The 121896-nt window shown below is 39.6% G+C and overlaps 1 protein-coding gene across 4 annotated transcripts; it reads right to left on the bottom strand.

Annotated features, from left to right (window-relative positions):
• Positions 1 to 12226: 12226 nt before the first annotated feature.
• On the bottom strand, positions 12227 to 87884 carry RHOBTB1 (Rho related BTB domain containing 1). Of its 4 annotated transcripts, none has more exons than XM_049855088.1 (10): positions 87781 to 87884; positions 52904 to 53105; positions 52449 to 52552; positions 35291 to 35476; positions 30600 to 31573; positions 28789 to 28907; positions 22245 to 22395; positions 17520 to 17608; positions 14887 to 14992; positions 12227 to 14426 (listed from the first exon to the last, which is right to left on the bottom strand). In XM_049855088.1, exons 2-10 carry the CDS (start codon positions 53093 to 53095, stop codon positions 14257 to 14259), a joined length of 2091 nt encoding a protein of 696 aa, XP_049711045.1. In that variant the 5' UTR covers positions 53096 to 53105; positions 87781 to 87884; the 3' UTR covers positions 12227 to 14256. The 4 variants fall into 4 exon arrangements, with proteins under 4 accessions (XP_049711045.1, XP_049711046.1, XP_049711044.1 ...); XM_049855089.1 differs by lacking the exon at positions 87781 to 87884 and adding an exon at positions 87102 to 87616 and having other exon boundaries at positions 12227 to 13873; XM_049855087.1 differs by lacking the exon at positions 87781 to 87884 and adding an exon at positions 87102 to 87614.
• Positions 87885 to 121896: the final 34012 nt, after the last annotated feature.

Genomic DNA, 121896 nt, shown 5'->3' with positions numbered 1-121896 from the left:
TTTTTTTTTTTTTTCGGTCTGATGGTAAAATAGACAAACAAGCAGTGATGTGTGTAATTACAGAACTCCAAGGTTGAATTCTTTTCCAACTCTAAGCTGAGACGGCTGCTTTTAGGGTTATTGCATGCACCCATGTGGATGGAAATTCAAAGAAGCCTACCTACGTGGTGGGACATCCAAGGAGAAAGAGGGCCACTCCTTGAGGTTTTATGGTCATGTTGTGGGTCTGTGGACTAAACCATAGAAGCCTTTCCTCCCTCTGAGGTGGGGAGGGCATTGGAGGTGTGAGGCTCAGTTGAGCATGTTCTTTGTGGCAGGCCTGCTTTACATACTCGTTTACATACTCACTCCTCATTTCAGTCTTCAATAACATTTTACAGATGAAGAAATGGAGGCTTGAGAGATTATCACCTGCCACAGCCACACAGCTAGTAGGTAGCCTGAACCAGGATTCAAACCCAACACTGACTCCAAAGCTTTTACGTAAATCACACTGCCTCCCATCATTGTTCAGAGTGATAGGGAAAATATTTTAAACCTCATTAGTCACTGATACCTGTTCCAGTTATCACTGCTGTATAACAAACTCCTCCAAAACTTATAAAGCAACCATTTTATTATGCTTATAGAGCCTGTGAGTCATAAATTCGAAAAAAACACAGCAAGGACAGCTTGTCTCCATTACACAATGTTTGGGGCTTCATCCGGGAAGACTTGAAGGCCAGGGGAGACTCAATGGCTAGGACCTAGAATCAGCTGGGGGTGTTTTCACTCACATATGTGGTAATTAATGCCGGCTCTTGGCTGAGACCTCAGTCTTTCCATGTGGTCTCTCTGTCTGGGCTGGTCTGGGCTTCCTTACAACATGGCAGCTGGGTTCCAAAAGTGCATGTACCCAGAGAAGAAGGCGGAAGTGCATGGTACATTTTTGATCTAACCTCATAGTGACACATAGTGTCACTTCTACCATATTTTGTTGTTTGAGGGAGTCAAAAAGTTTCATTCGGTTTCAAAGAGAGGGAACACAGATCACACCATTGAATGGGAGAAGTGTCAAGGTCACATTGCAAGAAGAACGTGCAAAATGAGAGGGATTGAAGGATCCATCTGCCACAATACTTGAGAGTGAAAGAGTTTGATCATATTCCAGAGCTGGCTTTTGATTAGGAGAGGAGGCAATGAAGGATACTCCTTGCCCAAAGGGACAAAAGGACCCCCTGAGGTGGAGTCATAGCTCAAACAAAGCTCTGCCACTATCTACTTTATTATTTCACACCTTCCTTCACATGAAAAGCTACTGCCAGAGCTGCACTCTGACCTTTCTTCCCTGATTTTTGCATTAACCCATGCTCACTTACTCGACAGAAATTCCAAACACCTCATCCAAGCTTTTGGTCATTTAGACAGTTACATCTTCAATTCGGTCAGCCATCTTGTTTCAACAGCTTCAACAGTCTGAAGTTTAAAAGCCGGATTAGGCTCAGCTGTTTTCCTATTGGATCTCCCAGGTGGGAAAAGAAGCTCCTTAGAGGCCAGGCCCTCTCATTATCCTCACACAAATTCTCCAGAGAGGGTTAACAACCTTTGGTTCAGTATATGTTCAAAAAACAAATATTTCTTCATAAACAACAACAATAACTTTACTACTGTATTATTATATATTATTTTCTAAAGGAACCAGAGGCCTCAAACGCCAATAAAATGTACTGAGGGTGTGAGGCCAAATTTTTGTTTTTTTAAATCAGATAATATCACCCATGGGTGCTATCATCAAGGTTGAAAACTACTGTGCTGTGTGATTCGGTTTTGATACCTTCCTGACTGCTCCTCCTGCTACCACTCTTCCCTTTGCTCTGGTTTCTTGCTGAGCCTCTAATATGCTAAGTGTGTTCTTGTCCTGTGGTCTTTGTACATGATATTCCTTCTGCCTTTAGATGCTCTTCCCCCAGATATTTCCATGACTCACATCCTCAATTCAGGTCCCTATTCAAACAATACCTCTTTGGAGAGGACCTTCCTGACCATCTTGTTTAAAATGGCATTCTTAATTATTTTCTATCCTCTTATTCTTTTTTAAATCTTTATAGTACCTCATAAAAATACATGTACCCATTCCTCACTTATTGACATAGTTGGGTTCCAAAGACCAGGTTGTTATGTGAAAATCTGAAAATGGAGGATGTCCACATCAGGTCACATAATTGAAAATGACTACATCATTACACATTGCCAAATGACATCATTACATAACTGCCAAACCACTGAAAATCATAGCACAGCCAAGCTGACACATAACTTGAACCATCATAGCCAGTATTACTCTTGCCTCGCACCTCAGCATTTGTTACTGCCACATGTACGTTGTTAATGTACAAAATAGTTGGATAGCAATTTTTTTTACTATTGTCATAAATGCAAAATATTAGGTAATGAGATAGGTGGTTAAGTGAGGAGTAGGTGTATTTGTTTGATGGTTTTCACTGTATGTCTGTCAGAATGAAATGTAAGTTCCATAAGTGATAGGGATTTTGGTACTTAGAAAAGTGCCTGGCACTTACTAGGCATGTATCTGTAGAACAAGGATTTACGGAATGAATATAATCTTGACAATCTTGCTACTAGCCTCTTCTCCCAGAGCTCTTGGAAACACTGTTAAGCACTGCCAATACTCCTTGCCTCTGAGCCTGGATTGTGCCTCAGAATCCTTTACAACACAAGCAGCAGTACTGATCAGAGTTAGCAGATGAGATGAAACCTATATTCCAACCTGGTCTAAAGCATTAATTTTGGTATGCTTGTTTATTACCTTATTATTTGAGTATGCCCAACCAGATAGTAGACACTCTGTAAATCCAAAGGCTGGATTATATACTATTTTTGGCATACAGTAAAGGTTCCAAAAATTCTACATAAATTGAAATAATCTGCGATAATTTTGAGATCAACCCCTTGGCAAGAAAGGAGGAGGACCAAATCAACATATGATCACCAGGCTTCCCAAGGTATGAGGTGGATAATTGGCACCACACCAGTAGAAGAAATTTCTGGAACTCTATGAAATGAAGCTACCTCCTGGCAAAATATAGTGGATGAGAAAGTCAGCTCTGTTACTGGAAACTTTGGGTATAGGGCGTTCGGTATGAACCTCCGTGGGATTTGAAAACTGGGCTTTTCTTCCCTGTCCCACCACAAAACACCTAGCCCCCTTATTTGCATAATCTGCTTCCATACGATATGATGTTGGTCAAATGGAATTTCTACAGGCATGGGCCTAGAAATGGGTTGGTCAGGCTTGGGGTGAGGGAGAGGGTGGGATAGGAATAGTGACAGTTTTATAATGTATTCTCCAGACTTGAAGACCAAAGGGACTCTGTTATCAGATTTCTTTGGGAATGGTTGGTCCATTTTAGGAGAAATAAAATCTAGAAGGCCCTGATATGCTGGGTGATTTATAGGTCAAGACACTCCTAATGGAAGCATGTTTTCATGGCTGTTGTCTGAGGGCCTTGCTCATATCAGGTGTTTTTTAGGCAGGAGAGATATATTCTAATTGCTTCTGAATGCAATCATTTCTGCTTTAAGAATGTATAGTTGAGAAGAACATCCCCACTGAAACTGAGAGAGGAATGCCATTTTTAGAAAGAGCTAGTTTCAACAAAATTTACCACCACACACAGAGAAATCATTCATTCCTATTACCAATGTATCCATTAATCAGAAGTAACCCAATCTCTGAAAAGAAAAGGATAACCCCCTGGAATGAGTTCAGGTATTTGCTTCTCTTATCCTTCTGTAGGAGCCCTGGTGGCACAGTGATTAAGAGCTTAGCTGCTAACCAAAAAGTCGACAGTTCAAGTTCACCAGCAGCTCCTTGGAAACCCTATGGGGGCAGTTCTACTCTGTCTTATAGGCTCACTATGAGTCCGAATTGACTCGATGGCAACAGGTTTGGTTTTTGGCTTATCCTCCTACAGGAGCCCTGGTGGCACAGTGATCAAGAGCGCTACTGCTAACCAAAAGATTAGCAGTTTGAATCTGCCAGCTGCTCCTTGGAAACCCTATGAGGCAGTACTACTCTGTCCTACAGGGTCACTGCCAGTTGGAATCCCCTCAAAGGCAACACTTTTTTGTTGTTGTTGTTGTTGTTATCCTCCTATAGGAGACCTGGTGGCATAGTGTTTAAAGTGCTCAACTGCTAACTGAAAGGTCAGAGGTTCAAACTCACCAGCCGCTCTGCGGGAGAAAGATGTGGCAGTCTAGTTCTGTGAAACCTTATGGAGCAGTCCTAACTCAGTCCTATAGCGTCACTATGAGTCGGAATTGAGTCGAGGGCAGCGGGTTTTGGTATCCTCCTCCAGCAAGTTGAAAGAAGATCTATAGATCAGTAAAACCATTCTATTCCCCCATAGAACTGTTCAAATGAAACCAGAAAGATGATCCAAGGAGAGATGCTGCCCCACAACTACAATTGACAGGGTTGCTTAGTATTTGCACAGTGGGAGGAATGCTCCCTTGATTAAAACTAGGAGTCAGGTCTAGATACCAGTGGTTAGGGTCTGACCAACAGACTTTGCTCATATGGTAAGGTGAGTAAAAATCAGGCAATGAAATCATGGAAATCACACAGTAGGTATTGACATACATTGTAAAAAAGTCTATCTCAAACCTTTAAATCTTTAGTCTTTGAATAATTTCTCCTGGACTGATTTTTTGTGTGCGGGAGGGGAAGATGGTGATGGTGAGGGAGAAGAGGATTGCCTTCCTAGGCCTTTTTCAGAAATTGCTGTACGTCTACAAAATACCGTGCAGCAGAAATTTGTTTAGATCCAAGTAAATCATTGTTAAGTTTGTTTCACACAGTCTACAGAAAACACAATGGTGCGCTTTCAAATAAGGACTTGTGTTTTTTTTTTTAATTAACTTTTATTGAGCTTCAAGTGAACGTTTACAAATCAAGTCAGTCTGTCACATATAAGTTTATATACATCTTACTCCATACTCCCACTTGCTCTCCCCCTAATGAGTCAGCCCTTCCAGTCTCTCCTTTCGTGACAATTTTGCCAGCTTCCAACTCTCTCTATCCTCCCATCCCCCCTCCAGAGAGGAGATGCCAACACAGTCTCAAGTGTCCACCTGATATAATTAGCTCACTCTTCATTAGCATCTCTCTCCCACCCACTGTCCAGTCCCTTTCATGTCTGATGAGTTGTCTTCGGGGATGGTTCCTGTTCTGTGCCAACAGAAAGTTTGGGGACCATGACCGCCGGGATTCCTCTAGTCACAGTCAGACCATTAAGTATGGTCTTTTTATGAGAATTTGGGGTCTGCATCCTACTGATCTCCTGCTCCCTCAGGGGTTCTTTATTGTGCTCCCTGTCAGGGCAGCCTTCGATTGTGGCCGGGCACCAACTAGTTCTTCTGGTTTCAGGATGATGTAGGTCTCTGGTTCATGTGGCCCTTTCTGTCTCTTGGGTTCTTAGTTGTCGTGTGACTTTGGTGTTCTTCATTCTCCTTTGATCCAGGTGGGTTGAGACCAATTGATGCATCTTAGATGGCCGCTTGTTAGCATTTAAGACCCCAGACGCCACATTTAAAAGTGGGATGCAGAATGTTTTCATAATAGAATTATTTTGCCAATTGACTTAGAAGTCCCCTTAAACCATGGTTCCCAAACCTCCGCCCTTGCTCCGCTGACCTTTGAAGCATTTGTTTTATCCCGGAAACTTCTTTGCTTTTGGTCCAGTCCAATTGAGCTGACCTTCCATGTATTGAGTGTTGTCCTTCCCTTTACCTAAAGGAGTTCTTATCTACTAATTAATCAGTAAAAAAACCCTCTCCCTCCCTCCCTCCCTCCCTTCCCCCCTCGTAACCACAAAAGTATGTGTTCTTCTCGGTTTATACTATTTCTCAAGATTTTTTTATAATAGTGGTCTTATACAATATTTGTCCTTTTGCCTCTGACTGATTTCGCTCAGCATAATGCCTTCCAGGTTCCTCCATGTTATGAAATGTTTCACAGATTCGTCACTGTTCTTTATCGATGTGTAGTATTCCATTGTGTGAATATACCACAATTTATTTACCCATTCATCCGTTGATGGACACCTTGGTTGCTTCCAGCTTTTTGCTATTGTAAACAGAGCTGCAATAAACATGGGTGTGCATATATCTGTTTGTGTGAAGGCTCTTATTTCTCTAGGGTATATTCCGAGGAGTGGGATTTCTGGGTTGTATGGTAGTTCTATTTCTAACTGTTTAAGATAACGCCAGAGAGATTTCCAAAGTGGTTGTACCATTTTACATTCCCACCAGCAGTGTATGAGAGTTCCAATCTCTCCGCAGCCTCTCCAACATTTATTATTTTGTGTTTTTTGGAATAATGCCAGCCTTGTTGGAGTGAGAAGGAATCTCATTGTAGTTTTAATCTGCATTTCTCTAATGGCTAATGACTGAGAGCATTTTCTCATGTATCTGTTAGCTGCCTGAATATCTTCTTTAGTGAAGTGTGTGTTCATATCCTTTGCCCACTTTTTGATTGGGTTGTTTGTCTTTTTGTGGTTGAGTTTTGACAGAATCATGTAGATTTTAGAGATCAGGTGCTGGTCGGAGATGTCATAGCTGAAAATTCTTTCCCAGTCTGTAGGTGGTCTTTTTACTCTTTTGGTGAAGTCTTCAGATGAGCATAGGTGTTTGATTTTTAGGAGCTCCCAGTTACTGGGTTTTTCTTTGTCATTTTTTATAATGTTTTGTATTCTGTTTATGCCTTGTATTAGGGCTCCTAGGGTTGTCCCTATTTTTTTTTCCATGACCTTTATCATTTTAGTCTTTATGTTTAGGTCTTTGATCCACTTGGAGTTAGTTTTTGTGCTTGGTGTGAGGTATGGGTCCTGTTTCATTTTTTTTGCAAATGGATATCCAGTTATGCCAGCACCATTTGTTAAAAAGACTATCTTTTCCCCGATTAACTGACACTGAGGACTTGTGTTTTGAGGGGGAAGGGATAACTATGTTTGAGGCTCTGCAAAATTAATCAAGATGAGTTTATCTTTTGATGTTCTTTAGATGGATTTCAGAATTTTTATTATTGACCTAGAAGTAAAAAATGATGCAATGTTTTTCACCCATGTTTACTCATCAGCACACAAGTCTTTCTTTCATCACTATGCCTCACCAAATAAGTCCAGGTTGTTTTTCAGAATTTCATAACAGCTGTTAAAAAAAAATAAGTCCATGCTCCTCCTAGATGCTGTTGGATCATTTTTTTCTTTTCTAGGTGCCCTTCCCCAGTTTCTGTGTTCTTTTGCTTTTAACTGCCTATACTTGTGACTTTTGTTGGAGGACTTCTTATATTCTACTGGAGCCACTTCCTCCAACTGCAGAGAGTCTAAAATGCCTGAGATTTTACATGTATGTCCTACCCCTCCCCTCCCCTGAGCCCTTACCTTTTAACCACTGGTGCAGAGACACGAAAGCCAAACCTGAAGTGTAGTTTATACACTCCAGCGCACCCCTTTAGATCAGGCTGAGAGTGGGACTGCCTAAAATTGTGTCCCTGCTTGGCTTCTTACTCTTCCTTGTCCTGCTTTGCCCCTTCCTCATTGGACTCACCTAACAGCATGTCCTAAATAAGCCACTTGCACATCAATCCTCATCTCAGCGTTTGCTTCTGAAGAATCTAGTATCCTCCCCATAAGGTAATGTTGGGAGAATTAAATGACATAAATAGATGTAAAGCACTGATCATTGTACTTGGCCATAATATATACTCAAAAATGTTATTATTATCATAGTTCTCGTATTATGTTTTTGGAGTTTGGTGGATTGGTGCCAAGACTTGGAGCACCCATCTGTCTATTTAGGCATGGTGAAGTCATACTTGAAGATGATCAAAAGAACATGAAAGATGATTGAAAATGCATCTAATATATGTGAGTCCTCACCACCCTGGTTATCTATGCAAATATAAGCAAAATAAAACCAAGGGTAACCAGCAGTATAGCATTTGCCAGGAGATGGGTCACATTAAAAAAATTTTTTTTCTTTTTTTTTTTTTTGTGGCGGTCACTCACTATGACTGCTTACTTTAAAAGAAATCTCTTAGGTATATCAAGTGAATACATACCATGGGGTCGGTGAGGTCCAAGAATCCCAATGGAGATGGAATTGAGACAAATCACAGTGCTCTGAACACCCTCCATCTAAAGCATTGGGTGGTGGTTCCTTCTAATTTAACAACCAGGAAAGGAAACAAGGAGAAATGGAAGTTTTAAGTTCTAGACAGAATTTATCTAGGACTTCTGCGACAGATTGAAAAGCCTACAAAATCTGTACTGGCAGGTTAATTTTTCTTTAGACTCCTTATGTGAAATAACAAAATTGGAAGGCAACCTTCAATGCATGTGTGCAAGCTCATCAGGGAATTTTTTTTTTTTTAAGGCAATAGACCAAGAATCTTAGCATCCAGAGATCTTGAGAAGTCATCTTGTAGTCTTGCTTTTCTTGAGGGTCCAGTGACACAAAATGCCAAGGTTAGATGGAATTGACTAATTCTAATACAGTGTCTAACAGCTTTCACCTCAGGAAAGTCTCTTTAAGTCTCTTAGGTGGCAGGGAGCTAAGCTCAGTGCTTTTTTTTTTTATTGTTGTTGATCAGAGGACAGCCTGTCTCTGGACTGGGTCAGAGCCATTCAGATCCTCTCTGACTCTGGAAATCTGTAGAATCATATCGTTAGTGCGGGGGTGAGGAAGAATTTTCATTGAGCCCAGTGTTCCCACACATGACCCCAGGGCACGTACAAGGAGGCTCACTGTGGTGACAGAGAGTGGGAGTTGATTAGTGGCTCTATCACAAACGGAATGGAAGAGTAAAAGGTGGTGGGAGCAATCTCTGGGACACTGTGCAGTCATAGGAAGCAAAGGACTAGATGGACATATTGTAACACTGCTAGATTTCCAAAATAATGTTGAGTCAGAAAAGCAGGTAACAGAATGAGATTTACTGTGTAACACCATTTGCGCAGTGCACAGATATGAAGTAACATTGTACGTGTTATAAGGATACCCACATGCCTGAAGACATATATCCAACACATTACAGTGTTCGACTCTGCAAGGGGGAGGAATGGGTGTGGGTATTTCGGAGGGTGAAAATAAAAAGCAGAAGGCCTTGCTGAGGATGACAATGTGCTAAGCACTGAAAAGTATGGTTACCTAGACTCTTTGCATCCAATCTTCAAAGAAAAATAAATAAAAGATTAGGAGCAGTAATAAAGAAAATGCTCCAAGTGAATCAGGTCCAGCCAAGTTTGATACTGGTGTGGTCCAACTCTCTTAGTCAACAGATAGTCGAGGCCCTGGGAGGGTGAACGATCTCTTGGAAAGACCATACTCCCCCTCCATTAGTCTTTCTCCTCCAACCTAATTTTTTTTTTCTTTCACTTTCCCACACAACTGTAATCTTCTAATTCTTTAATCACTCTCAGGAAGCGTTAAGCAGCAAGCTTGGCACATGGTTTAACAGACTGGAAAGAAAAGACCACATTGTTCTGTTGTGTAACACATGGTGCTGTGTTCTCTTGGATTTCTTGCCTTGATTTTCAACATGCTATGTACATAATTTGCCTTTATTCTGCTTACCTTCCATTTACTGAGCACTTACAACGTGCTAGGCACCATGCCAAATGCTTTGTCTAAATCATTTCATTTAGATACCAGCAACTCAGTGTGAAACCTCTTTTTTTTTTTTTTTGTATCTTTTCACACAAGAGTTAAACTTAACATTCCATAGGTATATCACCCCAACTGGGACTACCATGAATTGTTAAATCAAAAGGATGTTTCTTTTATCAGATTGGGAGGAAATAAAATACTGCCCAAACTTTGGCTGGCATCCAAGCAGAAGGAAATGAATCAAGTTCCTTCCTCACTGATTGCCTGCAACATCTAACCATTCTTGTCCTTGAGATTGAGAACATATTCAAACTCAAATAACTTAAATACTCCTTCTATGGGGCGATATTTATCATTTTTGTCATGGGGAAATACACCACCCATTTCATCTACATTACACTGGAAATTCATGTCACCAAGACGCTGTGTTCCTAGGGAAATGGTGAGTAAGAGGAGTAGTTGGCAAACTGCTTCATGTCTTTTACTGTGTTTAGAGCAATTTCATGTTTGTGCATGATTGATTGGTTTCTACCCTAGAGCTGTCTCTTTCTAAATTATTCCCATATTTGTAGACAATAGTCTGTAAATATTTAACTGATGAGGCACCTACACATGAACGCTGTGAAAAACCATGCATTTAATGACTTAAGTAAAAATATTCAGTATAGAGGCACTGTCAGAACACTGCGGAATTTTAAGCTGCAGTCAAAGGGAAGAACATTGCTTCTCCAGAAACATTGCTGTTATAGGAGGTCACCAGCTGTCACACCAGGGCCTTCATTACCAAATCTAAACTTTTCATGTTGCATAATTACCTGCCTCCTAACTGGAAATTTAAGAGAGCAAAGTCTTCATCTGAAAATAAATCGTGAGATACGGAGTAATCTCATAAATTAGTACTTCGGAAAAGAGCACATCTATGGCTCAGAGGGCTTAATTCAACTTCTATGGCTTTGGTTAATTGCCCTTCCCTCTCTTTATTTATGTTTTTAAACTTTGTTCTTAGTCCTTTTTTTTTCTTCATTTTGCTGCTCCTTGATTACTTAGACACACACATACACACACATTACAGAGACACTTTTTTTTTTTGCAATAGTCACATTCTTATAGAAAAGAGGAATTATTGCTACTTATCCACTAGTATTCAATTAGGGCTTTGGCTTTACGGCTGGGGTTGATATATATACAAAGCTTTAGCCCGCACATAAGCATTCACGCAGAAATGCAGCAGTCAAAACACTTAGTATAATTCATTATTCTAACTGTGAATAATGATTAGTATAATTCATTCCACTTAGCCTGTGTCACAGTGATGATACAACTGTACTTTGACAACTGCTATATCATACAATGGAAGCCAGTGTGAAAAAACATCTTAGAAACATTGGACTCCTGCTTTTGAAGGTCCATAATGAAAATATTTGTGACCTTTATACCAGTAGGATTTGTGGTTCCCAAAACACTAATAAAAAAAAATAAATCATTGCCATCCAGTCAATTCCGACCCACAGTGGCCCCCTAGGACAGAGTAGAACTGCCCCAAAGGGTTTCCACCAGCAGCTGGTGGATTTGAACTGCTGACCTTTTGGTTAGCAGCTGAGCTCTTAACCACTGTGCCACCAGGGCTCCATGAGGACTATCAAAAAAAAACAAAAAACAAAAACCCAAACCCATTGCCACTGAGTTGATTCTGTCTCATAATGACCCCGTAGGACAGAGTAGAACTGCTCCATAGGGTTTCCAAGGAGCAGCTGGTGGATTTGAACTGCTAACCTTTTGGTTAGCAGCCATAGCTCTTAACTGCTACACCACAACAATTTCCAAAATCCTAATATAGAGGTCCTGAAATCTCTGATGATTACCAGGCATTGCACCAGAAGAAACTTAAACTAAAGCGCCACTGGTATGCCTTACGTAAAGGCTGTCATGATCAGGACCGTTCAACTTTAAAAGGTGTGGGAATGTGGAGAAAATCCCATTGTCTTCTTTCTGTAGTTATTTCTTATATAATTGTTAACTCCTTTCCATGGAGTTCAGAGAACTTGCTGCACAGGAAAGTGACCCCATGAGATCTCACTGGAGACCCCTTTTCCATCTGAGCTTGGGTACATACACTATACACAAGTATAGAAGTTATTTAGAGGTTTCCCAGAGGTTTTTCCAGACCTGCTTCAGAAGGAAGACTGATCGTGGAGCCCACCAACTCAGACCTTTCATGTAACTGCTGGCAGAACTGTCCAAACCCAGATTATATAAATCCATTAGGGTAGACACATCATTTCCGTTTTTTCCAAGCCGCACCGCATCTAGAGATATAACTGCATTAGCCAAGAGCAAAGAGCCAGATACCTCATTTACATCATGGCACTGGAATCTCTGCTAACAGTACTGAAAACAAGGGCCACAGTCATTACAGCAGCTTTGTTAGTGAAACACGCACAAGACCCATGACCCCGTACCTTTAACATTTCAGTAGTATAAAAAAGCTATTTAATTTACATATATGATATGATGGTAGTACTTAAAAACAAAATAAAACAACAACAGAACTGGAGGCATTTTATAACTAAACAATTTTATTGGCTTTTTGTGAAATAGAAAACACAAAACAAACCACCATGGTTAAAGGCCATAATCAGCATCAACCAAATGAACCAGCCACTTGGTCACAGCAGCTGATAACAAACACTAATGGATATTATTGCTTATACCCCAGGTTCATTTATATGTCCATTATGTTTTGGCAAGATTACAATCAAATGGGAGCTTTGGTTGTATAAACTCAGCTATTACTACTTATTGAAAACTTAACCTCTACCATTTTATGATGGAATATATGACAATTCTTCCTGAGTTTTGACATTTATCCTCTCATTCTGTCTTCCTTCTCCTTTCTTTAATGATTTGCAACCCTACTTACCAAAAATTAAGGTGGATGCACTTACAGCCATCTCTAGTCTACTGCTCCCTCTTTCGTCATGGGATGCATTTCTGGATCTCTTCAAGTTCTTATACCTGGTGTGTTTCTATGGCCAGTAACAAATGCCTACCTGTAATCTAGAGAGATTTTCAAACGCATATATGGCTGTCAAATTGGCGTTTGGACTCAACTGTCTCTTATCCAACTTCTAAAAGCTAGAAAATATAAAAACAAAATCAATAGCCTTTAGCGTAAGTTGAGTTACCAACAGAATGAGCCCCAGCCCAGCCACACAACCTCCCACCACAGGTATGGACTACGCCTTAGAATGCTGTGTGTGCCTGCAGTAATATGCTCATTTACAGAGAAGCAATGATTGACTTGCCTCTCAAAATCTCCTCTGCTCAACACTTTCTATTTTAACGCTTAAAACTTAGAAAGACAAAGGGTCAGAACTAACTCACAATAGCACCATTTCCTAGGCTCTTGCGATAAGAAATTCCTTTCTTCCTTGGAGAATGCAGCGACCCTGAACAACCCAGCCTCCAGCTTTGTGCTTTCACAGGCCCCATGGATTTTCAGTGGGAGTAAGGGGGTCTGTCTTAGCCTACATCTGCAGTGACATGAATTTTCCCTGGGAAGAGTTAAAAATACGTGTCTTACAAAGTGAAGTTGGCCGCAGGTGAGAAACCTGAGGAAGCCTGTTTCCCGTGGTGAGATGTGGCAAGCCTGAAAACGATGGGACGGTGTCCGTGGACCTGTCCCTTGTCCATCTGGATTTAAGTCCGTGAAGAATCCGCATGCAGAGCATGGCAAGATCAAGGAATACTGAAAGACATATACCCTAATACCGCCGTCCAAACACCAACGCTCTAATTGTATCTTTTGTATTCAGGTCCACCAGTGAGTTTGCCCTGGATAATGCTGGGATTTAATAAGCCCTTTCTAATGATTATAAAGATTATCTTCTTTAATCTAGACATGTTGAACAATAGAATATTTGATATCACTATATTTTACATGGCACATATAACCATATAATTACTAGCACTTACACAGCAAATATTGTAAATACACATTTCTTGGAGTTGACTTGGTAATTATACTGATGTTATTCAGCAGAACAAAGATTAAACACTCTGTATCTTGCAGTTTGGGGAATTTCATTCCAACCCTCTCCTTCCCAACAAAAGGATAACCCTCTAATTATGTAATAACGCCTCAGTGGCCATGTGGCCAGAGTTTCAACTTAATCACAGGACGACTTCATGGTTAATGTGTGGCCTGTAAAATAAAGCAATACATAGTATTTTCATTTCAACAAAAATACAAGAGACCATATAAAAATATTTTCCAATTTGGAATTTGAAACATGAAAGCTGGATTTTTTTTTTTCCTCTGTATAAAAAGAAAGGAAATAACGGACTAAAGCTTATTAAGCCTCCTAACAAAAAAATAGAAGTATTAGTTTAAGGAATGCAGCTTCCCTTTTTGTCCAGGCTCATTGGTGGTAAGCTTGTGCTTTGATCCTAACAAAGATAAATGCACAAAAGTGGAGGAAGATCAGTGCCTGAAACCTGAACTACATCTTATCTCTAATAAGACTAATTTTACAGTAGTGCTTGTAAAAGTGGTACATCAGATTACTGATTTTTTTTTCTTCCTCCTCAGGCTACTGCTGGTGATGAATTCCAGAAACACCACTTCCGTCGGGAGTGATGTTTATTTAGTGCAATGTCTTCCTTCTCTCGTTCCCTTTTCACACGCTGGTAGTGGTCTTCTTCCTTCAGATACCACACAGGGGGCCAGCGGTGTCGCTCAAAGTATTCCTGGTTTTCTAGTGACAGAAAGACACTGATAATACCTACTGTTCATTAATTGCTTCTATGTGCTATGCCTTGTGCTTAGTGATTCTTGTGGACTATTATCTTACGTGTCCTCTCAACTATCTGATGTGGCAGGGACTATAATTAGGACCATTTGCAGATTGAGACACGAAAGTTTTAAGAGGTACAATTACTTGCCTCAAGTCATGCAGTTGGGCACAGAGAACCTGAACGGGGACCACCTGATTTCACAGTCTAAGCTTTCTCTTAACCATGCCTCCCAGGGCAAGGGTGAGCCAATGACCTCAGAATGCTTTGAAGCAGGGTACCTTGAACCCCAGCCCACCCAAATCTACCAAGCATGAAGTTCTCCAAGAAAATTTTTAACAGACTATCTCTAGTGACCTATCACTTGAATATGTGACTGCCAGCCAGTCACAATGGACAAATGGGGGCTGTGTATAGTCTCACCTGGAGATTTTGATTTGATTTCCTTGCGGAACTTGGAACAAACGCTGTTGTAGTTGGTGCAGATGTGGTGCAAACACCAGGCGGCCAGTTGGTGGGCATTGTGAAACTGCAGGGGAGTGACCAAAAGGGGGTCAGGCTCTATTTTCTAAAGTGGGGTTACAAAGACACAGGAAGCCATTGTAGGGGTGAAAAGAAATAAAGGGCCTGTATAACTAGTTCAGTAAGCCTCTTGTTTTGACTACAATGTTTTTCACTTTGGCTATGCCTGCTGGTGCCAGGCAAGTATAGCGTTTGGCACACCCGTCCCTTTACCCCATGATAGGTGGACCAAAAATAATCACTGTATCAGATCAGGAGTTTAAATCATGCCTTGCCTCCCACCCTCCCCCATCGCCTGGACCTCTGGTGCTAAGTGAACATGGTGGCCTCTGGAAGGCACCAGCCAGAAAGCAGCGATGTCATCTCTGTTTAAGGAAGCCTCGGGAACGGAATATACCATGTCACATGTCAGAGCTCAGCTGTTGGGGCCAAAGATCTGAAAAAGGAGACTGCAGAGCGTGTGACTGTCCTATACCTGTCCTTTCGGTTACATAAGAAGAACAGGCTGTGTGGGCAGGGTGGGAGAGATCCCAACACGCGCACGCCTCCTTTCTGAGCAGATAGATACTCAGGGAGGTGACAGCTGAGGTAGCTGTGACTGAAAAAGACCTGATGCTCAAAAGTTGACAGGCAGACCCATATTCCCTCCCCAAATTTGGCACAACTGCCCCTCACTTCTTGCAGCCCTGCCCTTCTCAGACATCCATCCTGTTGTCTTTTGCTCTGGATGTTTCTTTGATCTGGTAAAATCCTAACTATTGTGTAGTTGCCTCTGGAGCCCACATCTCCACAGCCTAAGGCCAATATAAAAGGCAAAGTCCTCAGAAACTGATTCAAGAAACTTCCCAAATCACAACCCTAAACACCAAAGATAGTCATAAACTGTCCCCTGGCTTTGTTTCAAAAGACTCCGAATTCTAAGTGAGGAGAACCAGCTTTGATGGGGGCTTGCTGATTCTACTGCTAATAGATGTTTGTCCCCAATTTTAATTGGACCTCGATTAGACTGTTTATCACACTGGACTTTCATAATTCGCACTCATCTATTTTCCCCACTGGCCTGTGACTGCCTTGAAGGCAGAGGCTCTATTGTTCATATCCACATGTCTTGTATCTAGGGCAGTGCCTGGTACTTGGGGGAGAACAAATAACAAGTATTTGTTGAATGATAAGTCAGAAGGAACAGGCTGCTGTAAAGGCCAATTCCTCCTCCTTCCCTTTTGAATCTAAGACATCACCTACGGCCAGAGTTGGAATGGCCTGGGGCAGCACCTGTTATAAGCCTTATCCTCTCCCTAAAACTCCCTCAGTTGAGAAATACCCACTTAAAATGTCTGACCTGAGACTTACTAAACCACTGCCCTGACAGAGAGAGAGAACAAAGACAAATCCAGTAAGTGGAAGAAAAGACTGAAGAGTTTGTTCTTAGTTCCCCTAGAAGGTAAAACCCATTGTTTATAAGTCTATGCCAGAGACTAAAGAGTCTTGCATATGTTCCGTGCATTATGAGAGGTCTTTTGACTCCTCAGCACTCTTTTCTGAACATTCTCTTACTTGGTTCTCAAAATAACCTGCAAGGTTGGTAGGGTGTGAATACCATTTCCATCGCTTATGGATGAGGAAACCCTGGTGGCGTAGTGGTTAAGTGCCATGGCTGCTAACCAAAGGCTGGCAGTTCAAATCCACCGGGCACTCCTTGGAAATTCTATGAGGCAGTTTTGTCCTACAGGGTCGCTATGAGTCGGAATTGACTTGACGGCAATCGGTTTTTTTGGTTTATGGATGAAGAAACTGAGGCAAGGTTTAGCTTTGTATCTGGAGTAAATTATTCAGTGCTATAGCTGAAATTGGGTCTCTGTTCCCTCTGGAGGAGCCCTGGTGGTGCTATGGTTAAGAGCTTGGCTGCTAATCAAAAAGTCAGCAGTTCAAATCCACCAGTCACTCCTTGGAAACCCTATGGGGCAGTTTTACTCTGTCCTACACGGTAGCTATGAATCAGAATCAACTCAACAGCAATGGGTTTGTTTTTTTTTTTAATCCTCTCTGGAAGAAGGGTGCAAATGTGTACTGAGATCATGGAATCACAGTATCAATATTAACAAGTACTGATTTTAGAAAATGCCAGGAAAGCTGCAGGGCGTTATGTGGGCATTGCAGGCCTTCATGGAATTCTAGAAACATTCTGGCCTTGGCCAATACATGTCCAAGAATTCAAGAAGAAATTCAAAGGAGAAGGAGAGACAAAACCTCCCCCCTAACAAGCCCCAAGTAGTCCTCCCACACATGAAGCTGGTGCCTCGGGGGACGGTGGGGCCTGTGTAGGGGTGGGGCCCTTATTGTTTTTTCAAATGAAGCCCAGCAGGGTGAATGGTGAATGAAATGTTAAACTCTCAGATCTTCTTAGTGTACACAGGGGGCCTCTGTGACTCAGTGGTGACATCTTTATTTAGACAGATGCAACAGAGGAATGTTTTATCAGCATTGAAGCAACTGGTTGAAAACACTTAAAAGGTGAAAAGCAAATTGTTACAAACCTGGGCTAATTCCAAATAAGAGAGCACTTCCCCATCAATGCCCGTGCCACTCATCGCAGCCTTGGTCAGCTCCTGCACAGCATGCTGCTCTGAGAAAGAGAGAGGAGTAGGAGAAAGTTACACGGCACCCAGCAAGCCAGGCATTTTGCACAGAGGGTCTGGTCTGAGACCACTTAAGAGGGGAAGGAGTATGGATCCCAGCTCCGGGCAGCATCTGAATTTAATTCAGGAGCCATTTTGATGTGCGGCCTTTCAGTATACAGAGACCTAGCGTCCAGCCATTGCACTGAGTATTGTGGGGACTCTTGTTCAAACTTCCGAAATAGCCAGACTCCTCCAGACCTGCATTGTCCAATATGGTTTACCATGGGCCACATGTGGCTGTTTAAACTTAATTAAATGAAGTAAAATTAAAAATTCAGTTCCTCAGTCACACTAGCCACATTCCAAGTACTGAACAGCTTTATGTAGCTACCCTACTGGATAGAACAGATACAGAACACATTCATCATTGTGCAACGTTCTATTGGACTGTACTGCTGTAGACATTCTAGCACCTTCCCATAATTCTCTAGGTTCTCTAGCACCTTCCTGTTTGAAAGTTTTCTACTCACATCTGTACAACTCTCAATAATCCCTGACAGTAGAAACGCTGAGTAATACAGGAATGAGTCTATTTGGAGTCTTAAAAGCGTGAATGTATACATCTGTCTCAATAGCAGCTGACGGATGATATAATATTTAACTTGGATTCTAAAGACCAGGAAGACTTTCAGCCAGAAGTAACAAAAATCCAGTTTGGATAAGCCCTTTCTGCTTGGGAGCTTGTGTCCAAGGCTTCCAAAGTGAATTCAATTGTGGTTATGAGACCGAGCTGTTTCCCATCTCCTCGTGGGTTGTCACCAGCCTCTGGGATTGACCTGTATGGTACAGTTACCATCCACATTTCTAGGTCCTTGATGCTGGTGTAATTTTTTTTTTTCTTCTCTTGCACTGCTTCTATTCTTCTAATCCACTATATTGTTCAAATCAACACTATTACCTGTTCTGGCTCTATATAATTGTTAGTCAGAATATCTGGTCAATATGGTATCTGGATTAGGCACAATTTCTCAGTTGGACTGACAAATACAGAAATATTTGGAATTAAATTTCCCAGAAAAGTTGTCTGGGCTCTTTTAACTTGTGGAGAATTTTCACCCCAGAAACTGATTTTTAAGTACTATGAGGCTTGATGGGAGAAAGGCCCAGAGATTTGCTTCTGTAAAGACTACAGCCAGGACAACGCAATGGGGCAGTTTTACTCTGTCATGTGGGGTTGCTAGGAGTCGAAAATGACTCTACAGTACTTAATAAAAACTATAACAATGTTCTAAATATACCAAACACTATAAATGATTAAGGCAATCATCACAACGGTAATAACACCACTTCATAACACCATTTAATACGTGTAGAGCTCTGTAGTTTACACAAAAAGTTGTCATAGGGTTAAATTAAAAAAAAAACTTTCATGGGAAGATCAATCCCATGTTTTTATAGTCATACTTGATGTTTATATAAAAATGACACTATTCAGAGACTGATCACAACTTTGTTCAACAGATTTAGCTCCAAATTATTTTTGACTTTTCAAAAAATAAAAAAAAAAAGAAACAAAAAACAAAACAAACTTATAGGCACTTCACCAAAGAAGACATTCAGGCGGCTAACAGATACACGAGGAAATGCTCACGATCACTAGCCATTAGAGAAATGCAAATCAAAACTACAATGAGATACCATCTTACCCCAACAAGGCTAGCATTAATGCAAAGAACACAAAAGAATGTTGGAGAGGTTGTGGAGAGACTGGAACACTTACACACACTGCTGGTGGCAATGTAAAATGGTACAACCACTTTGGAAATTGATTTGGCACTTCCTGTACCAGACAATCCAGCAAACCCACTCCTTGAAATATATCGTAGAGAAATAAGAGCCATCACATGAATAGATATATGCACATCCATGTTCACTGCAGCACTGTTCACAACAGCAAAAAGATGGAAATATCCTAGGTGTCTATCGACAGACAAATGGATAAACAAATTATGGTGTATTCACACAATGGAATACTACGCTATGATAAAGAACAATGATGAATCCGAGAAACATCTCATAATAGAGATGAGTCTAGAAGGCATTATACTGGGTGAAATTAGTCAGTCTCAAAAGGACAAATAACATATAAGACCACTATTATAAGAACTCAAGAAACACAGAATAAAACATTCTTCGATGGTTACGAGGGTGGGAAGGGAGGGAGAGGGGAATGCACGAATTAGACAGTAGACAAGAATTATCTTAGCTGAAGGGAAGGACAACATACAATACAGGAGAAGTCAGCACAACTGGACTAACCAAAAACTAAGAAGTGTCCTAAATACAACCAAACATTTCGAGGGACAGAGTAGCAGGGGCAGGGGTCTGGGGACCACGGTTTCAGAGGACATCTAGGTCAACTGGCATAACAAAGTTTATTAACATTCTGCATTCCACTTTGGTGAGTGGCGTCTGGGGTCTTAAAAGCTAGAAAGCAGCCATCTAAGATGCATCACTTGGTCTCAACTCACCTGGAGCAAAGGAGAATGAAGAACACCAAAGACACAAAGAAAATAGTAGCTCAAGAGACAGAAAGGGCCACATAAACCAGAGACTCCATCAGCCTGAGACCAGAAGAACTAGATGGTGGCTGGCTACCACCAATGACCATCCTGACAGGTAACACAACAGAGAGTCCCTGACAGGGCAGTAGAAAAATGGGGTGCAGAACTCAAATACTAATAAAAAGACCAGACTTCATGGTTTGAGACTGGAGGAACCCTGGAAGACATGGCCCCTGGACTCTCTGTTAACTCAGAACTAAAACCACTCCTGAAGCCAACTCTTCAGACAAAGATGAGACAGGACTATAAGACATAAAGGAAACCCTGGTGGCGTAGTGGTTAAGTGCAGCATCTGCTAACCAAAAGGCTGGCAATTCAAATCCACCAAGCGTTCCTTGGAAACTCTATGGGGCAATTCCCTGTCCCGTAGGGTTGCCATGAGTTGGCATTGACTCGACTGCAATGAACTTTTTTTTATAAGGCATAAGATGATACCCGTGAAGAGTGTGCTTCTTAGTTCAAGTAGATACATGAGACTAAATGGGCAGCTCTGTCCCGAGGTGAGATGTGAAGGCAGAAAGGGACAGCAGTTGGTGGAATGGACACAGGAAATCTGGGGTGGAAAGGAGGAAAGTGCTGTCACATTATAGAGCGAGCAACTAGGGTCACATAATAATGTGTGTATAGATTTTGGTATGAGAAACAAACTTGAGCTGTAAACTTTCACTTGAAAGCACAATGAAAATAAATAAATAAAACTTGTAACAACTGCGAATGGTCAAATGGATTGGAATTCATATTTTGGAACAAAGGAATTGCCCACTGCAACCTCCTGGAGTTAGCATTTAAAAAGCAGCACACTCATTTGCATCTATAGCTTTAGGTGTATTGGTTAAAAATGTTTTTTTAAAAAACCTAAAGCAAAACTTCAAATAGCTCTTTCTAGCCAGTTGCGTGAGAAGTAGGGAGAGGAAAAGACTGAATTCCAGGAGGTTGTATGTAGTAGAAATCTGGAGTTCAGAGAAATATTTTTTGTAAAGACATTGCCATAAAGTCAGGTAAGACATGGCTGGTTGATTTGTTCATTCATTTTCATTAATTTATTCATCAATGCCATTATTAAACAAATATTTGTTGAGACAGTATACTCAGGTACTTTTCTATGTGTAGGGGATAAATCAGTGACTTCATGGCTAACAGGAATCAATTAAATGTAGCAATAAAAACTCAGCTTGCTTACTGACACTTCTGGAGAATGAAACTGAAGGTTAAAATTCAAGAAAAAAAAGTGTTTTAGTGCACATATCCTTTATAGACCTGCCTTAGCTTACCTACTGGACAAATCCAGGCTTGGGCAAGTTAAGCCAAGTCTCCCTTTTTTCCTTTTTCCCAAAATGGACTTAACAATGTCAGAACATTTTCTAAAATAGCTTTAAGAAGACCAGTTACATAATGCTTATTATGTGCCAGACAGTGTTCTAAGGGCTTTTTATACCTTAACTTATTTAATCTTCATAACAACTCTATGTTAAGTAATAATATCCCCATTTTAAAGAGAGAAAAAGCTGAGGCACAGAGTGGTTAGGTAAATTACAAAATCACCCAGCTAGTCAATGGTGGAGTCAGGATTTGAACCCAGGTAATCCAGCTCTGCAGTCTCTGCTCTTAACTACTGCATTCTACAGCCTTTTTCTTAAAGACTGCCTCTGACCACACGTTATGTGGATAACTTTGACAGAAGTAGTTTTATGTCAAACTCTATAGTCCACGAATGATTCTGTGTACATACAGTGTACGTCCTTGAGGGCAGGGGTCATGTATTACTCATCTGCATATTATTGGCAACAGCTAACAGGGCCTACCACAAAGGAAGTGCTTAAGGAACATGTGTTGAACTAAACTGGGCTTCCTTATACATTTGATCAGTTCAAATCACCCAGAACAAAACAATTTCATTTTGGGTAAAGAGAGAAAAAAAAATTTTTTTTTTATTCCCTAGAAATCTTATTTTGGTTTAAATGTAATTTTGATAAATATGACAGTCAGACACTGCATGGCCTCGACTCATAAGGCTTACCTGCAAGTGCAACCAAGTGTGGCAGGCAAAATCTGTTTGCCAAGGCAATTAACTCCAGTGGGTCCAGGTCCAAGGTAGGTGACAACTGCTTGGTATAGAGGTAATCCAAAACCACTTGCATTGACATCTTGTTTATGTTCGGGAGATAGACCTGCAATGTTATTTGAAAAGCTAAGTTCTGCTGAAGAAAGCAAAGAGCAGGCACATTTTCAGGTCATGCTGCTTATAAATACCCCATCTATGTGATTTGATACCGGTGAGTCTGTGATTCCTGCTCTGAGGCTGAGAAGTCACTCAGTATTTATAGCTTTAACCATAACAGTCCGATTTGTAGATGATAAAAGAGTGGGCTTGCCTGACAAAGCCTGATTTGGAAGTTTTAAATGGCTATTTGGACTTATAAATCAGACAAATGGGCTGTATATGTATGACGACATTACAAACCTTCCTTGCCGAGTACATCATAATACTTTGTTGTGGGGAAAGAAATCTCCTAGCAACATGACAGGTGTTGGAGGAGCTGCAGACCACACTGTTGCCGACACATGATAGAGCCCAGCTCTCTAAGATATCAAAACAGGGATGAGTCACAGTCCTAGTTGCCATAGGGATTGGCTTGATTTTGATGCTCTATCAGAATATACTAACACGACATACATATGTTGTTATTTTTCCTGCGGTACAACCACATAGATTCACAACTACTAGAATATTATCAAGTATCAGAGAATCCAGAGGAATCCTTTCTTAGAACATCTGAGGGAGTAGTTTGTTGAGTATGGTGAATTGTCCCCATAAAATTCCTCCAGTCTCCCTCCTGTAGTTATTTTCCATCTGGAAACATGCTAGAGTTTTCTAGAGAGCTAGGGACTGCCTGAGGACTCAAGTTCTCAATGGTTGGGGATGGGCCGGGGAGGGGATGTTCGCTGTATAACAGCTACAAAAAAAAAAAAACTGTTCACTGTAAATCTCTAAATGACTCCATGAGACAGGCCCTGGTATGAAATAGAGTGGTATCACTGGTGTTTACTATTGGAATGACAATGATTATAAAAATCAATCTTAACTGAAGGCCTCTTATGTACTAGGTACTGTGCTAAGCTTTCTACATGAGTTATCTGATTTGACACTTACATCCTTCCTAGGAGGAGAAGACTATCTATTTTTTCCATTTTATAGATAAGAAAATTGAGGTTCAGGCAGGTTAAGTCCCATGTCCAAGGTCACAGAGCTAGGAAGTAGTGACAATGATTTGAATCCAGAGAGTATAATTCTAAAATCTATATTCAGAAACATTGTGCAGTACTGGAAATCCTTGTTGGGCAAGGAAGCAAAGGTTTGGGTTACCATACAATAAAGCACCACATGTCACTAATATTTTTAAGAATTAGATTTCCAGGTACAAAAGGGTGAATCATTATAATCTTATTTTTAGTATTTTATAAACATCTACATATAAAGCATTTTATATATACATAGCAATGATTTCTTTGATATATAAAAACCAAAACCAAACCCGGTGCCGTTCAGTCAGAGTAGAACTGCCTCATGGAGTTTCCAAGGAGCCAAGGAACACCTGGTGGATTTGAACTGCTGACCTTTTGGTTAGCAGCTGTAGCACTTAACCACTATGCCACCAGAGTTTCCTCTGATATACAGCATTATATATATGTGTTTGTGTGTATATATATATATGTTCCGTATATATGTATATACACACACGATACAGCATTATGTATATAATAGGCATATAAGGCTTTATAGTGTGTGTATATAATGCATATATATGTTACATAGTGTGTGTATATATGTATATGTGTGGGTAGACAGATGATAGATGATGACAGATAGATGATGATAGACAGACAAGACAGACAGACAGATAGATAAAAAATCACACTCTACCAACAAGGGGCTCATGGCCAATATATTCTAGTGGTGTGGTTCCAGAATTGTTTAAGCTATTTCAACATTCTATATCCTCCTCCTGCTCAGTCAGGGAATGCCCTCTCAAGCAGGTAGAGATGGCCCTAATGTATCATATGGAATGCCCAGAAAAATGCCTAAAAATATTAAAGAAATAACCCCTTTCAGACGTAGCGAGAACAACGATTATGATTACACAAATAAGCTGAATGGGTCATTACCATCAATGATTTGACAACTGTGGTCATTTCAAGTTTCTAGAACAACCTCTACAATAGACAGACCTCAGAAAGTAGAAGCTATTACTGATGCTATTTTAAAGAAACCATTGCTCATGTTGAATAGTCTACAATATGCAGATGTTGGAATGTTCTGCCTTCTCAACCAGCTGTATCTACATAGGAAAAATTAATTGCTGTTAAAGTGAACCTAACATCACTTACACTTGTGTGTATGCTTACATCTGTGTATGTTTATATATACATGTACTTATTTTACACAGACATGAATATATTTATAGCCATGTATATAAGCTTATTTGTGTATATGAACACATGGTAAAATGTTATTTCTCTAAAATGGTGTTTGGATTAGTACAATTTTCCAGATAGTTGAAGGTTAATTATGTTGTGAATCTTTGAAATTTGAACCATTTCGATTGTGAAAGTACATTTTGCAAACTGCTAAGTGCTATAAAATGCTAGTAAATTGGTAATTTAAGCCCCAGAGCTTCCTCTCCTAAACAATGGGATTGTTTGCTGCTTCTCAAACAATGGCTTGGACGATAGTGCCCATGCCTAAGTCAGGTCCCGGGATATATCACTAAAATGCTGTGTGACCTTGTACAAATCACTCACCCTCTCTGCCCTTCGAAGTCATCATCTGCCATATGGGAGGAGTTTGGAATAGCTGATATCTAAATTTTTTTTTTTTCTTCTTCACTGAGATCCTGGGTTTGAAGATATTGAGATTATCTTAACAATTTTTGGTAGGAGTGTGCGCTAAAAACATTGCTAATAATAATAATAATGCCTATTAGAAGTATAAATGGCAAAATGGACATCCTAAATAGAAAGAAATCATTTTTGGCAGCAGCAGATGACAGATTCCAGCGAGCAGCCCTGCCTCAATTCTCTCAACGTCCTTGGAGCATGCTGACGCTTGTCATCACCCGTGACCCACTGCTTCCTTCTTGCTTAATACATCTCTATCATTTTTTTTAAAGCTATGGCTCTTTTAGGCAAATAAATTTAGAGGTTCTTAGAATTAACCAGTGAAAGAAAATAATCTCCCAATGCTTTCGGAACATACATTTTCTTCTGGTTGATTTCTTTAAGAAGCCTACTTCTACAGTTTCAACCTTCATAATTAACTCCACGACAAAAAAGGGAACATTTTATAGCACTTTAGAAATAAGATAAATTAAGCTATGTAAGAAATGGAATTAAACATTCTGCATCCTACCTGCTAGAGGTAGCTTAAAAAAAAAAAGTAATGAAAGAGAGCAACCCTAAACAATGTCCCACATTTCAGTTTAGTTGGTTTAAAATTTTAATTGTGAAGATCAGCACAGGCTATTAGGCTTATAATTAGAGATGGTCTCATAGAGAATCAGAGAATTCTAGATTCAGAGTGTTGCTTACTACAACTCAGGCATGCATTTTTAATGAACCACTTGCTGAGTGCTGCTGGGGAGAGAATTATGCTTACTGCCACATTAAAAGTATTGAGAAAAGTATAAGTAAAATACAGTGTCTTCTTGAATATTAAATGACAAAAAAGTTAAAGTAACATCAATGGGCATATTTTATTCTTGTCTGGGTATAAACATGATTTCTATTAATGCCTAAACAAATAGGTTAAATTCTGTGAGGGAAGTCAGGTTTTCAGAAGGCAATAAAGAGTTAAAAGGTAGACCAGGAAGGACAAATCCCAAGTGTGAACACAGGCCTGGATCAATTACAGAGTATTGAGGATTTACTTAGTGTTCCGCCCTACCCCCATAACCACTTCCACTCCTCTTTTTGAAAGGGAACCGTAGGCTTTTTAACTTAGGGCTTTCTGGAAACAAGGATCTTAATCTCTCATAGAAATAATTTAACAAGAACACTCCTTGATAACAGTCTAACATTTATTGGGCATTTGTATTGTGCTAGGCACCCAATTAGATGCTTTACATGTGTACCCTCGTGCCTTGTCTGCCCTACATGGAAGGTACCTTGTTATCCTCATGTTAAAGATGAGGAAACGGAAACTTACGGTCAGTCGTTTACCCAAGGTCAAACTAGAAAGACTGGGGATAAGAGTTTGTAACTACTATATTACACAGTTTACCATGGGAATTAAAAGAAGAGATGGGGTAGGCAGAATGTCAAGAGCTCAAGGCATTCTTAATAGATTGGCTAAAGAAATTTTAGCCCAGACCTTCTGATGCTTGGTTCCTTGGTCTTCGTCTTCTGGGTTCAGTTGAATCTATACATACCAATTAGCCTCCGCTTTACAGTACTAATTGGTGAGTGAGCTAGTCTTTTTTGGGTAGGAGGGTGCGTTAAACAGGTTACTGTCTCCAGGAGAGGTTACCGTCTCCAGGACAGGTTACTGTCTCCAGGAGAGGTTACCGTCTCCAGGAGAGGTTACCGTCTCCAAGAGAGGTTACTGAACAACATATACATGCACATTTCACATTTGCTGCCAAGTTTTTGTTTTGGTCACCTCTATCACACATTTTAATCTGGAGACGATTACAGTCCATTCTGGGAAGGGATAAAGGGGATTAGCATTCTGACAGTGTCTCTTTGTGCCTGGTTCCTGACCTTGATCAACTTCTTTCTGCTCAGTTAATAGCAGGCCCTCTGCAGCACAATCAGCACACATTTTAGTGAGCTGGAAAAAGTAAGGGAAGCAAGCCTCCGAGCTCTTTATCGCTGGTGATTACAGAAGTTGGTGAAATGCAAATAGATGATGTTTTACTAATCGGTGGCTATCCTGATTTTTTCATGGAAGAGGGGAAAAATACCATAACTACTACTGACAGCAAAATAAGACTAACAGCGGATACTACTTGTCTTATGCTTACAACATGCTTTTCAAGTAGTGACTCTTACACCTTACAACCAGACTATTGGGTGGGTATTCTTATTATCCTGCTGTCTATATGGGAAGACTGGACTGGAGCTCAGAAAGGTTAAGGCACTTGGTCAAAGGCACACAGCTTGTAAGTGGAGGAGCTGTGTGATTCCATCCCCACAGCCACTTCACTGTACTCCACTAAGCTGTAGTAGTAAGCTGTAGCAGTCTCGGTAAAAGGCTCCAACATATGGAAATACCTTTGACTACGTCAGAGAGCATTCAGTGAGTTACAGGTGAGAGCCTCGTTAGACACCAGAAGAGGTTATCAGAGTACTCCTGACCTCTATCCTCCAAACAGCAGACAGCCCTTTGGCTGGGTCTGGTTTAGGAGTAGCTGCAGCTTGTTCTGGAAGCAGAAGAATGGCCTAGTAACCATCCCAGGCTTGTGATTCTAGGATTCTGTTTCCCTACTTGGGGATGCAAATGCAGGCTCCTGGGTCACAATGGGAGTGCTCAGATTTCTGATGCAAACACCCCTTCTGAAAAGTTATTGTTTTCTGTGTTTCCTTTAAAAGTTTGGAGAGATACTGAGATAATCAAAACAAGCCTCTTAGGACAATAAACTTGATCGGGTGTCCCCATGTTTTGTTTTTTTTTTTAAAAGATAGTTCAAAAATACTCACAAAACCCAGCAAAAATTCTTGCTCAGTCTAAGACTAAATGTAGAAGTACTTGGATGGATTTTTTTTTTTCCTCTTTTCAACAGAACTTGTAAAAAAAAAAATGAGGATGCAGGGTCTCCAAGATAATGCCGGCTCTGCTCTGCTAAAAATACCCTCCTTTGGAAGATAAGGCCAGCGTCTGACAGGAGATTCACCTGTTTCTACCAGATCTCAATACTTCAGAAGAGTAGCCATTTGCTCCATAACTATTGTCTTACAGCTAATGAACCCTCAGTCCTAGTATCCCCTCAGCACAAGTAGAGAAGGCAAGTCAGGGCAGAGCCTTGGGCACTGTTACAGCCTCAGGGTGTGAGGTCCTTCAACGAAACCTGAAGGCAAGCCAGTGCATCCCTCATCATGCAAATGAGGAGACTGAGGCACAATTACGTAGTTTCTTAAGATCTCCCATCAGGTGAGGGAGAGAGCTGACCCCAGGACTAAGTGCCCAAAGGATTCTTTTCACTTTCCTGAACTTCTAGAGGACAGGTTCTTCCCTCCTTATACTTGATTTTGATGGTATCTTGCACTGCAATATTTGTTAAAAAGTATAGATGAGCGTGTATTCATGGAAGAGGAGAGCTACAAGGATGGAAGGATATTATGCATGCAACACTCTTAGGTACTCACATATAAAAAGTGACCAATAAATAACAGCTCCTCACAACTGTAGAATTAAGGATGACCTGATATTCAAGTACTGTCCTGAGAACCATTTCATGCAAGTAGTTAAAAGAATTAAAGTCATCTGAACAATTAAACAGTTTATATAAACACACACGCTTGGCACATACATAAAGATACCACTTAGGTTTTACAAAGGCACATACCTCGCTATTGGCGCTTTCTACGAATGACCCTCCAAACATGGCGGCCATCCACTCGCAGCTGCAGATCAGCAGCGGCTTGTGGGCACTGATGGCTCCATCATCCAATTTAAATGTCACGTCTGCCAAAGGATTAAGGAAACACAGCCATAAATTAGCCTCAAGGAGGTAAACCAGCCCTCTGCTCTACCCATATTCAACTTCCATTTTTAGCACAACCAATTCCTCTCACTGTTCTCCAAGAATTAATGAGCAAGCATTTAAAATCACACATAAAGTCACAACACAAATTCTCCAAATCAGAAAGTAAGAGAAAGGAGCAGAATAATCTTTTCCTCCTTCTTATTATGAAAAATTTCAAACACACAGGTAGCGGAATGACTATTAAAACAAAAACTTATTTGTCCACTACCTAGATTCAATGATTATTAACATTTTTCCATGCTTCCTTCAGTTATATTTGATTTATATCTATATATATGTGTGTGTATATTTTTTTAAAGCTAGTATGGCACTTCGCTCCTAACCACTTTATCATGAATGTTCTAAAAATATGATCACTTCCACAAATAACCATACCATTATCATACCCAAGAAAGTAAACAGTAATTCACTAAAGCATTCACTACCTATTTCATATCCAAATTTCAACAATTAGCTCTAAATTGTATTTTATACTTTTTTTTTTTTTTTTTTAAACAGAATCCAATTGAGGCTTACACACAGTATTTGGTCATTATGCCTCTGCAATAAGGAGAGAGTGATTTAATCAACTTTACTTAAGGTCCATCACTTCATTTACTGTAGGTTTGTAACATTTAGTTTTCACTAACTTGCAAGACTGACTATACCATGATGGTCAGTGTTTGCAGTAAATGATACACTTGCAAGCTTTAAAATTAATTAACAGGCTCAGTAAGCACTTACTAAATATACAGTACCATGGAAGGCATTATGAAAGATAAAGACAAAAAAAAGTATCTATAAAATAGAAGTCAGGAAATCATGAAATAAACTAACACGCACATGCGCGCGCACACACACTCAGATGGTAATTTCAAACAAAAATGAACAGGGCCACGTGTACAAGATAGTACAAACATGAGTCAAGAACCCATACTGGATACAGGCCACTGGTGTGCTTTGGCAATTATCTAAGGGCGCTGTGGACAGCATACTGCACAGTTATCAGCAAAGAAGGGGCAAGAAAAACATGGAAGAGCAGGGCAAAGAAGTGTGAGAACAGAAAAGGAGAGGGGCTGGAAAGAGATGAAGCACCCTGGACAGTAATGCAGAAGGCTGTCAATATTGCCACAAGGACTTTAGTGGCCTGAGGACCAGAAGTCATTGATTTTTGACATGGGCAAGTGCTGAAGGTCAGTGGAGAATGGAGCTGGTCAGGGAAGGCATCCTGCAAGTGAATTTTAAGCAATCAAGCAAACTGAAGATAGGCTCAAGAGTAACCTGACCTACCCTGAGAAGCGGTATGATGCTGTGGTGGTTTAGGGACCAGTTTCTGCAGTCAGAAAAGCTTGGGTTCAAATCCTGGCTCTACCACTTACTACCCGTGTAACCACAGGCAAGTTACCTCAGCTCTCTGCCCCTCAGTTTCCCCATCTGAAAACTAGAGATAACAATACTTAACTCTTATGTTTGATGATGATAATTAAATAAGTTAACACATGTAAGGTACATGGAAAAAAAAAGCACTTATAAAGGTTAGCTATGTTATTCTTTCTCCTCCATTATGTTTGCCTAATACATGATAAAACACACTTGAAAGTTTTGAAAACTCTGTCACTGGGCCCTCTCACCTGAGAACGTCCCCTTGCTGAGACACTCTTTTATCCGATTGGCTTTCCTGACGTGAAATGCTTTTGTAATCTCCTGGTTCATGAAGGCTTCTTTGTTCATGATGTTTTCCACCATCATTCTCAAATCAAATATCTCCAGGACCTCTGCAATTTGAGCCAGGCCCACCAAATCTTTTTCCTTTTCATCCAGCTGCCCCGTATAAAGAAACTGGAGCAGGGTCCGGAAAGGGCCTGGCTGGACTGAAGAGTCCATCCTGACCACAGTCACAGGGCCCACCCGCTTTGAAATGGGGTTGACTTGCATTTCCTTTTGCATGCCAACAAACCCCTTACTCCATCCAGACAAATCCTGTGTCTCTGGAACTGAGCTCTCAGCTTCCAGCCCCCGAGTCTCCAGTAGGTCCTTGCTTGAGGACGTCCACTGATCGGCTTGAGGTGGCCTCGGAATGCCTTCCTCCCTTTCCTCATCTGGGTCAAGACTCAATGTCCGCAGCTGGAAATCCCTGTTCTGCTTCTCTTTCTCACAAGCTCCTTCACCCGAATTTGGGCATTCTTCACATTCCATCAAAAAAAGATCGCAAAATTTGGAAGAGGAGGTAGCGAGGTAAATTCGGTGCGCAAAGATGTGCTCCTGATCTTGAAGGACGAATAGTACATCCGCGCACAGAGGATTGTTCAGTAAACAGGCAGCTTCATTCGTCCAGGCGGAGGGACATTCAGGAATTTTGATGACTGGTGGAGGTGCTTTTGGAGGTAGGAATGGTGCCTGAAGTAAAGGTTTCTGAACTTTCTTTAAGTGGGATTTCCAGAACTGCAAGTGACGGCGGGAAATCAGGGCTGCTCGGATGGCATTGTCAAACACATCCTTGATTCCAAACTGGTCAAACACACTCGTTTCATAGTATGGTATGCCCAGTTCCTTTGCGACCTCTCTACCTTTTTCTGGGGGCAAAATATCCTCTCTTTTTATGGGCCTGAAATACAATAGTTTAAAAGATTATAATTAACCTTATTTTAGGCGGAAAAAAGCAACCAGGGCTTACCTATGCACCAAATTGGAGCATACGTTTAAAATCCTATACAGGTTTTTAATAAGGATCTTGAAAAATGTTACTACCAACATCAAATCTTTCCAAAACAAAGGAGTTAAGATTGTAGAGCGAAAAAAAAAAAAAAGCTTTTGGTAGTAACCACAGTAATTGAAGTATCATCCATTCATTAGCTGTTTGATCTAGGTCAAGTTACTTGAACTCTTTAAGCCTCAGTTTTCCCATCTTTAAAATAGGAATAATAATATAAGCATACCTACACCTTAAAGAAGTATTGAGAGGTTTAAAGGAAGTAATATGAGAAAAACTCAGCATAGTAGCTGGTCCAGTGCTTGATAAATGTTAGCTGTTATCACCACCATATCATCGCCGTCACCTTGTGCTTAAATTATGCTTTAGAACTTCTAAAAGGATTCTATATAAATTTTCTCATTTAAGCCTTACAATAACCCTGTGAGATATTACTTTCATTCTACATTCTTGAGGAAATTGAGCACAAAGCTTAAAGGGGTTGCCTAAGAACACATTTGCAAGATGGGGAGAGACCTCTACTCAACAATTAGAGTCCAGAACATCCCACTCCTGGGTTAAATGCTGCATATTCAACAGCTCATTAAGCTCTAGTCACTGGATTTATGAAGGAGCCCTGGTGGCACAACTGTTAAGTGTTCAGCTGCTAACCAAAAGGTGAGCAGTTTGAATCCACCCAGTGTGACTTTGTGGGAAAAACGACCTGGCAATCTGCTCCAGTAAAGATTACAGCTTAGCAAACTCTATGGGGCAGTTCTACTCTGTCACACTGGGTCGCTGTGAGTTGAAATTGGCTTGATAGCACCTAACAACAACTGGATTTATGAATCCTCTTTCATATCTTTCCCTCCACTGTCTTCTGTTAGGCCTTCATCATCTTTTGTTTGGCCTACTGTATTAGCCTCTTAACTGGTTTCTCTTCAGATTCTCCACATTTTAGTCAATGGTCCTCATCGTTACCAGAAAAATCTTTATATAACACAAATATGGCTTAACTCCAATTCCGTTAAAAATTCCTGGTTCTGCAAAGCCCACGAAATAAAGTCCACACCCTTTAGGCTAGAACACAAGACCCATTTAAAATCAAATCAAATCCAGTGAGGCGAAATCTTTGGAAGCAACATGAGTAGTAGTATCGTGCTGTGGTTATGGCACAACCATGGTAAAGAAATAGACGGATTTCAGAATATGGGCAAGGTGTGATTCGTCGTTACTCTGTTCATACACACATACTTGATTCTGAGAAATGCTTTCAGGAACTGGTCTTCCTAAATAAACATGTGGTCCTCTATACCAAAGATAATATGTGTGACAGGCACTAGTCTTAGGAGAAATGAGATTATACTGGATAGAATTTGAAGAGTTGGATAGAAAAGAGGAAAAATTGTAGGGTGCTGGCAAAGGCAGAAGGAAGTACAGGGAAGAAGGTTCAAGGTTTGCTCCTGAGGACATTTTGTGTTCCTTGTATCTCAGACTTACTTGAGAATTACTAACAGATGAAACCCTTTCAGGCTTTGTTCAAATACCACCTCCTTCATGAAATCTTCTCAGAACTGCTATCTGGAACAGACTACCCCTGTGTTGCCATAATTCTCCTCCAGGCCTTCACCAGGCATGGGCAGATTAACCAGAAAGCAAGGTATGCATGGGCTTAACTGTGTTTACTTACTAATCTGTAGTGCACAATTTCACATGGGTTTCACCACAACATGAAGTGAAAGGTGAAATTGTACACTACAGATTAGTAAGTAAGCACAAGCAATCCTGTGTGTACTTTGCTTATTGGGTGATCCGTCCCTGGTTACGAAACTCGATTAGTACACTAATCTGTTCTTTTGTATAGAAAGTTCCTAAGGGCAGGGGCAGTCTCTCATTAACCATGAATCCTCCTTCCCTCTATGTGGCTCCTAATACTCAATTACTAGTCCACGCATTTCAGACGGATTGTGAAAACTGAATATAGCTTCAGAATTGTATTCCAATGTATCTAGAAAATCAGAAATTGCCTTTAAAAAGTGCCATTTGCTTTAGTTTTGAGAGCTCAAGAAATTGTGTCAATATAAAATTTCGTAATAAGCCTATAAGGCAAACATTGAAGGAAGATATTAACATTTTTTGAAATGCTACATTCTCCAGTTAAAAATTCAGTTCAACATAAAAAATATATTCTTTTATAATGGGAATTTGAGAGAACATTTTTAAAAATTTTGTTAAGAATATACACAGCAAAACATAGTATCACCTCAACCATTTCTACATGTACAATTCAGTGACACTGATTACATTCTTCAAGTTGTGCAACCATCTTCACCCTCCTTTTCTGAGTTGTTCTTCCCCCATTAACATAAACTCACTGCCCCCCAAGATTCCTGTGTATATTTCGAGTTGCTGTTGTCAGTTTGATCCCATGTAGATGGTTTTTAAAACAGCGTAATGCTCTAATGCTCAAGGCAGACATTTTTTACTAGTTAAGCCAGACTATTGTTTGGTTTTAGGAAGGCTTCAAGGAATATTTTTGGTTTACAGTTTAACAACTATCTCAGGGCAATAGTTTTAGGGGTTCATCCAGATTCTATGGCTCCAGAAAGTCTGGAGTCCATAAGAATTTGAAGTTCTGTTCTGCATGTCCCCCCTTTTTGATCAAGATTCCTCTATAGAATCTTTGATCAAAATATTTAGTAATGGTAGCTGGGCACCATCCAGTTCTTCTGATCTCATGGCAAAGGAGGTAGTGGTTCATGGAGGCGATTAGCCACATATTCCATATCCTCTTCCTATTCCCGACTGTCCTTCCTCTGTTGCTCCAAGTGCATAGAGACTAATTTTTGTGCCTTGGACGGCCACTTGCAAGGTTTTAAGACCTCAGGCTAAGAGTCTAGGAGGTAGGAGGTAGAACAGAAGCATTAAACATGTTATTAGGCTAATTAACTGGGATGTCCCATGAAACCATGACCCTGAGAACACTGTTTTTTAAAAACTCTTATTTTCTCTCAAAATTGGTATCCTGTTTTACATATAGTGAAATAAATCCTCCTTCAAGTTTGTGATGCTGTAAAAATATATCCACTAGAGACATTTACATAGCAGTGTTGTGTTTTTGCAAATACAGGCCCAAATGATTTTTAAAAACTGGACGCTGCCATCTTGGGATAGATTAAGGAAAATGAGGAAGATTAAGAACACTAGGATATGCATACTTATATAAACCTGATGATCCTGGGGCTAAGGATTGTGGCTGGTCACTCTGAGAGTTAGTTAACTTTATTATAAAAATTGCTATTTCCAGAATGACATTATTATGAGTAGTTAGCATTTTGTCTAATGCTTTGCAAATTTCAAAGCTTTTTCATACATACCATTTTATAATTAGAAAATTCATTTCAAGCACTGGCCAACCAGATTTCAAAAACGGGTTTCCATGTTAAGAGGTGAGATGAGAATGAGAAGTATTCTGGACACACCACCTCATAATTAACTAAATAGCTTAAAGCTTATGCCTGATTGATGAGGTCCCAGATCCCTTGAAGAACAGAATGCCGGGCTAGAGAGACACCTGCTCCCTCTACATTTTAATTTGGCCAGCACAGTTAAACACCAAGTACTTTGGCTTACCTTGCTAAAGGGCGTCTGGCTCGATTAACAGCTTCAAGATCAGCATAGCGGAGATCTAGCTGACAGCCAACTAGAACGACAGGTGTGCGAGGGCAAAAGTGCTTGATTTCTTGATACCACATGGTTTTCACATGATTTAGGGAATTGGGATTAGCGATTGAAAAACAGAGAACCACAACATCAGACCTAAGAGAAAATCACAAAGGAAGCTGTATTGCTTGTTAACTTTTTTTTTTAAAACCATTATGTTACCCCTCCTCCCACCCTATCTAATACCACAACATGTCACATTAAAAAAAAAAAAAAAAAGACCAGATATTAAAAAACATCTTGGAGTCATGCAAACAGCCCGAAAGCCCCCACATTCCAGCACTAACACAACCTACTAGTTCATTTCCATATTGCACTGCAGAATGCATACGCATTGAAAAGTTTCAGATGAAGTTATTTTACAATACAGATGATTATCCAAACTTGACTCAGTCCTGGAACCACAACATGCTGAACTATTTCTGTTCATCACAAGAAATAGTTTCAAGAAAAAAGAAAATAATAAAAAACAACCTTCTACCAGTTTAAACAGAAAAGTGATGATGGCTCAACCGAATGAGATAAAGGAAACAGTTGAAACATTACTGGAAATGTAATGGAAGTATTTGCTGTACATGGTCAGCAAATACACAGAAGGATTTCTGCCCTTCTTCCCGCCTCTGCACACATGTAGAGAGCAAAACCACTTATCTGTTTCCGAAAAGAAAAATCCTGAATTTGCAGGAATTCTGACTCTTTACTAGGTATAAGGCAAGAAGGCAGTATTTAATGTACAACTAAGCAAGAGTTAGATGGATAGCTCATAAGATGACAAAATGTTGGAAGCAGATCGCTCAAACGTTATATATGATACATTGCTGGTATACGGGGAAAAGAATTTTATAGTCAGTTTTGACATAGTGATTTTCTATTTTTTACATAATAACTTACCATTCTAGAAGCCAAAGAACTATATTATAAAACAGTTGCTCAATTATGGTGTTTCATGGATAGCTGCTAACAGTATCTTTAATACAACATATAAATCGCAGCTCTATTAAAATATCCTAAATGATGACTTTCAAAACATTGAGGCAGAAGAATATAAAGAATAGGAAAATTATGCCCAAGGACTGATGACTATCTTGCAGCTAAATTCAGAAATAAACTCTTACAATTTTATTAGATGCTAATTTATTGCCTTTATTGTTCATATAATGAGAAGAATCAAGTGGATCAATCAAAACACCTTTTTCTTAAATCATTAATGAGCTATTCCCCCTACATATCAATGAAGACAAACAAATATATCTAGGCAACCATAAAATTTCTAAAAATAATCATTTGCAATGCAGAAAACTGCAGGGTGCTTATATTAAATGTAATTCACAAGTTGAGCCTTTAAATTTATATACAAGAAAAACTGCACCAGACAATAGCAAATAGATGGGAAAAAAATCCCAAGATAAAAATATTTCGAAATTATAAAAATAGGTCCTAGGACTCAAAGTGGATGAATATATTACTCTGTATATTTAGAATCTCCTTGAAATAAAATTATCAAAGATTCTTGGACACTGGAAGAGTATGTGTAAAAATGTGCATAAATATATAAATGAAAGAGAAACACATCTTGTCTTTGGGATTCTGATTTAGTTAGTGGAATATTCTGTGCTGTTTTACTTTCTATCAGCATAAATGACAGTATCCAGTAAAGCCAAGAATGCTTTGAATTTTACATTTTCTTACGGGCTGAGTTTTCTATTATTCATAATCCTATTTATACCCAGTATCTGATGAAGCTTTGTCCTGATCATAAAACAAAGCCACCATGAATTTTGGTATAGTGAGAATAGTATGACAGTATCTGAGGTTCAATACCATAAAGAAATAAATTGAGGAAATGTACCCAGCATCTAAATGTGGAGTAGTATGTATGTGTATAAAATTACTGTAATTGGCACCTTCTATTTCCATAGGAAAGCAAATGGTTATAAAGGAAATCATTCTCAGAGCATAATTTATATGACAGACATGTAGCTAAACGTCAATTCTGTTATCTAATTTTGATACAGCATGCCAGCTTTTGAAATCAGAGCTAGCTCGGTTGCCAAGGTTACCATAACACTCAAGCCATTGAACATATACTAGTTACTATCCAGATGACCTGTAAACAAGTACAGACAGGACCTTGGGGGCTGGAAAAAATGGAATCTTGTGACAATGACAGCACATAATGTGGTTTCCAGAGGGCCTAACTTCTATGTTGCATCAATATCTAAATGCCTGAAATGTCGGAAAGCTAGAAAAAATAATTCAATGCTCTGTAAATGTTTGGCCTCAAAAGGATGCTAGTTAAAGAGGAGAGCCTGTGCTTGTAGCAATACTACCATTGTCCAAAGCTAAAATAACTTACTGAGTTGAAATTCTATTTGGATCCTTGAAATAAAGTTTTTTTTTTCCTTTTTTAAAATGTTTATTGAGGCGCTATGAGAATTTGCCCCATTTCACATTGAAAGCGGATTTAAAAAATAAGATTATATGACTACCAACTTGCTTAAATGGCTTTGGTTTAGCCCCTGTTGATCTAACTACAAACGTAAATTATGAAAACAGATTACATATATTCCTATTCTTTAGTCCCAACATAATGAATATGGTACCCTAGACGTGATTTTCACAAAAATGCTGAGAATCAATGGATGTAGTGATGGAACTATAGAAAGATACACTCCTTATCTCAATATTCTTTTATAATTCCCCATTCTCAATACATTAATATCTTCTGTGGTATAAACACCATATAATCACGTAAGTATTTTGAGAATGCCATTTATTTCCTCTAGATTTTGAGCCAGTTTTTCTATGCAGTCAAAGAAGGCGCAAGATCTGCAGCTAAGAATATTTCCAGCTGTGGGCAGGATTCTAAGGAGCTAGAGACATTAAATAACTTTTAATCAAAACATGCATTCCTGTGTGGAGACTGTTCAATGTCTGACATCAGCTCGTGTTTAAAAATGCCATTCCTATGAATGATAAAAAGAGAAAGGCAAGTTTTAGTATTGCTACTTCTATGGCTCTGTTGCAATTTTTTTAACTTCAAAGAGTGAGGTTAAAAATAATTGGGAAGGGGAGTGTGGTGAGGACACTCACATATTAAGCAGCAGGATTAGTCTAGAATTGACCTCAGGGGTCCTATTTCACCTGTAAAAAGAATCTGATGGGATTTAAGTCGAGTCCTACAGCTATTTGGAGTAGAAAGCACGAGAATTTGAGAATGCAGAGGCAAAGCACAGAGTTGATAAAACTCCAAATTCCAGAACTTAAATAAGAGGAAGTAGAAAGAAGTTTGGGATTCTTATATATACATATATATGATTTTCTTTTTTTTTAGGGAAAAATGTGATTTCTCATTCATAACGTGAAAAATCAATCTAAAAATTTCACATGAAATAATGTTTTGATTAGTTAAGTAAAAAGAGTCCAAAGTGAACGGCTGTGTTGGAAACAATTAGGAATCTCCAATTTCATCATAGGTGGAGGGGATCAAAGAGAAACCAAATGCTTGATCTGATAAAGCCAACCTCAGATGTATTAGCTTTTCTTCGGATATTAAACGAACAAAAAATAGCATCTTTTTTCAGTTCTTTTTCAAGAAGAACATTGGTCAAAGATAGCAGGTGGAAGACTGGCAAAGATATTTGGATAACATAAGGGGTACATGCAACATTGGGACCAAAACCTTTGTTGAAGGATACAAGCAAAAAATTGTGAAGAAGTGCGTCTAACCCACATATCTTGGCCTGAGCTAGACTTTGTAACAGCAAATGCCACACACATTCCCAAAGGCTGTCTTCATAATTTACAGTCAAATATAGCAAACGTGGTAGGAAAAGATTAGAGGAAAAGCCAGAAGCTGAATTGTTTTTCCAATCTGAAATATCAAATTCATCCTTTGAAGAAGCAGCTGAAAAAGGGTAAGTAAAGAGTATCAAAAGTTAGTTTTTTGGAATGAATTTTCTAAACTTTTCCTTATCACAAAAGTTCTTGCATCTTCTTAGTCTGTTTTCCCTTTACCAGTCTCATCCACCTTGCCATCATTGTCCAGCTAAGGGACTGTGGGCCCTGGGTATTCTCATCTGTTAAATAAAAGAATATTCCTACAGTATCCTTTATACTGTAGGCCAATTTTATGGTCATTGGAAAGGATGGAAAGGATTCCACCCATCCCTCCAGATAGCTGTGAGTGGGAGAGCCAAATGCCCTTCTCCAATGTCCCCAATCCTGGTTGGGTCCCTTGCTGGAGTAACACTTGGTGACCCAGAGGGAGTTAATAATAGTATTTTCCTAAGTTTTGCTGGGCAGTATCTCCTTTTAGTGTACATTTGTACTTTTAAGCCTTTTGTTCTTTAGTAGGGTCCTACCTCTCTATAGGAAACCCTGGTGGCATAGTGGTTAAGAGCTACGACTGCTAACCCAAGGGCCAGCAGTTTGAATCCACCACGTGCTCCTTGGAAACTCTATGGGGCAGTTCTACTGTCCTATAGGGTCTCTGTGAGTCGGAATCGACTTGAAGGTAATGGGCTTGGTTTTTGGTTTGCCTCTCTATATGTCACCATTGCCTCCTATTATAGTTATTTCGTTTTTTTTTAGTAGGGTTTCTCACAATATTTATATTGGTACAGATCACAGTCACATTTAAATGGGCTTCTTTGTCAACGTGCACAAGTCCCCTCTGGCAATGACTCCTGGCCTTTGGGACTTCAAGCTTCCTTCTCTTCCTTGATAACCAAAGAAGGCTCTTTGTAAAGTACAAGAAAACATTTTCAAAACCATTCATGTTGACAACACATCTTTCATGCATATAGTCTGACAGTGCTATGCAAACAGACAGATCAAAACAGCACAAAACAGCTGGTAGCATGGCAGAGAAAAAGGGATGTGTAACACGTGGCTTTGGAAAATTTTAGTAGGGGAGCAGCCCAGTGTGTATGAGATGTGGAGCGAGCTGTCAGTAATGGTGAACATAACCACCTGGAGATGAATGGCTGTGTAAGTTCATACTCATGGAAGATGGAGAGGCCTGCAGGGGAGTGCCTGGGAGGGGATCTGGGGAGAGCAGGGCAGTACCATGCAGTGCCCTGGATGTGAGCGGAGAAATCAAGTCCATACTTTACCAAGAGCAGTGAGGCTTCTTAAGTACAGATGTTATGGGGGGAAACTGTCAAAACAGCCTGAAATATATCCAGATTTGGGAGTGATTAGCATGCGCAGCTATTTCGTCCAAGCCCTCAACTGCATGTTTAGTAGGAAAAAACATTCTAAACCAGTCTTCCCCCTCCCACCAAAAATGGGCTCAAAGCAATACATGTTCCTAAGTGCAAGACAGCATCATCAACATCCCACCAATGCCACCAAACCCTGAGACAGATAATACTCAAGTTTTAAAAATGGTTGGCTCTACCCTCACAGTGGAATTATCACAGGGAGCCATGGCCCTAAATTGAAGGTTGTAGGATTATCAATCGATAAAACAAGCTATTTTTCATTTGATAAACCATTTTCTAAAGGTGGCAATCTATGTACCCTTTAGTATATTCTTACACCTTATACAATCATCTGAAAAAGTCAAATGCTCATGAAATTGGGGGAAGCACAGTAATTTAAGAAAAGAAATTGCTTAAGCAATCTCATTTAACTTCTGGTCAATGAATGGAGGAAGCACTGACATAAAGGAGCCTTGCTTAATAGGGGAAGGTGAAATTGTGGTAATAAATTCCCTCACAACTCTACTCTCCTTACTCATTTCTCTTCAGGTTTCCCTGAAGCTAAATGCCTGAGGAACTTCCTTCCTACATTGCTAATATGTTCTCCTGAGGGCAAGACTAGCTGTAGACAGAAGAAAGGCTCTGTGCCAACCAGAATACCTGCTAGGAGGGCTCTGGGATTAACCTCCCTGACTGTTCTGAGACCAGGCTGTGTGAGCCAGCAAGATCATTTTACCATGATAAGAAAGGGAGTTTACCCAGGCTTCTTAGCAAACCTCTTTGAATTGGTAAAGATACAAGGACCTGTCAAAGTCATATTCAATATCAATCAATTTTTCCACAAAGAGTAACTGACAACCTCCTCTATACCAGGAACTCTTCTAGATACTGGGGATACAGCGATTAGTGAAGGACATACACACTGCTGTCCTCATCATTCTTACATTCTAGTGGAGGAGAGAGACAATAAACTAGAAAAGTAAGTAAAATACGTAGTATTTTTAGGTAACAATAAGTGCTGAACAGAAAATAAAGCAGAGAAGGGGGACACGGAATAGTGGGGAGCAGATGCTTCTGATGAAAAAGAAACTCTAGTGGCGTAGTGGTTAAGAGCTCGGGTGCTAATCAAAAGGTCAGCAGCTCAAATCCATCAGCCGCTCCTTGGAAACCCTATCGGGCAGTTCTACTCTGAAACGGACTAACAACCTAATAACAACAACAAAGGAGGGCCGCACTGAGAAGGTGAGATCTGAGTAAAGTTTTGAAGGAAGTGACACTAATATGCTGATATCTGGCATGTTGATATCTGGGAGAAGAACTCAGTGGAAGGGGAAATAGAGCAAAGGCCCTGAGGCAGGAGCAAGCCTGGGATGGCTCCTTGAGGGAAGAGACCATGCTGTTGGAGTGGAGTTGGCGAGAGAGAAATCAGCAGGCACTGAGATCTGAGAGACAATGCAGGGCTAGATCATGGAGGCCTTCCCTAGTGCCTGGCTCTTGCCCTGAGTCAGCTGGGAGACCATTAGGGGTTTTTGAGCAGAAGAATGACATGACATAACTTATGTTTTAACAGCATCATCCCACTGCTGAAAGAAGCAGTGGGCTCATTAAGAGGTAACAATCCAGGGAGAGATGGCCATTACTTCTCTCTGGCCGGAAGCAGTGCAGGTAGTGTGAAGTGACCGCATTTTGTATATGTTAAAAGTAAAGCCAATTAGGGTTTGCTGATGGACCCGATGTAGGATATGATGGACAGGAATAAAGAATAATGCTAAGGTTTTTGGCCCAGACAGCTTTCTTCCCTGTTCTGGTGCTAACATCTTTGTTTAGCATTTATAACTGAGAATTGTGATTATTTATGTTGCTGTCTTCCACCCCTATACTGTGAGTTACTAAGGGCAGGGATTTTGTCCTATTTGTATTTATTTGTTCCTCTCCCATTGTGTGGAGCACAGTGTCTAAAACAAAAAAGGCCCTCAATTAACATTTATTGAATGAAAAGGCCTTATAAATATTGCAGGGTAAAAGCTGCAGACATATTTTAAAGCCTAAAAGAAATGAATATAGGCCAAAAGTAGTCAGTTAGAGGTTCAGCTGGAGTTTTAAAAACAATGAAAGTAGAATGTAAGCCATTGTATTTCTTCAGACTATTTTTGCTGAAAGACTGCCATATGCCATACAGTACCTCTGTTATATAGAGGTTAACCAGTTAACATTAAAAAAAAAATTTTTTTTTTACTTGTCTAAAAAATCCGTTTAACACATCTAGTTGGATACTTTCATAATACCAGAATAACGATGGATTAATGGTATCTTCAAAATATCTCTAGAAGCAAAGGATATATAAAGAAATGGTTTGCTTACTGTCAGGATTCATTTTGGGTAAATTACAACAGAATTAAGGCTTAAGGAAGCCCACTGTATTTCATAGACCATCTTCTTCTTTAAAACAAACCAAAAAACAACCCAAAGAGTCACTAAAATAAAAAGATCTCCAAGGTAACGAGTTTAAAAGAGAATTTGCTGATTTGCTTTATCTTTCTGCCAGTCAGTACTCTGTCCTTCTCACTGTACTCTCTAGGCTGCAGGTAGAGGAATTGGGGGGATCATTTTGGAAATCTAGTGAGTGGATAATACAAAAGGTTACTGACAAGATTATTAAGGAGCCCTGGCAATACAGTGGTTAAGGAGCTTGGCTGATAATTGAAAGGTCAGTGGTTCAAACCCACCTGCCGTTAGGCAGGAGAAAGATGTGGCAGTTTGCTTCTGTAAAGATTACAGTCTTGGAAACCCTATGGGGCAGTTCTACTCTGTCCCATAAGGTCACTATGAGTCAGAATCGACTTAACAGCAATGGGTTGCAGGACAAGATTATTGTGAAGATTCAATTAAAAAAAAAAAAGTGCCAATTATTGTCAGACAAATATGATCATGAATTCAAAAATCACTGCTATATCTTGTTTGATGCAGCTAACAAGAATGGCAGAAAATTTTCATCATGAAATCTTTTCCTTTTGAGGGGCACACCAGCCCAGGGGTAAGGACTAGAAAGCCACAGGGGAGAGGAAAGCTGGTAATGGGGAACCCAAGGTCAAGAAGTGGAGAGTGTTGACATGTTGTGGGGTTGGTAACTAATGTCTCAAAACAATATGTGTACTAACTGTTTAATGAGACGCTAGTTTGTTCTATAAACTTTTACCTAAAGCACGCTAAAAAAAAAATCTTTTCCTTTTGGCATATCAGTTGGATCCTTTACTAATATGGAAATGCTGAAACATGCGTGGATAATAGATTTATACTCGGAAGGCACTGTAGAATTACTCAACAGTCTTTTCCTTCTTACCACTTAATTCGAAAGAGAAAATTGTATGGACCAGAATATATTTCTCCACCAGAAAGTTCTAGTATAGAAACATCATCAACTGAATAAAAAATATTTGACCCGACTTGTCGGACTTGCAATTATTAAGCAGTAATAGAAAATAAAAGGAAGGCAGAACCCAAGACATTAAGGTATCGAACAATACGTCTCTTATTCTCTTTACCCACAAGGGTCTCACCTCCGTGGCTTCATTATTTGTATACTTGTGGCCTCTCTTGGGCCCATCAATGCTTTTCTGGGGCTGAACCACAAAGGGCCTTCTTTCCTAGCCATACCATCAGTGGTTGGGCAGCAGCCAGAATCCTTCCAGGTCCTGGAACATGTGTGAGTCCCAGCCATCGATTAAGTCCTGTAGCTATCTCATTTGGCATGGCTGCTTCCCAAGGACAATTTCATCCTGGGGACAGGGTTGGGTCAGGCAGAGAAATTCCAACTCTTCTGATGTTTTGTCTTCTGGTTCCAATACCAGCTCAGAGCAGGAACAGCAAGCAGGCCAGGGGTGGCACAGAGCATGGCATAGACATATTTCCTGGGTCCTACAATAATTTAGCTTCACTGTGATCCTATGCTTGCATGCTTTAGTACAGAATCCATAAAATGCATCTGCTTATTTTTAGCTGGGAGTTTATAGAACATCACCCTTGCAGAGATGAGAATTTCCACCACAGATTTAATTTTTTGAATTATTTGTATATGTTTACCCTTTCTAATAGATTTATTTTTGGTGCTGAGTGAGCACACAGTAGAAATCCAGTACTAATCTACCTTCAGTTGTTCTGATCAATTCCCCCATTTTTGCATAAATGGATTAAAAAGACATATTTTTTAAAATAATTATTGTCTTATATACAATTCTTGGAGGTGATACCCAGAGGAAAAACAACCTAGAACTGGAAAAGCATTGTATTAATACAAGCAATTGTCTGTTTAAGGACACTCATCCAAACAAAGCATCACAAAAAGAAAATAACAAAAATTTAAAAATGTACAAATCAAAAACTTGGAAAAAAAAAAAGAGAGAGAGGTTCGGGCAGGGGTGGGAGGCGGGGGAGGTTGATCTTGCCTCCCTCTCTTTCCTCCAAGTCTAACAGCTCATCTTTTCATTTACTAATTTATGAAGGGAAGGTTAGGTGCCAATGTTTTGTCTTCATCATCTTCAAGTTGAGTACATCATTTGTTATTCCTACTATAAATGTGCACATATGAAATTCAACATAGTAAAATAATTTAGACTTTTTTATAATGATATTTCCTTGAAAATGCCTTAGAAGACCTGGCACATATGAAAGACTGCTTGATAGAGTCATTCATTCAGCTAGTTGTTCATTAAGGTCGGAGAGTATGGACCAAAGGAAGAACCCTGTTTGCACAGTGGTTAAGCACTTGGCTGCTAACCAAAAGGTCAGCATTTTGAACCCACCAGCACCTCTGCAGGAGAAAGATGTGGCATTCTGCTTCCGTAAAGATTATAGCCTTGGAAAGCCTATGGGGTAGTTCTACTCTGTCCTATAGGGTGGCTAAGAGTTCAAATCGACTCCATGGCAAAGGGTTTTTATGGACCAAAGGAGCTCTGGTGGCACAGTGGTTATGTGCTCAACTGAAAGGTTGGTGGCTTTAGTCTCTACCCAGCTGCTCCATGGGAAGAAGAAGTAGAGATCTTCTTCTGTAAAGACTACTGCCAAGAAAGCCCTATGGGGCAGTTCTAGGAAGATTAAAGAGCCAATTTTCATTCAAATGTGATCACTGCCACAAGAAGAGATTTACAGAGATGTTGTATGGGAACATAAAGGAAAGACACTTCACCTGAATTCTAAAGGTATTAAGGAGGGTAGGCAGAGTGTAGAGGGGATTTCTGGGAGCATGTGACATTTGTTCTAATTCTTAGAATATTAGTAGTGATTAGCTAGGTAAAGGGTAAGTGGTTAGGCAGGGTGGAGGGTGTACTTTCTAGGAGTATGTAAAGCATATCTGTAGGCCTAGAGGCTACAGAGAATAGGGAACTCTTAATATTTTGTTATGTCTGGAGCAAGAGATGAGGTGGGGAGAGGCTGTCCCGGTTTCAATCTGGAGAAAAAAATGAGTGGGGATTCACATCCAAATGAGAGGACATACCCTACCACTCATCCCTGCACCCAATTTCCAGCCAGGGTGACTGGCCAGGGTACCATGGACAAAATGGAGATGGTGATCTGCATACTCTCAAGAGATTACCATTGTATTCTCCAGTTTCAGGAAGAATCAACTATTGAAAACAAAATAGCCACTATTTGCTGGAGAAACAGAAAGTGTTCACAGAACACGGTATTCTCTATTCTGAGCATTCTCCATCACAGAGCGCTTGGTGAAATATTATCTTCTTAGAAAAAGATACAAAGCCACAGCCAAAGAGATAGGCCACTCGGTCAGATAATAATTCACACAGCTGAGGAATCTCTGGGAAAAAGGACCACTCTGATTTTGTGGGATAAAATGATGGTGCTCCATCCTGAGCTTTGGATTCTATAAACATCCCATTGCCCATATTCAGCTATTAAAGATCTGGTCCTATTTTTTCTCCTAAGTTCGCATCAATGATGTGTTTTCCATGAAAATTAATTTTAAGTTCAACATATAACTAAAAGATATATTGTCTATCAAGCAAAATGTCACCCCCCATCACAGATTACTTTGATTACCCATAAAGTTTTTTTTTTTAATTTTATTGAAGTATAATTGAAATACATTATTAAGCTGTGCATATTTAAAGTGTTCAATTTGCTAAGTTTTGAGATATGTATACAGCCACCATAAAAAAGCCATCATCATAATCAAGATAACAGACATTTCCATCATCCCAAAAGTTAACTTGTGTCCCTTTGTAATCTAGTTCAACCTGTTGACCTAATCTCTGTCACTACAGATTAGATTACATTTTCTAGAATTTTAAAGGAATGGATTAACACAGTGGATACTCCATTTTGTTTTGCTTCTTTCACTCAAAAGCTCTCCCTATTTTCAGGGGATTCCTCCCTTTTGGCTGAGGTTTGGTAAAGAGTGTTATGATAATTCCAAGATAGCATTTATCAAAGCATGGCCAGAGGAACAACTGGCTTCATAACTCTCCAGGTACTGACTCTCATATCAGAATCTCTGGGGTCCTGGAATTTGCATTTCAACCAGTATGCTTAGGTATATTCAACTGTAAGAACTAACTGTGTTAGTCTAGGCTCTTAGGGAGCACTCTTCCCATCTCTTGATCAACTAGCTGCCCTTCTTATGTCTTTCTACTGTTTTCTATAACCTGGGCAATTCTTAGTTCTTTATGCCCAGAAGCACTTAGGACTCAGTGTAATAATTTCTCCTGGATCCCTTTGCACCACACATTTAAAAGTTTGATTTGGATTTCTTTTCTATAAAGTACACACATTACTAACTTTCTTCTCTTTGTTGCTTTACTATTCATTCATAAAGTCCACCATCAGGGCCAGGACTTGGGGGAAGACAGTGAAGCACTTGCCTTGAGTGCAAAATTTAAGGAGGTACCAAAAAACTCAGTAATTGAGATGAATAATATTGTAAAGCCATATTAAAAAAAAAAAGTCAAGATAAATGCAAACGTGAGACTGTTACTTCAGGCCCAGCATTTAGAGTGTGCAACAGTCAATAAGAGCTCATTCAAAATGATCTATCTAGACACATTCATCATTTCTTTTCCCCTTGCCAATAACCACGAGCACAGCCAATCCCAGGTTAAAACACAAACATCGGTCACCCATAGTCCTGAATTTTTTAAAGGGCTCCAACTGAACATTCAAATGGGGTGTATTCATGCCGTATCTGATTACATGTGCCTTCAACATGAAACTGGGCTGATCTTATCTAAATAGACACAGAAACAATAGCTCTGATTAATGTTATCATTTAAAACGTGCTATACTATACTTCTCATAGGAGCTAAAAATTTTAAGAAAATTAGTGTATATGAATAAACTCTATAATAAACAGGTTCCAACTGGACTGAAACTATGCCCAGGAACTGTTGGGTAAGGGCAAACACAGAGATTCTGCATATTTTTTTAAGTTAAATAATTGGGGGAAAGCATGCTCTATAAAGTATCCAGCAAACCCAGGTTGCCAGTTGCTATCAAAAAGCTCACATGGATGTCTCATGTTTGGCTACTTATGAATGCATAAAAAGAATTAAGTTATTTGCTCTCCAGTAAAGGATTTAAAGAAAGAACAGAATGTTACAGCTAGTGATAGTGAATGCTGGTCTTCAGTTTCCACATAGGACAGGGTTAGGCTCTGCTAGGAGGAATTTTAAAGTCAGTTTGTCATCAGTCGTCATCATCAGCCACAACAGCATGGAGGAGTGGGAATATATGGGCTTCGGAGTCAGACAGACCTAATGAGGAAGTTCAGATCCACTCCTTCCTTGCTGTCTGATCTTGGCCCCTTTCGGTACCTGTTTCTTCAACTGTGAAATGAGGATACTATAGCTTACATTGCAGGGTCACCACAAGAATGAAATGAGACAGGATATGCAGAGCACCAAGCAGAGGCCTGGTTCAGAGGGGTCCTGATTAAATCATAGCTGCTTTATCACCATCCTCAGCAGCGTAGGCTTTATTTGGTGTCTGAAGGTTATCTGACCCTCAGACAGATCAGTGAAGGAGGTTTCCAAGGAAAGGAAATAATAAACTTTATCTGTAATTATTTACATGTGGTTGTGTCTAGAGGAAGGAGCCCTGGTGGTGCAGTGCTTAAAGCGCTCAGTTGCCGACTGAAAGATCGACAGTTCAAACCTACCAGCTGCTCTTCTGGAGAAAGATGTGGCTATCTGCTTCCATAAAGATTACTGCCTTGGAAGCCCAATGGGGCACTTCTGCTCTGTCCTATAGGGTCACTACGAGTCAGAATTGACTGAGAGCAATGGGGTTTGGTTTTGGTTTTTGGTGTCTAGAAGAGGGGGGCAGAGGGACCCAGGTGTCCGGTGAAGGCACAGTTGATCCTATTTGCTTACATTTTTTACTGCCAGGTACCTACGTGTGAACATTCTTATATTAGCTCCAGGGAAAAAGTCTTGAGCTTAGTGATATCCTTTTAAGAAGTGGCTCTTTTCTAGTCAAAAAAGAGCAGCTGATCAGAGTCACGGTTACTCTGAACAGCTTTGTTTTTGACATTTTCAAAGATCCAGTAAAGAGCTTCAAAAGTTCATCCAAAAGTGGGTAGAAAGTAGGTGGTGGGAGGAAAGGCTACAAGAGAACTAGAGTCATTCACTCAGAGAAGGGAGGGTTTGACGGGTCTCAAATGTGTGAAGTGTTAAGAAGTTGATGCTTTTCTGCTACCTTTCATCTTTACTAAACAGAAGGACACCTATGAATAGTTTTTCTTAGCTGGATGGATGAGTCCCCTTCCTGGGAAGGACCTTTTGAGGTCTCTTCTAGTTCTAAGCCTTTGCACAAATACGGAAGAGCACTTAGAAATCAGCTCATCTCACATTGATGGATGGTCTTCAGTTGCATCATGTTGAAAATAAAGTCGAGGTAGCTTGGCACGTGGACAGAGTGGGAACCAGCAATCAGGTGGAGCTAGGTTTGAATTTGCCTCTGAGACTCACTATTAGGTCAATTATGGTAGTAAAAGGACCCAACTGTACCCAACTGTAACATGGGGATGATCTCTGCCTCCTAGGGTTCCTAAGAGGATGAGCTGAACTAATGTTGGGAAAGCAGCCTACTATGTTGACTGGCACATATTAGGCCTTGGAAAAATTAGAGCTATTATTCTAGTTGGCTGAAAAATGGTTGAATAGTTGCTTTCAAATCATGAAGAAAGCAATGACATGCTGGTTACAATTATACTACCCCAGGGAACTTGCAAGTTCAAGTTGGCGACCTGCCAGCCACTGACGCACTGCTCCCCCCCCCGCCCCATTCTCCAAGGTCCGCTCTCCAAACTTGAGCTCATCCTCGCCAAGGAATGTTCGAGGGGTAACTTATTAACTACCTTTGTGCCAATCAGCAGGAGAAACTAAAGGCACAGTATGTATCTGGTTTCTTTCACTGTCACCGCAAGAATCAAATCATTTATTTCTAACGGTTCCGAATACCTTTCCAAGTATAGGGAATATATTCTACATGTCTCAACGTTTATGTCTATCCATGTCCCGCTGACTTGAAATTCACACCAAGTATAGTAAAAGCAACAGTTAAAAAACAGTTTTGCAAACCAAATTGTTAGAAACAATAATGATGATTTTTTTCTCCTTCACAAATGATATGAAGCTAAAAATAATAGTCACTAGGAAATTAAACAGCCCTCTCGTAGCAACGAAATGCGATGCTCAGAGCCCTATACTGAGTGAAAGAAACTTCTACTATTATCAGACTTCCCACAAAATGGAAACATGGTGCTTTATCAGTACAGTATTACATATTTTATGTTTCAAAAAGATCCTGGAGTCCAAGACAGACAGCACTGGTTTTTGTCCTTTATCAGGAGAGAGGTCTGTGGCAGGACGCCTGGAGGCTGTGGCGAACTGGAAAACACAGAGGAAACACAAGGTACCAGCATGCACAGAAGGTGAGGCCCAAGGTAAATGCATCTGGAAACAGGGGAATGTTTTCTGAAGCCCCTCTGTGTTGCTCAGAGATTCAAACGTGGCTTGGGAAGCACTTTCTGTTTCCCTCAAAAGGGCAACGGGTTATGGTTGATAGAACCAAATAGTACAGACAAGAGAGCAGAACAATAGACTTTGAACTGATGGTGTCACATGAAAGAGCAGCTTATTTTTGTTGGGAGGGAACAAGCACAGACATGACCTATTGTAAAATGACTCCAGATATGTCAGGGAACTGGACCAGGCCCAGTATGAATGTCTGTCAATAATTAGATCTATATAGGCCATCGTGTCATTGACCAAATCCCAAGCGGAAACTCATGTGATAATGAAGCAGCCCTTATATTAGCATGATACAAGCTTTACGTTGTGGGACCAAATTAAAATTTATTATTTCAAATGCATATATTTCAAGTGGCAACGATCATTCAGCTGTTGAAATAGTCAGTAGAGTCGGAACCCAAATATCTCAGTAAGCTCAACATCAGGCTCATCATTTTCTTATCTTTTTAGAAGTACGGGTACAAAAAGCTCTTTGAAATCTATTGCATCCATCCATACCTCACTTAAAGTCATCATTGTGCTATGCTTTCTTTAACCCATTGATACTGCAAACCTGACTGCATGATACTTACCAGCAGGGTCACTTATTTCTATTTTGTATATGTAGAAAATTGGAGAAAAGAGAAAACAAAGTCTAACGAAGAAGAGGGAGAATCAAGGGCATCATGGAAAGAAAAGAAATTCAAGAGAAGTAGTATCTATGATGCTAAATATTAAGTTCAAATATCCTTGTTACCAAAGGGACATTAAGATGATATTTTATTTCATATGTCTCTTCCTAAATCCCTTTAAATGAAATGGTCTGAATCACAGAACCTTTTCAGAGTTTTGTCAGTATGTTAAAACACTTGAATAAATGTCAGTAAAAGTCTCTGCAGAGGCTTAAGGGAACTACTGGCTTGAAAAAATGGAGGTGTTTTCAAGTGCTTATCTTAACACTAAGGAATAACTCATGTATGTAGAGTAATTTAATACTGGGGGCAGAGGTAATACAATGTTTGATGTTAACAAGTAGCAACTAACCCATGATACCTAAATTTAAAATGAAATGTGTTAAAAACATATTTGCAATTAGAGAGTAAGAAAATCTCATGTAGATTTCAATAGCTATAACACATTCGCTGAGAGTCTAAGTCATGGTAACAAGAATTTGCTTAAATATTTTAAGGTACTTTGACCATGATACCCACATTAGTGCCCTTGTAGATTAATCCTCCCTTTACTGGATTTTTTCTCTATTTCTTTTTAAATGAAAAATAGACATTAGTGCTTCAGTTCGTTTTGGAAATATGCCTTATGAAGGACTTCAGAGATATTTTTCTTTCTTTTTAAAAATGACCTTCAAATAAAAATAATAGGCTTTTCAGATAAAACAAAGCCCAAAGCAAATAACATCAGACTCTGCTAATATAGTTATGAAAAGACCAAAGAGACCTGAAGTGGAGCTGCCAAGTGCTAAAATGAAACATTTTAACAGAAGGCAAAGGAAGTATTATTCAGGAGAACAGCAAGTGAAGCAGCCCCAAGTCTTGAGGGCATGACAGAATCCTCCATTTAGCAAGCTCCCCAGCTGAAACGAGCCTTGTTTTTTTTTAATAAGGTACTTCCTGGGAGGAACAGTGTGGCAGGGCCAACTCTGCTTTTCTTGACATCAGGAAACAATGTTTTCCAAGCTTGTTGTTTTTTCTTTTCTTAGACACAGTGCAGAACTCATCACATTTCAAGGCCCTATTATGTGGTTTTTGTTGATTTGTCAACCAGATGCTGGTTTTAGAAAAGAAACTGAACTCAAGCTCAACTGCACTAGACTCGGTTTACCTGCCATACGCAAAACGCCTGTCATTGTGATGATCGCCAAAGGTATCCCAGAGCCGGAGAGAAACGCTCACTTCATCAACAACATCCCGGGAACGCTCCAAGACCTGCAGGAGAGACAGAGAAGCCATGCTCAGTGTTAATCAGAGGCTCCCCTATGAGAGGAATGTTCCAGAGGGCACCCCTCAATGCCCACTTGACTCACTTGCATTTAGTTTTCTCATTCCATTAACAGGACTTAAACTGAATCTTAATTCTCTCCTGCAATCACATGACCCAAGCCCTCATTCAGGATACCATAACAATGCCCTCAAGTTTGCATTTTGCTTGGGTTTTATCTTGTGGCACTAAAAAGGATAGTTCTGTTTTGAATGGGAGTTACTTTTTTTGTTTTTTCAATCAGACTGGCAGCAGCATCAGGTGCCCTTAGGAATCCAAAGGAACCCCATCTATCTTACCTCCTGGCAGACCCGGTACTGGTCAATCGCCCACACAGTCGGAACATGGGTGGCCAGCAGCTGATACTGCGTTAGCGTCGTGTTACACGCTCTGGCACAGATCAGACGCGTCTTCCCCACAGCGTTGTCGCCCACGACCACACACTTGATAGTTTCAACGTTGGGCCTTTCGTAGTCCATGTCAGCGTCCATTTATAAAACTCTGTCAGAAGACAGTAGACATCACATTAAAGACACCCAGGCTTTCCAGAACAAAGGAAGACGTGAGGGGCTCAGTTTCCCCTCGGTGCAGCCGCTTCTTTAGAGGTGCCTGAGCACAAGCAAGAAGTCTGGACGTACGTACTAAGCCTGACTGAAACTCAGGGTTTCTTTTTATATCTCACACAAGCACAAAAACATCGGATTGTTATTTTGACCCCCCCAGATGTTTTATTCTGGTTAACATGTTATTTTCTCCATGGTTTTCTCTAAACACAAACCTGCCTACTGGAGATGAGTCTGGGCAGAGTTAGGACAGCTGGCACCCAGTTACAGCTCACTGGCTACTCATGTGGGCATGCTGACAGAACTGGTAACCTGCAGGTTTAACTTTAGACATTCTGTCACAAGATGCCTTGGCAGCCCCAGCATCCATGCCATCACAATCTTCCAATGTCCCAATATCTGTGTCCCAATATCAGTGTTCTACAGGTTGTAAACTACTGTGGTGAATTGCTGAATTGGAGGAGAAACAAAAGTGCAAGCTTGAAAGAACTACCTGACATTAAAGAAGAGTAAATTAAATCTGAATTTTGATATACCAATCAATGGAGGGAGGATTTAAAAAGATTATTTTCAAGAGGACTCACTTCAAAGAAATAATTAAAATTTTTTTTTTATTCTCTTTCCTTCTTTATTTTCATCAAGAAATCTGGAGCACACAGCAAAGGGTGAATATTACCAGGATGAGGAACTACTTTGGAATCTTCCTGAACCAACCATTAAAAAAGGCTTAAAGCAGGTTGCTGATGAGGGGTTAAGAGGAGGACGGAAAGCTGCCACAGCTCTCCTCCCTTGGGGACAGGAACCTCCCGAACTGGGGAGCATGCTCTTTACTTAGCAGCTGGGGGGAGACCAACAAATTCATTAAGCTTAAGTTTTTAAGGTATGGTAATTGCCCTTTAGGGGAAATCTATTTTCAAACTGAGGAAACTGGTTACACGGTCATTTTTAAAGAGTTGATAATGATTTTAATGGCCACAGTGAAGAAATTGTTCAGAGTAGGGCCTAACACATGGTTGGGACTCAGTAAGTGTTTAATTCAACTGATTTGAGAAAAACAATCATTTGGGTAATATGAGGTTAAGGGCATAGGTGGAGAGATATAAGGAAGAATATTAAGAAGAAAGTTTTTCTGCAGGATTATCTGATCATGGAATTGTCTCTAAAAGTGAAGGGTATGGGGTTGTCCCCTATGATGCGCTCACAGGAGGTGTTAAATCCGAGGCTGGAGAACAATTTGGCAGGAATGGAGTGAAGTGATTCAAGGAATAGACATGTAGTTAGGTTAGGATTTGATCTGCGGTTCCTAAAGGGTAGAGAAATATAAACTATACAGATACCTGTCTTCCACCTGGCAAATGCTGACTCTGAAGGTTTTGGGTGGGGAAAGAGTATTTATAAATCTTTAAGTAATTCTGATGTAGAGCCAGATGTGAGGACTCCTAAAATTGATCTTTTAAAATTCAGCCTTAAAATTCTATAGTTTTATTAGTTCCCCATTTAATAGTATAATATGGCAACAACATAACTTTGTGTGTGTGTGTATGTCTGGCATTAGATTAAAAAAAATTTTTTTTAGTGGTTCTCAAATATCCCCCAAGGAACATTTGGCAATGCCAGGAGACATTTTTTGGTTGTCACAACTTGGAGACGGTGGGTGCTACTGGCATCTAGTCGGTAGAGGCCAAGGATGTGGCTAAACATCTTATAATGCACACGACAGGCCTCCCTCCCCTCACCAACAACAAAGATCTGGCCCAAAATGTCACACTGCTGAGGTTGAGAAACCCTACTTTAGATGGACTTAAGTTTGAATCCCAGTTCCCCATCTCTCCAGTCTTACGACTTCGGGCAAGTTATTTGCCCTTTCTGAGCCTAAGCTTCCTCATCTGTTAAGTAGGAATAAAAATACCCATCTCAGAAGGTTGTTGTGAAGATTAAGCAAATTTATGCTTTAAGCCACCATTGCAGTACCTGCAAACTGACGGCTTCAAACTCATAATCATGATGTCAACAAAATTGAGTCCAGTGGGAAGCCAGAATTAAATACAAAATTTGCATCATAAACCAAAGAATCATAAAGATCTGTAAAAAGGATACATTTTAGTAGAGCTAATTAAAGGGTAACATTGAAAATCAAAGAACATAAATACATGATGGAGCAAAGCTAGACGACCATATGCAAAGAAAGCAGAAAAAGTTCTGGGGCAGGGGGAGAGGGCCAAAGTTAACTGAAAGATAATGGAATTGAAAATGTGGGATCATTGCTAAACTCCAGAATAAAAAGGGTAATACTTCTTAACACTTTTTTGACAAATTTTGGGGGATATTACCCATGGGGTCAACTGTGTCAGAAAAACAGGTTCTGTTTGGATCATCACACCCCTAGAACCCAAGGCACGTTTCAAATGTCCTAAGTGGTGGAAGCCCTTACTCTTTTGATAATGTGAATTTTTTTTTTTTTTTAAGTCAGATAAAAGTCATACAGAGTCAATCTCTGCAATTTGGGGGAGTGTTTAGACTTAGCCAAAATTGAGATGACACAAAAAATATAAGATTGGTTTTCTTGTTGGCTTGCCAACTAGTACCAGCCTCTAAAGAGAAATCACACAAATGATTTGAACCATGGAGATTGGTGGGATTACTGGGAAACTTTTACTGAATTCACTTGTTATTTATAGACAAATCTCATGCAGTGTCCTAAAAAGAATTTCTGTGTCAAAGGTGAGAATAACAGCGTTGGGTCCTCTAATCCCTTGCAATCTGCTGAAAACTAAAGTGACTGCCAAAGGTGCTGAACCTTGTGCAAAGGAATAACGTGTCAGGGCAAAAATAAACATTCATAGTCCAGATCACTCACTGTAGATATGGAATTTCCAGGAAGAGTTTAAAGAACTTCCACATACTGAAACTCTTTTATTTGGAGTAGAAATTTTGTGATAACCTAAAAAGCATTTTAAGAGTATGAAGTCACAGCCAAGGATGTAAACTCATGCTACATTTGTATTGTTGTAAGTCAATTATTCATCTATTATACATAAATAAATATTAAATTATGGTGGCAATTATAAAAATATGCATTTCTATCCCTCTCAACTTATTACAAAAAAAAGAGGCTCTCATTTATTCATATCTCAAACTCTTAATGGTTGAATGCGCTCTTAGGGCCATCTGGATAATGACTATCTGATTCTGATTTTTATTTACCCAGAATGAGAGTAATAAATACTATCCACTTAGCTCTGCTAATAAATTTTGCTACCATAACTCCTGATCTATGAGAATACTCTTTCACATTTAGACACAAACCTGAAGAGAGGAGGAAGTTATAGAAGAAAACTTAGGAAAAAAAAAAAAAAAAAGCCACTGGTAGCCTGTTTTTATGATAGCTTTGTAATCTTTTCATAAAAAACCAACTTGAATTTCATTTCATACTTTTGATGAATTCTCAGGGCGTGGATGCTGACAGTTAAAAATGCCACCTGAAGAATCTACCTGCCAGCTATCTGGAAGTCAGAAGCAGTAGTTTATTTGAAAACTGGCAAGTGATCAAGACCTGTAGAAGTTGAGAAGTGAAGGACTTGATGAGGTGCTTCAGGGTAGCTACTGCTCTGGGTACCTGGGTATCCACAATCTACAAGGCTGACTTAAAACAGTGTAATTATAACCTGCTGGGTACAAAACTGCCCCATCCCCTTGGATTGCCCCATACCTGTCTCCACCATTATTACTCCACTCTCTTCACTGCAGACTCACAGGCTTCTTGTCTGTGTCCACGAGGATGATGCATCCAACACCCTAGCCTTAAAATTTCTTTACCTCTTCAATATCAGTGGTCTTCACCCACACTCTACTTGAGACATTCAAACTTTTGGCCACATGCTGAATATTGTTGTCATCTTGAAACATTTTACCTCTGAAATCTAAAATTTCAAAATCTCAGTTTCAGAACAAAACCTTCTATCTTTACAGCTTGTACTAGAAGAAGTATGACCACTCCAGTAATTCCCACCAGGAGGTGAAATCTACTTCCCCTTCTCTTGAATGTGAGCAAACCTTTTTACTGCTTGGCCTGATAGAATGTGGTAGAAGTGATGCTGTGTGAGTTCTGGACTCTAGACCTCAGGAAGCCTTGTAGCTTCCACCTTTATCCTGTGGGAACGCTGCCTTGAGGCCACCATGTAAGGAAGCCAGTCTAGCCTAGCAGAGGATGAGAATTCATGTTGAGGACAACTGAGGCGGCCCAGCTGAGTGCCATTACTAAATGCCAGCTAATTTAAGTGAGGCAACCTTGGATTTTCTAACTCAGCCAACCCTTCAGCTGAAATGCCTTATGAGTGAGACCAGGCAAAACCAGCAGAGGGATCACCCAGCCAATTCACAGAATCAGGAGAAATAATAAATCATTGTTGTTTTAAAGACCAAATTTTGGGATGGTTTGTTATGCAGCAATAGTTAACTGAAACATACTCATTATACCTTAGACAATGCTCCAGAACCTTGACTCCTCAATTTTTTTTCTCCTCAGATTATATGCTACCCTTGGGTCGCTGTTTTCCACCTATGAATTGATGATTCACTCCTACTTTTCTACTCACCATCACCCTTGACTTCTTGCACTATCTATGTGGAAGGCAGAGTAATGGCTCCTCCAAAGATGTCCATGTCCTAATCCCTGGAATCTGTGAATATGTTGTTACTTGCCAAGTGGGAATTAGGGTTGCAGATGGAATTAAGGTTGCTAATCAGCTGACCTCTATATAAAAAGATTATCACGGATTATCTGGTTGGGCCCAATATAATCACAAAACCCAAACCCCAAACCCAGTGCCATCGAGTCGATTCCGACTCATAGCGACCCTATAGGACAGAGTAGAGCTGCTCCATAGAGTTTCCAAGGTGCACCTGGCGGATGTGAACTGCCGACCCTTTGTTTAGCAGCTGTAGCACTTAACCACTTCGCCACCAGGGTTTCCAATATAATCATAAGGTCCTTTAAATGTGGCGGAGGGAGGCAGAAGCTCAGAGAGAGATATGAAGATGCTACATTGCTGGCTTTGAAGATGGTGGAAGGGGTCATAAGCCAAGGCATGCAGTTCTGCCAACACCTTGATTTTAGCCAAAAAAACCCAAAACACCAAACCCATTGCTGTTGAGTCAATTCTGACCTATAGTGACCCTATAGGACAGGGTAGAACTGCCCCACTAGGTTTCCAAGGAGCGTCTGATGGATTCAAACTGCCGACCTTTTGGTTAGTAGCTGTAGCACTTAACCACTATGCCACCAGGGTTTCCCAATTTTAGCTTAGAGAAACCCATTTCAGACTTCTGACCTCAGAACTTTAAGCTAATGAATTAATGTTGCTTTAAACCACTAAATTTTTGATAATTTGTTACAGCAGTCACAAGAAACTAATAAAGCATGCTTAGCCACACAAAATGTCTCCCTGAATTCTAAATGTTTTTTTCTACCTCTGTGTCTCTCCACAGGCCTTTCCTCTGCCAACCCTCCTCCATTCCTTGTCTGACTGATGAACTCCTTTTCATGCCTTAAAACCTTCTCTGAAAAAACTTTCCTAACTACTCCTGCTCCCCACAGACTAATTAAATTTTTCTCCTATACCAGTAAATTGTTCTGAAACGATTACACACACACAGATGCACTCATTTTTTCCTGTACTAACAAATCATGGAATAGTGATTTCTGAACTTTCTCTGTGGCTATACCTTCAAAGTTGCCCTCTTCATGCACTTAATGAGCCAGCAAGTATTTCTGGGACGCTACTTTGTGCCCAAGTGCTTGGAATATATGATATTCAACTCCCCTCTTTTGTAAATCTTTCCCTGGCAACCAATGCTGGTCCAAAGACAGCTCCCCCACCCCCAATTTAATTCTGACTCTCTTCTAGGGCCAAGTATGGGGAAAATGAAACCGTAGCTGCCCTGGTCTCCTCTTCTAACTCATTTTCTTTCCATTAGTCCTTAAGACAGCCTGGCCTTTAGAGTGCCCTATCCCTCTCCTTATGAAATGGCTCCCACGAAGTACCAGGCATATTCATTTCCTCATTCACGCTATGGCTAGGTGACCTTTAGAGGTCTGTCCCAATGGAATCAATAATTTTGGGGCACTAGCACTGGGTGGCTGATAAGAGAGGAGCCCTGGTGGCACAACGGTTAAAGTGCTTGGCTGCTAACCAAAAGGTTGGCAGTTCAAATCCACCAGCTGCTTTGCGGGAGAAAGATGTGGCAGTCTGGAAACCCTTGAAAACCCTAAGGGGTAGCTCTACTTTGTCCTATTGGGTTGCTATGAGTCAAAATTTGACTTGACGGCAATGGGCTTTTTTGTTTTGCTTTTTTTTTTTTGGTGGCTGATAAAACAAGATGTTCCTGATTGCTTCGGGTAGGTGCACTTTAGTATAAGTGCACTGTCTGATTTCAGATGAAGGTTTGAGATTCTTCTAACAGTAGAAATTCAGGTATTGAGGAGGGAGGCAGGGAAAGGTTTACCATATGTCTACAGCACCTCACTAGGAGCCACCTAATTGCTCCAAATCACCCCACCAATGGAATATACCATCTCTTCCCATCACCTTCACTGTGTTTCCTGTAATATTTGCCATTTCAGCCATGGCATGATGAGCAGTCATAAAGACAGAAATCTAAGGGCAGTGGAGGGGTTTTTGTACTCTTAGTGCCATTCAGCAATTCACAGACAGTTTGAATGGTGCTATTACACAGCCGCTTATTTTTTTTTCTCTTTGAAAGGCATATAATCTGAACTTTACAAAATAATTTAACTTCGTTATTAAAAAATACTCGTGGAACAAATTTAGTGTATTTGAAGGGTGAGATCTGTAAGAAAAACTGAGAATTCTTCACTATTGACAGAAACAAAAGAGAAATGTTAAGAGTTGCATAATGACTATAGCCAACAGCCAAGTTTCAGCTGTGCAGATTTCATTATCCTGGGCTCTCCATCACCACTTGTAGGCAGGCAGAAGCTGCTTTAAATGTAAAATAAACATCTCAGCTGGAATGAAGAATGGGCCCAGAGCTAGGAAAGGGACAGTAAGGGCTGGGCTGGGCTTCCCTAAATCAAAACTTCACGGAAACATCTCTAGGATAAAATTGCCTTTCATCATTTACATCGACAGAAAAGGACTGTTAAAAATCATCTTGCATTTTTTCAATTGAATGTTTTGATTAAAAAAAAAAGAGCGAGAGAGAAGTAACAGAAGACTGCCTAGAAATGCAGAATGCAAATAATATAGAGGCGCTTTCTTTCTGAGTTGTTCAAAGAACTTCTTTCATACATCTACTCATTACCCTCACCAGAACCCTGTGATAATGAAGACACACAAGGTCATGCTACTTCTTTTTTTTAACTCAAGGTCAGTGGGGGTGGTGGGCCAGGATTAGAAATAATTTTTTTTCTTCTATCTATCCACTGCCCTTAATAAATGACAAAATTGAAAAATGCCCCAAATGAAAAATCAAGTACAGATCAAAAATGAACTTAAAAGATTGCAGGGTATATTTCAAAACCACCATAAGTGAACTGCACCCTAAATTCTAGACATACTAGTCTAATTTCTTCTATGAATATGACATACAATCTCTGCTTTGAAGACTTGGCTTATATGATTCGGAACTCATACCCATTGCTGTGGCATTGATTCTGACTCATAGTGACCCTACAGGACAGAGTAGAACTGCCCTGTAGTGTTTCCAAGGAATGGCTGGTGAATTCCAACTGCCGACCTTTTGGTTAGTAGCCAAGATCTTAACCACTGCACCACCAGGGCTCCACTTATACCATTACTTCTGCTTAAATGCCCTTTCCCACATCCCTTATCCACTGGCTGAGATTTTTCTCCACCTTTAGGACGCAGGCAGTGTTAGTTAAATTAGCTGAGCATTTACTGAGAGCCAGGCCTATGTTAGGCGTACATTAGAGGCCAGGCACGGTTCTTGCCCTCAAGGACTTCATAGCCAGAAGAGAGACAATGAAACAAGTAGACAATATGTAATTATCAATTGTTATAAGTTCCCTGAAGAAAGACAAAAGGGGCTATGAGACTGAATAAGGGGTGGGAAGACTGCAGGACAGACAAGGAAGGCCTCTCTGAGGAGGTCCTGTCTTCCTGATACCTGAAGAATGAGAATGACTCAGTCATGACATGGGAAATGAAAGCAGGGAAATGAGATTGGAAATGAAACAGGAATTGGTGACAGTGAGGGCTAGAAAGGTAGGGATGGGTCAGACTGTCCATGTTCTTTTAGGCCACTGATAGGAATTTGGATTTTATTCTAAATGCACTGAGAAGCACTGGAGTATTTTAGGCAGAGGAATGACAGGTTCTGACTTGCTTTTTACAAGTCTTACCTATATTGCCGAGACTGCTCTGTGGAAAAGATTCCTGTGGGGGAATATGAGTGGTGGCAAAAGGCCAGTTAGGAAACTACTAGAGTTCTTCAGGAAAGAAAGGATGGTGGCTTTCACCACAGTGGCACCAGCAGAGATGGAGCAAAGTGGACAGATTTAAGTTGTATTTTGGAAGAAGATGCGCTTAAAGCATTCTTCCTTTATACCATCCAGGAGCCCTGGTAGTGAAATGGTTAAGCGCTTGGCTGCTAACCAAAAGGTAGGCAGTTCAAACTCACCAGCCGCTCCCTGGGAGAAAAGACCAGGCAATCTGCTCCTGTAAAGATTACAGCATAGGAAACCCTATGGGGCAGTTCTACTCTGTCATAAGGGTTGCTATGAGACACAATGGACTTGATGGCACATGACAACAAGTACTTATTAAATTCTGACTTGTAATATAGATAATTATGTTTATATGTATCCCCTACCCACCCCACCAAGATTATAAATTCTTGACAACAGAGATTGTTATTTATCTGTTGAGTCCTCAAATATTTTCACAGTTCCTGGCCTACATGTGGCTTTCAACAAGTAACTGTGGAACTGGACATAAAAGCACAGCTAATCCACCTTCCTGAGGAAGCCTTCCACCTGGGGCTGGCAGAAAACTTGCACACAGCTATTTGGTGACTGATCGTTAAGCCTGGTGGCCTCGAAAGCAGCAGCATGTGGCCAAGCCTACAACTGATGAGAGAACACTTTCAGGGACATCTGTGTGGCCCATCATGAGTAGCAGTATTTGACAGATGGCGACACACCAACCATTGCTCCCCAGCAGGAAGAGCATCAGTAACCATGGGAACCACCAGGGACCAAGGACCAGGCCCCTGCACGAAACAGGAGGATGGAGGTGGGAGCCCCTGATAGCCAGGCTGCAGGGGCTTAGGAATAGGCTTGATTTAGAAAAATAAAGATCTGTGACAATTTATTATGCTCTAGTGCCTACAGCCAATTTATACATCTCAATAATATTTACATATATGGATCTTGCAAAGTTCTTATTTACTTTCACACTTAATTCAAGGGATTCTAACTAGCCTTTTTTGTGGAGTCACTGCTTCACTGGAAAAGAAGGGGAAAAGGGAGGCACTATATCCAATTAGAGGAGCCCTGGTGGCACAGTGGTTAAGCGCTGGCTACTACCGAAAGGTTGGTGGTTTGAACCGTCAGCTGGTCCATGGGAGAAGGATGTGGCAGTTTGCTTCCGTAAAGATTTACAGCCTTAGAGACCCTACAGGGCAATTCTACTCTATTCTATAAGATTGCTATGAGTCAGAAACACACTCAATGGCAATGGGTTTGCTGGGTTTTTTTGTATCTAACTAACAGAGAAAAGTATTTATAGTTGATACGAAGGTGGGTGTTAAATGAAGGAGTTCAACCTATGCCTAAAAGAGCCACATCATAAAAAGCAATTAGATGGACTTCAAGGAAAGACAGCAATTAAAGAACAGATGCCAATGTCTCACTAAAATTATCCTGATTCTATAGAGACAGCAACTTCACAATAGTATCAGAAAGCAAGGATAAGAAATAACTCTATGCCAGAAAATGGAAGGATTTCTGCCAAATTCACTTCCATGGAGCCAAGTGAGAAAATCACTGAAGGCCAGCAGGGAAAGAATTGGCCAGAAAGCATGCAGAATGCAGCAACTTGACTGGAAAAAACGTATTTGGGACAAAGGTACACAGAGTAGGTTGTAGATCCACTGGAAAGCCTTTAGGAAACTGGCATCGCACCACGACCATGGAGTAGCCCCAACGTTTGCCCCTCAGTGAGGATGGATCAGGTAGAGAGAACTGTGCACGGAAAAGGCTCTTATCCAGGTCATTTTCCTCCAGCCTGCTCAACCAGGCCCTTTTAGTTTTGACACTGTGACAAAAGATCAAATTGATCCTGTGAGGTTAATGTGAAAAGGCAGTGGGGTGAGGGGGGCTATCCCTAATACCGAATATTCGTGTATCTTCAGTGCTTACATTCCTCACTATTGCCCGTATCTTATCCTCCAAGTTTCTCTGAATCAGCAACATATTGGAGAGTTTTGCTTGTCTGGTTTAGAAGTGGAGGTGTTTCTGAGCTTACATAAAGGATATTGGTAGAGCCCTATGTTGGTTTCTAACAGTGTCTAAGGTTACCCAAACAGTCTGAATATACTTTGATCCTTGGCCATTATGAATCTCTTTTTTTGGATGGAGAAAACAGAGAATTCAACATATGGTCTATTAAAAATACTGAAGCATAGAAAAGGACAAGGAATTGCCTAAATACATAGAGGAAAGGATTTCTACTGAAGTAGAAACAAAATTAAAAAAAAAAATCTGATCTACACACATAATTATGTAAAAGAAGATAATACCTGTATGTAAACCAATAGCAGATGAAGTTGAAAGTAACTAACAGGACAACATAAAGAAAGGCAATGCATAAATGAAAATCAAGATCAAAAGCAAAAAGAAAATCAAACCTGTTGCTATCTAGTCGATTTCAACTCATAGTGAGCCTTTAGGACAGAATAGAACTGTCCCATAGGGTTTCCACAGCTTTAATTTTTACAGAAGCAGACTGCCACATCTTTGTCCTGTGGAGTGAATGGTGGGTTTGAACTGCTGACCTTTCGGTTAAAAACTACAAAGGTGACAATAAATAGCAGATTTATAATGTAATAAAATGAAATTAGTAAGGTACAGGCCAAACCTGAGAAACAATTCCTAAACAGAGAAGGAAAGGCCATCTGAAAATGATATGACACAATAAAGGAACAGACTATCAGTATTTAGTCTTCTGGATAGTAAGTATTCTTGAACAAAAGGACCAAAGTGTGACTGAATACAACAAAGTTTTCCTAACACAAAAAGAATAAGAAGGGGCAGAGAGAGAAGAAAAAGGAGTAGGAGGAAGGGAAAAGAAGACTCCAAATCTACATATTTTTTGGGAAAATATTTAAATCTCAATGGCAAAAAATAACTGTGAAAGAATTCTGTAAGTACTTTAACATCTTCTAAAGCCAATGGCCAAGAGAAATAATAACCTGGAATACCACAGACTTCATCAATACAATATCTGAAGACAATAAGACAACACATATAGAGTCTGGAAAGAAAAAGGAATGTAATATCAAAAATCTCAATGGGATCAAACTGATATTTATGTGAAGGGCAAACATAAAGCTATTTTTCAATATCAAAGACTCAGGGGTGAGGGCGGTTATAAAGAATTAAACTGCTCAAAGATATTAGCCAGAACACCCAGAGATACTTGAAAACTGAAAAATTTAAAAACGGGGATTTCCACTTTAAAGAACCATGGAAACCAAAGCCAATTAAATATTTAAGATGAGCCTATATAGTTATTTCAAATTTGGTTACAAAATTTCATGGAAAAATTATTGGTATGAGAAAATCTTGTTGATTAAAAAAAAAAGGGCAATTCATAACGAAAACATAACAGTAATAATGAACCTTAAAGACCAAAAGATATATCATAAAAATGAAGAAAAATTTTAGGACTATAAGAAGAAATTCATTTAAAAAAAAAAAAGACTTGATACATTAGATGAAAAACTAGAACACATTTATGTCAGACTGAGAAATCAAAACCAAAAAACACCGAGGATTTGATTAACATAAAGATCAAATTAATAGATACCCCACAATAAAAAACTCTATAAACAAAGAGTATAACTTCTTTTCAATGGTTCTTGGCACATTTACAAAAGCTGATTACATACCGTGTCATAAGGTCAAAAACTCTCCAAGTTTAAATTTTATCAATCAAATTCTCTGGCCACATAAGAATATATGAAAATAAAAAGTTTTTACAAAAAACTCAATCATTTGGAAATTAAAAAAATACTTTGACACATCCATCTAAGGAAATAATTTTATAAACAGAAAATGCTTAAAAAACTAATAATATATGTTTATCACATCTTTATTAAGAATAAGAAAAAATAAAAGCACAAATCTTTTGACAAATGGGGAATAATAAAGTACTTGTTATGTGATCTTGGAAAAATAACTTTATCTCTCTAAACCTCTATCTGTGAACTGGGGATGATTATATCCTTCAATGGGTTGTGGTGATGATTAAATTAAATAATGCTTGTAAACAGTTTTAATCACCGTTCCTGGCACAAAGAGAACACTCAATAAGTCTTATCTATTAAGACTGTCATTATTTAAAAAGTTTTGTTTACCAGAGTTTGCAATGCTGTTGTTGTTAAGTGCCCTCCAGTCAGTTCTGACTCATAGCAACCCTACAACAGAATGAAAACACTGCCAGGTCCTGCACCATCCTCACAATCATTGATATGTTTGAGCCCATCATTGCAGCCACTGTGTCAATCCATCTCGTTGACGGTCTTCTTCTTTCCCTGATCTCTGCTTTAGTAAGCATGATATTCTTCTCCAGGGACTGGTCCCTCCTCATAATACGTTCAAAGTACATGAGACGAAGTCTTGCCATCCTCCCTTCCAAGGGGTACTCTGTACTTGTTTGTTCTTCTGGCATTCCATAATATATTCAAGATTCTTCTCCATCACCAAAATTCAAGGGCATTAATTCTTCTTCAGTCTTCCTCATTAATTGTCCAGGTTTTGCATGCATATGAGGTGATTGCAAATACAATGGCATGTGTCAGGGCAAAACTTAATCCTCAAAATCTTTGCTTTTTAACACTTCAAAGAGGTCTTTTGCAGCGCATTTGCCCAATGCAATGCATTTTTGATTTCTTGACTGCTGCTTCCATATAAAATGAAATCGTTCACAACTTCAATCTTTTCTCCATTTATCATGATGTTGCTTGTTCGTCTAGTTATGAGGATTTTTGTTTTATGTTGAGATGTAATCCATACTGAAGGCTATGGTCTTTGATCTTCATCAGTAAGTGCTTCAAGTCTTCTTCACTTGCAGCAAGCAAGATTGTGTCATCTGCATATCGCAGGTTGTTAATGAATCTTCCTAAAATCCTGATGCCACAGTCTTCTTTATTTAGTCCGGCTTCTCAGATTTGCTCAGCATACAGATGGAATAAGTATGATAAAACGATACAACCCAGATGCACACCTTCCCTGATTTTAAACCACACAGTATCCTTGTTCTGTTCAAACAACTGTCTCCTGGTATATGTACAGGCTTCTCATGAGTGCAATTAAAGTGTTCTGGAATTCCCACTCTTTACAATGTTATTCATAGTTTATTATGATCCACACAGTTGAATGCCTTTGCATTATCAATTAAACACAGGTAAATAAATATCTTTCTGGTATTCTCTGATTTCAGCCAAGATCTAAATTCAGGCGGAATTGCAAGATCTGTCTGACATGAGAAATGACATCCCTTGTTCCATGTCCTCTTCTGTATCTGGCTTGAATTTCTGGTAATTCCCTGTTGATGTACTTGCTGCAACAATTTTTGAATTATCTTCAGCAAAATTTTACTTGCATGTGACATTAATGGTATTGTTAGATAATTTCTGTATTCGGTTGGATCACCTTCTTTTGGAATGGGCACAAATACGGATCTCTTTCAGTCAGCTGGCCAGGTATCTGTCTTACAAATTTCTTGGCATACATGAGTGAGCACTTGCAATGCGGCATCTGTTTGTTGAAACATCTCAATTGGTGTTCCATCAATTCCTGGAGCCTTGTTTATCACCAATGCCTTCAGTGCAGCTTGGACTTCTTCAGTATTGCTGGCTCTTGATCATATGCTTCCTTTTGAAATGGCTGAATGCCAACCAATTATTTTTGATACAGTGACTCTGTATTCTATCTTCTTTTGATGCTTCCTGTGTCATTTCATATCTTGCCTGTAGAATCCTTCAATATTGCAACTTGAAGCTTGAATTTTTTTCTTCAGTTTTTTCAGCTTGAGAAATGCTAAGTGTGTTCTTCCCTTTTGATTTTCTAACTTCAGGTCTTTGTTCATTTCATTATAACACTTAGTCTTCTTGAATCACCCTTTGAAATCTGTTCAGCTCATTTACTTCATCATTTCTTCCATTTGCTTTAGCTACTCTACATTCAAGGGCAAGTTTCAGAGTCCTTTCTAACATCCGTTTTGGTCTTTTCTTTCTTTCCTGTCTTGTTAATGACATTTTGCTTTTTTCATGTGTTAGAATGTCCTTGATGTCATTTCACAACTCATCTGCTCTTTGGTCATCAGTGTTCAATGGATCAAATCTATTCTTGAGATGGTTTCTAAATTCAGGTGGAATATACTCAAGGTCATACTTTGGCTCTCCTGGATTTAATTTTCTTCAGCTTCAACTTGAACTTGCATACGAGCAATTGATGGTCTGTTACACAGGTCGCACCTGTCCTTGTTCTGACTGATGATAGTGAGTTTCTCCATCATGTCTTTGCACAAATGTAGTCAATTTGATTCCTGTGTATTCCATCCAGCAAGGTTCATGATTGTAGTCACCATTTACGTTGCTGAAAAAAGGTAACTGCAATGAATAAATCTTTGGTCCTGCAAAATTCTATCATGCAATCTCTGGCATTGTTTCTCTCACCAAGGCCATATTTTCTAACTATTCATCCTTTTTGTTTCCAACTTTCACGTTCCAATCCCCAGTAATTATCAATGCATCTTGATTGCATGTTTGATCAATTTCAGACTGTGGAAGTTGGTAAAAATCTTCAATTTCCTCATTTTTGGCATTAGTGGTTGTGTGTAAATTTGAATAATGTTTGCATTAACTGGTTTTACTTGTAGGTGTATGGATATTATCCCACTACTGACAGTGTTGTATTACATGATATCTTGAAATATTTTTTTGATGGTGAATGTGACACTATTCATTTTGTCATTCCTGGCACAGTAGATCAAATGATTGTCCAATTCAAAATGTCCAATACCAGTCCATTTCAGCTCATTAATGCTTAGGATATCGATCGTTATGAGTTCCATTTCATTTTTGATGACTTCCATTTTCCCTAGATTCATATATTCCATGTTCTAGGGAATATATGAATTAATAGATGTTTGCAGCTGTTTGTTCTCATTTTGAGTAGTGCCACATCAACAAATGAAGGTCCCAAAAGCTTGACTCTATCCACATCATTAAGGTCAACTCAACTTTGAGAAAGGAGCTCTTCTCCAGTCATATTTTGAGTACATTCCACTCTGAGGGGCTCGTCTTCTGGCACTATATCAGAGAATGTTCTGCTGCTATTCATAAGGTTTTCACTGGCACATCTTTTAGAAGTAGATTGCCAGTAACTTCTTCCTAGTCTGTCTTAGTCTGGAAACTCCACTGAAATGTGTCCACCATGGGTGGCCCTGCTGGTATTTGAAATACTGGTGGCATAGCTTCCAGCATCACAGCATCACCACAACACGCAACCCACCACAGTACAACAAACTGACGGACAAGTGGTGGGAGTTTGCAATGACACAGAGATGCTAATGCTACAATATTAAGAGGGAAAGAACAGAATAGTAATGGAAATATACTTGATCAAAACTACATAAAACAAGTGTAACCTGAATAAATTCGGCCTCCTCATTCTCTCACACTAAACACCATCTTATCACAGTGATGCATCTAAAAGAAACATAAATATGATTTATTCTTATATTCCTACATTGCTTGAGAGTGTAGAAATATAAGAATAGAGAGGTATGGTTTATATAACATATATCTTGTAGCAGAACTCCTGAAAAGTATCTTTAGAGTGTTTTTTCCAGAGTTTTACCTCTCATAGCAAGTGTTCAAATCTGTCATTCTACATCTCAGGACCTGGGATCTTCTTCCTCCGGGGGATTATGGGACTAGGCATTACTCTCTGCTTCTCCTATTCCCATTCTCATCCATTATTCCCCCGGCACACCAAATGCATCTTCCTGTGGATGCACCCTTTTGGGAAGGGGGTATTGATACATAAAATTTAATAATTGTGTCTCTGTCATATAAGGAGAGACAACAGCCATGCTCCTCCTCCACCCTACCCATCTCTGTCACGAACAACGCATGAAAAATAAATTGGAAGGAAATATACTAAACAGATAACAGTGATTGTTGTTGAATAATTGGAGATATAACTTCTACCTGTCTTCTACTTTAGTTTCCAAAGTTTCTATAATTTATACATATTACCTTTTTAAAAAATTGAGATACAATACATATACCATAAAACTCACTCTTGTAAGGTGTGAAATTATTTTTTACCATTTTTTATATTTTTTGTTGTTGAGAATATACACAGCAAAATATACACCAATTCAACAGTTTCTACATGTACAATTCAGTGACATTCATTACATTTTTTGAGTTGTGCAGCCATTCCCATCCTCCTTTTTTGAGTTGTTCTTCCCCCATTAACATAAACTCACTGCCCCTTAAGTTTCCTATCTAATCTTTACAGTTGTATGTGTCAATTTGGAGCCCTGGTGGCATAATGGTTAAGAGCTCATCTGCTAACCAAAAAGCCAGCAGTTCGAGTCTACCAACTGCTCCTTGGAAACCCTATGGGGCAGTTCTATTCTGTCTTACAGGGTTGCTATGAGTTGGAATCGACTCGATGGCAATGGGTCATGGATTGTCTATTTGATCCCATATAGACAGATCTTAAAAGAGCACAATGCTCAAGGCAGACGTTTTTAGTACATTCACAAAGCTGTGCAATCATCACCACTATTCCTGAACATCTTCATCCCCCCAAGAGGAAATGCAATACCCATTAGCAATCACTCCCCATTCCCTCCTCCCCCCAGCCCCTGGCAACCACTGTCTACTTTCTGTCTCTATGGATTTGCCTCTTCTGGACATTCCACATAAATGGAATCATACAGCCTTTTGTTACCAGGTTTTTCTACTTACCATAATGTTTTCAACGTTCATCCATCTTGTAGCATGTATCAGTACTTCATTCCCTTTTATGGCTAAATAATATTCTTACATTACTTCTATAATGGTTCAAGGTTTTAGCTTTTTTAAAAAAGTAATGGAAACATTAAGTACACCAAAAAAATTTTTTTTGATTATTAATTCTGAGAAGTGTACACTGATACAATAACCTAATAGTAATAAATAATTTTTGATGATGCATTATTTTCCAAAGTCATATATTTATAAAGCATAGTGAGCCTGTTTTTTTTTTTTCTTTCCCTGACCCATGCTTTCAAATAAAAAACATAGAACTCTAAATGGTATCTTGCTGAATATCAGACACAGAAATTGAACCACATATAGAAATTGGCTGTGGAAAAACATATACAATTCTATCTCAAATAGAAGTAAAAAATTCTTGGCTTTTAAAATTTGAATTTCAAAGGGGATACTTACAGTAACTAAAATGAGCAATTTTAATAAATTATCTAGAAACAGAGCACATGAAATACTCTGTGGTAGTCAATTTTAGTTATTTTAAAGTAAAATCATTATAACTCATTTTTATACTCATTAAGAAAAAAGTTCCATATTTATTTGCACGAATGTTGTACATGTATCCGTGTATCCGTAAATAACAAACACACATAAATATAGACACACATTCAGTGCATGAATTTAATATTGAACTCTTTGCTTGGAAAGGGGGCTCCTATGTATTTTCAGTTACAAGGGAGAGATGATGGTAGTTAGCTCTCAGATAAAACAAGAGTTTGGTGAAAACTCAAATTCTGTAAATGACTTACCCTAGACATAAAAAGTTGGAACATTTCAAACACACTGAGGGTACAGTGGGGGTGGTGACCAGAAATGGGGTGCTGCGGGTGTTCTGTCTCTTGATTTTGGTGCTGGTTACATAGGTATGTTCAGTTTGCAAAAACTCATCGAGCACTACACTTATAATCTGTACACATCTCTGTATGTATGTTATATACTTTAATTCATTTTTTTTTAAGTAAAAAACTTTATGATACTGATTTTGGAGACCCTGTTATCCTCATGGGGGCCCTGGGGTACAGTGGTTAAGAGCTGCAGCCAAAAGGTCAGCAGTTCAAATCCACCAGCTGCTCCTTGGAAACTCTATGGAGCAGTTCTATCCTGTCCTACAGGGTTGCTATGAGACAGAATCGACTCGATGGCAACAGGTGTGGTTTGTCTTTTTGGTAGTCCTCATGGAAACCTGATGGTGCAGTGGTTAAGAGCTCAGCTACTAACCAAAAGGCTGGCAGTCTGAATTCACCAGGCACTCCTTGGAAACACTATGGGGCAGTTCTACTCTGTCCTATAGGGTCGCTCCAAGTTGGAATTGACCTGACAGCAACGTGTTTGGGTTTTGGTTTGGTAGTCCTTGTGAAAAGGATCTGTGGTGGCATTGGGTTAGGCACTTGGTTGCTAACTGAAAGGTCAATGGTTTGAACCCACAAGCCGCTCTGCAGGAGAAAGAGGCAGTGGTCTGTGGCGGTCTACTCCCGTTAAGATTACAGCCCTGGAAACCCTGTGGGGCATTTCTGCTCTGTCCTATAGGGTTGCTATGAGGCAATGGGGTTTTTTTTTGTAGTCCTCTTGTGGGTGAGCTTTGGCTAAGGGCTGCCTCAGGAAGTTTTGTCAAGAATTAATAATTAGAATGTTGGTCGTCTTTGAGGCTATGTCAAAGCTGCAAGCATTTGTTTGAGAAAGCTAGTATCAAGTCTGTAGACTGTATGTGTTTAAAAATCCTGTCATGAAAAAAAGTGCTCTGTAGCGAGTAGTTCACTGAAGGCATTTGCTAAAGGTGTCCAAAGGTTAGCTTCTATGGTACCAGAGGGACTACTTGCTGTGAAACCTTCAGATACTATGACAATCAAAGAATTGCATCTAAACATTTAAGAGTTTATAATATGCCAGTTAGGATTAGGTTATGCCCTGATTCAGGCAAATGAACATATAGTTTTGTTTTATTTTTTAGAATTTCTTTTTGGGTTTTTAGCTAAATAAGGCCAAGAATGAGAAGGTGCTTGGTGGACAATAAACCAGACACCTTAAAATCTCATATTTTATTGGAAATCATTGGCTGACAAAAATGAATAGATTCTAGCTGGTATTTTTAGGACATGTTCCAATATCCCCCAAGTTGAGGCAGAAATGATTACATGAAAGGTCGTACATTTTAAAAAAGGACAGAGCACTGCTTGTGGAAATGGAAGATGATACCATTACTCGAGTGCAATTCGCAGTTTTAAGTCAAAAGACTTTACGTCCATACCTTTATTTTGTGTGTGTGCGTCCATACCTTTAATTCTAAGACTTTATTCTTAGAAAAATAATTAGGGCACCCAAAAATATTTCATTAAAATGATGTTCACCATACTTGTGGAAAAAAAATATCGGCCACAACTTAAAAATCGAACCTCAGGGGACTGGTTAAGAAAATTATGATATAACCCTAATGAAAGAATGTGTAACCATCAACAATGTTACAGAAACATGTTTACTGTCATAGTGAGATGTTCATGAAGAACCCTTAAATGAAGACAGATTACACACAGGAAAAAAATACTGTATGACACCATTCCCTAAAAGTTATGAATTTAAGAATACACAGAAGAATTTGGAATAGAGATTAACCAAAATATTAATGCCAACATTTTTTAATGGGGTAGAATTATAATTGACTCTAATTTTTTCTTTTTTTGCTTATCTACACAGTCCATTTTTTCTATAATGAACATGTATTATTTGTGTAATTAAGAAATTTTACAAAAAGTGAGGGTGAGAAGGTAGAAAAACTAGAGAATAGAATATTTATGTGTGTGAAAGTATATTATTCTTTCATTATAGGGAATTAACATCTACTTTTTACTTTCTCTTCACACCTTCAGAGGTTCGTGTGAAGTGCCTTTCTTATGGCATGAAACAGCTCTGGAACTTTCCTTTGAATTATGAGCAGTCATTCCATTCATCAGCAATACCATCTTGGAGCCCCTGGTCATTCAACTCCCTTTACACTCTCATAATCAAAAGAACTTATATCTCAGTAGGCCTAAACAAGCTGCCACTCAGCCTAGTTCAATGCAATAAGAATACACCTACTAAACAACAGATACAGAAACAAGCCACTGGCAAGGCCTCATTCTCTAATTTTTCCAGATCATGTCATGAGACTTTGAGAGATTTCAGGTTTTGTGTCAGGACAGTGTCCGTGGTGCACATAAAATAAAATTAAAAAAATATTATAATCTGAAATATTCTGAGTTCACTGTTGATTTTTGTTTGATACACACAAAGGGAAACAATTTCCCTTAATTGAGGCCTCTTTCCAGGAGTCTAAATGATCAGCTGCCAGATTTAGCCTTTGGCTCCATGTCTACCATGTCTATTATTTCCCCACACTTAGTGACGTGAGGCCAAATCTCATCCCTATTCTGAGTGCACATGCAGATGTCTTGATCAAAGGGGGAGTTGGTGAACCTGTATTGAAAAGAGCCAGGAGAACATACTGCAATAAATGGAAGCACATGGCTTAATCGCTCATGGTACCCAAAGTGTCCTCACACAAAAGAATCGATGGCCTTGGTCTTGCTACACGAGAAATAAAAGAGAGGAGGGGAGTTGTAGCGAAGGCAATCAAGAGATTGGCTGCTCATTAGAATTACTAGGAGAATTTGTTTTAAATACTGCTGTCTGTACGAGAATGTTCTAGGCAGCATTATTCCTAATAGCCAACAACTGGAAATGACCCATCAATAGTAGAATGGATAAACAAATAATGAAATGAGGTCTAGCCACACAATGGGATACTATACAGCACTAAAAACAGGTGAACTATTGCTATATATATCAAGGGTACATCTCATAAACATAATATTGAGGGAAAGAAGCCAGATAAATTCATTTATATAAAGTTCAAAAACAGGCAAAATTAATCCACAGTTTTAGAAGTCAAGCTAGTGGTTACCATGGTTGAGTACTGACTGAATAGTGGCTGCGGAGGGACGTGAGAGGTGCTTCTGGGTGCTGGGAATGTTCTGCTTCTGTATTTAGGTGCTGGTTACGTAGGTATGTTAGTTTGTGAAATTCTTTAAGTTGTACACTTATGAGCTGTGTATTTATCTTTATATAAGATACATCTAAAAAAAAGAATAAGTATTAAATACAGATGCCTAAGCACTAATGTGAACCTACTAAAATCATAGGTTATAAGTTCCCCAGATATTTCAGTGTATAGCCGACGTATATCATCGGACCAGAGGATCAAGCACAATGGTGTACAAAAGCTGGCCCATAGCATGCCACAACAGTCAGTTGTTCAATTTTCTGGAATTTTATAAGCCCATTGTTAAAATAGTGCCGATATAAAAATTAGATTATATAAACTTATGATTAGATAAATTATAATAAAAACAAAGGTAATAAATACTCAAAACTTACTACTCCCTAATTCTTTACCTTATATCACTATTTATACTTTTGAGGTTATTTATATCAACTTCACCTGTATGGTAGAAACCATATATAATGGTATACTAACATGCATCTAAGGATCCCTGGTGGCACAGTGTTTAAAGTGCTCAGCTGCTAACTGAAAGGTCGGTGGCTCAAACTCCACTGGAGAAAGACGCAACAGTCTGCTTCTGTATTTACAGCCTTGGAAACCCTATGGGGCAGTTCTACTCTCTCCTACAGGGTCACTATGACTTGGAATTAACTAGACAGTAGTAGGTTTTTAATGTGCTCCTCTTTCCAGCTCCATGCTTGGTCATGTTGGTAGCTTGAAATCAGCCATGGTGGGAGAATTTGTACCATGGACATCAGTAAACACTACATATCAGGGCTTGCTTTACTGTTTTGTTGTCTATAGACTTTATGATGGGAAAAAATGCCAATAGTACAGATTAAACTTAAAAGTGTGTAGCCAATTTATTTTCACAGAACGTTTTTGATGGTTTTTGCTGAACTTTTCTATCCATAGCCAATCTATGGTACAGTTAGTTGATGAGCAGGTGTAGTTACCATATGAATGTTGGTTAATATTTTCATTTATGTTAATGAGTAAGACAAAAGTGAAACCACAAAGACCTGTGTCAGAACTTCACTTATTTATCAGCGATGTGTATTGGAAAATAGTTTTCAAATATTGGAAGAGCATTTTCTTAACTGTTTGTTCTGTAAATAGTATAAACGGTCGAAGAAATACCCTTCTGGTACGTAAAAATGACATGGCAGAGGTGTCTGACCTTCTCTAACTTCTCAAGGGGGAAGGAGAATCAAGATTAACAGCCCAAGGCTGATACCTTCTCTTGTCAGCCCTTTTTACAAATTCAGACACCAACCATCCCTCCCCTAGCACTCTCTACTTCTTTGCCGAGTTCAATAATTCATTGCAATGGCCACACAGGACTCACAGATCATACAGTTATGGGGTTTTATTAGGAAAGTAACAGGTTACAATTCTGTTTCAGGAACACTCAGGTTACAGTCCTTCGATCAGGACAGCCTCTTTCCAGTTGTATATGGAGACACATCTCTTTCTGGCCTCTCTGCCTCTGCCCTGCTTGGGCAAGTGTTACAAAGCTTGTTTAGTTCTGCTGGTAAGTGCCCAGAGGCACCCCGCTCTGTCAGTAAGCCTCAGCCTGAACGCTCTCAGCTGTAGCTCCACCAAGTGACAGGAGGCAGCCTACTCCAACCAGCAAGCCTCCTGCTCAAAGGCACTCAGCCTTCTAGATCTGTAGGCTGGCCGTCTCCTGCCAGTCTCCTGGTTCTGCAGCTGCCATTTCGCTGCCGCTGCTTCTCGCTGTCTTCGGTGTTACAGCTCTCTCTTGGTCTCCTGGTTCCAGGAGCTTCTCAGCACAGGGATTCAGGGTCCAAAAGATGGCCTCCACTCCTGGATCTTCTTTCTTGTTGGTGTTGAGATCCTCTCCTCCTTCCTCTGCGATGGCTCATTTTAAGCCTAGAGGGATGGCAAAGCTAACTAATCTCTTTGTTAGGTTCCATATACCTTATTTGCATAGTTCCAATCAGTCATTGTGTGTGAGTCACCAACACTATGGCTAGAAGGGCTATATTAAGTAATTCATTGCACCACACAGTATTTGAAAACTATTTCCCAGTACACATCACTGATGAATGAATAAAGTTTTGACACAGGCCTTTGTAGTTTCACTTTTGTCTTACTCATTAACATAAATAAAAACACTAACTTTCATACAGTAACTACACCTGTTCATCAACTAACTGTACCACAGGTTGGGTATGGATACAAGAGTTCAGCAAAAGCCCACAAAAGGATTCTGTGAAAATAAATTGGCTATATGCAACTTGGAAAATGATAGTGGTTAAGAGCTATGGCCGCTAACCAAAATGTCAGTAGTACGACCCCACGAGGCACTCCTTGGAAACCATATGGGGCAGTTCTACTCTGTCCTATAGGGTCACTAGGAGTCGGAATCGACCAACGGCAATGGTTTTTGAGTTTTACATGAAACTTATAATAATAAAGTATAAATTAATGAAGTTTAATTTTTTATTTGTAAATTGTATGCTACACATCCTTATGTGAATGAAATAATCAACTCATATATGCACATATATGTATATACAGACACCACATACACATAATATAGGAACGCTTTTTTCCTCAGGGAGTCAGCTGATTTATCTGCATACCACTGTCTATATCCTTCCCCTGTCTCAGATTCTAATCTGCTATATCATGACTTAAGAAATGAACATCGTGGAACAACTCAGTCAATTGGCATAACATAGATTGTAAAGATAATGTACCACATCTTAGTTTGGTGAGTAGTGTCCGGGGTCTTAAAAGCTTGTGAGTGGCCATCTAAGATACAACTATTGGTCTCTACTCATCAGGAACAAAAGAGAAAGAGACCAAATACTCAAAAAAGAAACTAGTCCACAGGACAAATAGCCCACATGAAACATGGTCTCATCTACCACCAAAGCCAGAAGAACTAGATGGTACCCAAATACCACTACTGACCGTTTTGACCAGGGGTACAATAGAAGGTCCTGGATAGAATGGGAGAAAAATATAGAACAAAACTCAAATTCCTAAAAAATGAGGAACCCCTGAGACTGTCACCTTGAGATACCCTTTAAACTTGGAACTGAAGTCACTCCCAGAGGTCACTTTTCATTCAAATAATAGATTGGTTTATAAAATAAATATCACCCATGAGCACTGTGCTCCCTTAAATAATCAACTATATGAAACCAAACCGCCAACATTTACCCTAAAGGAAAGGTGAGAAGGTAAGGAGGGGCAGGGAAGCTAGATTAATAGAAACAGAACAAACAATGGAAATAATGAGAATGTTGACAGATTGTAAAAAATGTAACCAATGTCATGGAACAATTTGTATAAAAATTGTTAAATGGGAACCCAGCTTGTTGTATAAAGTTTTACCTAAAAAAAAACAATAAAATATTATTTGAAAAAAAAAAAGAAAAGAAACAAAATAAGATAGGACTCTAGCTCTGGCCTGTAAAGCATGAGTTTCAGTGTAAGATATAATAAGAACTATGCTTCAGACCCTCACTACTCAAAGAGTGATCCCCTAACCAGCAGCACTGGCATCACTGGGAAGCTTGTAAGAAATCCTTAGTCTCAGGCCCCATCCTACAACTCCTGAATCAGAGTTTGCATTTTAACAAGATCCCCAGGTGATCTGTATCCACACTGAAGTTTGAAAACCACTGCTTTAAAAATAAAGTACTCATCATTATGAAATGAAACAATACAACCAATTTGAGATTAGTAATAAGGTTAGGGACCATCTACAATTGGTGATTTCTAAGCATCTAGTACCAGTTTAGCTACTTCATAAGCACTGGGGAAAGCACACGATTGTTACCCATAAACCTGAAGAAAAGAACATACATTTTGTTACATATATTTGTCAAATACTAAAAAGCAAAACTCTACCATCAGGAAAATAAAGTCTATTCTAGGTTGCTCGGATTATTAATAAAGAATGAAAAAAAGATTTAAGTAAGAAAAAAAATCAACAGTAGTTTTCCTCTATGTACGTGATGAATAGGAACGTTGCCAAAGCCTTGGTTCCAAAAGTCCAGAACAGGGCATCAAGTGCCACATGACAAAGTGTGGCAGCTGGGGAGAGGACTGTGACAGAACATTTTCCAGAGATATAATTTAGGCCCGAGTAGTTATCAAGTGCTGAGGGTGAAAGGGGAAATTGCAGTATTTATGCTTTTCCTATCAATATATCAGTCAGCAACACATGACAAAGAGAAAAGACAGAGCCAGCCTGGAGAAAATATTCGGTCCTAGAGTTAATTGAAATGGGGAGGAAAGTCTCATGTGTTTTGAAATTGAAAGCAAAAAATTTTCTACTGGCAATAGTATTCTCTGGAAATATTTTTTAGTTACTTGGCTGGAAATACAGTATTCGCTCTGAGATGCAAAGGTCTATGTGGAAAACATGTTAGATACTTAAACAGTGTCTGGAAGAAAATGAGAGCCACAAATCTCCAAGAGGAGGTTGGTATTAGTTTGCAGCAGAAACTAGAGCAATAAAATAATCCAGTTCACATAAACCTTGGCAGCCTTAGAATATGAAAGAAACAAATGGAGTTGTGACTGGGCCAATGGTACCCAAAGAGAATACCAGGCCTGTTTTTACCCCAGAAAAAAGGTTACTATAACCATCCCTTGCAAAGTCAGAATTAGAATGACTTCAGTAAGTTTAGGGGGGAAATGATGTGACCACCCTCATTTTCTCTTGAGATACTCCAGGAAGGCTCAGAAAAGAACTAACCCCTATTGAGCACCTACTATGTGCTTGACATATGTGGTCTTCATTACATCCTCCCAGTCCTTTGAGGGATGTGATACCATGGCCATTTTACAAAAGATGAAAATGAGGTCCAAAGAAGAAACTATTTCACCCAAGTCGCCTAGCTAATAAACAACCAGAGCTCTGCAGATAAGAAAACACCAGAAAGCTCCCAGTAGACTGCTCAACAAAAACAGCTTGGAAGATATGAAAGCATACAGTTATGTTTTTAAAAAAGAGAGAAGAAATGACTTCTATCTTGGGGTAACTGAAGATAAGCGAGGTTTCTCCTAGTACCCACCACATCTTTACACTACTAGAATCCTCTTATCACCTGTTTCTGGATATGCCTTAGGTCTTAGATATATTTTAGACCTGATAGTTGTAATTTTGGCTACGTTGGAGGTTTTAGAAAGCTTGACACTTCTCAGGCAGTGTTATGTAATGGAAGGAGTGCTGGGCTGGGACTCAGAACCTTGGGTTCAATTCAGGCTGTGTCGCTTACTAACTCTGAGGTAGGTAATTTACATCACGTATCACTTCTCTGGGTCAATGGTTTTTTCATCTGTACGAGGTTGGACTAGATATATACATATTTTAAATTGTACTTTAGATGAAGGTTTACAGAACAAACTAGTTTCTGGACTAGATATTCTTAAGGATTTTTCTGGCTCTATGTTTCAACCTTTCAAGATTCAACTATTAATATTTAAGACTATGACTTCCATCAAAACATAGTAGAAATAACCTGAAGAGTTACCAAATTTGTTCAGGAAAGCCTATTACACGGTTTAAGGTACATCTAAAAAAACAGAAAACAAACAAAAATACCCTCCCCCAAAACAATAATAATTATTTAACTCCTACTCTCCATCATGGAACCCTGGCGGCACAGTGGTTAAGAGCTCGGCTGCTAACCAAAAGGTTGACAGTTCGAATCTACCAGCTGTTCCCTGAAAACTCTATGGGGCAGTTCTACTCTATCTTACTTATAGGGTTGCTGTGGGTCAGAGGAAATCCTAGTGGCCTACTGGTTAAGCGCTACAGCTGCTAACCAAAAGGTCGTCAGTTCAAATTTGCCAGGTGCTCCTTGGAAACTCTACCGGGCAGTTCTACTCTGTCCTACAGGGTCGCTATGAGTCAGAATCAACTTGACAGCAGTAGGTTTGGTTTTTTTGGTATGGGTTGGAATCAAATCATCGGCAAAGAGTTTTTGGAACACTCCATCATCTCCAGGAATAAACCTGGAAGGAAATGGTTTATAGTGTTTTCTCCAGGAGTTCTTGTAGGACAAATATATATTCAAGTTCTTGTGTAGACTTGAGTGCAAATCTAAGTTTTGCTTCCTATTAGCTCTGTAACTCAACTTCTCTGAGGTCCCTTTTCTACTTCTGTAGAATTGGAAATGATAATATTAACTGTAATGCAATCAAGTGTCTTGAATCTGGTAGGAGTATAATAAGTGCTGGTTATTGTTATTTCAATGGTTGTCATGGGTTTGGTTTATAATTGGGTAACAATTCAAAGGAAATTTCTCCACAGAGGAATGGAGCCTGAGATTGTAAGCTCTTTAGCAAAGGAAACTTGCCATTAACCAGGGTCTATGCAATATAAACTCAGCCTCAGAGCAGAGAAACTTGGTTGCTGCTACTAGACCTATTGACATCTTTTTCTTTCTTTGTAAACTTTACAATTCACTCTTTAATGGATAAAACCTGATCAAAGACATGCTGATGCACTTGATGGGGCAGGGAGTATTTGAAGACAGGTTGTCCTGGGACATCTGGAACAAATGGCTGTCATACCAACATTTCATCTTCAATGTCTTTATTTTCTCATTTCTTAGTTCGTGCCCTATGTTTACAAGGAACAAAAGGTTCTAGCAAGGGGGAGAAGGTGGAGGAGGTGGCGTCACTTTGTTGATAAACTAAAAAGAAAACAATTCTGATGCTGACTTATAAACAACCAATACATATACATCCTACCCATTTGAGTGACTGTTTTCCCCAAAAACTTCCCCTCCCCTGCCACACTTTCCTTTACCAGCTCACCACTCACTACACATGCTCCATTTACCTCTTGCCCATTTCTAAATATTCTTTTCGTGACTTATTTCCCCTTCCCTCTCCAAATGTGGTTTTGGTATTGTGAGGCTGCTGGGAAGCCTGGGTGGAGAAAAGATGAATACAAGAACCAGGTTCACATCATTCGTTCTCTTAGAACCCTATTACCTGAAGCCAGGGTGAGGTCTTCAAATAATGGGAAGTAGAATTGCCTGTTTTCTAGAAAGAGCAAAAATTCCTCTGCTTTCTATAGGTAAATTTCCTGAGTGAAAAACACAGTAAAATTTCAAATGTTTCTAGCCATTTTTTAAAGAGACAAGGCATGCATATTAATCAAAGCCTTGTGATGTTCAAGCAAAGCAAACAAATGACTGCTAATTAAGTGATTACTGTTAAAGACACCGTGCTATTTTCAGGGACTCTTCTTGCTTAAGATATGATTCAAAGTATAATTTTACTGCTTAAACAATTATAGCTTTATAGTTATTATACTGATCTTTTTATGATACACCATTGTCACAGCTAACCATTAATCAGTTGATATTGAGGTCTTAGACTATAAATAGAATCTTCTCAATATACTATCATGAGACAGTATGGAACATATATGTCTTATGGGACAATGTATTTTGTAATGACCCACTTTTTAAACATTTACAGGACAATGCTATTATAGAACAGTTTATAAAACCAAAAACCAAACCCGTTGCCATCGAGTTGATTCTGACTCATTATTACCCTATAGGACAGACTGAAACTGTCCCATAGAGTTTCCAAGGAGTGGCTGGTGGATTTGAACTGCTGACCTTTTGGTTAGCAGCCGAGCTCTTAACCACTGTGCCACCAGGGCTCCAGAACATCCTATACTACCCCTTAAATGCTTAAAAGTTTCTCTTAATTAAGTTTCTAGGTCTGTAAGCTTCAGTTGGGGATATCAGTACATTTAAAAAATGATATATTAAGGTTTTTTCTTTAGTAATTTGTTCCTCCATTTCCTTTTTTATTAACCCTTTTATATGATAATACTCCCTAAGAAAGATCAACGACTGTTACAAATTATTTTACCAAAAGAGGAGGGGGGAGGAAGGTGGGGGGAAGGAGGTCCTCAACCACGGCAAAAATTTAAAATGTCTTACTTAACCTTTAGATATTGGACACTTTCAGGACTTTGATTGGAATTTATTTGTTATGTATCCAAATCTATCTATGTGACACCTTTTAGACAAACTGAATTCCAGAATGAACCCCTAACTTCAGGTATCATGAAGAATTGTAATACTTTCTTAAAGGTGCTGTGCAGGTTCAAACAGCTCACGATTTTGTCACAATGCTTTTGCAACAATGCCTTTGAATTTGAGATGCTATAATTTAGTGGTTCTGGATGACTGCATAATCACTCCCTGTTGGGCTGAAATTCTACATTCTGTCTTTTCTTAAACTCTCACCCATTTATCATCGATTCAGACAAAAAACTGGGCTTGGAAATTTTTTTCAGTGCATACATGGAATTTCTAAGTAATCTTACAGACTGGATTTCTCATAAACATAGCCTTGACCCCCAATTCAGTCTTTTGCCATGTATAATCTTGATGTATTCTCTAATTGCCTCATACATGAATGTTTAATATCTTGCCTTTGAAACCTGTTTGTAATATCCTTAAGATCAGAGACTGCATGACAGGAAAAAGTACACATTAAATACTTATTTTTTCACTGTTTCACTTAAGAAAATGGAAGTCACTCTTTTGTAGCAGCCCCGCCATTGAGTGCTATTATAGAGCTGTAATTACCAAGTTACCTTAGGCAAGTCACTTAACCTTTCTGGGCCTCACTTTTGCTATTGGAGAGGATTTTCTCAACAGGAGAGTTTAGGTTTGAGAATAAGACTTTTTTTTTTTTTTTTTAAATCCTATTTCTACCACTGACTAGAAGTATGAACTGAATATATTATCTAACGTCTCTGAATTTCCAATTCCCCACCTGTCATTTGGGAATCAAGTCAGTGGTTTCACCTGACAGGGATTTGTTTTTGAAGTGAAATGAGAACAACGATGTAAAGAATGCAGCACACATTGACCTAACTCAGTTGGTGGTCAATAAATGTCAACTATTATATCAAGTTTCTTCTCACTCTTATGTGCTAAAATTAGAACAGAAGTAAAACCTTAATTATCAAGCACATATATCTCCAGTATCCTCAACTATCTCCCACTACTTTGATGCCCAGTGTAAAATGCATACATACATGTCTTATAAAACACAAACTGATTCAGGGCTTACTTAGTACTGTTTTACTTAGAGTAAATAGAATAATTCTGATAATCATTGAACTTGTGATGTTCATAATGTAGACCATAAAACCAATGATGAAGACACATTCTTTTAAGATAAATTACCAAGAAACCTGTTCTGCAATGCATGCTCAGAATTAGACCCAAGATATCATCAATCTATGGTCATGGATTTGCATAAACACACTGACTTGGATTGCTGGAATTGAAGAACAGAACACCCTGCTCACAGGTGGACTTATCTACATAAATGAGAGACATAATATATAAATCCTATTGCCTGCCAGGAGCACATGGGGAGCCACTAAAATTTTCAACATTCATTGTTTTTTCTACCACCCCTACCCAAAGAGCAGACTCTGCTTTATTTTTGCAAAGTGCCTGTGTTAAAGTGGCATTTCTTTGGGCTAAATGTATCCTGAAATGGTGAGGTTAACATTTCACAGCATTTGTGAAAATATATTTCTGAGCATTTGGGATGATTAAAAAAAAAAAGCACTTGGCCACTGTCTTAGTCATCTAGTGCGGCTATAACAGAAATACCACAAGTGGATGGCTTTAACAAAGAGAAATTTATCTCCTCACAGTAAAGTAGGCTAAAAGTCCAAATTCAGGGCGTCAGCTCCAGGGGAAGGCTTTCTCTCTCTGTCAGCCTTCTCATCAATGTTCCCTGGACGAGGGGCTTCTCCTCACAGGAATCCTGGGTCCAAAGGACACACTCTGCTCCCAGCACTGCTTTCTTGGTGGTATGAGGTCTCCCTGTCTCTCTGCTCCCTTCTTTTATATCTCAAAAGAGATCGTCTCAAGACACAATCCAATCTTGTAGATCGAGTCCTGCCTCACTAACACAACTGCTGGCTAGATCTTCCCTCATTAACATCATAGAGGCAGGATTTACAACCTATAGGAAAATCATGCAATACCAGGAATAATGGCCCAGCCAAACTGATACACACATTTTGGGGGGGACATAATTTAATCCATGACAGCCACAAACCAAGGGATGAGAATAAAAATTTTAGGCATTTTACCATACACAAGTCACAGAAGTGGACATGTTGCTCAAAAATAGCATTTTTAGGTACTACTATTAAAAAAAAAATTTTTTTTTATTATAAGTAAGGAGCCCTGGTGGCACAGTGGTTAAAGTGCTCAGATGCTAACTGAAAGGTTGGCAGTTCGAACCCACCAGCCACTCTGCGGGAAAAGATGTGACAGTTTGCTTCCGTAAAAATTTACATACAGCCTTGAAAACCCTATAGAACAATTCTACTCTGTCCTATGGGCTCTCTCTGAGTTGGAATCAGCCTGAAGGCATTGGGTTTGGTGGGTTATTATAACTAAGGAGTATTTGGGTGGCACAAATGGTTAAGAGCTTGGCTACTAACAGAAAGGCTGGAGGTTCAAATCCACCCAGAGGCAACTCAGAAGAAAGGCTTCACAATCTACTTCCAAGAGGTCACAGCCATTGAAAACCCTACGGAGCACTCTTCTACTCTGACATACATAGGGTCACCATGAGTTGGAATTGGCTCGATGGCAACTTTTTTTTGTTTGTTTGTTTATCATAACTAAAGAACCAAAGAACACTGGCTTTTTCATCAAAAACCAAAACCAAACCCATTGCCGTCGAGTCGATTCCGACTCATAGCGACCCTATAGGACAGAGCAGAACTGCCCCATAGAGTTTCCAATGAGCTCCTGGTGGGTTCAAGCTGCAGACCTTTTGGTTAGCAGCCATAGCACTTAACCATTATGCCACCAGGGTTTCCTTTTTCATCAAACTATACTTAAATAGTTGATAAATTGTACTATAGAACCAATAACATCAAACCACATGTGTTTCTATTTACACCTCTGTTCTCACACAAGCCCTATATAATTAAATTTACACAACTTTCAAAATGTGGTAAAATAACGCATCACGGGGAAGTTGAGACGAATACTGACCATGATTTATAGCTTCCTAATGATTTTCCAAAGCCTTCCACATGGAGATAAACTAGCAAAACCCTTTTCCCACTACTAAGTCCAAATATGATCCAGGAATCTCAGAGAAACTCTTGTTTAATATAACAATTTACTGCCTACTCCACCTGTGGAGCAGTATGCAGACATTATCATACTGAAAATAGCTTGTTTGTTTTCTAGTAACCAATGACTCTCTTAGGCAGCAGGAAGTTACTGGAAACTAAACATATTTCCAAATTTCTAAAGAGTGTTTGTAAACATACTTATCAAAAATATAAATAAATTTAAAAAGCTTCCCAAATTAAACACACACAGCCTATTGGCTATGTGATGTGGGAGGGCATTACACAAAGATGAAAACCACCGATAACTTAAGACAACACTATCGATCATGCAGTGTAGAGAGAATACACTACAGTGCCGAATGTGTAGCATAGACCCTGTTGGGGTCCCAAACCAGTGAAAACTCAAGCTGAGCGTCTGGCTGGGGTTCAACCCAACCTGGGGTTCAACAGAGGAGCTGAATAGCACAGGTTGGGGAAGTTCAAAATCAGGGCGACTCTTTTGGTCTCAACTTCCTCGGTTTTCCTAGACCTGGGTGCCTCTGTGTATATATCTACCTCCATGCATTTCTTCCCCCAGCAAATGTGTACAGTCAGCTCCAAAGGCACAGCTTGTGTGCTGACGTGCAAAGCCAAGTCAAAACCCCGCGCTTGGCGCTCCCTTCTAACTTTCTGGCTTGTCCAAGTCTAAATATTGACATTGCTCCTCAGCTGAGATGTTTGATACTGCTGAGGATAGAAAAGGCACAGCTAACAGTGCAATCTTATGATATATTTTTAAATAGTTGTGCCTGCCTCCCATTTTTTTTTTATTGCGGGAGGGGGTGGATTTCCTTGTCTGCACAACCGCGCCCCACCCCCCTCCGTTGTTCTCCCCGAAAGCTGAGCATACAGACAAGGTAAAGTGTTTTGCAAGCCCCTCATGGCAGCTCCTACTGTTGTCACAGCAACTCACAACAGACTCCATAGACACGGGGAGGAGGGGGGGTGGGCGCCAAATTGTGGGCTGACCAGTCAACTCTCATGGTGTGCAAGCGGCAAAGGGGCTAGCATAACCCCCTTTTCAGTTTCTCCGGCTCCCCACCATTGTCCTTCCAAGGAAAAGAGCCCTCTTATAAGCGCGGCACCAATTCTTCCTTGGCGCAGCCAGCCTGCTAAGGGTGCCTGTTGTACATTTCCTCAGCTCCAAGTTAGGGGTGCGGCTGTGTGGGCACTCCTAGAAATCCGCTTGCCTCTGCTGTGGGGTCCCTGGCCTCGCAGAGGGGCTAGCACACCCCATAGCTCGGTCCCAAAACTCTGTTGGGACGCTGCTGGCCGCGTAGCGCGGTCCCGGGCCCCCACATGCCATCCTCTGGGGCGGGGGCGGTGGGGGCTACGCGGCGGGTGCTCAGAGAAGTTTCATACCACAGCGCACTCACGACACAGAAACCTACCCTGAAACCGAGCGAGACGCGAGCTCTCTCCGCCTTCAAGGGCTGGGGGGAGCAGGGGGGCCCCCGCCACTCAGCAGCAGCCACGACTGCGCGCGGTCGCGCGTGTGCGGGGCCCCTGCGCGCGGCGCACCGCCCGCCGCCCAACTTTGCACAAAGGCAGCATGGCACTGCCTCGCCTTGCGGGCTCCACAGCTCTGCGGCGGCTCTGCCGGGTCCCAGGCGAGAGGGGCTCGCCCCTTTCCAACCCGCAGCCCTCCCCTTCTCTTCCTGCCTCCACCCCACTCCCAGGCGGGGCAGTCGGGCGGAACCGAGCGCCCAGCACCTATCTCCGCCGCGGTGGCGGCCGCCTCTCGCACTGTGACGTTAGCAACGTTCGCGGCTATTTATATCCACACGATTGGATTTCATTCATGAAACCAGGGCCTGGTGTGTCTGTGCTCTGGGGCGCTGGTTGCAAAGGTGCCTCCCCTTTACGCAGACGGGGGGGCCCCCGAGCTCAGAGCCTCATTACCAGACACAAACACGCGCAGAGCATGGAGACCCCAGCCCCTGTCCCAAGCTGCCGGGAGGGGAGGGTCAGGGTGTTCTGTGCCGTCCCCCATCCCTACCACCCCACCCATTCCCGCACATCCGCTGGCCCTTTGTCCCAGGCTCTGGAAAAGTAAGTTGGGCCACTAACCGGCTGGGCAGCATGGCTTTCTTCCCCCTAGGAGCTGACCGGCTGCGGACTCCGAGGGAGGACATTGGCTTTTGTTTCAAAATCGAGCCCAGCTGCTGACTAAGGGCTGCGTTAGCCCAGCCTCTTCCTCCCCTGGGCGCTGCACGTGCTGGCGGGCTCCCCCCTCTGTGTTACCTTCCTCCCGCGACTTGGCTCCTAGGTTCCCCGCAAGGGGCGTAGGGACGCCTCGGTTGCCCCCGACCCAAGTAAAGAGACGATTTACAACCTCCTGCAAATGGCTGAGGGAGGAGGTGAAATTGACATCTGGCCGCTCAGGGGTTGTCAGAATTCTTGGAAGCCCCTGACAGCCCACGCCTTCTCTTGAAAACTCTTCTCACCCTTCCAGCCTGACTGTGAGCTCTGAAGACAGGACCAGGGGTAGTTTTCACGCATTCGCATAACAAATACTGAACAAGTGCCTAAAGAATGTCAAGCACCATGCCAAGCTCTGGGTAGGTGAGAGTCAGGGGCAGATTAACCAGTAAACACGCTATGCAGTGGCTTGCATTGAGCAAGGTAGGCACAGGTTTAACGATATTTTGCTTGCTAATTTGTGGTGAGCCGTTTCAATGGGTTTCACCACATCTCTGACGTGGTGGGGAACGGGTGAAATTGTGCACTGCAGATTGATAAGAAGGCACAATTAGGCCGTGGGCACTTTACTTATTGGGTAATCTGGTCGGGATGACAATGATGAAAACATCCGACCTGGTCCATGCCCTCAGACAGCTTTCAGCCTACTTGTTTAAATCCCTTCTCTCCCAGCCTGTAAACAGGCAACTGGGGGAATAAAGCTACTAATGTGTTCAGCTACATTAAGGGATTTATTCATTTAATAAAACTTTTTTTTTTTTTTATTGAAGAGGCAGGGTATCAACTGCTGGGTTTACAAAGATAGAGCCAATGTGTCCTGGCCCTCAAGGAGTTTTCAGGTAAGATGTTTCTGAGATATTGAAAGGCTGGGAAGAAGGAACTGTATTTTATTTTAAGGGCTATTTCTTTGTGTTATCCCCCATGAAATGGGACGCAAAAAAATCCTAAAAGCAAACAAGCTCTTCTGCCCTCATGTTTAGATGGAATACAGTCCTCCCCTGGATTCCCAGATGAGTTTCAGTCCACGGGGTATTCCTATCTTCTTCTCTAGTTTATGTTCTCCTTGGAGACAAAGGCCTGCCTGGTGCTCTCTGAATCTCCCAGAGGACCTCCCAACCCCACCCCAGGACATAGCGGAATTCAATATTTTTACAAGGAAAGGTATCATGGGCAACATTTTTGTTTGTTTAAGGTGTCCTTGAGGCACTGCCTTTAGAAACGGAGTTATCAGGCCCTAATCTTTGATACCTGGAAGAGAGGGTAGTAAAAATCAAGCACAGGTGTCTAAGAACTTCAAGACAGTTACACAAGGAGATAATTCATTCATTTGATACAAAACTAGCTTCCCTTAGTCTATTTAAAGATGACTCTATTTTGAAAGGTTCAATCAATATACATCTTTTCAGGAACACATTTCTTAGGAAAAGTTAATTAACCCTGGTCACTCCCAGCAATCAGTTCTTTTCATTGAAAGCCATTTCTCTTCAAACTGCCCTTGGGGCTAAGAAACAGGGTAGAAAGTCAAAAGAAATGGGAGCTGATATGTATTGCAGCCCTTACTTGTGGCAAGCAATGGACTCAGTGGTGTAATTAGAGGGGTGAAGGGGTTGTGGACTGCACTCCCTGACATTGTCAGAGGGGATGACACCAAAATGACACCAGGGTCAGCAGTGGTGGTGAGGGGCAGAGTTGTCTGGAGAGGGCCTGCTAAGGCAGTGGCGTCACTAGGGTTGCTGTCACCCAGTGTGGTAACTTGTTACCCCTCCCCACCCCCACCCCCACCTGCCAGTCAGGGGGCAGGTGGCTGGGCCATGCACCCTGCATTGAGTGCAAAGGGGAGTCTCCACTTTGGCTAATGGGAGAGGAGAGGCGCTTTGGGGAGTCTCGTGGGGGGGGAGTGGGCAGGGTCGGTAGGCTGGGAGGGGTGGTATAGCACTGGGCCCTGCATGGGCAGGGAGCCGCACTCGCTCAGGGAGGAGGGGCCACCAGCCACCTGTGGAGGGTGTTTTGATGTTATGATGAGTTACTGCCCTGGGTGACACCAACCGTACTGATGCCACTGAATGGACTAGGTGCTTTAAAACATGTCTCATATAATCCTCACAACTACTGAGGGAGGCTATTATTATCAAAACCATTTCATAGACATAAGGCACGGAGAGCTAAGTAATTTTCTGAGGCTTTGACAGTTGCATTTGCACGTAGGTTGGCCTTTCCCAAAGCCTATAGCCTGTACAGTGTAATCCTGATTTTATTCCCAGCCTGCTTTTTAACATTCTGCCTTTCCTCACTTTCCTCCATTTGGTTAGTTACAAATTACAAAGGGTTAAGGGCTTCTCTTAAGCTGGAGGCAGGTTCTGGAAGGAAAGACACTTCCATTCAAAGACCACAGTTAGCAGGCTTACCCTTTAGCCATCCACCCCCACGGGGCATGGAAACTGAAGGCCTTCCAAAGGGAGTTCTTTCTACTGAGGATAAAGAACAATCCATTATCTTGTAAATACTCAGTTGGATGCCTAAATCTGAGGTAAACTGACCTGATGAACTTTCAGGAAAATAAATTGAGGTAAACAGTGTTCAGATAAGAAAAAGTAAAAGTCACTTTCAGGGAAGTCCTTCCAAACAGGGGCAGTGATCTGTGGAAGATGTGACACGATGGTGCTATGTAGCCCCAAATTTTACGTATAGAACTTGTGATTCTGGAGAAGTTGGAGAAAGTTCAGCCTGGAGCACAGGCTATATTTTGCCAGGAAGAAAGGAGCGAAAAGAAACAATAGCAAGCAATCCCTGGAAACACTGCCATGAACGTATCCCTCCTCTTTATATTACCACAAAATGATCAATATTTGTATGCTAAAATTGTTGCTTGTTAATAAAATCAAAACTACTTGATTTTCATAAATTTGAAGACCAGTAAAGCTTAATTCAACACACATTATGCATTTCAACATTTTCAGGGTTTTTTTTTTTTTTTATTGCACACAAGTGGTTTAAATTTTTTTGACTAGCTTTTACGGTAAATATTTTACCAAAGTCATAACCCATTGCTGTTGAGTCAATTTCGAATTATAGGGACCCTAGGATTAAAAAAATATTAAAAATATATTATAATTACTATTCCATCATCACAAAGGAATCTCTTGTGTTACCTCTTTGTATTCGCACCTGCCCAACCATTAGTCTCTTCTCCATCTCTATAGTTTTGTCATTTCAAGATTGTTATGTTTTGAGATTGACTTTTTTTTTTTTAACTAAGCATAATGTCCTTGACGTCCAGACTATGGTATGTGTTGATAGTTCATTCCCTTTCATTGCGGAGTAATCTTCCATTGTATAGACGTATCAGAGTTTGTTTAACCATTTACAAGTTGAAGGACAGTTGAGTTGTTTCCAGTATTTTGCTATTTTGAATAAAGCAGCCATGAACATTTGTGTACAGGCTTCTGTGTGAATATAAGTTTTTGTTTCTCAGGAATGAACGCCCAAAAATGAGATTGTTGGGTCTTATGCTAAGTTTTAAAAGAAATTGTCAACCTATTTTCCAGAGTGGTCGTACATTTTACATTACCATCAGCAAAGTATGAGAGATCCAGCTTCTCCATATCCTCCTCATCATCTGGTATTATCAATTAAAAAAAAAAAAATCACAGGTCTAATAGTTGTGTGGGGTCCTGAGTGGTGCAAACGATTAACACGCTTGGCTGCTAACCAAAAGGTTGGAGGTTTGAATCCACACAAAGGCACCTTCGAACGAAGGCCTGATGTTCTACTTATGAAAAATCAGCCATTGAAAACCCTAAGGAACACATTTCTACTCTAACTCACACGGGGGCACCTTCAGTTGGAATCAACTTGAGGGTAACTGGTTTTTAATAAGGTTACTAAATACTTACATTTCCCAAATGGCTAATCATGGGGAACATCTTTTCATGTACTTGTTTGACATCTATATCTCCTCTTTGCTTAAATAGATAGCTGTTCATGTCTTTTGCCTCTTCTGCAATTGAACTTTTTTTGCCTCTTCCGTAATTGGATTTTTTTTTGTTGTTTGTTTAAACTGTTGCGTTTTGACTGTTCTTTATATATTCTGGAGCCATAGAATGTTAAAATTGTACATTAAATACTACCTCAATGTAACTATTTTCAATTAAATTGCTATTGTTCAACATTTCTGGAGCCCTGGTAGCACAGTGGTTAAGAGCTCCGCCGCTAACCGGAAAGATGGCAGTTTGAATCCATCAGCTCTTCCTCGGAAGCCCTGTGGAGATACTTTTTACTCCGTCCCATAGGGTCGCTATTAATCAGAATCCACTCACCCAAACGGATTTGGTTTTTGGGTTTTTGTTGTTGTTGTTCAACATTTCTATTGCCATCGTTTTTAAAAAGAATATTCTCAGGTATGGTAAGTACTTATATAAAATTGCTATAGAGACAGTCTCTTCAGTTTTATTTTATAAATGTGCATTTCAGCGCTTGACAACCGACGCCAGGCTGATTCGCAGTATGGCCGACCAGCACGTGGCTACATTTCAGCGCTTGACAACCGACGCCAGGATGATTCGCAACGCCGACCAGCACGTGGCTGCAGTGTGAGGAGCCAAGGCCGCACCTCTTGCGCATGTGCTCAGGTGGCTGGGCTGTGAGGTGGTGGCGGCAGGCAGCATCCGGGTAGCAAAGCTGGAAGCGCGCGCAGGCAGGCCTGGCCGCTGGCGGGGTCGGAGGCTCCGGGGCCACTCTCCCGCAGAGTGCTGCAGCAACGTCAGCGACGGATGCCTGAGAGGAACACAGCTTGGCGCTCTCCACGCTTTCCGCCTAGGATGCAGAATTTGATGCTGTCGTTGGCTCTTTACAGGACATGGGTGATGAGTTCCGTTGATCCAGAGAAGTTTCATGGACAAGTACTACTAGAGTTTGAAGACGTGAAAGAGTATAAATGCACCAAAGTGTCTGTTTTTAACAAGTATTTAGTAAAAATGTATGTTGTAGAGCAACTGCTGGAGCGGGTTCCTTGGAGTTAAAATGGCGGCTTTCACAACATCGCGGTGACGATGAAGTGGGCTGGTGACGCGTTCGACTTGCTGCTCGCATTTACGGATTTTTGGGTTTTGAAAAAATGTTTCTGAGCAGAAAAAGGATGGGAACTTGACTTAAGCAGGGGTTTAGTGGCGACTTTGTTGTGCAAACCAGCTTGCGTGCCAGCTTTCCAGCACCTCTGGGTGGGTTTGAACTGCCAACCTTTCAGCTATCAAGTGCTTAACTGTTTGCACCACCCACGGACTTCTTTATTGATAACTAGTGCCCACCTCCAGGGAGTGTCGTCAGTCTGGGCAGCGTGGACCCAATAGGCTGGAAGAGGCTTCAGCTAAAGATGAGAGGAAAGATGGACTCTGTTCTGGCGCTCTTCATTAATGTCAAGTATGGATGGGTCAAAAAGAAAGTGACCTGACCTTCTTGGGACCTGTGTTTCTTCTGAAACACCTTGAATTCAGTAACAGAGTAGACAAGTCTCCCAAGTGCTTCTGAGTCAGACTACTCTGGGGACCTTGCTTCCCAGCATTGATGGTTAGTCAATATGGAATAAACAGTCATCACAAACCTTCTGTGTCCCAAGTAGCACAAGCAGCTTTTTGCGACTTTTCTGTATGCTCACACTCTTTCATTTGGGTAAGAGTGAAAACCCTTCAGCCCTGTTGGCCTAGCTATGTGGGGTTTTTAACTGTTTGGAAATTTATTTTGGGTGTTACTCAAACTTTGTTGCCCTTAGTTGCCATCCAGTTGATTGCGGCTCATGGCAACCCGAAGTGTGCAGAATAGAACTATTCCACAGGGTTTTCAAGGGTGTGGCCATTCGGAAATAGATCACCAGGCCTGTGTTCCATGGTGCCTCTGGGTTGGTTCGAACTGCTAGCCTTTTGGCTGGTAGAGAAGTGCTTGACCATTTGCACCTCCCAGGAACAGCTTTACTCAAACTAGTTCTAGAGATTTCTGAAGCTCCTATTTTCTGGTTTCTGGGGAAATGAGAGCTGGTCTTGGCTGTGGGAATCAACTGAAAGTGATGTCCTTTACCAAAAAGGTACAAGTGAAAATTAACTTCAGTCTTGGGTCTGTAGTCTTCTATTGGTCCTGATTAGTTTCCAGGAGAAGCTTTTTTGGGGGGGGCGGGGGGGCGGGGGGGGCTGGAACCAACTTTTTTTTTTTAATAGATGAATGCTCGGCTAACCTAGTGGATTTAATCTTGGAGTTTCCGTGATTATGTACTTAGAGATCAAAGCATTAGATGCTGCGTGCTTTTTAGTTGTTAGTGCTATGAAGTCAAAAATGCTTGCTACCTTGGAGTTTTCTTTTTACTGGGTACCAGTGTGCTGTGTCCTGGGAATAGGCAAAAAGGGATCCTTTCTTACAGCATGCTGAGTGTACTTCTGTAGGTTTGCATCAAATCCTTTCTGTATGCGCATGTTCATTTTGTTTTCTTTTGGGGTGGGGAAAAGTTTGGTAAAAATGTGATTCTCCAAGCTCTGTGTTTGTAACTAAAATCCTGTCAAAATCTCTGCTATTAAGATGGTGTTGCACCGGTCTAACTCAGCATAAGAGCAGGTAGCAAACAGCTTTTATGGTCATTTATCTGGCATTGGCTTAGTGAAATGTTTAGTATAGCATTACTGATCAGAAAACATGTATGGTACACCCCTAGAAAGAAGAAGAATACACCAAAAAAACCCACAATGTATATCTTTGATTTTTTTTTTTGAGTAAAGATAAGATTTTGTACTAGAAAACAATCTGCATTTGAAAAGGACGCTTGTTTCAGGTCTAAGCAACATCCCTAATACTAACAAAAGGTGTTAACGCTAGAATTTGACTTTATCTAACTAAAACATTTACAAGGTTTATGAGTCATAGCATGTTTAAGGCTGCCTTGGCTGACCAACTATTTCATACAATAAATAAAAATCTGTTTCTTCACTAAACAACAACAACAGGAAATCCCAAACATATTAACGTAGCATAGGGTAGTGGAAATATAAGAAAAACTAAATTGTATTCTGCCTCCTGCACATACTAACCATGGAATTCTGGGCTAGTTCCTTACCTCATGGTACCTCAAAAATAAAATCTGGACAAGAACAATAACTTTCTAGAAAGTTGGCAAGAGGACTAAATGACAAAATGTGTATGAAAAATGGCTTGTAAAATATAAAGCTCTGTATACGTGGCAATTGTAAAAATGGGCTTATTACGAGGCCGTTTAAAGATAATGTGCAGCATAGGAGGTCATTGGATTTTGGGGTTGTTGTCGTATTGTCAGTTGCCGCTGAGTCAGTTCTGACTCAGTGGCAACCCCATGTGTGAGAGTAAAACTGTGCTCCATAGATTTTCAAGGCTGTGACCTTTTGGAAGCAGACTGTCAGGCCTGTCTTCTGAAGTGCCTCTGGGTGGGTTTGAAACCACCAGGCTTTTGGCTAATCATATAGGAATTATGTCATTCCCACAGTTCATGTCCCGAATGCTGGTTGTAAGCATGATACATAGTAGCTGCCACCAACTTCTCTCTATAAGATAAAACCAAAAAAAGCAAAAACAAACAAACAAAAAAGAAACCCATTGCCATTGAGTCAATTCCGACTCAGCGACCCTACAGGACACAGTAGAGCTGCCCCATAGAGTTTCCAAGGAGTGCCTGGTGGATTCAAACTGCTGACCTTTTGGTTAGCAGCCGTAGCTCTTAACCACAATGCCACCAGGGTTTCCCTCTATAAGATAGAAAGTTTAATATTTGAGATTTGAAATTTTACTCTGCCACTGATTAGCAACTGCTTTGTTTTCTCCCGTTTATAGAAGTGAGCTAAACTGCTTGAAGAAACTAGAAAAATAATGGACCGCGCTCAGATACACACAACCCATTTTGGAAAAATAATTTCACCTGTGTTCATATCACATTTTTGTGCTTATTGAGCATCTTTAATATAAAAATATTATTTAATCTTCATGACAACCTTGAGAAATATTACCCAGTTTTGAGAGGCAGGGCAATGACATTTCCCAGACTTGCACTCTGATACCAGAGGCGGAACCAGAATTCTAACCCCGATCTGACCATATGGAAGTGAATACTCTGAAGTAATTTAGTGCGTAGTACACTAACTTGTATAGATACCTCCTTAAAAGGAATATTTTATAAGCCCCAGTGACCTGGGTAGAGATCTACCAGTCAGGCCCCAGAAGAAAGCTGAATTTGTGAGGCTTTTTGTTAATGGGCGTCACTCCTCTTTTTATAATGGTTCCTTATCTAGGAAGCCCAGAGGACCTGACATCTTGTACTGGAGTCAAGCACATCTGTCTCCATGCACACAGTTTCAACGTATCTCCTTAACTCTGTAAATATTTATGTTTACCTGAATATTTCATATGACCTACATTCGCCACTTGGTAAACTCCCGTGTAGGTAAATAGTTAACTGTGTCACATGTGAGTGACATAAGCAGTTAATAAACACTCAGGATCAACACTGAAGGAGCATAATCCCTTAGCTTGTAAACATCAGCTGATGATTCCTGGGGTCAGGGACCAAGTTTCACTTCCTGTCACAGCATCAGTCTTAGAGGATCTTAAAGCTTTGGGGAGAGGCATGGGAGCCTCTTTGCATCTTGAGCCCCACAGTACTTTGAACAGCAGTATGGGCAAGAAGGCCCATAATAAATGGTTTTTAATGATGGTGAATAATAAAACTTTTACAAGATACCTTAGTTATAATTTTTTCTAATTGTTCATATATAAATCCATTGCCATTGAGTTGATTTTGACTCTTGGCAACCCCATGTGTTACAGAGTAGAACTGAACCCCATAGGTTTTCTTGGCTATAATCTTTGTGGAAGCAGACTGCCAGGCCTTTGTTCCAAGGTGCTGTCGGGTGGGTTTGAACCGCCAACTTTTCAGTTGGCAGCCGAGTGCAATCATTTGCACCACCTAGGCACCCTATTACTCATATACACAGGCCACCTGTATGACTTATGATAAAGCTGAAATATTAAGGGAACGTGATCCTTTATCATTTTATTTGTGCCGCTATAATCATTGCCAACATGGAATACCCATGAAGAGGCATTTGACATTGTGAAAATATTTTTCTAAGATTAAAGTGTAATAAACAGTTAAGATACTAGTGTACACAAATATTAGTAATAAACACCAAGATCACCATCTGACTTTTTAATCTGTAGTAATACTAGTTAACATTTAGTGGGCACCCAGTCTGTTGGGCATGGTGCTAAATGCTTTTACACTTTCATTAAACCCACATAAGGCTTTTATAAGAGAAATAGCACTGTCATCCCCATTTTATACACGAGGAAGCTGAGGATCAGAATGGCCACGTCACTTGCCAGAGGTCAAATATCTAAGTATTACTCATCTTAAAAGTAGGAACTCCTAAAAGAGGAGTCCACTTTCGTATAATTAGCACTTGGTATTTACTGTTCCTTGTTGATTCAGTCAGAGGAATGTGGATTACAATGCGTAGCGTCACACACTTTGTACCGAGAAGACTGGCGCACTATCGCTCCTCTTGAGTTCTGTTATACAACCAGTGAGCTGTCTTTATACTTTGTACTGTAAAAACGTCAGGTAGGTTAAAGTTTGAACAGAGTTGAAGAGAACTGATCACAATGAGGTGGCAACCTCGGGACTCCCGGGATCCTTGCCAAGCTGGCCAACACCTCTGTATCACTGGTATGTGAGTGCTATGACCTCACCATCGACAATTCAAAGAAAACACATAATTTATGGGAAAATATACAGTTTGATCTCTAGTTCATTCCTCGATATTTCCTTAAGAAATTAAATGATTGCTCCATGTTCTATTGAAACATCTGGAAGGCTGCAATGATTTCACGTTATATCAGCAGTGTCAGGTTGATAAGAGGAGAAAGTTATATAGAAAAAACAGCTAGTTTTAATGATGGTATGATTATGAAGTTGGATTTAAATATATAGGCCGTATGGGTAAGGTTGGGGACTTTGGCTTCTAACGTGTCATTCTCAATTCAAAGAATATTTCTTCATGTTTAAATATCTATACATAATGGAGGCATACATGAGGAATAAGCTGTACACACAAGAACCCATTATTCTGACGTGGTGCTTATGTTTTAATACTTGGCAAAGCTCAAATCCTTGTTGAAGACCTGGGTCTCTCACTCCTTTCTCTAAGTTACATGGCTCCTGCAGGGGTGATAGTATTTGTACAGGATGGATATCAAATGAGACACAGGGAACAGAAGGCAGTACCTAAGTGACTTTTTCCTTAGCAGTTTTTAATACCACACAACAATACCTTTTTATTTTTTAAATCATTTGTTTTTATTAATTGTCATTTTTGTAGTCACTTTAATTTTTAATCAACCCTGTTTAAAAATCCTTAAAGTGGGATCAAAGTAGTTCTTATCTTGCAGAAACACCAAGACTTTGTTCTGTAGTTCAGACATTCTCTACAGAACTTTTTCACTCTTTAACCATCTTTAGCATGCAGTAATAGTTGTTAATACCAGTTACCACAGTATCATGTAATGAAGTGAATATTCCAAAATTTAAGATATTAGCCTTTGCGTAATTAACAATTTTTACTACACTATAAAGCACACTGTCTTGTTCACCTGATAGTTTTTTGGTAGCAATGCTTTCTTGATGAAGCAGTATGTTGATTTATCTTCAGGCATATGTGTATTTTTTAATTTTATTTATTTTGTTGGGAATATACACAGCAAAACATGTAGCAATTCAGCATTTACATGTACCATTTAGTGACATCGATTACATTCTTCCAGTTGTACAGCCATTCTCACCCTCCTTTTCTGAATTGTTCCGCCCCCACTAACATAAATTCACTGCCCCATAAGGTTCGTATCTAATCTTTTGAGTTGCTGTTGTCAATTTGATCCTATATAGGTAGTTCTTAAGACAGCATAATGCCCAAGGCAGACTTTTACAGTACCTCTTTTTAATAATAAAAGTGATGTACCATCTATTGTGAATATGAATAGTTTTTTTGCCTTCTATAGAAGGAACACATCACAACTATTGCTCTTAAAAGCATTACTATGTATACTGTGTGATTATTTTGGGCCTAAAACATTTGAGGTGGCTAAAAGAAAGCATGTATGTCGTGAACAATATTTTGTAAATGGAAACTCATAGGCACACCATAAGACACTCTGGAATTCTCTTCAAGTTTGTACTCTTGCATATCTGTACCGTCATGGGGAACTGAGATGCTGAGAAATCCAGAATTGCTTTCTGGGTAATTAAAGAAAAATTAAGTTATATTCAATATAATTTCAGCTTTAATTTATTTTAATATATCCAATTTTTGTGTAATTTAATCTATTAAAAATGCAAGACTTAGTTAATTTCTTATTGGGAATATTTGACTAATCAGTCCATCACCATTTCTTTCTTTTTTTCTTTAGGAATTGATAGTTTTTTGCCCTATAAATAGTGAACAACAATACAAATTGCCTGTTTGTGAGTTCAGGCCACTGATTTGAGAAGTTATAGGAACTCAAGCCTGGCTGTTACCAGCTCCTTATAGAAGAATTTCCTTGGGCAAGTCAAGTCAGTTCCCTCAGGACTCAGTTTCTTTATATTTAAAATGAAAGTGCTCAGACTGCGGTAAAGAGTTTATGGGAGTCTAGAGTTCCAGAATGATTACAGTATTCATATTGAAATCATTCAAAAAGATTTAAAAAGATATAGTGGTCTCCAAACATGCTTCATACTTTGTTATAAGAAAAATTTACAGGAGTTATTGAAGAAGCATTGACTGAATCTTTCCATGTACTTATTAAATTAGCCTGACAGTTTCATTACTTATTTACTGATGGCTCTCATTTGATTTGGATTTAGGGTTGTCAGATAAAATATAGGACATCCACTTATTTGATTGTCCCACGCAATATATAAAAAGTATTTGTTGCTATGCAATCTGTGGGACATACTTAAATAAGAAAAGTATTTGTCGTTTGTCTGAAATGCAGACGCAACTGGTATCCTGTCATTTGCTAAATTTGACAACCTACTTGTGTTGAAAAGTATGAGAAGGGAGGAAAAATAGGAAGGAAGGAAACTAGACAAAAGTGTTTCTGGAATTATTCAAAATAAGAACCCCCAAAACCCATTGCTGTCAAGTTGATTCCAACTCATAGTGAACCTATAGGACAGTAGAATTGTTCCATAGAGTTTCTAAGACTGTAATCTTTACAGAAACAGACTGCCACATCTTTCTCTCACAGAGTGGCGGTAGGTTTGAACCACTGACCTTTTGGTTAGCATTCAAGCACTTCAACCGCTGCGCCACCAAGACTCCTTAATAAAAAAAAAAAAAAAAAAAAAACCCGAACCCGTTGCTGTTGAGTTGATTCCGACTCACAGCTACCCTATAGGACAGAGTAGAACTGCCCCATAGTTTCCAAGGAGCGCCTGGTAGATTTGAACTGCTGACCTTGTGCTTAGCAGCTAGTTGTAGCACTGAACCGCTATGCCACCAGGGTTTCCTAAATAATAAATAGAAGGAGATAAAGTTAGTCAAGTAGCATTTCCCAAAAGATGTTTGGTTGAACCAGTCCTGGGTGAAACTGCAAAGAAAAGAGTTCAGTGGGCAAGTTTGGGAAATACTTTCTATTTTTTCCTTTTCTTAAAGGAAGTTATATTTCTTATTGCAAGACTTCTCAGGGAAATTGCATAAGTAAATTATGTATTTATAAGAGTTAATACGTGAATGTGTATTTATAAAAGAGAAATCGTCTTTGCTGAGTTGTCCATACTTAGTTGACCATGGGACCCTTTGTAGTGGTGTTACAATGCCTTTCAGCAGTCCACACTGTTGCACTGAACAACTGTGAACATCTGAGTAAACAGTACAAAAATGGTAAACTGGATAGGTCAGTCTTTCCAAATAACTTAACAAGGAGGCTTCCTTCTGATTGGGTAGAAATGTGCGTTACTGTGGTCAGTTATTCAAGGTGTGTCTGTCCTGGGTTACCCCAAACCACAGATAATTGTCATCTATCATTACATAGCACAAATTCTCCCATTTTAAATTGCCAGTCCAGTGTATACTAGGAATGCTGACTACAAAACACTTCAATTAGGGTAGCATAGAAACAGCTGGCCAAGTATTTGAAAGCATTCTCTTAAGTCTAAATTTGTGATCTGTAAGTTGTCTGTGGCAAATACTCAGACGAGTCCAGTGTTCAGTTGCAAAGGAAATAGGAATCCATATGTGCACCAAGCTTGTTTGTAGCTGAAACAAACACATGTTGGCTATTTTCAAATTTAAGGCTGTGCTGTCATAGTTGATAAAATATTATTCATTTAGACATGTTATTAAATTCATAGTAATTTTTGGCTATTAATTTTCTTCGATGATTGAACTACCATCATGTGGGGTTATGCAAAAAGTTTTATAGTGGGCATCATTTGTTAATAGGCTGGTACAATTCCTAGTGATTGCAGTAGTTACCAAACAATTTGGTGCACCACTAGACCCTAGGAATCAACATAAATTTCATCCTCTCATCCTCAAAACCACCTTGAATCAAATGGTTATTGATGGTGAAAATGCTAAAAGGCAAGTTAAAGTGAATAAGAGAAAAAAATTTGCAAATTTAATCACTTCAGAATAACTGAAAGTGTATTCTTGGTAATTTACTCAATGATAATAATAACATCAATATTAAATGTTTTTATTCCATGACTGACACTGTGTTAAGTACTTTACATGCTTTATTTCATTTAATCCTCATGGCAGCCCTGTGAGTACTGTTATTTCCATTGTACAGATGGGAAAGCTGAGAGACAGAGAGGTTTAAGTCATTTGTGCACTTGTGCACAGTCATCCCTAAAATGGGGAGTTCAGGATTGAAATTCTAACAGTTTAAATTCATATCTCCAATTTGTAATCTCTATTCAATACGGCCTCAAAGTAGAAGGATTTACTGTGAGCAGATATCACTGAGAGTGTATATTCTGTGGTTTGCCAGAACAGATACAGACCCCATTATTAACCTGATTAAATAGTCATAATTGGGTCCTGAGGACATGTGGTTAAAGATTCAGTACAGGGAACAAAAAGGCTTATGGTAAACTAAAGGAGGAGAAAAGCATCTCTAAGAAAAAGAAATCTCAAGGAACTTGATTCCATTTTCATATGCATAAGGGTGAAGCCTGAAAAAATTAGTTTTGAGCCCAGTGTGTTACAAAGAATGCAAATGGATCCTAAGTTTTCTGAAAAAATTTCAGTGTAAAATGTCAAACTCTGGTTTCTCTTAGAAACCCAATGCTTCTGAGCCAGCTCTTCTGCAAAGGAAACCCAACAGGTTTGAGTTTTAAAAGGGTTTGGGACCTTGATATTACACAGATCAGTAGAGCTAAAATTTTTCTCTTTACTTGATAAATAAGCATAACTGGCTCTATAAAGCAAAACTTGGAATTTAAAACATTGTATAGATATGGGCTTACAAAACAGTTCTGTTTCAGGAAATTCTCACAGAATTAGCCGTATCTTCAGCAGAGAGGACGGAGAAGGAATTTGAAATAAAAATAGCTTCATTTTTATAATATAATAACATCCTCACTGTGGTGAACTATGACTTTATTGGGCCCAATGAACCATACCTCCCGTATTTATGCCCTTGGGCTGCCCCTCTTTTTGGAGAGGCTGGCCCTGTGACCTGCTTTAACCAGGAGAATGCGGTGGAAGAGATGCTATACTAGTCACAGGCCTAAGCCTTAAGACGGCCTGGCAGCCTATGCTTTTACACTCTGGAGGAAGCCAGCTACCATGTAAGAAGCCTGACTACCCTGGGACTGTCATTCTTGAGAAGCCTAGCCTCAGAAAAGAGCCCCAGCTGAGGTTCCAGCTGACAGCCAGTACACCAGCTTGCCAGGCATATGAGTGAAGCCATCTTGGAAGTGAATTCTCCAGCCCCAGCTGAGCCACCCTAGGCTGATGCCATGAGGAGCAGATGAACTGTCCCCACAGACCCCTGCCTATATTACAGGATTTTGAGCAAATGGATGAAATAGTTACTGTTTTACACCTCCAAGTTTTGGGTTCATTTGTTATGCAGAACAGGTAACTGTAATTATTCCAGATCTCTTCCATTTCTACAAACTTTGTTTTGGCAGAGGCATTCATTCATACGATGATTTGTTTTACAAAATGCTAACAACCTTACCATATTATAATTATACTAGATCTCTTCCCCTTCCCCCAGCTTTGTTTTGGAGGAAACATTCGTTCTTTCAATAAATGTTTGCCAAGTACCTCTGATGGGTACTGTTACATCCCAGATAACCCAGAAATGAGAAGAAGACTTGGAAGAGCTCTCAGCTTAAGAGAGGAGCCAGAAAAACTCACTCACAGTCGTTTTTTCTGTAGAGCCCAATACCATAAGCCAAGTACAATGGTAGTGCAGACAAAAAAGGCTCAATTAATTCTGCTAGGATCTGGGGAGGGGGTTGGAATCTTCCAGGAAATGTCCTAGAAGGAATATCATTTGTGTTAACCTTGAAGGATGAAAGGAATTCTTCCAGGTGGAGAAAGTAGGTATGGAGGAAAGGCATTTCATGATGAAGGAATAACATAAGCAGAGTTCTGATGGTAAACCAATAAGGTAGTGTTGAGAAACTAGTCCTGTGTGGCCATGGTGAAAGGTGAAGTAACAAAGGTAGGCTAACCCAGCTGCCTAAGCAGACAGAAGCCTTGAATGCCATTCTGATGTATTTGGCTTGAGGGCAAGACGAAGCCATCTGAATGGTTTATATAAAAAAAAAAATTGTACTTAAATGAGGTATGATTTATATACAGTAAAATGTACAAACATTAAGTGTACAGTTCAGTGACATTTTTTATGTATGTAAACATTTGTGTGGCCTCCAACCAGATCAAGTTGAGGCCAACGTAACACTCATCAGAACACCTGACAAGGGCATCATGCGCGTAGATGCACAAATCATAAACAGAATATCAGTAAATAGAATCCAGCAATTTATACAAAGGATAATACATCAAGACCAAGTAGTCAGGAATGCAAGGGTTGGTTTAGCATTCAAAAATCAATAATGTAATGTACTGCATTAATAGAATAAAAGAGAAAACCTGTAAGATCATCTCAATAGATTAAAAAAAAAAGGCAGACCCATTTTCAAGTTGATTCCGACTTACAGCGACCCTATAGGACAGGGTAGAACTGCCCCATAGAGTTTCCAAGGAGCACCTGGTAGATTTGAACTGCCGACCTTGTGGTTAGCAGTTGAACTCTTAACCACTACCGCACCAGGGTTCCCTCAGTAGATACAGATAAACTAATAAAATTCAGTACCCATTCGCGACAAGAAACAAAACCCAAAAAAACTCTTGAGTGTTTAAAGCAAGGGAAAGGGATGGCCGAATCTATGCTGTTTAGAGTGGAAGTCTCTTTATGCAGGAGTCACAGTTCTTGTTCTTGGAATAGGGAGCTATAGTATGGTGTTCTCTGGGAAAAGATTCCAAAGGTAGGGGAGAAAGCAAAATCCACTGATATCTAACACTACCGTTTGAGGGATAAAGCCAAACGCTGACTGCCAAGTGAGTAATAGATTTACTCCGGACGGCCTTAAGAGCTGTGCAGATGAGCAAGGACCCAGACACAGAGTCCATTAAAAATGTGATTGCTGTACACATCATAAGCAGCAGTGCTAATGGGCATTGCTTACAGGTCTCTCAGCCTGGCTGCTTTATGCTGAAACAAAATAAAAAGCCGAATAGTTCAGCCTATAGTGGTGGTTCATTGCAGTAACAGGTAGAAGTCAGGAAGCCTGAGTCCTAGTCTGCCACTCTCCGGCTAAATACCCTTTGTAAAGACAGTTTGCCTTTCTGGGTCTGTTTCTGCATCTGTAAAATAAATGGATTGTGTGCCTTGGAATGAGTCAGAATTGGGTTTTAATCCTGGCTCTGTCATGTAGTAGCTGTGTGACCTGTGCCCCAGTTTTCACATCAGTATAATTAAAGAAACCTCAACATGTTTCTCTGAAGTTTATTTAAGATTATGTAGGTGGAGCACTTAACATATTCACTGCACACATGAAACGTTCAGTAAAGGTAGATGTTATTAATGTTTCTAAGAATTGGCTGTAAGGCTGTAAAGTGCCATAGCAATCAACAGTGGATGGGAAATACTGGTTTGTTCTGACATGAGATTGGTTGGTGCTGTGGGAAGCTTTGAAATTTGGCATAGTCTGCTTATCATCAGGGGTGGCACTGTAAGAAGCCTGATAATTTTAGCAGGGAAGAAAACAAAAGGGTAGACACTCTTGTATGATTTAATCTTGGTAATGTACCAATGATTTCATTACTATGTGGAAAAAGCTATGATGACATTTCTTATACTCTGATAAGCACTAAGTGAAAAACCTAATTAAACAATACTTCCATAGAATTTCCATACAATGTAATCAATCTGACAACCAGAACCCCCTATTGATTATGCTGGTGAATTTAATCAAATAGTATGTTTAGGTAAATAATACAATAGAGTCTGACATCCACAGTCAGACATGTGGCTTTTGCTGGTTGTAAATAAGCTACTCACACGAACAAAATACCCCCTTAGAGAATTGGAAATTTAATAATCTGCCTTTGCAGTGTAACATCTTGTATCAAATAAATGACTGCTTTTTCTGAAAGTCGTATTCACAGTATCCTTTGGGGAGTTTGAACTATTTCCTTAGACTGAATGTTCAAAATGGCAATATTCGTGAGAGGGTTTACTTGGTATTTTTTAAGAATAATGCCAGGACCACACATCTGATGCTGTCTTATTTATGAGTAATCGTAGCCCAAGTCACGAATAATTTGTAAAGACTACAATGGGCCTGCCTTTTCTGTAGCCTTTGTGACTGTACTGGCCTGTAGCCCTTGATGCCAGTGGGTGCTGCCCTTGGCTGCTACTTTATTGCTTTCCGCCTCTAATGACCATCATCATATTACTGCTTCAGGAAGATGCACTGTCACTGTCACGCTTCCAGGGCTGACAGCAGGATTATGGGGTCTTTCTCAAACCTTCCTCTTCTATAGTTCTTCCTTATCTTATTATTGGCCTTGGGGTTGAGTAGGTAGGTAGGGAGGGGGTCACTAACTCTGTCCTGTACTCAGAGGATCAGCTGTGCTTTATCCAGGTCCTCTTTTTCTTCCAGCCCTTCAGCCCACTGTGCTTTCTTTGGGGGTGGGGTGGGGAGGGTGGAGGATGTCATTCTTGAAAGGCTCTGGGGGTTTCTGGATTCTTCAGTTGGTCCTCAGGAGGCGTAATGCCATGCACATTACACTCAAGACGGAGATCCCACACCGACATCGTTTGGAACACATGGAAGACATTATATTCAGTGAAAACACAGACCACAGTGAGGCAAAGAGTCAGCATGCAATGGCCCGAAGGGTTTTAAATACAGCAGTTAGAGGAGTGAAAGCTGATTCTAGAATAATAGTGACACTGGAAAGAGTGCCTTTAGGGGCAGGCAGATGACTTCGGAACTGAAAACACCTGGATCAGAACCCTGGCTCCCCCACCTACTAGCTGTATGGTTCTGGGTATGTTACTTAGCTTTGCTGAGGCTCTGCTTTCTTCTCTCTAAAAAAGAGGCTGATAATACCTATGCATTAAGCACATTGCCCGGTACATATTAATAGCACCATGGTGAATATTTTACTTCAAGATATAAGTAGGCTGTCTTGTCTAATGGTGAACACAACTATATACGTATATATGTATGTACATATGTTTGTATGGATTAGATTTGGATTCAGAGTGAGGAGATCATGTCTGAGAGCCAGCTCTACAATTTTCAAGCTGTGCAGTCTTGGGGAATTACCTCCAAGCTCTCTGATTCTTAGAGGTGATGTCTGGAGTGGACTTAACCACACCAGCCTAAGATCACTGAAAAGTCCAAATGCCTTGCTGTGAATTTAAAAACTGTAAATTCTAAACAATACAGGTCATTATTCTGTTAATATGTTATTACAATGCTATTACACATAGTGATCATTTATAATGTTTGTAAAGGAACTGGCCATTTTTCGTGCCTGAGATTCAATGGTAGGGACTGTCATGAGCAGAAACTTGCAAAAGGAGCCACAAAGTAGAAAATGTCGATGGATTGTAGAGCTTAAATGTAGCTAGTGGTCTGTAGTTACTTCTTTGTTGAAACCAGAATGAAAATAATGTGGTTATCAGTGACCTCCAGTATAACCCTCCCCAGGAGAAAAACAGATACTTTCCTGTAACAGAGAGCCTATTAAAATATGCAATGACTGTATTTTCTTTTTAAATACAAGCACACAGAAATGGCAGAGGAGAGAGGAATGATTAATATATGTCGTTGTTGTTAATTATTATTGAATTAATTGCCACTTCTGGTGACCCCACATGTACTTAGTAGGACTGCTTCACAGGGTTTTAAAGCCATGACCTTTCTGAAGCACATTGCCAGGTCTGTCTCCGTGAGGCCTCTGGGTGGGTTCGAACTACCAATCTCTCAGGTAGTAGTCAAGCACTTAACCATTTGCACCACCCAGGGACCTGATTAACGTATACCAGTAGTCATTTTATAGGCTCATCTCGAACTGCAAATGCAAAATAGCTGAAAATAGTTATAAATTCTAATTGCTTCTTATACCTATGCTTTACAGAAAGTGTTTTCTTTGCATTTTAGAGGACTTTTTACAACCTGTTCAAGAAGCAAATTGTATAGTATTCCCGCCCCACCCACAAAATAAGTCTTTTTCAAGCAGTCATAATTTTCTGTTCTAAAGAAGTTTTCTGCTTGAGAGATAGTTACAAGCTCATCAGTTTTTTGATAAAGCCTTAAGATCATTTACCATAGCCCTCGAGAAAACAGCTGGTTTACTCAATTCTGGGCAAATAGAAATTGTTTAAATAAATGCTGTGGTTCCTGGTCCAGTTGTAACAATTTTGTACCCTTCCTGGGTTTGTCTAGCTTTATAATCACAACTTGTACACTGACAGTACTAAGATTCTACTACTTTATATCTCTTCAAAACAATGCCGCTTAAAATATCCACCAGTTTCAACATGCTCAAACAAATACGTCATTTCTAATCTACAGTTAGACCATGATCAATGATTACTAGCCATATGTTAAGACTGAATTTCATTTTCTGATATCTCAAGAAAGTCTTGATTGTAATGCAGGCCATGGCTACAGATGTGATGACTGAATTCTCCTAAGAAGTATTGCAAATGTGTATAACTTCCAGCCGAAGTGATCTGCATAAGTGATCACAAAAACAAACCACACCATCTTGTTTGACCAAAAGTTATGGCAGGAATGTTCTCAGAGCTATGCATTACTGTGTGGGTAGACAGTTTTCATTGCTCACTGCTCCGTACAGAAACCCAAATGGTTCAGCAAATATTGACTGAATTATAATCCTGACATGGATCATTTTCTTTACATACTTGAGGTTTGCGTCTTGCTCTTAATTTCACAAGATGAAGGCGAGTAAAGTTTAATCAGCAAATAGTCCCAATACAATAAAAGAGATCCTGAAAGATAAATTCACAGGTATTGTAAGAGGCTTTTAGGGCAACCTTGCAAAAGGCTTTTTTGGAAGTTGCATCATTTGCATAAAAATGTCTGAGCAGAATAAAATATTTAAACTGCAACAATAAAAAAGAAAACCTCAGCATTAGAAAAGCGCATACTCAGGCTCTTCCTTTGTCTATCTAGGAAGCTTTCTGTGGTTCGTCATCATCTTTTAAATGTAAAGTTCGAGTGTTCTCTTGGAACAGCACAAGGATTTCAGACCTTGGGCCTACAAAGGAAATCCAAAACACATAACAGGAGCAAAGATTTTCATTTGACATTGCAAATATCATTCACACCTAGTTGGGTACATTCTTGTATCATCTAATTTAGTATCACTTTCGCAATTAGTAACTGCTCTGAAGTAGTTTCTTTCTTCCACACATTACCAAATATAGTATCTGATATAATGGTTCTTACACATTAGGTAAACCCCAGGTGAATAAATGAATGAATTAATGGGCATTCAGTAATACTAATGGATTGTTACAAACCAGTTTCCAACTAAACGAAAAAAAACTGATTATTTTGCTTTATACACCTTGTCACCTTTTCCCAACCATCTTGTACCATTCTCTACCCCAAAATGCATGAAGAGGACTAAGTAGGGTGTTGGCATGTGCTCAGAGTTATACACAAAGTAGAATCTTTATACAGTGTTCTTTTCTTTCAATCTAGGACACATGGTAAAAGGACTGGAAAGAAGGTGGGTCCCAAAGAGGATACAAGACTGGTGTTATTAAACTTTCTTGTATTTTGGCCCACTGCTGCCCTCTAGGGGACACAGGGAAAATAAGCAGCCGCTCAAGCTTCTGGTAGAAAGAAATTTGCCAAGACCCTGGAAAATCATCTTGCCTATCCAACTGTTATTGAGGCTGACGAGTTAATTAAAATTACTTCAAAGATTGCTGTATAACCCTAAAAAATTGCTATACTGCATGATTTTAGGGTTTTCTAATTTAGAGAGTCACTGTTGGCAGATAAAAATTTCATTATTTTTGTCTATCCTCTATCTTTCCTGCAGCATTTTGAACATGTTATTTCTTGTCCTATTAGGAAACAGCTGCTTACGATGATGACTAATGTGTTAGTCACTGTTTATACTTTCAGCTTTGAACGCCCCAGAAACCTGAAACCGCAGCTCCTTCAGTCTTTGATTTTGTAGTCAGTTTTTTTTTTTTTGTACAGAGGAGAATATATAAAAACTTCCAAAGTTGCTCAGTCATTATTTATTTATGGGCAAAGAAGCTTCACTAATTTCAGATGAAGAGCAAAGATCAACTTGTGATTTTTACATGGTAGATCAAATTTAAAATACCGTTGGGTCATTTAACCTTCTTCACACAAAACTTGAAAAATTAGAGAAAATACCTGTTGTAATCCTATTTTACAGGTAGAAATTAGTCTGCTCTTCCATTCCTGAAATCTTAAAGGAAAAAAAAAAGTTTTTTTTTTTTTTTTGGTATTTCTTTAGTTCCTATCCCGCTCTGCCTTCTCATCTCATCTCCAGACAGGAGGTGCCCACGTAGTCTCATGTGTCTACTTGAGCTAAGAAGCACACTCCTCACCAGTATCATTTTATGTCTTATAGTCCAGCGCTATATTTGTTTGAACAGTTGGCTCTGGGAATGGTTTCAGTTTTGGGCTAACAGAGAATTCATGGGCCATGTCTTCTGGGGTCCCTCTAGTCTCAGTCAGACCATTAAGTCTGGTCTTTTTACTAAAATTTGAGCTCTGCGGCCCACTTATCTCCTGCTCTTTTAGAGATTTTCTGTTGTCTTCCCTGTCAGGGCAGTCATTGATGGAAGCTGGGTACAATCTAGTTCTTCTAGTCTCAGGCTGATGGAGTCTGTGGTTTATGTGGCCCTTTTAAAGGAAAATTTAAATGATTAACACTAAAATGAGGTTTTTATACATAAATACTCTGTAGGGGACAATTTCATGACTTTAGGGTGATATTGTAGAAGAGTGAGCTGCTTACTGGACATCTCCATTTAATATTTCATCTATTTAATATTTTTTGAGTATTCTCTTATTCATCAGATATTAAATTAGGGTGTAGGTGTACAAAGAAACTTACATTTAGTAGAGAAGATAATAGTATTCTATATCATATTTTACCATGTAGTGTACTTTAAAATGTTCAACAAATATTATCAAAATTGCTTAGTTGTTATGTGTACTATGTAGTAGACTTCAAGTACCTTGAGAATAGGGAGTTTATTTTACTCATCTTTGTATCACCAGTATTTTGGATGATTTAATTTTCTCAAGCTTAATAACTCTTTAACTGGGTGTTTTTGCCCTTAGTTTGTTGTTAAAAGACTCCGCAGTTTATAACCTAAAAGTAGTAGAGACACAAGCGTGACTGTATCCTTGCTATTGTGATTCTCTCCCGATTATATGTCCAGCATAATGTTTGGCACATAGTAGGTGTTCAACAAATATTTGTAAAGGAATTAATTGGCGTGCCTTTCCTGAGTAGTGTGCTCTTTGTTTCCATTTTGGTATCTCAAGTGCCTAAAGCAGTGTCTGGCACATAGGAGGTCCTCAATAATTAATTGTTAATGAACTGATGAATTACTGCAGATTTCTTGTGAAGCCGCTTGTGAATTTTTCCATTACCTTAATTCTCATGCTGTATCTTTGACGGTGGAATAAAGTCATAACACTGAATTACATAAGTGTTTTATGAGCTACAGTGTTGATGGGAGCCTCTAACTATCTATCCGGAATTCATTTTCAGTTAAACTCAGAGCATCTGATACGCCATTGACTTGCCTTGTTGACAATTTCATCTTGTAAAAATTTGAGGAAGTGAATGGGGGAACTGATACTGTACCCCCTTCCCCGCCCCAAAAGAAAAAAAAGCAACCAAAAAACAAATTCTGTCTCGTAAGGGGGAATTGGTTGGCCATGCAGAAGTAACAGGAATCTTACTGAACAACAAAAATGCAGTTCTTAAAACTGTGAGGGAGATAGAAGGTCTGAAAAAAAATCAGACAAATATGGCAAATGTTATGAAAACAAATTTTAAAAGTTCATAGAAAAGATTAGAACAATTCTATAGCATGAGGATTTGAAAGAGAAAATACTTAAAAAGATTGAGAAGTTTGCAAAAATTCTGAACATACCAAAAAATTTTAAAGTTTCCTCTGGTATTAGGATTATGAGTAATTTCTTTAAAATTTTACTTTTCCATATTTTTAAGATGCCTATAAAGTGGTTTTCAGGTAATCAAAATAATTCTGATTATATTATAATCTGAAAAATAAAACAAAGTTTACTTTAAAGCAAGCAATTTCTACCCTGTTTTTTGCACACAATTCTAAAGTTCAAAACTGTAATGAAGAAACCACTGTGGCAGCTGTTATTGACCTTCTTTCCAGTTTCTGTGCATCTCTGACTTAAATAATTCATTTTGCTTCATTTATTGAGCAAATATTTATCAAGAAACTTCTGTATAGCAGTACTATTCCAGGCAGGCAGTGGGATACAAATGTAAACAAGATAAAGTCAGTGTTCTCAAAGGACCTATATTTTTGTGGAGGAGAAAGACAATAAATGAATAAACAAAAACCGTCTTTAATTTCAGGTAGCAATGATGATTTGCAGAATAAAGCAGGATAAGAGGGAAATACTAATGCAGTATGGTTGTTTCAGGGGTGATCAGGGAAGCCCTCTTTAATGAGGCAGCAACTCTTAAAATAGAGGCCTGAATAATGTGAACTGGGCCCTGTGAAAATCCAGGTAACGAATAGCTTAGGCAAGGGAATACCAAATATAAAACTTCAGATGATCTAAAGCTGATGAGAAAAAAAATCAGGATACACCTAAGTTTTTGTTTATTTGCATTGTAAGTTTAAGGAGCACAATATTCTAAGTAGAGATGGACTTTTGAAAAACACTTAGGAGTTTCAGGTGTTGCTCTGATCTGGTTGCCACAAAAGCAAATTCAGTGTTTTCCAGGAGAAATACAGTGCTTGGAATAAGGCTGTTGCTAATTGTGTTTTATCCTATGCTGGCCAAATTATAGCCTGAGTTTGCAAAGTTTAAAAATTGGAGAAAAGTGACAAGAGGGATGAAGGGAGGAAACCAGAGGAAATAAGGAAACATTGGAAAGAAGCTTACCAGGGTGTCAAAGAGGAAGTAAACATTTCATTAATCCCAAAGGCATATCTAGGACTAATAAGTGGAATTTACAGAGAGACACATGACTTGGCTTAAAGACTTCCTATCAATCAGAACAGTAAAAAATTGAGAGGCCAAGCAATTCTTATCAACAGTGATGTTTCCACATCACTTCGATCGTCAGAAGACTGTAGGATCGTCATTTATGACCTTTAAGGTTCCTTTCAACCTTGAGAGTCTTCAGTTCTAGAGCTGTTTTCCAACTGTTTTTTGCTCAATGATATTGACTTAGCTTTTTGGGTCACTTTTAGGCTGTGCTTTTATTAGTTAGGAGTAGTATATAATTCCTCCGCTCATCCCAAGGTGAAAGCTCCAGAGCGGACTACTGAACTTCAAACATTTTATCCTACTTCACTTATGATGTCAGCAAGGAAAGAATTGGCAAACTGTGGCAGTCGCTTGACTGATGCATACATACACAAGGCCAACTGGGTAAAACCTTCACCTGAAGTGGGTTTCTCGTGTGATCTTCAACTGTATCTGACAGAGGGATCATTCAGTGCTATGAATGAAGTTTGCTGTCACTTAGCAGATGTCATAGTGATCATCTGCCTTTAATCAATTTCGGCCTTTCTTTCAGTGCTATAATAAGAAAACACAGGTTATTGGTGGTAGCAGTTCTGTTCCGGCTATGCTCATTATATAAAAAATGCCTCCCAGATTTGAATACAGTGGGGCTTAGGTGAGAGGAGTGGTACTCATGTTTACTGTTAGGCACAACCAAATCTTAATGCATTAGGTTATGAAAACTCAATATTCCAACCACAGGACATGCATATATTCAGGTGACAAGGAATATTAATGACAGTGTTTCTTTTTTCCTTTTAAAGGCCTTATATAAAATTCTTGCTGATAGATATAATGCAGGTCTGTATTGACTATTAACTCTGTATTTCATGACTTTTTATAATTGTAGTAAGTTCAATGTTGCATATTTTTCTGAGGAATTAAGAAATTTTGATCAAAATAGTTCACTATAAAACTTCAGAATTGTTTTTAACCCTTGTGTAATTCTTTTTGCACTTACAGTAAACACAATAGAAAAGCTACCAAACAAAATAAGAGTTAAATATTTTCTAACAATATCGAGCTCTGAAAAGAGCTTACATAGCATTTTTTCTGCTTGTTTTACATTTATATTTGTGTCACAATACAAATAAGGCTTTTACACTCCTAGATTAATGCTGTCGTTTTCGATGTCCATTCTGTATCATCCAAACTAGTTGGACCAAACAAGAAAAAATAACCAACTGAATGCTGAACAGCTCATTGTAAAAATATTCATGGACACAAAGTCAATATCAGAAAAAAAAAATGTCCCAGAATATATGCGTCACTCACTATTTTTATTTTGGTAAAACTTTGGAAAATTGTTGTGATGACTCAATGAAAACAATACGTGTAGAACTCTGCCAGAGATTAGCTCAGGGTAGCTAGTTGTTAATGGGACACCTTATCATCATCATCATTATTAATAAAAATTAATAATTATAATTTTAAGTAATAATTATAATATTAGCACATGAATCTGATCATATATCACCCATCTGATCTGTAAGAGGTCTATTTCTCACTTTATATTGGTAGAAGATATCTCTGAAGTTTTCCATTGGTCCAAAAATAGCCCATTAAAAAGTAGTGAGAACTAATAACCTGATTGTTATGCATCGAAGTATCATCATCAGCTTAGAACACAAAACCAGTGGTGGCAGATTAAAGGTAGGCTCAAGGACTGCTTAATCTAACCACTGCTAATCTTCACCAAACAGCCTTGTCAGATGCAATTTGCTGAGGGGCATCCCTGCTCAGATGGTAGCCTCATTTGGAAGTAAAATGTCCACTGATGTTAACAAAGCTCTCCTATTTAAATAGAAGCAATGTGGTGTAGAAAGCAAGAATGATTTTAGGTTTAAGAAAAAAAAAAAAAAAAGCTCATGAATCTTTTAACCACTCCTAGAGGAGTAAATGTTTGATGATTCAACATGGGCGACCTTGAATATAAATGTAGGCAATTGTTAAGAAAATTGCTTGCAAGAAAACAAGCCAAATCTTTCCTTCATTAAAAGGTTTTCATCTGTTAAACACTCTCATATCTTAGGGCAGATCAGATATCTAGTGTTTGGAGAAAATGAGATGCTAGAAGCTAAGATTACCACAAAATCACAGGGCTGAGGGATCATCAAGAGGTCATTTAGTTCACCTCCCCATCTCCATTCAAAACATGTCCAAGAGAGAAAATTGTTCTCCCTCTTCTTTAAAATTTTTGTCATAACTGAATTTGGGCCTTATTTGAGACAGCCTTATTTTGTTTTTTGGTTTTAAGGTGTATTTCACTTCTGAAAGAATTTTGAAAAAAAGTAATTTGAGGAGTATATCATAGGAACATCAGAGCTAAAATTAGGGGGAAAACACCCTTTGGGTTTTATACACAAAAGCAACACCAGAACAACTGAGACAATGCTATTATAACATGGAGGGCACATTGAGAAATACTGGACAGATCCAGTATCAAAGAGCTGGATGCCTGGGAGAAGAGTGGAAGAATATAGATTTAAACTAAGCATGAGAAGGAGGAAAGTCAAACATAAGGAAAATGATTTAGTAGTATGCTACCTATAGAAGAGAAGATAGGATACATTTTGGGAGAGACTTGAGTTAGATAGATGATAAGAATTGATTGAAATTGCGGAGCGATGCTGCAGTGTAACAAATTACTTAATATGGCCCTTCTAGTCATGGTATTTGTCTTAGACTGGGTTCTGCAGAGAAGCAAAACCAGTGAAGCGTATGCATATATATACATGGGGGAGATTGATATCAAGGAAATGGCTCACGTGGTTGTAGAGGCTGGAACGTCCCAAGTCCGTTGGTCAGAATAGAGGGTTTTCCTGATTGACATAGCCGCAAGGCCTGGTGAACCCAAGATCTGCAGGTCAGAGAACAGGGCTCTTGCTCACAGGCTGCAAAGATCGATGAGTTCTAAGATCAGCAGGCAAGACTACAGGTAAGCTGCTAGTTGAAGTCCTAAGAACCGGAGGTCAGACGAACAGGAGCCAGCTGCAGGATATAGCTAGCACGAGCAAAAATCCCCAAGCCCTGCCAGAATGTTGGCTTATATTTGATACAGGCCACAAGCCCAAGGAAACTCCCTTTCAACTGATTGACTGCTCAAAGCAGATCCCATCATGGGGGTGATCGCATATCAAATCTCACTCAACAGGGAAGAAATCACAACATTATACAACTGCCAAAACACTGAGAATCATGGCCCAGCCAAGTCGACACACAATCTTAATCTTTGTGACTCACACATAGTGATTGAGTGGGACTATGCAAATAATGTATATGGAACCTGTGATGGTTAGGGTTATGCGTCAACTTGGCTGGGCCACAGTTCCCAGTATTGTGTGGTGGTTCTCCATTTTATGTATTATGGATCCTGACCTCTGCATGTTGATGAGGCAGGATTGGTGTAAGGTGTGTCTTGGGTTGCAGCCTTGCTGGACGGTGTGACTCAAGTCCCACCCTTGCGAACATTCGCTCTTCCCTGGGGCATAGGCTGCATCTAAGATACATCTGTATGTCCTGGTGAGGCCGTCTCTCTCTACATCTGGATCTCACGTCTGATTCATGATCAGATGACCTCCCCAAAGGCCTGCTGTTTGACTTGCTGATTGCAGGATTCACTGGCCTTCACAGCCCCTTGAGCTGGCGGCCTCTTATATGATGTGGTTCTCCAACTTCACAGCCTTGTGAGCCAGTAACCTGTGGTTTGAACTGTTTGTTTTGGTTTCATTAGCTTCTGAAGCCTGTGCCTGACCCATGAATTTGGAACTTGTCAGCCTCTACAACCATGTGAGCCATTTCCTTTATACGGGTTGGTGAGTTCTGTGAGACTTTGTAGCTAATTAGGGAACCCAAAGATGGGAGGGAGAGTGCTGAGGGGGGAGGCGGTAGTTGATGTTAGAGATGATGGAGTGGTACAGCAGCTGGGAAAAGTTGGACATTTGGGACATCTTTCATCTCTGCCTCATAGGAATCAGCATTGTGCTCATCCTTATAAAAGTAGTAGTTTGTTTACACGCTAAACACTGACGTGAGTTCCTAATGTAGGTTATATAATTTCAGTCTTTGATGATGACCTTTTCTTAAGGCAAAGGTTCTGATGTTTGAAATCGTTTAGGGTAAATGCTACCTGAAGATGGGAAGATGATCTCATTAAATTAAATCAGAAAAACTTCAAAAGTGGCATTTAATAGCTATTATTCAAAACAATCTCCAGAAGTTTCTATTTCTGTAATATGAGGTAAAATGTTCCTATTATACATGGTTAGGATCCAAAATACTTCATTTGTGCATCAGTAAGCTTATAATTAGTTAGGGGTGGCCTTACCTCTATCCCCCACCAGCTCCAATTAAATAGATTTAAGAACTTTTTCAGATTAGCTATAGGTCAGTAATAAAAATGTATACTTGGAAACAAAACTATATTGAAATTAATAAAATGTAATAATGGGAACTGGGCTGATAACTAATTATGTATCCAGACCAAATAAAGATAGGTAGATATGAATATTAAAAATCCATAAGACAACTGTGAAACTACTTGATAAAATAACTTTATTGTTTCCCTTTGCTTTTCTACTTTCCTGCTGAATTCTTAAGTTCACTATTAACAAAATCTCTTTGTGCTACCATTCATACTAACTTTTATTAGACTGCAAAACGTATGTATAGCTAACTTATCAGACAAGGTTTCTCCACATGTCCATGGAGAAAAGAATGCCAGTAGCAGAACATCCATTTCCAGGACATGCGATTGGAGTTTATAGTTGATTGGAACAAATAGCCAATAGTACTCAGTATTTATTCTCTAGCAACCAGGGGACTTTTATCAATTTCTTCTTGTCAGGGCCTTTGTTGCTAGTAGCAGATTATAAGTAAAGTCACATGCATTGTTGAAAAGGTCTCCTGTCTCTATTCTTACTGGCTGGGTGAACCTGCACAAGTAACTTTACTTTCCGAGGCCAGTATTAGACTCACTATATCGCTTACAAACTATTAGTTCTCTTTCCCATGGGGTGAGGAAGGCATTGTGATAGCATATATAGGTATAACTATACTTCCTAAGTAAATATGGATGAGAAATGACTCTAGTCTAAGGTTCTCTAAGTAGTGCTTCTGTCTCTGTATGTGTGGCTCAGAGTTGTATGATCTTAAAATGATCTCTTTGCTAATGTCTACATTGACTAAACATCTTCTCTATAGCAGAATACCAATATAATAATTTAAAATAAGAAATATATCCATCAGGCTAATGAGCTGTGTTGACTGATTGCTGTATTATCTCCTGTAGGTATATATGGAAAAAAAGTCAACAAACCCGTTGCTGTTGAGTTGATTCCAACTCATAGTGACCCCATAGGACAGAGGAGAATGCCCCTTGAGTTCCCAAGGAGCAGCTGGTGGATTCGAATTGCCCACCTTTTGGTTAGTGGCCAAGCTCTTAACTACTGCGCCCCCAGGGCTCTAGGTATAAAAAAAATAGATATATGGAAAGGAGAATTATAATCAGTAAACTGGTTGCCAAGTGAGTCAGGGTTTAGAACCAGGAGGATAAGTTGGAAGGTGCAAATGACTGATGTTTCAAAGCTGTAACAACCTCTAATGCATTCTTCCCTCTTTAGTGACACGTTTACTTCATGATCCGGAGATCCATGTTTCTGGGTCAGGACTTTCTTACCCTATCAAGTACTAGAAACGTAAGGCCCACATTTGCCCCCTTTGACTCTTTTCTATACATTCACTATTGAATAAACCAACCTCTCTGATGGACAAGAATGTTTACTTGTAAGAGTTTTTAAGTCACGTCTAGACTAAAAGGTGAAATTTTAAGTTTAAATACTATTTATTAGTTTGCACAGAGCTGCTAGGTAATGATTATGTAAATGCTGTGCTGACTTTACATTATTTGGAAGCAAGATTGAGTTTTAGCAACATTCCCCATATTCACTTCTGAAAATTCATGACTACCTGATTGTATATAAGTTTTCTCTTTGAAAGGGAATGCCATATTTTTACTTAGCATGAACATTATCTTTCTGTTTTTTCATATAAGAACCACTCCTTAAAATGTTTCTTTTTGCAAGCTAAAGGGAAAGATTAGTCCAAAGGACTAATGGCCCACATCTACCACGGTCTCCACCAGACTGAGTCCAGTACAATGAGGTAGTGCCCACCTACCACCACTGACTGCTCTGATAGAGACCACAGTAGAGGGTCCCAGACAAAATTGAAGAAAAATGTAGAACAAAATTCTAACTCAAAAAGAAAGACCAGACTTGCTGGCCTCACAGAGACTGGAGAAACCCTGAGAGTATAGCCTCCAGATACCCTTTCAGCTCAGTAATGTAGTCACTCCTGAGGTTTACCCTTCAGCCAAAGGTTGGACAGGCCCATAAAACTAAAGGGGCACACCAGCCCAGGAACAAGGACTAGAAGGAAGGAAGAACAGGAAAGCTGGTAATACAGAACCCAAGGTTGAGAAGGGAGAGTGTTGACATGTCCTGGGGTTGTTACCCAATATCATAAATCAATATGTGTACTAACTGTTTAATGAGAAACCTGTTTGTTCTGTAAACTTTCATCTAAAGTACAATTAAAAAAAAAAAAGATGTTTCTTTTTGGAAAAAGCTGAGAATATTATACAAAAAGATGACAATCAATGAAGGCAGAAACGCTATAATAATGGATTCTGAGATTACAAGACTGAGAACCTGGGAATCAAGCCCAGTTCAACATTTGTAATAATGAGATGCTCACTTGTATCTCATGTTCTATGAGGGCATAGTAGAAAATGAGGGCGTGTGAGGGAATTGGATCTGGTTGTGCCCATTTAGTTCACTGTTGCACCAGAAAATGATATAAACTCACAGTTTTCCTGTAAGGCTGTGTAAGGACACAAGGTTCTCAGAGGAAAATGATATATCCAAATTAGAAGCTGCAATATGGGTCAAATAAATGTAAATGGGAACGAGTCTTGGACTGGGGAAAGCCTGGCAGGTAGAAGATATTAGAACAGTAGCACATAAAGAAATCTATAACCACATTTTGTTTTGGATATTTTACTAGTTGGAAGGATTTTTAAGAATGAAATTTCTATACTTTGTGTATTTAATTTATGCTTGAATATTTGAAATGTTTCTTTTAATTTATATGTTTTTTTGGTGTGTGGTCTTATAACAGAGATCAAGAAGGCTAAAACCTCCCCATTTATTAAAAAAAAAAAGTCTTCGTTACATGAAAATAATTCACAGTATCTATTCAGGGGTCAAGGATATTTAACTCTGAGTTAGGAAACTGTGCAACAGAGTGCTGATTCCTCTTGCTACCTTCCATACAAGTTTATAACTGCTCTCTGAGCAAGAAGCCTGAGGAGAATATTTCAGTGGCATTCTTCTGTTGTGATGCTTTGTGTTTTAAAATTCATTAAAAAAATTTTATGCTCTGATTAAATAGATACTGTACAGTAGACACTGTAGCAAATCACAGGAATTGAAAAATAGTGCCTCAATACATTATGTTATTGGCAGATCTAATGTAACAGATTTTATATATTTCAGGATATAAAATAGTTTTTAATAACCAATATTTTTATTACATTCATATAACATTTACTGGATTTGTAAATACTCTGGGTTTGAAAAATGCATTTTAATTTGGGAAGTGACAATTTCTGGATTCCAAAAGAGTTTAAATACCAGCACACACAAAGTGTTTTAAATCATCTGTCTTCGACAGCTAACATGCCAATATTTAGACTTTATCAGAAACTTTTGCATTTGAAATTAGGCCAGGGACTGTTTCTAGTGAATTTTTAAAAAATCTTAGTTCTTTTGGCTAAATTTAAGAGTCTTAAGATTGGTAAATGAAGAATTATGTATTATAAATTATCAGGAAAAGAAAGCACATTCTAATTAATTAAAATAATCTTGACTCAGAATAAAATGACTGAATTTGTCAGTGTTTTGTCCTGTAAATTATAAGAGTAAAATAGTGGGATGATATTAGAGGGGCATTAACCGAATTAGAGCTTAGGGAGCAGTTTTGGGTTTTAACTGCCACACGTGTTGAGAGAAGCAGTTTTCCTTACAGCTCAGTCTAATGCATCGTGGAGAAATAATGCAAATGCTGTGATTGCAGAGTATGTTGCCCTAAATATATCATTTATTGTGGTCATCTCTACTTCTGCATGCAAACGACCAAGACACCATTTTCCTCTTGCAGAAATTGTTAGAGAAAATGCAAAGAATAAATGAGGGCAATAAAAGAAAGAAGGAAGCAAATAAGTAAAAGGCCCACAAGTTATTCTGTGGGCAGATACAAACGATCAGATTTGCCTCCTCTTTCACTCTCAGCAAACGTAGTTATAAACCCTTTGGGTCCTTATTTTCAGTTAAGATTTTAAACTTGGAAAATCTCAACACGTCTTTATTGTATCACTGCACAGGTGCCATGTGGTCGTTTTATGGAAGGACCATTTCTCACCAGCATGAACCAGAGGGGAAGAAAGGAGAAGGCTCATCTGAATTCCCTAACTCAGAATTTACTGCGGATTTAGAATCTGACTTAATGTTGCATTAACCACTGGTGGCTGCTTTACTGCCTTTAAAACACGCATATGTAATTGGATACTGTAATGCTTTGCGGGTAAAATAAATACCAGCTCACACTAAAATAAATACTCTGCATGATGAAGTTCTTGTAGACATAAACTAATCATTTACCAGTTAACCAATATGCACAAGAAAGTAACAGATCACTTATTAAAGGTTCCCTCATCTATAAAATGGAAAAATAAAATGCTGATATATTTTACCGTGGTGCTGTGAGGGAAAATGTATAAAATTATTGCAAAGCAGTTTATAAACCATAAAATGCAGTACGAACATTAAATTAATAGTATTTGTACTAATTCAGATTCACACCCTCTGCATTAAATATATCTTCTTGCCCATTGAAGCGTACATAAAACCAAGCTGAAGCTTTTTATTTAAATTTTTTATGGTATCTACTGAAGTCTGCAAAACACTACAGAAGTGTTTGGTAATAGTAAAAACTTTTCAGTGTGCTCACACTTTAAGTTCTTGGCTGTCCAT

Source organism: Elephas maximus, chromosome 16 (genome assembly GCF_024166365.1).
Source record: "Elephas maximus indicus isolate mEleMax1 chromosome 16, mEleMax1 primary haplotype, whole genome shotgun sequence".
NCBI lineage: Eukaryota > Metazoa > Chordata > Mammalia > Proboscidea > Elephantidae > Elephas > Elephas maximus.
This window is presented reverse-complemented; position numbering and strand designations above follow the sequence as displayed.

What these genes read in the sequence shown, in the direction of transcription:
- RHOBTB1 (XM_049855088.1), bottom strand. Translation starts at nt 53,095, where the DNA reads ATGGACGCTGACATGGACTACGAAAGGCCCAACGTTGAAACTATCAAG. An exon ending in AGTACCGGGTCTGCCAGGAG is followed by an intron (nt 52,553 to 52,903) that starts GTAAGATAGATG and finishes TCTCTCCTGCAG; the next exon opens with GTCTTGGAGCGTTCCCGGGA. An exon ending in CTTATTTGGAATTAGCCCAG is followed by an intron (nt 14,993 to 17,519) that starts GTTTGTAACAAT and finishes ACTCCCCTGCAG; the next exon opens with TTTCACAATGCCCACCAACT.